This window comes from Neolamprologus multifasciatus, chromosome 13 (genome assembly GCF_963576455.1).
Source record: "Neolamprologus multifasciatus chromosome 13, fNeoMul1.2, whole genome shotgun sequence".
Taxonomy (NCBI): Eukaryota; Metazoa; Chordata; class Actinopteri; order Cichliformes; family Cichlidae; genus Neolamprologus; species Neolamprologus multifasciatus.
Genome location: NC_140451.1, coordinates 16266714 through 16404319, shown reverse-complemented (window position 1 = coordinate 16404319; position 137606 = coordinate 16266714). Strand labels below are relative to the sequence as shown.

Sequence of the window (137606 nt, the reverse complement as noted above, 5' to 3'; positions counted from 1 at the left end):
GCTTTCATTTTTAGATCTTGCGCGTGTAAAGCGTTACTGAATGTATGCTTGTTTGCTGGTAGCAAGAACAACATGTTTGCTTTGGATTATCATTACCTCTAGAAGGTGGGGAAGGCAATATTGTACAGTGTCAACCTTACTACAAAATATTAATTTTCTTCATTAAGTCAATAATTCAGTACAGTAAGTAGCAATATGTGCAAAAACATGGAAAGTCTCTGGCTATACTGTTTGTGGCTATGGCTTATTTCATCTGAAGTAAATGCTAGGCTATTCTAGGTAAGAAGACACATCTAGCAGCATTAGCTAACACGCTACATTGAGAAATAGGTTTCTCAAATGTCAATCCACCCTCAGTTTCTTCGGTGCGGTGAAGTCCGTTGATGGCGTCCCGTTAGCATGTCCATTTGTTGATAGCAGGGAGCTGTTCTGTGGATGCTTCCTCTGAGAACCGCTCTTCTTCTTGTAAGTCTTGAGTGAGACAAAAGAGGGAAAAATAAATCACTACATATAATTTTATAGATGAAAATTCACTCTTCCTCTCAGCCTTCCTGGTTATTATAGTATAGCCCCGAACGACATATAGGAGACCAGGGCTCCACTCCTTGAGGTGGTAGTAATGTTTCCATGGTATTTCTCGATTCCTGGCTCCTCTAGTCGCATAATACAGTAACCTTGGGCTGAATACTGAACTCTGAGGAATCCATCAGAGTGTGAATGTTAGCTTGAGAACAGAACCCGTCTGTGAATCGGGCATATTTCATTTTATATAAAAACAAATGTAAGTTTGCTTGAGAAATAGTAACTGCTGGCCACTGCTCTAATGACTCAAAGGTGCAAAGGATACGTTTGCAGCAGACTACAGTCAGCTGTAGATAAAGGTTTGTATTGGTGCTTTCACAAGTTCAGGTATTTTAAGGAGCAAGTTATTGTAGGACTGCGGATGTCATCCACTCCAGTGAATGGCTCTCTAAATTTTAATGGGTTTTGTGCAAAGGCAGAGGGTTGTAGCACAAAGGAACAAGAAGCACATTCGTGAAAAAGAAAGTTTTCATAGGGAAAACTAAGCACACGTTCACTGCTTCCTTATGATTTAAAAAGGGTCCAAGTAGCAGCCACGTATTCCTGATAAAATGCAATCAATTTAAATGATCATCAGAAAGAGTGCATGCTAAATGTTCACAACATTAAAATTAGAAAGACTGAACAAGTATGACTCGTTTGCAAAGGTTTCCAACAGAAAGCCTCTTCTCTCTAAAAGGATGCAATGTTGCATCTGAACAAACCACAAGGCATCTGGAAAAATGTCCTTCGGACAGATGTAACCAAAGTGGAAATGTTCAGCATCAAAACACAGCATAATGAAACAAACTTCTTATATGAACTGTAAAGTTAGATGGACCTGAATTTTAAAGGCCATCTGTGTGACATCTAGGACTTAGTCAAAATCAGCTTAAACAATGATCCCAAGCACCATAACAGACTGGGCGAAAAAGAAAAGAATCAAGATGTTGCAATGGCTAAGTTAAGGTGTTACTAAGTGCAACAGAAACCTGGACTTTGAGAGCTGTGCCTGCAACATTCAATGAACTGAATCAACATTGTAAGACAGAGAGGGCCAAAATTCCTCCATAACAATGTGACACGCTGATAAAGTCGTGCATACAACAATTACTTCCTTTGAATGTTTTACCTTCTTACAAAGGAAAAACTCACCTGGATGTAGAAGTTCATGAAAAGGATAATGAGTGTGAACATGTAACTTATTTGGAAGTACAACCATCCAGTGGGGAAGCTGCATGGCCATATGACTGCTAAAGTTGTCTGGGTCACAGTTAAAAAGAACTGGATCTGTGGAGAAAAAACAAACAAACACATCACACACCACAGAGTGAGAGGGTGACAGACTCCCCCCCCCCCCCCCCCCCCCCCAATGTTCCATACTACTTTATATTTCTGCAACACTACAGGCAAAGGAAATATTGCTCTTTTTATGCCACTACATGCACGTTTTCATACAATACACACAAAGTGCTTATAAAATATACAGTTCAGTGTGTCAATCAGTCTTAAGTTATTTGACCTTGTAACTGAGTCTGTATTTCCTTTAAATGTTCTTTAAAAGAAATAAATTTAAAGGAGAATTACAGCAAACAGATTTAAAACTAGGAAGCACTTTGAGACACTGTTTAAACCCAAAGTAAACTTTTTTTTAACAATACATTTTCATAACTGCTTATTTAAACAGGATTACAAGGGATAGTAGCAATCGAGCTGACATGACTGTTCTGCAAAGAAGAATGGGCAAGGATTTCAGTCGCTAGATGTGCAAAGCTGGTAGAGACATACCCTAAAAGACTGGCAGCTGTAATTGCAGAAAAAGGTGGTTCTACAAAGTATTGACTCAGGGGGCTGAAATATTACGCACACCCCACTTTTCAGTTATTTATTTGTAAAAAATGTTTGGAATCACGTATGATTTTCGTTCCACTTCTCACGTGTACACCACTTTGTATTGGTCTTTCACGCGGAATTCCAATAAAATTGATTCATGTTTGTGGCTGTAATGTGACAAAATGTGGAAAAGTTCAAGGAGGTCGAATACTTTTGCAAGCCACTGTATATGAGTTTAAATACCTAGTTGACCCCACATATTTAAACTCATCCACCTTCACTATCTGTCCTTCTTGCATCTTCACCATTCCACCCGCCTCCTTCCCATTCACATATATGTTTTCTCTTGCATCTCCTGACTTTCATTCATCTTCCACACACACGCTAATCTAGCTACAAATCACAGAGTCATCTGCAGAAACTAAAGTCCATGAAGTTTCCAGTACTTTTGGATTTTAATTATGCATTTAATTGCACTTTAATTTGAAACAAACCATGTTTTTTTACTGAAATGCCGCTATTTTTACTTAAGAATCTGAATATTGTTTCTAGCACTGGAGGAAGAATGTGAACCCACCAGCTGTAACTGCGTGATGTACTTCTTCCACCAAAGGTATGGCCTGATGGCTGGAATGGCTGAGAGGCCATAGTATGAATACATTACAACGTGGATGAAGCTGTTTAGTGAGGCACCGAAGTACGCTGAAGAGGCACAAAAGAAAGAGACAGGACGGTATTAACAAAGAGAGAGCAGGGGATAATAAACTTGTTATTAGTCTGTTGTGTTTGGAGAATTTACTACAGATTTTATGTTAAAATAAAAACACTAGAAACCATTAACAGTAAAGTAATGCAGAAGTAATATGGTTTATGTGAGCAGTAAAAAGCACAAAGTTAGTTACACATTGTAGCAGCGTGTGGGTCAATAAGTGTCACTTTGTATCCTTTAAGAGACTAGAATGAGCTGCTTTCAAGACTAATGGGTTAGAGCACTTGAATTATTTAGCTGAACTGTGATGCCAGACTGTTTCTGTGGTTACTGGAGGATGAAGCTGTGTAAAAACACTCACAATGACCACAGGGTATCCAGTTCATAACAAACCACCAGATATTCAGCATGCTGGCATGATGGTAAAGGTGCAGGAACGTGATCTGGTGATTATTTTTTCGTAGTATGAAGAAGAAGGTGTCCATGAACTCGATGAGCTTGGAGAAGTAGTACCACCAGAGGACATTTATAATCTGGGTGGGGGTGGGGGAGGAGAGAGAGAGAAACCTTCATAGCAAACAAAATATATACACAAAAAAAAAATGTTGGCAAAATTGGAATGGGTTCCCAAAGGCACCCAAAGGTCCGGGAGGAATCTGTTTAACTGTAGGACTGACAAACTGATAAAACTTTTAATTTAATCGCTGCAGAACTGCAGAGCCAAGCACATTTCAGTGAGAGGCTTGTTTTCACTGATGCTGAAGAGAGCCATCATGATGTCGAGAACTGGATTAAATGCACTGTCTCTGCAGCTTATCTGGCTGGATTTATAGCTACCTGCCCACAGAAATCAAAGCAGATCAGTGGATACACATTTTGCCTAAATAGGCTCTCTCTCTCTCGTATTACATAGACTCTCTTACAGTTTCACTATAAAACCCATCAGTGTATCAAAGAAGCAATCAAAAGACAGAGGAACACCCACACAAAAAGAGTGCACAGTGTAAAGGTGACTGACCTTAATATCTGCTTCCTCTGCACTGTGAGTGTTCTGGCAGTAGAAGTTGTAGCCTCCGTGCCACGCAGTGCTAACGAGCTGTAGATAAAAAGATATGAAATGTAAAATAAACAAATTTCTTTTCGTTTGTTATCACAGAACGTGCGGGAAGTAGTTTAATCTAGGAAAGGCTAATTGCAGTACTCTAGGACAACCACACCTTACACCTCCCATGTGCTTCAGTAACCTCATGAAAGTTGCTTAAAAAGGGATACAGAGGATTCAGCAAAGGACACCATGTACTCACCTATAGTCTACATTAACTCCCTTTTGTATGCACTGATTTGTGTGTGTGTGTGTGTCAAAGGTTTCATTGGAATGTTTGCAAAGCTCTGAACACTTTCTGACCGGCTGCTACGTTCCTTAAAATCCAGACTCTCAGACCATCTGCGACATATTAGCTTCAACAATGAACATGCTGCAGCAGCAGCAGCCTGTAAGCTCTGTGGACTACATAAGAGGAGGAAACTTACAGAAACTGGATTATTCAGCCTATTTGTTGTCATTTCTAGTAAATCTTGTTAGAGGCATTGAAAGGGCACATTAAAGAATAATTATTCAAATGCACGTGGATGACTTAGCTGATTGCTGAGTCACCACTTCCATATAGATGCACTTTGTCTGCTGCTGTAAAAGGCTTCACTTACACAGCTTAGAGCCAAGAAACCGCCAGCAGAATGAGGTTTGTATTTTATCTTGTGGGCACAGATATTAGCCTGTCTCTAACTTAATATACAGCTTTGATTGATTGATTTTTTCCAGACTTACAGATGCATTATAGTCAAACAAAACTGATCACAATTACAGTTGCGCTCTGAAAAGTTGACAAAGAACAAAAGTGCCCTGTACTTTGATTCATATCAGGTGGCCTTGATTGATTTTGGACTGCCAAAGGTTCACCCCGTGGCTGCGGCATTACCAAACTGGAGTGCTTAATGAATCAAAGCAGGCAACAGTCCACTGGGGCCTTACGCAATGCAGAGGGACAGACAAGATTGGTCTGCCAGCTGTGATGGGGAGGAGACTAAAGATACTTTAGACTTACACGTCCTCAGAAATGCTATGTCTGGTTCTGACATCCTGGTGTTCACAGTACGCAAAACAGCAGATGCCGTCACTGATAAGAGAACTCTCTGCACTATTGCCACATCCCAGTCCACTGAGCTCAGACTGACTGAGCCTCCCTGCCAGTTAAGAATGCTCTTCCATGTTTGTTTACATTAGTGCGTCTCTCAATTGCAGTCACTTAGTCAGCCCGTTTGTAAAAAAGCAGTTTTCCAGCAAACAATAGTGTCGTGTGCTAAAGGCTGACACAATGAGCCTGTCAGCATCCAGCTGCGTCCCTCTCTCCCCCCCGGGGGCTTTGTCTCTTGGTGCAGCTTTCAGCCACAGATGCAGGCAGCCAATTCCTCGCAAAAGAGTGATGGCGCACTGATATCTGTTAAAAATGAAGCTATAATTAAAACTTGTCATTTTTACACTCTATTTTTGTACTAATCTAGCATGATAACTCATGTTAGAGGCAGATGTGGGAGGTAACAAAGTATAAATACTTTGTTACTATAGGTATCAGTACTTTTTCTGACAGCTTTTTACTTTTACTTGCTACATTTTAAAATCTGTACTTTCTACTCCTTACATTTTCAAAATTTTTCGAGGGGAATTATTATTTCTCACTGTGTCTTCAAACATGAAACTGATTTAAGCCTGAAGAGTAACAAATGGAATCACCGGAGGATGTCGCATAAAAAGAGATGAAAGAGGAAAACCGTGTGCCAAATTAGGCGGGTGTTTTTTGGTTTTTGGCACACCGGAACAACTGCAGGTGTCTATAAGTTGCGGTACTTCAGCATCTTCAGCGAGCATCTTGATGAATTCATTTGTGTACATCCACAAAGAGCAGTGGGTCAGCTGATCACAGCCTGTACACTAAGAAGATCTACTGGAGCTCTAAACTGTAATAATTGTGAGTTATGATTCTTTTCCCCATGCTGAGCCATTACCGCTGATTTTAGGATTCCCCCACCTGCTAAATTAGTCTTTAACCTCTTCCCTACTCATTTTCCTGTTTAGAGGCAAAGTCACCCTCTACAGAAAATAGAGCTATTTTTTAATTTTCTGTCTTTTTCTCTGTTCATGTCCTACTTACCTGATTCACGCCCAGTACCTTTGTAAGAATTAAAATGTAAACTGAAATAAAATCAGTATTCCTATCTACTAATATTATTTTATCATTACATTAATATAGGACAAGGTTCGGTTAGCATTGCATTTAAAAAAGTGGTAGAAATGTTCTTCAAGGAGGTACTTTTACTTTCTTTCTTTAAGTAGGTGAGATGAATGCTGTTGTGATTTGGCACTATATAAATGAAACTGAATTGAATTTTCAACACATTAACTTAAACAACCGTCTTACTGCCTTGTATAACCTGCCTCTTGATAGTTGCCACAGTAACAACACAATCAATGGCCAGTTGGTGTATATCTAGTTCTGGGTCATTTTAGTTTCCTCCTCTTTATTTTATAATCTATTTGCAGTGCGACTCTGCTGTGTTTGCTTTGGCCCAGTTTAGCTCATCTCTCAGCGCTGAGCAGTTCGTTTACCTCATAGAACATATAAAAGGACAAGAGCGTGAGGCCCAGATTGTAGAACACCATGACGGCTCTGCAGGAGTACGGCTGCCTGTGTTTCATGTACTTGGGCCCCATCCAAACGATCAGAAGGTACATGACTGTGAGTGCAAAGGTTGGTGGGTAGTTGTCGAGCAGCAGCATTCCCCGAACCCGCTGATCTGAAATATGGAGATAAAGAGGTGAGGTGAGGAGGATGGACAATAAGGTGGCCTGACTACCAGCAGCAAATGAATGAACGGAGCTGAAAAAAAAAATCACCAGCAAAAATAATGTTGCTCAACACCTAGAAAGTTAGCAGGCGGAAAAGCACAACAGGATCCACAGAGCAGTGTCGAACATGTAACGTACGACTTGGGTCAAAGGTTTTAAGTAATGTTTACCTTATATAACATTTTCTCACAGAGGACTGGTAGAGTTATGAATGATTTGCATCATCTTACCTCTTGGACCCATCCATGAGTCGATATACGCATTCAGTTTATGATTGAAGGTCTCCATTTTTCACCTAGAAAAAGAACAGAGTGTTTTTAGACGTTATTACAAAATAATTATTCAAAATTTAAAAGCTTAAAAAAAAGAATAATAAATGTAAAAGAGTATGTGCTACAGTAAGGTAATCGAACTACTCTGTATCTACAGGGTGGGCCATTTATATGGATACACCGTAATAAAATGGGAATGGTTGGTAATATTAAAGTCCTGTTTGTGGCACATTAGTATATGTGAGGGGGCAAACTCCTCAAGATGGGTGGTGACCATGGTGGCCATTTAGAAGTCGGTCATCTTGGATACAACTTTTGTTTTTTCAATAGAAAGAGGGCCATGTGACACATCAAACTTATTGGTAATGTCACAAGAAAAACAATGGTGTGCTTGGTTTCAACGTAACTTTATTCTTTCATGAGTTATTTACAAGTTTTTCTTTGTTCACAGCCATTGACATGTCGAAGAGGTTAACACGTGAGGAGCAGATCGAAATTGTGTTGATATCTGGTGAACGCAGAAACCGGGTCATTGCAGCAGATTTCAATGCAAGACACCCTACGAGACCACCCATCTCCCATGCTACAGTTAGCAAACTGCTTGCTAAGTTTCGTGAAACTGGTTCAGTGTTGGATTTGCCAAAATGTGGACGCAAGAAAACTGCCACTAATGAAGAAACATCAGTGGCTGTCCTAGCTTCATTCAGCAAGAGCCCACAGCGTAGCACTCACCGCATGCCGCTGGAGAGCTACTGCAGCATCTCAACGAGGATGACCCAGATCGGCGCACAGAATTTGCAGAATGGGCAGAACAAATATTGGAACAGGACCCTCGGTTCACCCAGAAGATTTTGTTCAGTGATGAAGCAAACTTTTATGTGAGTGGTGAAGTTAACAAACAAAACCACTGCTATTGGTCTGACACTAACCCACATTGGATGGATCCCTCCAAGACTGTTGGAACAACAAAAGTGATGGTTTGGTGTGGTATATGGGGTACAACGATAGTGGGTCCATTCTTCATCAATGGAAACCTCAAGGCAACTGGATATTTGAAATTGCTACATGATGATGTATTTCCCTCTTTGTGCACTGAAGCTGGCACGTTCCCTGAGTTTTTCCAGCAAGATCACCACATTATGGGTGCCAGGTCCGAGCATTCCTAGATGAACAGTTTCCTGGAAAGTGGATTGGTCATCGTGGGCAAGTTGAATGGCCCCCAAGGTCTCCCGATCTGACCCCCTTAGACTTTTATCTTTGGGGTCATCTGAAGGCAATTGTCTATGGTGTGAAGATACGAGATGTGCAGCACCTGAAACTACAGATACTGGATGCCTGTGCTGGCATTTCTCCTGCGGTGTTGCTATCAGTGTGTGAAGAGTGGGAGAAGAGGGTTGCATTGACAATCCAACACAATGGGCAGCACATTGAACACATTTTATAAGTGGTCAGAAAATTGTAAATAACTCATGAAAGAATAAAGTTACGTTGACACCAAGCACACCATTGTTTTTCTTGTGACATTACCAATAAGTTTGATGTGTCACATGGCCCTCTTCCTATTGAAAAAACAAAAGTTGTATCCAAGATGGCCGACTTCTAAATGGCCACCATGGTCACCATCCATCTTGAGGAGTTTGCCCCCTCACATATACTAATGTGCCACAAACAGGACTTTAATATCACCAACCATTCCAATTTTATTACGGTGTATCCATATAAATGGCCCACCCTGTACAATTAAGACTTTTAACAGCATGAGCACCACGGCGACTGTGGTTAGCACCATTTCCTCACAGCAAGAAGCTTCTGGGTTCAGACCTTGGTGGGGCACTACTGTGTGGAGTTTGCAGGTTCACTGGGAGCTCTGGTTTCTTGCAGGATTAAAAGATAAGTTATGTTAATGCTGCCTATGTATGCCCAGGGTAAACTTGAGTTCTGTGCATTCAGGAGAGGATTACTCATCACTCCACAATTTTATATGCAACATACCAGGGTGAACCCCATTTTCCTTCACAACTTCATTAATCCTTCATGGCATATATTCATCAAGGTGCTGGAAACACTCCTGGGAGATCCTTGTCCATATTGACATGATGACACCACGCAGTTACTGCAGATTTGTCAGCTGCAGATCCGAGTGTAGCCCTGTTGGATTGTGATCTGGAGATTGTGGAGGACCTTTGAGCACACTAAACTCATTGTCATGTTCAAGAAACAGGTTTAAGATGATTTGAGCTTTGTGACATGCCGCATTATTCCCCCAGAAGCAACCATCAGTAGGTACACTGCTGCCACAAAGGGACCCGGACATAGTCAGCAACAATACTCAGGTAGGCTGTGGTGTTTAACCAATGCTCAGTTGTTATCAAAGGGCTCAACATGTGCCAACACCAGCAGCCTGAACCATTGATACTAGGAAGGTTGGATCCACGCTTTCATGTTACCTGGACCAAATTCAGACCCTCAACATTCAAATGTTACCAATGTTTCCAGTCTTCTATTGACCAAACTTGGTGGGCCTGTGCAAGTGGTAGCATCAGTTTCCCGTTGTTAGCTGGCAGGAGTGGAACCCAGTGTGGTCTTCTGCTGCCGTAGCCCATCTTCTTTAAGATTCAATGTGTTATGTGTTCAGAGATGCTCTTCTGCATACCATGGCTGTAACGACTGGTTGTTTGTATAGTTACTATTGTCTTCTCATCAGCTTGAAGCACTCCGGCCATTCTCCTCTGACTTTTGGCATCAATGAGGCTTTTTCAGCCAAAGAACTGCTGCTCTTCAGGATATCTTACCAGTCTGTGTAAACCCTGATGATGGTCATGTGAGAAAATCCAGGTAGATGAGCAGTTTCTGAAATTTCTAACCGATTGTGTTGCTTAATCAGTCATTTCAAATGTGAGTTGAGAGACTGAGCTAACATCACTGAATGTCTCTGTGTCTCTCTCCCTCTCTCTCTCTCACACACACACACACACAAAATACTAGGTTATAACCTAAATTTACGGTACCTAAATAAGTCTAATGAAGAACATGACGCCCAAAACCACCTCTCCCAATATGGTTGTCATTTGGAATTAGTAACAACAGTCACTTATGAGAGCAAGTACAATTTCAGGGAGTAAAACAAAACGAGCACAATGAAAAGATGTTAAGTCTATAGAGTGCGGTGGAAACCAACCATAGGTTTATCACTACAAGTAGACATACAGATGAATGCAGTGGTAATCAATCCTTGTGAAAGATGTCTTTATTAGGGATCAAAATCACAGCCTTTTAAAAAATATGATCAACTCTAAGCAGAGTTTAAACACCATGACATAACTCCAAGAAATCAATTCTGATATATGCCTATCAGCAGTTGAAAGCATCTGTGCCTGCCTGCCTTTTTAAGTCTCCATACTTCAGTCCATAGATTCTCTCCACCAAACACATCCCATAAACCTAGCAGTGATCCTTCACATCCGTTTCCATCAACACATCAAATATATCCAGTTCTCACTCTGGGATGCAGATGAAGTGCAGAGGCCAGGGGGCAGGTGTACTCAGAGGATAACCACGACTCTATCCCATTACTACCGATGTGTATTGATCCTCTGGCTCTCAGATTGTTGAAGATGATGAACGTGTCAGAATATGCAGATTCATTAGCCCTTTGTGTGTCCAGGCAGCGCTGCTATATATATATATATATATATATATATATATATATATATATATATATATATATATATATATACTTCCTAAACCTTGTGGATGTTCTGCTGCCAAAGCTGTCATATTGTGGTGGTGGTTGTGGCCCTGTGTCTGCTGATAGTTCAGCCCTTTGTGACCGTTTCAAACCCACAGTTTGTAATATCCCCCTCCTGATTTAAACAGCTGCCGTAGAAGCTGTCAAGAAAAGCGTGAAAGCAAATTATTACTCTGTCAGTAGATATACGACTATATAACTGTCATAGAGCATAATGTTAGGTTTTACTGCTATACTTCAGAAAGTCAGATCGGCCCAGTGATATGAAGCAGAAGGCCATGTACAGGCCAGTATGAACGTGCACCGTGCGGGATGTGCACCACTGGATATTTTTTCCATATAAGTCTAATAAGTTACTACTGCCAGGTTCTGTTCACAAGCCTGTCTCCTACTATGATTTACAGCAGCAGGAAGCACATTCATCACGACACGCAGGCCTGGATAAACGCATCATGTTTTTAACAATACAGGACATTTTCAAAAACCAGTGCTTCTACAGAATAACAGTACTGCTCCCACATACAATACTTAACAATACTCTCACTTCAGAAGTGCATGAATCCCTGCGTTAAGATTTTCTTACTCCCAATCTGATAAGTCTCATGATCACATGCTTTATTCATTATCACCCCAGAGGTGTTTACACATTCCTGCAGGCCTTCATATTGTTTGCAAAAGCCTGCTGTATCACTTCAGCCTTTGCAAACAGAAATAGTACAACTGCCTTCTTTATATCCTCTGACATGTTTCCCCAGCTATTGAGTCAATGCAGCAGTCTGTGATCTAACCGACTGCTGCACTGCTGGACTGTCGCTACACCTGCCCCCTCTCAGCATGAGAGCATGAAGACAAATTACATTCTCCTGCAAGCTGAGAGATACTGTAGCTCTTCTACCACATATGAAAACACTTTTTTGACTCTTACATTGACAGTAAATCGCACCGTTTTTCAGAATAACCTTGGCCACTAAAGACAGAAATGTGAGCAGATCTATCAAATTTAACCAAAGCATCTCAATTCAATCTGCACACGCCTCTTAGACACAGTCATATGATACTGAAATGCAACTAACAGAACTGAGAGGACACACTAATGACTTTGTTTACATGCATTCAGAAAGTCTTTTAATCTATGTAAAGAAATTCTTATTTAAACTGACTAAAGCCCATAAATACAGAGTATATATAATTAAAAGTTAAACACATATTTGAATCACTGCTCAGGGAACACATAGCATGTAATCATTTATCTGTCGGCACTGAATATGGCTTATTCTGATTGACCCCAGTTTGGTAATATCCTCGCTGATTATCTGAGATGCATTAGGCTGCACCAAAACATGATAATCTGCAGGGCCTTAATCAGAGCAGGCTGAGCCTCAACAGGGGAGCAGGTTAGCAGCCAGTCAGCGAGTCTTTGCTGGGTACAAGCTGCATGCAGCCCTGCAAAATATGTCTAAACAGTCAGAGCTGAAGCTTCTATTTAGTGTTATTTTATTTATATAGCACCAAATCACAACAACAGTTGCCTCAGGGTGCTTTATATTGTAAGATAAAGATCCTACAATAATGCACATATGACCCCCTATGAGCAAGGGCTTTGGTGACAGTAGGAAGGAAAATCTCCCTTTTTAACAGGAAGAAAACCTCCAGCAGAATCAGGGTCAGAAAGGGACGGCCATCTACTGCAACTGGTTCTTCTTGAAGAGAGGAAGACTCTCTAATAGTATTCATCACTGCAGTATGTGCCACTTTAAAGGCTCTCTGTTTCTTTCAGGCCACTCTGGGAATAGTTTGTAATGATTTCTCCACTACTGTGGCGATTTTCACTTTATTCACCAGGTGTTTGTCAAAAATCAGAGAGTCCTCTTATTAGAGTTCTCCTCAAACATCACCACACGAAGATAAGACTATCAAACCAATCCAGGCACATCTGTTTTGCAAACCTGCACAAGAATAAACACAACCTTAGCTTTTTAAACTCATTTCAATGTTTTTACATTCATTACTGGTACTTTCTTGGACACTTTTATCTTCTCAATTTTTTTATGACTGCTGTGTGAAGGTTGTCTGGCAAAATAAGATTTTCATTGTACAGTATAAACCTGCCTGTGCTGATATGCATGTGCATATGACACTTACAAAACTTTATGGACATTTCCCACCTCTGGTAACACATGTAACTAATTCTCAACAAAAATAAAACTACAACTAAAAACCAGCATCATGCTTTCACTCTAAACAACTGTCATTTCTTATTAATTACATGGAAATAGTCGATATAAGGCTAGCTTATTCTCTCTAGTGCCCTGCTTTAAATGCTAATGTACTCATTAACTGCATGGGTGACCACCGAGCATAAAGTGGCTCTACAAATGATGATGATGATGATGATGATGATGATGAAACCCCATTCAGTTCCCGAGACACATAAAAATGCACACTTTCACTCCTGGGTTTGTCACATTATCTACAGCCATCACTTACAAACATGTATTAAGCGCACAAAAACACGTTGCAGTACTCGGTGGCTACTTCCAAAGAGTTTTAACGTGATGATCGCGACAGGTTCACGGGACTGCTACACAAAACCGCTTCCCCCCCAACACACACACACAGTATTATGGTATAATAGCAACTATTCTGCATGGAGGGGGTCACAAGTGTAACCCTAAGCTGCACTTTACGCACTATCCTGTTCAGCAGCAGCCCCGTTAACCTAAAGATGTGAGCTGCTGCCGATGACGTTAACCCCATTAATTTCAAAGCGGAAACTTCCAGAGAGAAATTCATTAACATGCCGAGCAGCAAACTTCGCATCCCGTCGATCGCAACCTACAACCCACAGTAACAGCAGAGGTCACCGCTTCGGCAGCATCAGTCAAAACTCGTCGCTTTCACTGCAGACGCCATGAGGGCAGCATTATTAAAAATAATAATAATAATAAAAAAGAAATAAAACGTAGAAGAAGACAGAGAAAGCGCCTACCGTACAGCCACGGAGCTGGGCGCCTTATTTAGACGGAGGAAGAAGCCCTGAGAGTGGATCGGGAGAGAGTGGATGCAGCTGTGAGCAGCGGACTGCCTACCTTTGGAGGCGGAGTGAGAAAAAAGGAGAAAAAAAGCCCGCCTGTGTAACCTTGGCTTGGCCGGGTCTGGGCACAATGTGCAGCCTTGTCGCTCACAGTGGAAAATAGTGGGAGGAACACGCAGATTGGCCCATTGCCCCGCAGGAGGGCTACAGCCACGAGGTGACCCGATGCGTTGCAACTGCACACGCGGGAAAAGGGAAAGAAGATGACATGCAGGTTTTCTGTACCTTCCTGTACCTTTATTACAAAGTCACATTCATTAGAAGGGAGAAGTGGGTCGTTGCAGATTTTATTTCTCATCAGTGGGAAACATATTTGAAGTAGAAATGAAGCAGAAATAATTGAAGCCACACGTGACGTTTATGGTTTAAAGACACGAGTTATGTCACTGAGGTTTTTACTGCTGGTCAAAGGGGAGCTCGTTCGTGCATCGTGATTTTTTTAAGCTTTGCACTATGCCAAGGAGTCAGGCTTCTGATCAGGCATCATTTAATCTGTATCAAAGATCACTTATGATGTAGAAAAAAAGTCCTCCTGTCGCAGGAGACTTAAAAAAAAAAAATTTCTTTAAGTGTCTAAATCAGTGGAGTTAAACATAAAGGGGCCAGAATTTGGGGGCCAGAATCAGCCCAGCAAAGACTCGAGTTTGGCCCACTGGAAGGTTGTGGAAATATGACAGATGGCATTATATTTCGATTTTTGTTGTATTTTCATAGCTTTTTTTTTTTTTACAGCTTTTCCTAAGTAATAGATAAAATAATATCAGTTAAAACACAGAAAATTCCCGTTTTTTACATTTCTTTCTTCTTCTTCTTTTGTTTTTTTCAGTGACTCCACAGGAAAAGGGGATATTTTTTGCGAATTAATGTGAATTACTCTCATGCTCACTTGAAATCAAAGTGAGTTGATGTGGCCCACTATGTAAAATGAGTTTGACATCCCTGGTCTAGTATACAACTGTTTTTATAACCTATCATAATAAAGACACTCTTTCATTGTCTTTCTCTATCTTTTGAAATGAAATATTTTGCAAATATAATCTGTGTGTTTAGTGATGGTGTACAGCTTACTAAAGGTTTCCTTGATTTGTACAGAGCTAGCTGCAGTACATGCTACACTCAGAGGTAATTCTTGCTGAATGACATTTAATATTGTGCATGTGGCTGCTGAGCTAAGCGTACTTGAAGTATGGCTGTGTGCTCACTATGCATTTTTAATAAAAAAAACCCAGCTTTTTCTTTCTTTCTTTTTTCTCCTTACAGTTATGACTGGATGCTTGCAGGGTAAACAGGATATTTATACATACCTCACACCCATCTCCTTTAAGAGACCAGTAGTTCCATAAAGCACAGACAGTCCCAAAAAAATCCCACATGTTTAGCCACATCTAAATGGGTTGAGACAAAAACCTTTGGTGAGCATCACTTATGAAGAGTTTACAGCACAGACAGTAGTGCTGTGGTTTATGTTGGATTTTGATTTTGAACTTTTTTGACTCAGTTATTAGTTTTTATATTGTTTAATTACTTTTAGAATTCACCAGTAACACTTTTCCAGGTCATACTTTATTTTTTTTTCTTAATTTTTTTTAAAAGAAAAAGAAAACACATTTATCCAATTTGTCATTAATAAGTACTCTGTTCACACTGATACAGACACACTTGCAGAAACACCCTTTGGCCATTGAACGTTCCCCCAGAATTTAAAATCCTTCTCCTCACATACAAGGTCTTGAATAATCAGGTCCCACCTTATCTTAGAGACCTCACAGTATCATATCACCCCAACAGAGCTTGTCACTCTCAGACTGTGGGCTTACTTATGGTTTCTTGGGTATTTAAAAGTAGAATGTGAGGCAGAGCCTTCAGCTTTTAGGTCCCTCATTATGGAACTAGCTCCCAGTCCTCCCTTAGTTACACTGGAAAAGGCCTAGGCTTCTGGGGACTTCCCATGATGCACTGAGCTTCACTCACCTCTTTTCACTCTCTGTGTCTATATATACGCCACTCTGGATTTAATCATACGTTATTATTAATCTCCGGCTCACTTGTGTGCCCTTTGTCCTGCCTCTGTCCCCTCATCCCCAACCGATCGTGGCAGATGGATGCCCCTCCCTGAGCCTGGCTCTTCCAGAGGTATCTTCCTGTTAAAAGGATGTTTTTCTTTCCCACTGTTGCCAAGTGCTTGTTACTGTGGATATAAAGCACTATGAGGTGACTGTTGTTGTGATTTGATGCCATATAAATAAAAGTGAACTGAATTAGTGATGATTGTGTGGGCTGCTTTGCCTGCTCATTGATAAAGCTTGTGTCATACTGCCCAAAGTGAGACAACAGAAAGAAGCTGTAAGCATACAACTAACACATTTATCTGATATAGCATGCATGTTAACAACCAGAAAAACTAAAAATTAGTTGAAGTTAAGTTTCTGATCTGATCAACATCAAAACTCATTTTTAATCTGTTTTTGGTCTTCATATAATCCTAAAGGAAACAATGATGTCTTTGTCTAAAGTAATTTTCCACTAACTTTTCACTAAGTTTGAGTAAGTATCCATGCTTTCCTTTTTCCTTTTAAATTTATAAATAAAGAAGTTTCTTTCCCTGAATTTGACCCTTCCCAATGGTTTGGAAAAGGGTGTGTACACGTCTGCCTTCTGCTGATAGAAACCCTGCTGATCAGAGTGGGGGTGGAGACTATAACCCCCCCACCCCCCACATGATTAGTATGCCTTTAAGAAAAGCCTTACTCTTTGTTGTTACAATCACAGGATAGAATGTTGTTGTATTGTCACAACATGAAGGCTAGAGAAGCTGCAGTTCAACCGATGGCCACTATGATTACGGCCTAAAACATATTTCGTCATCATTATGGTCCCTTTTTAATTTAATCCCCCCTAATAATCGTTTTAGAAGTTTTTCTATATAATCACTGGTCAACCTGTAGTATTTTGAAGACCTGCTACTGGTTACTGAACGACCGCTGTTTCCACAAAGAGACCTCACATTTTTTGGGGGCACATTGATTGCAGCACATCATCACGCCATTAGCACATTAGCTGCAGATTACTGTCAGAAGAGCATGATTGTCCTCTTGTTAGGAGTACAGTGTGAACCTGATATTTGTGCACAGCCTATAATCATGCATCAATTCAGACCAGGGCATTTTATTTTAAAGAGAACATTGGATCCCAGGGCTTTGATTTCTTTTGCAGGATAAGTAGGCCTGTACCAACCACAATCGTTATCTTTATCCTGGAGGTCAAACCGAGGTAATGCTCTCATCTGTCACTGTTGTGTGAAACGCTGGTTCAATACCACCATCTTGTGGGTGACAAGGTTCAGGACTTCAGCAGAAGGTGACCAAAACAGAAAAAATATTGAAACACGCACTATTCCTTAAAAGGTCAACTCTATAGCCGTTAATAATTCACTGCAAAGCGTAGGTTGGTTCTAAGGCTTCTGCATTATATTTGAGCAAAATTAAATGGGACTCCATTAAATATAAACCCATGAGCTTACTGTTGCACAGATTTATTTTAAAACAGCATCACATTGCAAACAATTGTTCACCACTTGAATGCAACACCAAATTTAAAGGTCCCACTACAACATCAGCCAGTTCATTCTCATTCCACGGGGGGAATCTGATAATGAGGTTTTTCTCAAAGTTGGCGGTGTGTCACAAGAGACAGGTCAGTCACATCCAGTCCATCTTTTTTTTTTTTTAAATTTGCCTCCACATTGCAGGGTTACCACTGCAAAGGGATTCACGTCCTCCCAACACAAAAACTGTTTTTAATGCCCGCATATGATCAAGTAGTTTCATTTTAGTGCCTATATGCGACAGAGTACTGATTGGTTCTCACTCAAACACATCCCCCAACCAACAAGTGATAGTAAACAAAACAAAAACAAAATAAAAAACAGAAACAAGTGAACACAAAGTAATCTGAGTGGGGGGAATAGAAAGTGAACTTCATGATCTCCAGGCTGACAAACCTGCCCCAGATGTTGTAGATCTTGCCACACGGTCCCCTCACATTGAGTACCACCACCAAACAATACATTGTGCGTTACTATGACTGGCAGTCAACAATATCTGATTTATGACCTCCCCGGGATGAGAACACATTGGGTCAGCAGAGCAAAGCAAACATGTCATATAAATGTATTTTAAAAAGGCAAAAAGAAAAAGTTGTGTTAATGTTTTAAAGAGCTGAAGTACAGTATTTACAGGAGATTAAAAGCAGACTACTGTACAACTCTTTGCTACATTTACATTCTCACAGATAGGCTTAATTTCCAGATAAAAATAAATACACATCTGATTTCTATTACACAACCCTTTGCATGTCTTATTGCTCATCTATTAAAATAACATTGTAATCATAAAAATCTCATACAGTATATACACACACATACATCTGAAGCAGGTGCATTTCTTTACATTACACACATGCCGGTTTGCATTCTCATATGATTGGACCTCTTCTGTTCCGAGCCACACTTTTGGTCTTTCTTTACATGCATGTTTGTATCATCTACAATATTTTTCCCCCTCCTCTCTCGTTCACTGGGATCTGTTAACTGGCTTGCCAATGAGCTCGGGGCACTGCTCCTCTCCTTTAGCAATCCTGTCGCACTTTCTGAGCAGGTCGTAGTTGATCTTGTCGGTTATGATGCTGTCCTGCTTGTAGTCAGGGTGCTTCGCAACAAATTCCCTCATCCACTTGGCCATGGTCATCAGTTCACCTATTTAATATCAGGAGAAGTAGTTTAGGGAGCGTTACAAGGAGAAAAATGCTTTTGCTTATGAGACTACTAAGTATTAACCTTTTAATGACACTTTACCTGAGGCACGTTTCTTTATGAGCTTCAGATAATTCAAGATGGTGCACCTGGTGTCCACATCCACCTCCATGTTTTCCAGGTAGCAGTTAAGTATTGGGATAAGCCCTTGAAATACTCCCTCCTGATGATTGAAGAAAAAAAAAAGAAAAAAGAAAGAAACATAAAAAAACAAAATGCTGAAGTCTCCTCAGCAGGATAGAAAAAGAAAACTTAAATTACTGCAACTACAAACCCTTCCAGATTATTTCAAGAGATTTAAAAACTGATACCCTTGCGGCCAAAACTTTTAATATTGTAAATGTCTCTCTTTTATTTGTATAACAAAGCTCCTTTAAAATTGGATAACTCAAGTCTGCGGGTTTCATTTCATCTACATGCATCTGCAAACAATGTTTTCTTCACGGGCAGAAATATTGTTCCTCTATCTCCATCCCAGAGTTTGGCTACTAAAATACATCTGCATGTTAATTTGAATCAATACGATGATAACTGAGGGCAGCTTTATTGTCTTATCACTTGCATAGTGCTCCATCCAAGAGCTGGTTCATGAATAATGACAACTTATAGTTGAGAACATCATCAGGGTTTTAAAATCAATAACATTCAACTCTGTTCAATTCATTTTTATTTGTGTAACAGTCAAATCAGTGCTCTGTATACTGTAAGGTAAAGACCCTATCAGAAAGAAAACCACAATAATCCTCTAGCACTTGGCGACAGTGGGAAGGAAAAACTTCCTTTAACAGGAAAAAAAACCCCTCTGGCAAGACCAGGTCATGGCAGGGACAGACATCTGTTATGACCAGACAAAGGTGAGGGGAAAGAAGAGAAAAGGAGAGCAGACAGGAGTGTACATCTGCTTCTGCCAAAGATTTCTTATGTTAAAAGATTCCCAACACACCACTGCCAACTGCTGCTGGATGAAGATCGTTAGGTTTCTATTTGTTATATTGCATGGCCTGACAATATTAAGTGCCTTGCAATAACTGCTATTGGAGTTTGGCATCATAAATCTAGGAATCCCTTTTCTAATCTTCAGAATCAACTTCTCAGGGAAATGGCTAAATTACTGGGTTTGTTGTTGAAGCAGTGGTTATCGAGGCAAAAATGAACTCTTCTCTCTGCAGGTCCTCATTTTTGTCTAGAGACACAATCCCCCCCAGCTCAGTCATGGTCTGATGAAAATCAGTTGTCTAATGCATTTTTGCTCTTCACAGCAACTAATGCCTCAAACATGACTGGCCTATACTTGCACTACAGGTATAAATCTGTCATTACAGACTGAAAACAGGATTTAAAAAAAAAAGTTACAAATAAAAAGAAAGAAGGGATCGTGACTTAAAAAAGGTGAACTGAAATAAAATGACAGATACGGTCGTTCAACATCATTTTCCTATTGAGTCATTACTACCAACATAGCTCAAACGTCATGTGCAGGAGAATAACTCACCTTTCCATTGATGATTGTGTCAATGCTCATCAGTGTGTACTCCTCATTGGCACCATCAGACTCCAAGCCGTTTTGAGCAGACGCGGTGCCATCGAGCACCGGGTTGCAGCCTGCAAAATAAATATATCAGCTGCTTCAGTCTGAGGCCTTGACAACAAGCGCCGATCCAAAGATAAACTGTTTTTTTTTTTTTAAGCACCTTTAAAGATGTCCTTGCGGAAGTAAAACATGCCTTCCTGGACAGCGTTTCTCTTCTGCGCGACCTTCATGTTTTCATCCACCTAATAAAAGACACTTCCTGTATCAGACCACGGTGTACAAAAATTCACAGCCCTACTCACCGGTTAATTTCCTTTTTTAGAAAAAGAACTGTGGGGTCGTTATCACCTTTGACAGTGGGATTATGAAGTCCAGTTTGTAGGACAGGATCACACGGGTCAGCAGGACCACAAACACCACATATGCAGCGTTTTCAAAGTCAGTGAGCTGCACCTGGAAAGAAAGGGCAAAAAAAAATAAAAATAATAAGACAACTCACCACATCACTGAATTTGAAAGCAGATTACAACAAAACAGTCAAAGAGGTGGGCAGTACCTCCATGGGGCGGAACTCGACTCTCCAGCCGATATCAGAGTTTGGAGGGGGAGGTTTGAACCTCATCGTCTGCCAGTTGGTTGATTGGAGGTTCTGCAAGAAGTCTGAATGAATATTCATGTACACTGCATTTTTACATGCAGGTGGCCCTCTTCTAAAAAAATCATTTAAATTCTCACCTCAAAGTGATCTGACTCGTTCTCGTCATCCAAGTGTATTTTCTCCTCAAAGACAGAGAGTGGGTCTCGTATAAAAAGATGCGCTATGTGCTGAGCCAGGAGCTTGTCGATGCCTATTCACACAGAATGCATTATTCATTTCATTACTGCACGATCATCTCGTTTAGAATTTCCCCTGTGGCTAAAACGTTTGTATTTTCAGAATCAGTACCTGCACTCAGCAGCTGCTTGTAGATCTCCTCGTCTATCGTCAAATCAATGTCATTGTACTTTTCCCCACAGCAGGACAGGTAACTGTCAATGGAATCATACCTCGACTTGAAGATCCTGTATTTGTTGTTTTTTAAAGGCTGCAAGGAAAGAAAAACATTTCGTTACTGCTTCACTTTCACTTCAACAAACTATAATGAAAAGTAACTTAGTAAAGAAAATAAAAAGTTGGCTCTTTACAAGGTTAGATGAGAAGCATCATAAGCATAAGAAAAAGGGGGAAAAAAGCAGTTAGTAAAGTAGTCGATGACAAGAAATTTACGGCAGAAGTTTGTGTTTGACTAAAACCTATTTTAAATCCACAACTGCCACTTAATAGGACTCAGCACAACACTCAAACTGCATAGACCATCAGTGGTCCTCTGGCCATTTTACTATACATATTTATCATTTAAGTTACAACAGCCATCATTACAAATTATTTTTTAAACACATGTAAGAAAGTCTGTATAATCTGAAATCTGAGCATACTCAGTCACTGCAGTGGTTATAATACAACTTCCAGTGTTTTGTTCCTTGCACCTTTGTGCAAAAGCATTATGCAAAAGCAGAAATGCATCTTAGTTTGGCCTCTACACACAGATGTGACACTGCACTTCATTATAGGAGGAACGACTGTTTGCAGAATTTGGAGAGATTAGTTTCCAGGAAGCATGAAAACACATGATGTGCCTACTCTCACCACTGACACCGGCTGGACTAGTCATACTAGAAATACAGTGAGTAAATAAAGCTACTCACTTTCATTCAAGGTTTTTAAATCTGATCAGTACACTGAACTAAAATGATGGCCTGAACTAGGTTTTCTGAGTTCAGCTCATCTGGCATCATCAAGCATGAAAAGCTTATGCTGACCTGCAGCTCACGCACTCTTTGTAGTTGGTTTCACAGTCTCATATCATATTAAACTGCTTGAAAACACTGTCAGCAAACTGCACTCAAAAGAAAAAACAAACATTCAAACTTTGTTGGGAAATCTCCCCAGTAACTTAGTTTCACCATTGCACTCGAGTTACTTCCGTGGATCTCAAGGGCTAATGACTTTAAATGTCAGAAACAGGAACACAAAAAGCCCCTTTTAAATCCAACAACTCACCAGAAGTCTGCCTCTACAAATGAATAAAACACATATATAAAGTCATGGCTACTCCTGGCCGTTTTCAGGTCCACCTGCTCACCTTTAGCCCGCGCTCCTCCTGCGTCCTGTCGTCCACCGAAGCAGAAATAACTCCCCAGCGACAGTCGATGTCTGACACATGGCCTCTGTAGAAGGGTGAGGCTGCACTCAGTGCCATCTGGTAAAGAGTGAAAACTCTCTTTAGTGCGTTTAAAGGAAATGTGGGTTCAAATAAATAAAATCGATGCAAATTTGTTTAAAAAAACAAAAACAAAACAAACAAACAAAAAACGAGCAACCTACTTAAATAGCTGTAAAGAACCCAACAGCGCTTCAGAGCTTCTAACAAATCAAATGAATGCATATCAAAGAGGTGACGTGGACGGCATCAACAATATACCAAAGATTTGCATAAATATGTATTTATAACACTTGGTTTGTTTGCAGGTTTTACTTTTTGCATTCCCCTGCATGGAGTGTGCATCTACTGTAGAGCCACAGACAGTGTTTAATTACAGCATCCATTTGTGTCAGTGTGGTCTGTTTTTGGCTTCTTAGACATCACATCTGCTATATCACAGCAAAAACTGCAGGTTCTAAAGCCGCTTCAGCATCAAGCGCATAAATAGCTTGATAAGCAGTTGAAACAGTCCTGCTGAGAATGAGGTCAGTTACGGAAACATAATATATGACAGGAAGCAAGTGTTTTGTTTATCTACTCACCACAATGGGGCAGAATGTTGCTAGTTGGTCATAAAGATACCTTGCCTCATCAATGCTGCAAGCCTGGAATGTCACCTGCAAAAGCATCGTAAAAATAGGATGAAGTACACTTATAAGTTACTTATTAGGAATGTGAAGCTGACAAAGACAACCAGACGTGGCACGCTGCTCGGTCAGTTCATTCACTACCTGCAGACAGCAGTTGCCCATGCCGAAGCCCATGGCATCCATGTAGATATGGTCAGGCAGAGCCGCCCTCGCCGCTTCGCCATCATCCTCAGGAAACTCTTCCATAAACGGAGATGGAGTGCACTTGTCTTTGAAAACTAAAGGGTGACAAGAAATTTGGTCACATGCATTTATTCCACAATGTCTTAAAGGCAAATGAATCACATAAAAAAACAAAACAAAAACAACTTTAACTCCATTTACAGTAGCTTACAGATTCCACATTACACATGTGTTCGACTCTGACCACATCTACAGGTCGCAATTGTTGCTTATCACAAAAAAACAAGAATATAAAAATATCCTCAATTCAGTCAGACTTACTTGGCACATTTATTACAACTTTTTCTCCTCTTCTGTGACGTATGTTTCTGGTTAGAGTGCTGAAAAAAACCCGTAAAAAATGCAAGTAAAATGTATTTATTTATACAGCACTTTTCACAGATTCAAAAAAATAATAATAAAAAGTGCTACACAATAAAAACAGAAGAAGCAAAAGTATGAGATCACAATCTAAAACGTAATAAAAATCAAACGTAACCATGCAGATATTTCCTGCCCATCAGTTTCTGATCCATTTTGCTCAACTAACTCCAAAATTTCTAATTAAACACATCTAAACTGTACTGCCATTACAACCATGAAGCCTACCTGAATCTCGGGTGTCTGTTGATGGCTTCATCGGGGAAAAACAGCGACTTGGACACTCCTGTTTCAACAGGAGTTGGTCGGTACTCTGGTTTGGTGAAACCCGGGCAGCCTAACCTGAACAAAACCATCACATAACGCAACATTAAAAAGCTGCGGCTGACATTTTTTAGAACAATTTCATATCAGCTAATAGATTCACATTTGTATTGACTTCCTTTATGAGGGTAAAAACCTTTGATCAGTATAAACTGAAACACCTTGGAAATGCGGTGACGGTGCAGAGCGTTTCTTTGGGGTTCAGGACAGACGACGCCTCGCGCCGCCTCTTCCTCATGTTGCCCTCGACAGTGTTGAACTCTGACATTGTCCCGCCATATGGCTGACCTGGAGTTCCCTCGATCATGTAGCTACCATACTCTGGTCTCCACAGTGTGGGGTGACTGCAAAAACACACAAAGTGTATTATTAAGCTACAACACTTAGAGGTCAGGCTGGAAAAAAGGCCCCTGGTTTCAGTATCACGATGACCTTTCTGATTAAATAAATGGACCGCTCTCCCTTTATCATACGTCGGGCGTAATCCTGGCGGGGGCAAATGAACGCGACACATTTGTGCTTCTGAGCCTGCTCTTTGGTGTGTGCGACAGAGGGGCAGTAATGAGGAATGCATCGGCTCTACTATTCCCACTGTCACTGGTATTTCCCCTGGGTGAAGTTGGCTACACAGATTTAGACCAACGTCATGGGCTGCAAGCAGACATAACACTCAGGAGCCTGTACAAACACATTTACAGCGACTGCAGAGATAGCACTACAGATTGGACATGCAAACAGTATTCCCAGGAGGAGCTGATCAGAGGGGGAAATACCTTGGCATCACCTTGGAGACGTCAGTCAGTCATCAAAACTTTTGTAACCGATTAATTTCTGCGTCACATATTTTTAAAGCCACCTAAACGACGCTAAAAAAGGGCACATCACAGAAACACTGTGCTGTACATTTTTTTGTTTTTAACAAGTGTGCTACGCGCCCTTTTCTTGTGCTGCAATATTAATTGAACTATTGAGCAGAAAGACTGGAAGATTTAAGCTTTGGTACCATGTGCAGGGAGCCTGTGGGGCTGTGCCAAAATCAAACAGAATAACTCAAAGCTCTGAGTCGGGGAGATGTGTCTCTTCCAGTTAACTGCTTGTGCAAAGACAATGTGATCAACAGAGAGTCTCTGTGCATGTTCTGTATGGACACTTTTTTTTCTAACCTTAGGTTAAAAACTTCTGATGAGATAAGACAACCATGTTTGACTGTTTAAGACTGTAGTTTTTAGAGTGTATAGTAAAAAAAAAAGTTAATCTGAGATCATATTAGTAAAAAAATAGCTACTGATCTCAGGAGCGTTTCACAGCATAAATACTCAAAAGATTTTGTGTTAATGGCACCAACTTGTGTGATTTGAGGAAAAACAAAAACAAATAAATACTCAAATACAGTGAATAGAAACAGCTGATTGAGAATGAAAATCCAGCAGCCTGTATGATGTGAGAAACAGGATGAGACAGGAGGGTCTGACTCCTGGACAGAGCAGCCTGCACACTCAGAATGGGACATTCAACCCAACTGCACTTCTCAGGTGGTTTTGTTTAAGTGTGTGTGTGTATACATGTAAATAAAAAAACATGTAAAAAATGTTTAGCATTTTATTTTTGTGGGTATAAGCTGCCACAGAACTCTGTTGAACATTGCACATTAAACTAAATGTTCTGCAACAGCTGGAGGAATAGGGAGCTGTAATTTCTAATGCATAAGACCTCCACTGAGCAACTATAGCATCTGTTACTTTAAGTCACATTGATGCATATCAAAAAGAAGTGTTTTCTCTTAACTGCTGCACTTCCAATTTAAGTTATAAAAAAAGCTGCCATGCACCAACTCAGGAGCTTTCACTGAGGCTGATAACAAAACAAATACAAAAAGAAAGTGTCCGCCTGCGATGCATCCTGATTTAACCTTTATACGGCATCTCATCTCATCTCACTCCTCCTCTTCTTATTATTCCACTGTGTCATAAGCAAAGCAAGATCTGCCATTAATCTCTCAGCGTACATTTATTCAAAACAAACCGACAGCCTTTTTGTCACAGCTCCTGACATTTGAGGTGTGGCATTTATTCAAATGTTATTCATATTCTAGTTTTGTGTGTTGCCATTTCAGTGCAACAACACTGTCTCCATAGTGTAGTGGTTTACACATTCGCCTAACAAGTAAAAGATCCCCAGTTTAATATTGGGAGGAGACACAAAGGAGAAAACAACACTAGCCAAGTAAGTTATGAGCATCTTTCATATTTTAGTAGCATATGCAACTTAACACACACACACACACACACACACACACACACACACAGTTAAAGTGTACCTACTTGGGGTTTATGTTTTCTCCCTGGTCCTGCAGAGTTGCTAAAACATCTCCACCATTCAGGACGAGGCGAACCTTCTCATCCTTGTCGTCAAACTCCACCAACATGTATTCAACCTAAAAGCAAAACGATCAAAGACAGAATTAGACAAATACTGTATTTAAAGTACTTGCCTGATTTTATTTTATTTTTTTAAATAAACACCAGACTTTCCATTGGCGCTATAGACGCCATCACATCAATTCCAATTCATCAGTTACATTTCCTTGACTTTTGACTCTGCTACCCTGTAATCCCCTGTCTGAAAGAGGGATTAATCTATAACAACAGCATTCCACATGGTTTGAAATCAAAATACTTTGTTCAAGCTGTACAGATTTTTGTGGCCGGTGACGGATGAAGAGATGTGAAGTTTTGAATGAAAATGTAAGAGAAAACCACAGCGAGCAACAGACAAAGCCACATACATTGCATAGTAGCCATTAAGTTACCATCCACACAGTAAGGAGTGTCCTCATGTGGTAGCAGGCATGCCAGCAGTGTAAGCAGTAAGGGAAAATAAATGAGTGTTGGACCACCACCAGTGACAAAGCTGGACTTATTTTGTCATGTTTTTTTGCTCATGGCTTTCTTCAACTCTTATTCAACGCCCCCAACACCTGACTTAAAAGTCAAAACTGGCTCCATGGTTACGACCTTGTCATGTCAATAAACTCAAACATGCTGGGAATTACATTGCTTCACATATTGCAAGCAGGCCAAACTAGTTTTATATCGGGGCCATATACAGCTGCCAGAGCGGTTGGCGCAAAAGAGCACAATTTCAACAAGCACATCTCGATTTTTCTACACGATAAAGAAATGTCTAAAATTGCTACCCAGACTGTCCCGTAATTATAAAGCAGGAAACTTCTTTTAATTTACAGAAAATGTCCTGCTTTATTTATTTTATGGTGGACACATGAAAAACTGAAAATTCTATATCAGACAAACACGAACTTTTCTGTCATTTAATTGTTTATCTATTACTTAATTACTTGTGTGTAGGCAGAGTAGGGCAAGCTGTAATATATGTAAAAATACAGTTAAAAGTCCAAAACGTATGCCTTCCTTTGAAATTTTCCAAATATGGCCAGAGGGTCGGATTGCAGTCTTTGCCTGGCCAATTCTGGAACCCGGGCCTTATGTTTGCCACCGTTGGTATACAGTATCAAAGAGCTGCAGGGTTTGTTACAGTTACATGTGTATGTGCTGCAGTCGGTCAAGGTGCGCACACACACACTTAGTCTCTATCGACACAGGACCACTGTTGCATCATACCCAGCCGCATTACTATTAGATTAAAAGCATTAACAGACAACACCAGCATTAATATTATTCCACAATCCTTACCTCATCGCCCCACTTTAGCACATCTTTCTGACGATCCTTCAGTTTGTTGTAGATGTTGAGAAACTGGATGATACCGTGTTTTCTAATGTGGTCAGCATACTTTCGGGTTTCTTCCCAATTCAGTGGAGATCCCTGTGACAGTAGACCCATCGCACACGCTGACTGCAGGTATAAAGTGACCGCTGTTCGGCTCTTGCTTCCTGCTTTCTATTTAAACGGCACGCCGGGCGATAGCTAGCTAGCTCGTCTGTCCAGGTGGGAGAGCTCGCATGAAGCGTCGGTTGAAACAAGCGGCAGAGGATGGAGGGTTTTCAGCAGAGCCGCGGGCTGAATGAAGGATCTCTTGGGGCTTCTAAGCAACAACGTGCCCTGTCGGTAACCTCAGCTGGACGTCCAAAAGAAACAGGCCCCTGCTCATCACTTGCTAATGGCTCGTTAGCTCGGTACCGTGAGTTAATAATTCCGCACCCGCTGCTAAACTGACGACTTAGTGCCTGGTGACACCAGCTCGGTAAACAGCCACGAACTGAAGCCAGTAAAAGCGCAGCTATATGGGAGGGAATGACAGCGACGTGCGCCGGTAGAGAAGTCGGTGTTTCGGAACCACTCTGCCGCACGCAGTCGCTCAGTGTTGTTCATATGAACGCCCTCCTGCTTCAACACACGTGACATCTTCAGGCGGAGCGTAGCGTGGAGTTGCGTCACTATGACTCAGCAATCTTCGCTTCGAGTCTCCGCCCACTAAGCCGTCAATAATAGCGAGCACCAGGGCACGTTCAAGAGCGCTGGAAAAGCGAGATGCCGTAGATACAAGATTCGTCCATATTACAGTTTTTCGCAAATGCTAAAGCATTTCCACCATGTTCCCCAATGTCTAAACACAACAACCTTTTCTAAAGCTACATAAACACAACCACACCTTCTCACTGCAAAACTCAAACTTTCACACCAAAAGAGCAGCTCGAAGCTTTCAAAAATATAAACACTATACACATCATTGCACACTACAGCAAAACAATTGAAAACACAATGCTCAATTTGTGAGAAGGTTCTTTGTGTCATAACTGCCAATGCACATTTTTAGAAACCATACAGTAATGGATCATCGTAGATCTCTGCAGAGGATTAGGCATTTAGATTTGAGCGTTTCATATGAAGAGTATAAATCTATAGAAAATCCTGCATGTACGTACACTACTGTAACACAACTCAATGCAAAAACAGAATCTATTGCACACAACAGTACTCCTGAAAACATGATCAGGGTGTAAGTTTTTATTTATTTATTTTTTATTCACACCACAATCACTGTGCGGCATCATGTCGCTGAGCTGCATCGGGCCACATCACCTCATCCACATCGCAGGCCATTTTATCTCTTGCCAGGCACCGCAGGAAAAACGCCCTGGAATGGCAAATCCATCCTTGGAAGGCCTCCGCTGGGATGTCAACACAGGCCAGCTCCATTGCCCTTAGGAGGTTCTCTCTTGTGTATGGTTGTCTGTCATAAACCTTCCATCTCCACGATGAGAAGAACTCCTCTATAGGGTTCAGGAAAGGGGAGTAGGGTGGCAGACAGACGTTTAAAAAGTGATCACTGTTGGTGGTGAACCACTCTGATTTGGTGGAAGCAAACATTGTCCCAAATGATCACATAAATGTGATGTGCAGGCTCAGGATGGCATTGTTGGTGGTCCAGGAGGATGTCTTTTAGCTCCTCTAGGAAGGAGAGGAGACGTTGGGTATTGCAAGACCCAAGGACAGCATGCCGGTGGACAAGCCCCTCCAAACCCATAGCCGCACAAAGGGTAATATTACCCCCCCGTTGGCCAGGGACCTCAGTAATTGCTCTTTGGCCAATGATGTTACGGCCTCTTTGCCTTAGTTTCTGCAGGTTGAAGCCAGCCTCATCCAGGAAGAGGTACTCATGAGGTCTGGCCATCGCGTCCAACTGTAATATCCTCTGTGAAAATGTGAAAGTGCACAGGTGTTCAGAACAGTCAATCAGGTAGCACAGTATTGTCCAGAAGTAATGTAGGCCACTGAGCAACACAGTATGTCCACTAACTGTACTGTGAACATGGATATATACTTACTTGCACTTACTCATAACGTAGGTCTTTGTGTCGCGCAGAGTTGCGCTCAAAGGGAACCCTATAGACCCGTTTCATCCACGTCTTTTTGCGCCGGAGAACTGTCTATTGTAGCCAAGCTGACATCGTCAATGCTCTCAAAGTTGACATTATCGGCAATAACTTTGTCTCTGATCTCCCGGAGTCTGATGAGGTTGTTCCCAGAACCATATCCACAATGAGGGTTTCTTGTGCCGCTGTAAATATGGCAACCCTCCTGCCTCTATGTGGCGTTCTTTCAACTCTAAAGAAAGAAACATGTGTTACAATACAGTCACAACTGATTTGAAACCAATAGACTACTTTCACAGGTTTGTAAAACTGTATTGTGACAAAGAAAGCAATCGAGTACAATACCTGTTGTGTTGTCTGAATGCCCTGATAATGGTGGCCACGGTGAACCTACTCAGGTTTGGACGGACTCCTAGTCCTGCTTCAGCCATTGTCATGCCATGGACAATGACATGGTCAAGGACTGTCACTCGCATCTCGTCCGTAATGATGGTGTGAGGTTGTCTTGCTCTCCCTCCTGGACCTTCTCCTCTCCCATGTTGGCCTCCTCCTCTTCTTCCAGGGCCAGCTCTTCTCCCTCCTCTGCATCAAATTCCTCTTCCCCTGACTCTGCCTTCATCCATTGTGTATGTTTGGACTCTTCAGCATGCTGTGCACTCTGAACTTGCTTTTATACATGTGGTCACAGCATTAGCAACAGGTGTCTTCAATTTTGAGTCGTTGTGTGTAATGAATGACGCCAGGTGTGTTCATTGTGTTCAAATATTGCTGACTGTGGCAAGCATGTTGCATCACATGAGCTTTCATTTGAGAATATGAGCAAAGTTCTTTTGCAACTTGTGTTTTAGCAAGGAAAGATGTGTTTAGATTAATGACAACGGAGGATTGTGTTCTGTGAATTGTGTCTTCATATTGGTAAATGATGGCTAGATTTAGTAAATGTGTTTAGACAACTGGTCATTTGGTTTAAAGGATTGGCTTTTGCGTTTTAGCATTTGAGAAAAACTGTAAAATACTTTAATAATTTAAAAATTCTTTTTTATTTCTAATTTTAAGATTTTATTTTAGTTTCATTTAAAAGAAAAACAAGCTACACAAAGAAGAAGAAATAAATATCACGACAGTGAGCAACACCAAAATAATCAAAGAACTTATTTAAGAAGGTCTATAGGGTTTTTCTATAGGGTCATCAGCGAGGCTCCACAGGCAACGTCTTTCATCCTCTGTGTTTCTAGCCAGGAACAGATTTAGCCACAGTCTATAAATGGTAAAATGATAATGGAAAAATGGGGCACTGAACTTCAAAGAGAGTGAGTCCTCCTTCCTGTGGAAATCAAGTTAAGCTATTGAATTACTGTTTTTGTTGTTATTGTTGTTTAATTTAAATTTAATTATCTAATCGCGTTTACTCTCGAGCAACTGTTAAAATCAATTGACTATAGGGAAATCGTTCATATTCTCTTTACATTGACCTTTTCTAACGCAGGTTACTGTTTGCCATTGTCTTTTCCATAATTATGAACTGATTATTTTGGTAAGACCAGAATCCACGCCAACTCAGGTTAACCTGCTGTATGGCAAAGTATTAAACATTCACTTTAGGCTTAATTATCAAAACTGGTATTATGTGACTTTCTGTCTTGACAAATAAATAATGAATATATACATTTACATGGAAGATTTGGTTTATTCTTACATATATGAAAATATATTGTTCTTATTACATTAAGAACAATGACTATTAAAGACAAAATATCATTTTGTCTGAGTAAATGTGCCTCCTTGTATACACAGAACACAAAATAAAAACACTGTTGTTTATTTGACATAAGGCAAGCTTTTCGTTTCTTTAGTTTTTTGGTTTCATGTTCGTTTGGAGTTTTCTGATTATTGGCTCCCTCTTTGTTTTTGTTTTTTAAAGTAAAGAATAGTATGAGGAAGACTACGGAAAACAAAATCAAAAGCCTCCATGTCCTGTTTGTTTGTTTTTGCTGGGTAACTTATTTACCCTTAGTTTCCACATGCACTAAAATGAACGGGTCATATTTAGGGTAGAGTGTTCATACTAAGGCAAATTTGCAAAAGTAAATGTAATAATGATACAGCACTCTCGTGAGAGGGCGAGGATAGACCTATTGTATATGCATGAGTTGACAAAATAGCTTGTAGGGTTATTACACTCATAGCCAAATAAGGATTTAAGGATGTGGTTTAACCAAACACAATCGACTGCTCGGGTCACACCCCTCTGTGTCGATAAAACCTGCACAGTCACTTAGAGGCAATCACTACAAGCGATATCACTGTCGATGTAATGTTTTTGTCCAAATATTAAGAGTTTCTTAAGTTTTATTCACAAATATATAGTAAAATACATTTGTGAGACTCGGTTTACAGCTTGTTTAAATACACGTGGGATGCAATTTTATTTTTTTTAATTTTTAATTTTACTATAAATGAATATTTTGCTTTGAATTGAGGATTTATGAGTTACTAAAGTGGCAGACAGCAGCTGTAAGTGAAGACCATAGCAAAACCTGGCTAACATGTACATTACAAGTGATGTTAATGCAATAGCACAAATGTCTCACATGGTAGCAAAAAAATGTGTAAACGGAGCAGAACATGATCAGATAAGAGATCATAAATCACAGTCAAAACATGATCATAACTAACAAATTTCATTGTTCAGGCTGTAAAGTCACGTTTGCCTTTATGACAGGCCGTGTTAAACATATGATATACTCATGTAGGTTGCCTGTAGCACCGACCTCTGGACTAGCTGTGAGTTTTGCTTGTAGGTAGATAAAAAAATCCCCTTTCACACTCTCACTTAAATAATCTTCATGTTTATGTAATTTACAAAATGCTTAACACATTCTCCACGTGTATGGTTACATACTTATATAATAATTATTTTGTCTCGTTTCTTATATTAATTACTTGTTTCTTTTTTTGAGTGTCTGGAAAGCAAAAAGGTGTGGCAAAGGCTGGAGGATTGTGAAGTACTGCAGCTAGATTATAAAGATTAGATTATTAAGCCAAAGCATGTGCTGCCACTGTATGGGGTTTAGAGAGGTCAGGAGAGGGTGGAGAGCTCCCACTGCCCCCCCAAGAGCACAAGGCAACATTAAAAACAACCATTCAGACTTTCTGTTTGAATTGCTGTTGTCTTCAGGCAGACGTTTTAGGACATCAAAGATAAGGACAAACATATTATAGATAAGTTTCCAAAAACCACTAAACCACTTCAGTTACACTAAACTCTGCTGGAGAATGACTCATGCGATCAATGGTCATGGAGACTTTCACTGTATATTGTTTTCTGTGTATGTGCAGAGATTCAAAATGATGTGTCAAAGACATTACAAACATCATGGGACCTATAAAGACTGAATGCCAGGACAGGAATGCCGCTTTGCTACTCCAGCCAGTTTACCAACGACGCTGTGAGAACCACGCACTACTAAATCCCACTGATAATCATTCAATTTAAGGTTTGTACCGTCAAACAATGCAATTCAATGTTATTTATGAAGCATTTCTTTTTTAAAAACAACAGACTTTGACAAAGTGGTGTACAAAGCACCAAAACAACACAATAAAACAATAAAAACATTAATAAGTACAAGATAAGAAAACACCACTCTCATTCTCATTAAAAGCCAAAGAGTAAAAATGAGCTTTAAGACGTAGTTTAAAAACAGGCAACGAGGGGACCGATTCTAAATCGGGCAGGGAGATTGTTCCAGAGTTTGGGGCTATAGCTGAAAAAGGTCAATCGCAGCTGAGTTTTTTGGGACTAGCAGGCCTCAGTGACCTCGAGGGGACATATGGAGTCAACAGCTCAGATATATGAGCAAACTCACAGCTAGTTTGGAAATAAGACATTGTGCTACAGGCAACATAGATGAGCATGTCATATGCCTAACGTGCCTCAAGGGCTTGTCATAAAGGCCAGTGTAACTTTAATAATAATAATGGATTGCATTTATATAGCGCTTTTCGGACCCCTCAAAGCACTTTACAATACCACTATTCATTCACTCTCACATTCATACACTGGTGAAGGCAAGCTACAGTTGTAGCCACAGCTGCCCTGGGGCAGACTGACAGAGGCGAGGCTGCCATATTGCGGGGCTCGAACCGGCAACCTTCCGATTACAAGACAAACACCCAACTCTTGAGCCACGACCGCCCAACTTTACAGACTTAACAGTGAAATATTCAAGTTATGAAATCAGTTCTCTTGATCAGCTTTTGACTGTGAGTTATGATCTCTTATCTTATCAAGTTATGCTCTGTTCAAACACATTCTACTTTTGCTTCCAAGTGAGCTCTTTATGCTATTGTATTAATGCCACTTTTAATGCACATGTTAGCCAAGTTTTGCTGTAATATTTGCAGATGGTGCCCACCAGTTTCTGACTCATAAATTCAAACTTTATGAGTTGTGTTGAAAGGTCATTGGATTTTTCAGCCCAGTTACAAAGCACAGAAAGCTGTAAATGCACATATAAATTTGCAAACACAACACATTCTGATTTGTTGATTTATGCAAAGTGTGCCCAAGAGTAGCAATAAAAAATGGTTTTCAATAAATGACCACAGCTCAGACTAGCTTATCCTTAATCCTTATTCTCTTTAATTAAAACAAAGAAAAAAATGGAAACACATGAGCAGTCAGGGAATCCATAAATAACGATTTCCAGCAAAGCTCAGGCTCTGAACATCATTCCCGAGTTAACTTGTTCCTTTTTTTTGTCCTTTTTACAAAAACAGTGTGTCACCATCGCATCTAAACTCATTCAACCCTCATTGTTCCAGCACGTTCCTAACCCCAACCTGTTTTCTTTGCTGCAATAGTGTTTATGGTGATCACACAACATACAGAGCAAAGCTGCAGAATGCTGCACGTGGCACACAAGCAGAGAATCTGCAGTCTCGCTCCGTGGTGCGTTTCAACACCAGTCACGAGAGCCTACTCCTGGTAGGTGACGCCAACACTTATTCCAGCTCCAGCTTCTTCTTTTTTTCAAGTATCTGAGAATCACAGTAGCTATAATCACCATAAACAAGACTGTCAGACCATACATTGTTTCCATGGCACTGGGCCAAAAAATTAGTTGTGCTGCAAGTGAATTTTAACAGGAATCTTGAAATTTATATCTTATATTTGATTTTAAATAGCACTCCATTTGCTGTAGAAAAAAGGCTAACAAAATTATTCTGGCTGAATTGGCCCCAGAGTTTGATTTGTCAAAAAAAAAAGAAGGAAAAAATAAAGAAGATAAATTAATAATTTACTACATCAATTTATCTATTTCATAACCATTGCCTGGCTTTACTGATGCCAAATATAACATGAAAGCTAAGGACCATTTTCAGGAGCTTGGACAAGTTGGAAACCTCCGGACATGTAAAGTACAAGGTTGTTATGATCTAATTCTTTATATACTGACAGGTGCAGATGAAACTGAACTGGCTCTGGACTCTCGTGTTTTCCGTGTCGGTATGGTGACGACACAGCATGAAATTCCGACTGTGGCTTCTGGCAGCTCATCATCCTCAGTCCATTCATTGAGGTCAGGGTTGTAAACCTGAATGCATTTCTTGTACTTCTTCTCGCCCTCGTTCCAGCCGCCGAGGAGATAGATCTTGCTATTCAAAATGGAAATCCCTGCTGTGCTCACCCCCGTGTGAAGAGGTGCGCAGTAGCTCCACTGCCCACTATGAGGGTTGTAAGATTCGACAGCAAGGACGTCCACCCTCTCCCCACGCCCTCCTAGCTGGCTTCCGCCGATCACATAGGCGCGGTCTCCCACAGTGGCGGCACAGTGCCAGCCTCGAGGCGTGCTCAGACTGCTCTTATCCTGCCAGGTGTCAGTGGAGGGATCGTAAGAGCACACAGACCTGGAGTAGGCGTTATTAATGTAACCTCCAGATACGAGTATTTTTCCGTCGATCACGGAGCTGGCGTGGCAGCAGCGGGGGACCTCCATGGGTGCTTTCATCTGCCACTGGTTGGAGGAAGGCACGTAGCACTCCACGGAGGCCTGCACACCATCAGCATTCCGCCCTCCGATGGCAAACAAGAGGCCATTGAATGTGTTGAGGCTGAAGTGGGTGCGCCTCTGGATCATGTTGTTCAAGTGAATCCAAGCATTGAACCGGGAGTCATACCTAAGGAATGCAAAAGGGATTATTTTATGCTACACATACACTAACTAAAATGACAGATGGTGGGCTTATGTGTCTTAGTTCTTACCTGCAGAAGTTGCTCACGGCATGTTTTGCCTGGTTTCTTGCATCATTCTGGTCCTCACCCCCCGCAACATACAAGAATCCGTCCAGGACTGCAACACACTGATTGAAGCTCTTTGCTGGCATCTCCGTCAGCTTATTCCACACATTATCTGAATCTCTGTAGAGAACGTCTTTGCTGAGAGATTTCTCTGTCAAGGCAGGGCGTCCGCCAACTGTGAGAATCACCTTGAGACCACCACGTACTTTTGTTCTGCGTGACTGGAGGATGTTCTGTTGGTACGGAAGCAGATGGTAATTCATAGCATCGACGAGGAGGCGGTGGCACTCGGGGTCCTGCATCATTCTTGGCACACCTTGGACATGATTCACCAGGTCTTGGGGAGTGATAGTGCCAAACCTGATGAGAGTTAGCAGATCTGCCGCATACTTTAACCTCTTCTCATCAAAGTCCAGCCATTTCATGGCAATCTGGAAGGCTGTAACTTCAGAAGGTAGCTGCAGGGAATCATCTGACAGAAATTCGCTGATCTGCTCATAGGTTAGCTTCAGGAACTGCTCCATCTCAGAAAACTCAATGAAGTTCTCTCTCATGAACTTCTGAGTCGCTTCCTTGGTTTCTTTGAGGTCGTAGGCATCAGCGATATTGGCTACGTACATGCAATTCTCCACACTGAGCTCCTGCATAAGGAAGTCACTGCACATCTTCACTAAGGTGCCAATCTGCAGCAGCATGGCTGCAGCAATAGTGCTGCCAATGCTGTAGAGCGACAGAGTGAGCTTTCCCGAGTATGCGTACGTAATTGCAGTAGCGAGGCCAACCGGTGAGAGGTCGTTCAGGTCTATCTTCTGGAGGGTCGAGTCCTTCTTCAAGATGTTTCTAATGTACTCACTGCAAGAGGCCATGACAACCTTGTGCACATCAAATGACTTTGATTTGGTGGCGACTGTTAGATCACAGAGGAAGCTTTCGTTTCTCATGGTGCTCAGACCTTCAAGGAGGTTCGGGGCATAAACAGAATCAGTGACTTCAGTCGAAATGCAGCTAAAGCCATTTCCGCCTTCAAGCAGAGTGTTCAGCCCGTTAATCTTGTTGATGGGGCTGTTCTCAACCATCAGGGCCATATCATTTATGTCTCCCTTGCTCTTTTTGGTTGCCTTGCTCTTTTTGGGTGCCATGGTTTTAGCAGCAGAACACAGCCCGGACCTTCTGAAAAATGAGCACATAAATGTTAGCTTTTTTAGTCTATTTCAACTTGAATGGATAAAAAAGTGTTTTATGAGTGAACTAGATAAAACCATCAGCTGCAGATAAAGTGTGACAAATGCAACTTGTGACAGAAATGAATTGTTCTGGGTTATCTTATTGATGAAAGCAACTCATTTTAAGCAGTGGGGACAGGGGCAGCAAAAGACACAGCTACCCAAGTTAATAGGTAAAATAACTGGGTAAAAAAGAGCACCCGAGAGAGCAACTGAAGAAAGTGTTCAGCTCTTTGTGGAAGACCATAAGGGCAAATAGTTATAGACATTCAAAGACTTTAAGGAAGATTCAGATAACCCTCAGAGAAATACCTGCACAAAAGGGACAGGACGGAGGCTAAAATGAACTGAGGCAAAGCAGAAAAACTGATTGTTAAAGATTTGCTTGGAACTCATTGGTGCTCCGTCCCCAGGGCTAAAGAAGAAAAGGGAAAATCTAGCTTACTGTCACAGTGTGGGGTACGAGAGCCAGCATCTGTGAGGACATGAGGGTTCAGGAGGTGCACATGGCACCCTTTATCCTGAAAATCACATAGTCAGGCTTTTAAGGGCAACATATGTTGCCATCCAGCCAACTTGTCTTTTGGTAAGAACCTTGCTTATTTTAACAAGACCATAATGAACTGCACTGAGCTCACCATACCCTGTGTGAACACTGAAAATGAGCTTATATTTTTCAATGAACAATAAAGTTTTTACAGTTTTAAAATGTGATGTGTTGTCCTCATAGTATCATCAATGAGCGAATAATTGCTATCTGTTTTGTATTTATATTTTATATTATGTTATTATATTTCAAATTTATATTAATCATTTTCTTGTCAAATATGTAAGATGTCTCCACCTTCAGTGTTGGTTTTGTTTTGGAACTGTTCAGATTTCTTTTGGCAGATTTGAAAACGTGTGCTACCAGGTGAGCCAGGAGTGTTTAAGTGCATCAGCATGCTCCCTCTTTGCATCTGTCACAATTTATCAGCAGCATGTCCAGGAATAGCAACACTGGCCGGCTCACCCATGACGTTCCTTTTATAGACTTTGAGACATGAACAGCAGGCCTAATGTCCTCTGACTGTTTGCTTGTTCTTTTCTTTTTTGACACTTTTCTTTCATAAATTGTTTCAAGTTTGTCTTAAAGTCTACAATGACGACCGTATACAAGACAAAACACTATCAGAAATGTCATTGCTGGCATTATTTACCACAGGCCTAGCAGACACAGATGGTTCTTTTCCCCATGAATATGTTTGAAAAATGAAATTACAAGTTCTACTCATCAGACATTTTTGATATTTTGAAGCACAATATTTGGAGTGAGAAAGCAGATTTTCTGTTCTGTAAAAGCTTACAAATGCTGATGTACGAGCTTCCTCTGACTGCCTCCTGCTTTGTTATAATGCCAAACAATCAAGCTTTAGAAACTTACCTAAAAAATGAAGTTGAGGCCGGTGAAGAGGGAGCTTGCACCTCCAGTTACTGGAGCAGGAGAGAGACCAGCCGTCACCCCCGTGGAAAGGGATATGCAGTAAACTCCTCCTCCAGGGGAGTGGGTTCCAATCAAGTATTGTGCAATACCAGTGGCAGAAGACCCTCAACGTGAAAGTGTCCCACAATAGCCTGTAATCATCTGATGACAGCATACTGCCGGGTGGCTGTGTATCCTCAGTGGGATGCCATGTGTCACGTGATTAGTGCAAACAACTTTGAACACTTTTACAATAAAACTATTAAAAGTAAATATTCATTTGCAGACATGATGTCACTGCCAAATAAAGGTTTAATTATAGAGAGGCACGTGCAACATTTAAGCAACGTTAAAAATGTAATTGCAAAATTCACAGTGACCATACTGTCATTTGTTTTACACCTTTTTTTATTGTAATATATATATATATATATATATATATATATATATATATTTATTATTTACATTAAAATGATGTTTCAATGTAAAATGTAAAATGATGCAATATTTACAGCAATTAGTGTCCCAGTGCAGCACATTTAATGATCTGCATGATAAAAGGCTGCAGCTAGAGACAGAGACAGCAGAAGTCTGAGGAGATGTTGAATAAAGGTGAATTCTGCAGCTTGAGAAAGCATAAAGGTGACATATTTTATTATTATTATCATCATCATCATCATCATCATCATCATCATTATTATTATTATTATTATTATTATTATTAATGATAAAAATAATAATAATAAATACTCGTTAAAACATCAGCATATAATTGTGGGGACTTTCTCTATTGTCATGTCTTAACTTTACAGTATAAAGTGACTTGAGGGGATTGTTGTGATTTGGAATTATGTGAATAAAACTGACTTGAATTGAATTGTTCTGAATCAAATAAATTATTTTTTTCAAAACTAACCTGCTTGTAGATACAAAACTTTCACTTTTTTTTAATCACACCAGCATGGCTTATTGCTGTTTGCTGATTTGAAGGGTGCGATATCCATTTTATTGGCCTTACACGTGTGTTCAAAAGGCCAACAGCCTCCAGATGGACGCCTGCAAATAACCAAAACTGAGTTAAGTCAATTTTAATTTAATTCAGTCAGTACCAAATCTCCACGATAGCCCGTGGGCACGTCTGATTGTAAGACCCACACAGTAAAAGGTCCCATAGCAATAATATTCTCAAGAAGCACTATATGTTACCGGTTCATATACACGTATTTATTATAAGTTGTTGTAATTATAGGACCCCCCTCCCAGTAAATGCTTTAAGAAGCAGCTCTTTAAACAATAGGCTTAAGATGATCCAGCATTAGTGGCATCATTTTAAAAGCCACACCTCACATAACATTATATCATTTGTCACTGGTTCCGCCCATTACTATAATAGTGTCATCAACGAGCGCGCGCTGCCCGCTGTGTGTAGACGGCTTCACGTGAGTCACCGTGATGGCCAGCAGCTCTGATGTGGTGAAGAAAATCATGAAGCTCAAACGTCAGCTCTCAGACAAAGCAGATCCTGCTACGGTAGTTATCGTTTGATTTAAACGGTTTAAAACGTTTTTATAATCCCAAAAAACCGGAAAGTTTTGAAGAATTATTTCACCGCTGTTTCATAACCGGCTGAACAAATTCCACCTGCTTTAGTCATGGCTTTGTCTAATCATTGGCTCACAACACCTGCTGCCACATCAGTCGCTATTTAAAAAATGACTTTGTTCCCTTAATGAAAATTATGAAGCTCAATTAGATTTTTGTTTTTGTATCTATATATTTTGTATTAGTATATGTGTGAACAGAAGCTGAGCTGGCAGTGTTTCTCTGCCGCTTTCACACATCACTGAAAATCCTTTGATTTGGAGTGTGTGTGTGTGTGTGCGCGGTGGGGTGGAGGGTCAGGCTATTTAAACTTGGCTGGCTGCTGCTAAAAATGGCAGCTCCTGCAGTTGTTCAGCTTATGGCTGCTGTCCATCATCAGTGCACTGCAGGCAACTTTAACCGCCTGTGCCGTATAAGCCTACACATATCGTTTTTGTATCCCGTGGATCAATTTTCAGTTGAGGAATTTACACGCAAAATCTGTAAATGACCAATTTAGCTTTAAAGACATAAGCTGCTGCTGCTGCTACTACTACTACTACCACCTCCTCCTATCATCAGGCAGCCACGGCTATATCCATTTATAGTTCAGGGTAAAAGGAGCAGTCTAAGTGGGTGTGTAAGGTCCCCATACATAGGTTCTGCTCTAAAATGCACAGTCAGCTACTGTGGAAATCCAAAACCAGGACTGCCATATTTGGCAAGTCAGTTTATCTTCGACAGAGATCCCATTCTAGGTACTTTTTAACCAAAAACAATCAATCGAATCACCTTTATGTTGACAAAAATGCGTGAACATTATGAAATGCACCATAGCATGGCTGCAGGCAGTGGGGATAATATGCTTGTCACTCTTTCCAGGTTCTAAAAATCTTGCAGAAACTCAAGGATCTGGATATCACTTTAGATGTTCTTGCCGTGAGTCTCTTTTTCACAGACTGGGTTTTTTTTTGTTGATGTACATTGTGGTTGTTTTTCATTTTTATTCACCTGATAATGGTCTGATCATCAATTAGGAGACTGGAATTGGCAAAACTGTTAACTCCTTACGCAGACATGAACAGGCTGGAGAATTAGCAAAGTCTCTAGTAAAAGGTTGGAAAAAGCTTCTCTCCAAAGAATCCACAAGGTAAAGTGCATTTAACAATAAAATATTGCTTCTTAATTTTATGTGTTCAGCGGCTTAATCTTGAATTTTCATTCCCCGCAGCCGTGGAGAAGATGGGACTTTCTCTGAGAGCCTTTCTGTGAAAGACAAACTAGATGATCAAAGCAGTCCAAATAATGGAAATTTGGAAATGGAAGATGTGAACAATAATCCTCTAACATCTCATCACAGTAAGAATAGTGATTCTTCAGATGACGGCAACTTTAAAACAGGGAAAAGGAAAATGGATTCACAGAAAGGACAATGTGAGGGACGGAAAAGAAAAACAGACTGTGAGAAAAGTCAAGAAAACCAGTACGACGTGTTAACACAGAAGGACAAAATAGATAAGAAGAAGAAGAAGAAAAAGGATCGGAGCGACCGAAAACCTGGAGACTGCGATAGTCTGCTCGGAAACAAAAACTTGAAGGAAAGCCAACAAAAATCCAGATCTGATTCCAGAGAGAAATGTAAAAGTGCCTCTGAGAGTGGGAGATTTGGGTCAGACAGGGAGAAGAACACAAAATCAAAGCTTTCGAAAGAGTCGAGGGGAGGCAAGGAGGATGACAGAATGTCAGGAATGTTGAGAAGCTCCGACGCCCAAAAGAGAAAAACAAAGCATACAACTTCGCTGAAGTCTGAAAGGGAACATTCAAAACACAAGAAGGCGAAAACGAATGAGACTAAAAGTGATCCAGAGGAGCCCTCTATGTCTTTTGAGTCCTACTTGAACTATGATGTGACTGTTTACAAGAGAAAGGAGCGATCTGGAATGAGAAAGCCATCCAAAAAACCCAAGATGATTCCCAGTGAGCAACAAATAAAAGATCCTGTAATTAAAAATATGGAGTTGGCCCCAAAACAGGTATATTTGTCAAGAATCTTTGCTTACAGAGAAAAGGCCAACTTGCTGATGCTGATTAACAATCCCTCATTATTTATAGAAGTTTCTGGAGCCTGTAATGCACCTGATGAACATTCCTTTGCCTGCTGCTTTACCTGAATGTGAAAAGCCCTCCAGCTTTGACTACTATGAAAGGAAAGGTACACGTTCAGTAAATGAAGGTGTATTTTCAACTTTATCATCTGGCTCTTGACACCTCTGCTTTCGTTTTAAAGTGGAGAAGGAGCCTGTGGAGCCTGATTTCTGTGACGTCTCTGAGGAGTCTGCAGTCTTCACCGGCCAGCGTCTTAACAGGAAGATGCAGGTGTACTCTGGTGCCAAGACCATTTTTCTCCCAGCCATGCTGAGCTTGTACCAGCAGTGTATCCGCACCCTCCAGAACAACATTAACTGTGAGTGAAGCCCAGGAAGACATTTTTTTCCTAGGCTCTGTTGGTTTATGTGTGATTTAATAATTAGGTGCAGGCATCTCTTCTTAGTGCTTTATGAAACTGGCGGGGTCCCGTTTGAAATCCTCGAGCCTGTGTTGGAGAAGTGTACCCCAGAGCAGCTGCTACGCATCGAAGAATGTAACCCAGTAAGAAAGTGACACGCCAACATGTTTAGTGCAGAACAAAACCTTGCGGCCACTTTAATAGGTCTACCTGACCAGCAGTGGGTTTACTCCCCCCAGTTTGTACCTGTAAATCTGGGTTGAAAGCCTTGTTTATCTGCTTTTCTTTAACCACCTAATCATTACTGTTTGTGATATGGATTAAGAAATCAGTATTAAGAGCTTCATGCCCCTTTCCCAGAAAAGCAAATATTTACCCAATAGGAGTCAGGAGATCTACCAAATAACCTGAATATTTGTGGATATAATTTTTATGATAATGATCTAATGATAAGTACACAAATATAAATCTGGATTTAAAATGTTAGCATTTTTAAGGCAGGGCTGTGGGGAACTTTGGTTTTCATTATACTTCCTGGTTGGTTATTAATTTATTAAATACTTTTCAGTCTATCTGATATCAAAAGGTGAGAAGTGCACAATTAAAGTTCCCATTTTTACATCTTATGTTTGTTTAGAGAAATGGGCCCTACAATAATGTGAAAATACCCATGAGCTGAGATTGTGAAATTGGGCAATCTGTTTATATTTTATATGAAAGGACAGTTACACAAATTCTTCCAAATTAGTTTTCTTTTAATCCTCTAGTCAAAGTTTTTTTTTTTTCTTTTTCAGTCGTCCTCCTTGGCTATCAGTACAACATATGATCTTTTTCATATAGGCAAGATTCAACATGTTTTTGATACTGCCTTTGTGTCTTCTCTGGGCCTTGGCTAATAAGGTGTACACCTTCAGTCAACAGAGAAGTCTAAACTTGCGTGCCAATGGAAAGTGCATCTTTGTGAGAGGGCTCCCACACTTGGCATCGATGATTGAGCCACATTCAAACTTTTAGACTGCGCACGTCATGCAGAACAATATTTATTTGAATAACCTAATCTTCTGACCCCATTATGTTTTATTTATTTTGTTTTGTTTGGTTATAAAGTATGTAGAGGGTGTTGTCTCCTCCAAGGAGGTTATATTTTTCATAGCGTGTTTGTGTAATACTGTAAACACAATATCTTGAAATATTCTAAGTGATTTCTAATTAAACTTTGTAGGGGTGTAGATTTGGGGTCATGTTAACAATCCATTAAAATTTGGTTTGGCCACAAGGTCTTCAAGGCCTGGACAAAAAAAAAGGACTTGGAGACGGTGATTGTGACAAATGTAGTGTGTTTTGTCAATTTCACATCTGCCGTTCTTTCAAATTGACCCCAAAATGCTTCTTATCTTTAAAGTATTGTTGAGAGAGAATGAGCTGCCTAATTAAAAAATAATTAGAAATACACTGAAATATACTGTGTATACTGTGGTATATTATAGTTTAATAAGGTCAAGGTATTTATGTGAAGTTATTTACAAAATTAATGTCCATCTATTAAGCGTGTAATGTAATATTTGTGTAAACATCTGTCATGGTGCTCTTACTGCACTACAAATTTCTTAATGTTTTTTTTTCTTTTAAAGAAAGAACTTTTTTTTTTTCCCCCATTCATTAATTTTGCAGATCTATGTCGGCGTGACAGACCATTTATGGGGCAAACATTGTCAGAGAGACTTCAAAGACTCCAAACTTCAAGAGTATGAATCATGGAAAGAGATGTACATCAGGCTATCTGAAGAGAGAGAAAGGAAACTGAAAAGACTGACAAAAACTATTGTCTCAGCACAATCTCAGAGACCTAAAGGTGACTGCTGTACACTGAATGCAACCCGTGTCATTTCTACTGGTGATAATTCAGAAATAAAACAGCCATATGGTTGATGCAAGACATTTTATTGATTGATATTCATCCAGAAGTTCTGGATGAATAAAAAATCTGAAATTTCTAAAAAGTAGAAGAAAAGTAGTCTCTAGTGATGTTTGTTTTGTATACTGGCTTTCATTAGACCTTTTTTTTTTTTTTTTTTTGGCATCTCTTAGGTCGGCAGGTGAAGATGGCATTTATTCACACGGTTGCCAAGCCACCGAGAGATGTGCGAATTCAGCAGGAAATTCATGGAACTGCTGTTCAGCAGTCTCATCAGCCCAGGAGCAGGTGGGTTTCAGCCTCCTACATACAGATGATACATTTTCTGACCAGGTTTTCAATCACATTAGAGCATATTTTTCTAATGTTTATATATTCATGACATTTATATTATTGGTCTCAATATTAAGTACATGAACAAAAAGCCCATAAAAGAGCTTTTCTGAGGGATTTATATGCATCTGTTTATCTTTGGCAAAGTGTGGACACCTGGCTCGCTCTGTTCCTTTTCCACATAATAGCCCTTAACCACAACGTGATCACTAAACAACAGCAGCTTAGCGGGGTCATAACCCATCAGAGATTCATGTGATAACGGTGGGCAAAATGCTTTTTGGGTGAGCTTAGCTAAACACAGGAATTAATTCAATTCAATTCAATTCAATTTTATTTATATAGCGCCAAATCACAACAAATGTCGCCTCAAGGCGCTTGTTAGAGCAATGTGCTGGATAAACTGGTTTTATTCTAGTTGTAGAGAGCCTTGGGTGCTTTGTTGTGAATTGTTGCAACATGAGATGTGCTCACCAGCAGTGTGTAACACCGATCTTTGGAGGTAGATGGACACTAATTTTGTAGTTTCACCTGCATTGTTTTTTTGTTTTTTTTTTACCCTTTTAAATAGTTCAGTTTATTTCCTCTGTTCAGTGTCAAGGTTCAGGACAATCGATCGAAGCAGAGTTATGAGCCCAGCAGGCCCAGCAGCACCAGTTCAGGGGGAAGCGGAACACAGGACGCGCGCAAAAAAACAAGTGAGCTGGTAGTTTATGGCTTTCCAAGCCTCCCAGATTGATTGCTTCAGTTGTTTCTTTGATGCATATTTTTCACTGATCATCAGGCTGGAGGTTAAATGAATACATGTGCCATGTGCATAGTAATCCTGACATCATTTTACCTGATGATTTATACTTTTCTTTGTTCTCACAGGAGTGGCTCCAATGATGGCGAAGTCCTTGAAGGCATTTAAGAAACAGCTCGGACGTAGATAAGTGTTTATACAATGCTACGGTGTGGATGTGCACAACATGAACTCGATCAATGATTGGGCAGTAATAAGCCTGTGTTCACTTTAGATTATTCTGTGTTGCTTGTCTATATGTACTGTGATCAGGCAGTGCCATGTTTCTTTTCTGCAAGTTGTCTTCACTATTAAATGGGCCATGAAGTCAGCAAATTTACTTGGCTTTGATTTTGTCTCTGTTCTTTAAGGGGAACAAGGTCATCCATTTAATGGCATTTGGTGCCCTCTAGAGGGTATATTGTTAAATATTTTTCTCTTTTGAAATTGGAGAGTTCATAGTCATATTATATGGGCATTTTGACATTACTGATATCATATCTCTCAGCTCTTGCAGGACTATAAATTCAAAACTGAATCCAAATGTAGCAAACGTGTCAACTTTATGTGCGGTACTGTGCAAAGTCTTGAGATATCCCTGATTTATTAATATTTTGCTCCAAAGAGCTAAAGCTGGACTCTGTTCTAATTTTTTTTTCTTTTAAAGTGGTCTTGAGCAATAGTTGATGGAAGCCATTTCAACAGACAAAAATAATGGCTGCTTTCTTTGCTCATTTTGAATCCAGTAACCACTTTCAGAGGAATGTTTTGTTTAAATCACTTAACGCTGACCTGTGACTCATCCAGTTACAAAAAAGGCAGAAAACTCTTAGGATGAACCAATGTTGTGCCTGCACATAACGGACAACTTGACAAACAAGCAGTTTTAATTTGGGTCTTTAGGCACTTTTCTTTGGTCAAATCTGCAAAAAATCCAAAGATGAGTGTGATGGGGAAATTGGTATTTTTGCATAAGCAAAGGTTTCCAAAATGTTCTTTGCTGAAAATGTGGTATATCACTGCATGGCATCATCTGTTTACTGAAGCCTCACTAGGCATGTCTGTGCAAAGGGTGTCTGTCAAGAAGTCATTAAGAAAGGGAGATGGGGAGAAAAGTCAAGAATTGGACTGCAACAGGTCTTATGGTGAGTGCAAATGTGAAACTTTTGGATTAAATGGTCAGTATATACGGAGGTCAGAGAGGTACAACAGTTACTACAGTCATCTGTAAAACAAGGTGGAGGATCTATCTTGGTTTAGGGTTGCATTTCAGCCAGTGGTGCTGGGGATCTTGTCAAGGATGAAATTTTCATCACAGCAAAGTGCAGATTGTGATCCACCATGACCAATGATCCCAAACATACTGCCAATACGGTGAAAGCATACCTGGATACAAAAACACACAATGGAGCACTGAGTCAGGGATTTCCGTCCCCAGAACCTGGACATTATAGAAGCAGTGTGGGATCATCATGGCAGAGAACGGAACAAATGGAAACTCTAAGGGTTAATGAAGCAGTCCTTCCACAAGAGGACCAGATAAATAAGACAAATGGAGCTGATGCTGACCCTTAGAAGGATATAATCAAGGGATTATTTGTCGTGCTCCGCACATTCCTCAAGTCTGACCTCGGCAAAGTAGCAGAGGGCAAAAGATGGCTGCAGCACAATGATTCACACTTGTGCAAACAAACTGTTAATGTTTCTGCATCTTCATCAAAGTCAAAGTGCACAAGGCCATTGTAGTTGACCTGAACCAGGTATACAGCTGTCAGAGGGTAATTGGTTGAACAGGGTTTCAATCCTATTGGGTAATACATTTAAGAGTGGGAGTTGCCAAAGTCAATGCGTTAAGTGTCACACCTCCAAAAGTAGAAAATGACAAAATACAGCAAGTACAACCACAATTCCAAAAGTTTGTATACTGTGTGAAATATGGAAAAAAAACAACCTGGAATGCAATGATTTGCAGATCTCACAAAACCACATTTTATTCTCAACAGAACACAGAAAATATAAAACTGTATATGTATTGTTTTATTTCTAAGAAATATATTACCTATTTGCTTTTTTTGCTGTCAACAATTTCAACATAAGCTACCATTTTTTTTTATTTTTTTACAAAATAGTATAAAAATGTCTCAGTGTAAAGATTTTTCTATGCCCTATTGTGAATACAACAAACAGTTGCCCTCCATTTTTATTTACATTTTACACAGTGTCCCAGCACTTTTGAAATTGGGGTTGTATATACATCTCCCCAGTGTGACAAATTTAGATCTTTGTTTTAAGGCTGCAAAGTGTTTAGAGTATAAATCCCATATGTCTCTTTATGGAGCAGTGACTTGCAGAGGCGGTGACATGAAGAAGGTAACTGCTTTTTAATAACGCAGTACAGTCTGTGAATAATGCTATCCAATATTATGATCTATGTTTTTTATACATTTTTCAGTCTGCATGTCTTAAAAGATGCACAGGGGCATCTCAAAATAGATGTTGTGCAGCTGCAGTTGATAAAGATGTAATGGAGGACTTTCCCAGTATGTGGTTGCATAAGTACCTGGTATTTTGACAATTAGAACGCTGTGCACAGTGGCCATGGCAAAACAAACAACCCTGCAGACTGGTTAGACAGCCATGTGAAGGTATTTCTGCATACAGGGGAAAATGCTGAAAAACTCAGTTACTTTTTTTGCTCTCGGGTGGCGCTTCATTAATAACAGAAGTGAAATTTTTTGCATGAGCTCAGCAACACTTTTGAAAACCACTGTCAGAAAACACAGTTTGTCTCTGCAACCATAAAATCAAGTTAAAACTTGGAAATTCTGAGAAAAACAGAATTACAAGTAAAGCTTTGTTTGTTTTTGTTTTGTTCTTCGCTTTCCTTCTTGCCACTCTGCCCCCTGGCATTGTTACACTATACACATATAAATGTAACAAATCTAAAAAGAAAAAGAAATTGGCTAACAATATGAGTCAGGAGGAGACCCGGATTTTTCTTGCTAAAGGTGCCACACAGTTTAGTTAAAAAGACACAACAGAAAAAAAAATGCTGTAACTTTTTCTGGGTACAAGCTCATGTAAGATGGACTGAGGCAAAGTTTCTGATGAATCTATATTTAAGGAAAATTTTTGATGGTCTCCGGGCTAAAGATAAAAGGGACCATCTGACTTTTTACCAGGGCGAGTTTTAAAAGCAAGCCTCTGTAATGTTGTGGGAGAGTGCATGTGGCACAGACAGATACATAAATGTCCGATTAAACAATGACATTTTATATATAAGCTCTTCTTTGGTTTAGTGGCTCTGTAATAAAAGAGTCCAGGGGAAACTGGTCTTCCAGACCTGGCAACTAAACATTTAGTGCTTTATGAAGAGCAGGAGATGCAGCATAGTGTTAAATTTCCCCCCATCCTAGCCATTTTTAGGTGTGTTGCTTGCATCAAATTCAAAATGATTAGGTACTAAAATAAGAAAAGAAAGAGAATGTCCCAGTTTTGATGTCAGTGTCAACTTTAATCTTACAGGAGATTTTGAATGATTGATTGTCAGACTGTTTTATTTCAAACATGTACAGTTATCTGAAATAGCAACAAAATACATTGTAAATAGAAAAAGTAAAGAAAATAAAATTGCCACAAATATCAATATACAACACAATGTACACGTTTAAAAAGGAGTACGATGATCCGAATCCTTTAAATCTATTTCATTAGATATGAACTCAACACAGGATAGAAAACAAAAGCAAAAAAAATAAAAAATAAAAAATAGGATTTATTATTAGTTATATAATATTTATATTAGTTATTGTGTGTAGGCTTGTAAGAATAAAACGGTTTTAAGCTCGCTTTTGAATTAAGCTGTAACTGACCTCAGGTCAGCTGGCAGCTTGTTGTGAAGAACAGGATCAAAGTAAGAAAGTCAAGACACTTAGATTTAATTCAAGGAAGGAGTTAAAAAATCTGCCCCTGATGACCTGAGAGGTCTGACTGGGTCAAAGATACCGGGATGCACTGGGACTTTATGAACTATAATAAAAGGATTTTAAAGGTAAGTCTGTATTAAACTGGGAACCAGTGAAGTGGCTTTGTCAGTTTTAAGACATTGTATTTGTACCATTTTAAATGAGATCTAAACATTGGATATATATTATGTGCTTTGCTTTCTGTTTTTATATTGAGTTCACAGTATTTCCACGCTTTTCTTGTTGAATGAAATAAAATAAAATAAACAAAGCAGGTTAAAATAGTACAGGATAAAACACTGTAACCCTTTAAACCTGAACCATGGACTAATTACCAGAAAATTCTATTTTTTTTTTAACTAAAGTACTTATTGAACCCAATGGCATTTAACAAAAGGAAATTAAATCACAATTTGCATATATAGTAGTAGTACAGGTCTCAAAAACTCATGTATCAAGTATGAGTAACTTGCAAGTGAGTAACAAGTTAAAGTTGTAGACATAATACAGGTTTGAACCCAGATAATTCACATACTTGAGGTCCGGGATTTACACTGTGGGTGCCCTTCCCCCGCCCCCGGCCGCTGCCAGTCATCTGTGCCCTATCATGGCGGCCCCGTGCGGGACGGGATCCAGAGGAGGGACCGGAGGGAGGAGCAGCCTGGAATGATGACGTAGGATTGGAATGAGGGAGTGAATTTTCCGGGTCAGAAACAGGACGGGAGAGGAAATTAACTCCAGGACGAGACGAAAAAAAGAAGAAAAAAACCACACGAGAATGCCGCCCTCCTTCACACTGAGATGTAGCCCGTGTGTTTAACGCTTAAGAGGGGGCTTTAAAAAAGGCGGACGTTGGACGAGGAACCGAGTGGAGAGAAAAAACAGGTGTCTGCAAACTACAAAGTGAACCTACGACGGGGACTGGAGCACCCATGTTACTCGCGACCTGCGGAACGTTAGCTCGGTAACGTTACAGCGGCTGACTTACAGCGGGAGTTTCGGTGTTTACTTGCCTGCGAGTTTCGCCTCGCTTGTGTTTGTCGGTGGCTGTCCCACCATAGCAATCTGTTGCATCTTCCACCATCTCCTCCTCCCCGCTGCTTGTTTTATCGCACGGGTACGAGATTTATTTCCACCTCCCCCGTGATGTTTAACTGTATACCCCTGTGGCGGTGCAACCGTCATGTAGAGACGATCGATAAACGCCACTGCTCCCTGCTCTATGTGCCCGATGAGATTTTTCGCTACGGACGGAGTTTGGAGGAGCTGTTGCTGGATGCCAACCAACTCCGAGACTTGCCCAAGGTAAGGAGAAAGCAGCTTCCGCTCGTTTAAATTAAATGGCAGGTAACTGAGCTGATCTGGCACCCCGTCTAGGTGGGATCCGGGCACGAAAATTACACAAGATTAGTAAAGTGAGACACCGTAAGGGTGGAAATTTCCCCCAAAGATACACCTTTGCACCGCAGGGTAGCTAGAATTATGACTCACAATCTTAAAACTTAAGCTCTCAGATATGCATCGCACTGATACTACTATCTGAACTGCTGAACCTGTTTGGGCAGGTTATGATGACCTTTGTGTTTGCGCTTTTTCCTTACATGTAGTATCTTTCTGCATGACAGAGCCATAAATGCAGATGATGTAGCTATGTATATTTTCCCCTGGGAGTATAGATTTAAACAGCACTGCTGCTTCAGGCTGATATTTATCCATGAGTATGCATGTCAGATTTTAATTAAGAGAAATGCAGTCATCATTTATGTGGATGTGGTTGCCAAGCAGGAAGAGGCATTCACTTCTTTAAACGAAACAGCTGTTTTTGCTCTTCTCTAATGCAAAGTCTGAATGGCCTTGGATATATGTTGGCGAAAGAAGCAACCTGTCTGCTGATAAAAGCATTGAGACCTCTATAAAAATTCCAGCAAGGAGATCATAATTTTCCGTCTGTGGCAATAAGGTAGCTTGTAATAAAACCACGAAGAGACAATAGCTAAATGATAGGACAATCAACACTGTAAGTGGGTATTGTACTATGACTACTAGTCTAGAGACACTGCATGTACGATCAATTGTTTTAGAGCTATCTGATAGCACAACTTGGCATAAACGTACTTTGACATTAAAAATGGCAATCTTTGCTGTGGGTTGGTCATGATCATGGCTGATGCTTCATCTGCTGCTAAGACAAATTTGAAAAAAAAAAAAAAAAGCCCTATTACAAACTTGATATCACAATTTTGCAGAGACCAAGGTGATGCTGTCAGATTGCTTGTCCAAAAAAAAGGAAGCGGACTTGAGAAACAATCATGCTGAGACCACACATCCACAAAGTTTTACTAATATGTACGTAAATTTAATCACTCAAGTGAGTCACTAATGGATTGTCTTGAAAAGTTCTGTAAAGCCAAACTGCTTTTCCCCCTGACATTAGATATTATGACTAAAGTCCTGGTCCTTCATCCTTTAAGAGCAACCACGTATTTTGATTGCAGGCTTCTCAGTGTGACTTACACTCTTGGTGAAGTTGGGATACACAATCCTAGTCTGCTTACATGTGACCTTAGAGATCTGGATTACTACTCAGAAGATTTACGTGTTTTTTCCCAAGCGTATGAATGGGTCATGTAGACTTTTCTGGCTGAATATACCTCGCCTGACATTAGTATTGTCTTTAGCAGAAAAGTTGGTTTTTAGAAGGTGCCCTTGGTTCAGCTCTGAGTACATTTTAAGGTGGAGAAATTGTTACTCGTTCATGCTGTAACCTAGGAGTAGTAATTCATTGGGTTTACAGCTGTTCCTGACAAGCAAGACCTTCCTGAAGTCACGGTGGGTCAGATGGAAAGCTTTGGTTCTGGAGGGCAGTTTTCTGCTCAACCTTTCTTCCTTGTGTCAAAAAGCTGAGATGTAGCCATTTTTTAAAGCTGATGAACGTTATCTTAACAGGATGTACACTGATTTGGTCTGCAGTTTTCAGAGAGCCACGCAGGAAAGAAAAGACCACAGAAAGAATATTTTTGGGTCTGGCATGAGCATAGAAACATGATGGAACAGAGATAATGTGAGCAACCTCCCATGGCTGTACCACACTGCTTACTTTGTCCATCGAAGAAAAGCACAGGAACAGGTATTCTGTCTGAAAACAAAGACTGCATTATGTGTTTTGTTGTTGCTTCACTAGAGCAATTGTGTGTTCTAGCATTTTCTAATGAAGTCATAATGAATCAATGACCTGAATTGTAAAGTACAGACTGATAAAGCCCCAAACAAATGCTCAAAAAAGAGAAAGGAAAAAAAATCCCCAACACTTGACAGACTGGATATTTGCATCAGACAGGATGCAGTTAGCAGGTGTAATCTCACTGTGACAGTGGACACAGAACTGTGTGACATTTAAGCTATTTCACAAATATTTTAAGCATGTTTAGGGGATGTAGGGGTTGCATCATTTGCGTGGTGACAATTGAAAGTGTTGTCATCAATGCTTGCCAAGAGAACCCAAGAAACGCTCGACTGGGCAAACTGTTGTATCCGTCCAGTTCAGTGCGCACCTCGCAATCTCATCACATTTGCCTCGGAGGTGGCTAACTGATCACACTGAAGCCTCCCCAACGTTATCATTGTATTGACAATGGCATTACAGAGCCTTGACAGTAACGTATTTCAAGTCGCTTTTACACAGCAGGCAGATAAAAACATGCACGAGGCAGTATTAATAGCAAGATAAAACGGCAAAGGTGTGTTTTTACTGTGACAAGATTGGGCAAGTTGAGCAGATGGTTTCATAGTTTTACCAAGACAGATCAGCTGACTAAGTCAAGGAACCTGAAGCGTGGGTTTGTGTGAGTAGGGTTAATAGTTAGGCCCTGCTTCTCTTTGTTGGTTTAATTGTTTTATGTGTTATTTGTTGCCCAGGTACACGACTAAGTTGGCAAACTGTAACTCATGACTGTCTGTTTATTCAAAGTTCCCTTTAAGCAGCTGGCTCTAAGAGTACACACATCAGGCTGGCTGGTAAACAGCGTTCAAACAAACAAACTGCCTGCAGAGACAGAATAGGAATGCAAGACTAGCTGGCTGTTGAAATGCACTTGCCTGTTCATCCAGTTTAAAAATGAATGCAGTTTCCAGCATACTGAGCTTCACTGAAACTGTAAGACACAGAGGTAGCGGTGACTCTGTTAAAGGTCTTTGAATGTTTTTTTTCTTTACCTGTGTAAGCATCAGTTTGTAATATCAGACACAAAACAGAAACTATCAAGCCACATGTAAAAACAAAAACAAAAAGCATTTAGTAGAGTAGAAACTATGATGACAGTCGTTGATATAAAAAGCTAAGAGTGGCCAATCTGGCCTTTACTGGGAAATTTAAAATAACTGTTTTGCAGTTTAACAAGAAAGTTGAGGACAATGCTGCCCTGATGGGTAGCTGAAAATTAGCCTGCGAGGACACGTCCAGGAGAAGCCAGAATACTTGATGACTTTCAGGATACTGTTAAAGCCGAATAAATGAAAGCAGATCGATTAATAAGTCAGTCAACTTTTAGTCCACTAAAAATTGGTTCTTGTTTTTGGTCACTGTGAATCTGTCACAGTAGCATGGTTCATATGTTTTTTTACTGTACATAATCAGCAGATTGAGTGACCAAGAGAAAATAGGCACTAGTTTTTGGCCTCGGTTAGTTTTTGGCCTCGGTAACCTTTTGGAGATCTGGTGTGCATTCGTTCAGAAAATACAGACACGGTGACTGTGGTGATGGAAGGAAGAAGCAATATCCGGTCTGAGACAGGAAGCTGCAGGGTTTATGACCCGAGTTAAGTGGTAAAGAAAGTTGTGCTCTGAGTATCCTGTGATCTACAGGAAGAACTGTCATAAAGGTAGTGCAGTTGTTGGCTGTCTGACATGCGGTTGAGACGGTTTTAACTCTCGCCTATGCTGCGATATATAATACTATAGCCTACTTTGCAGCGAATTAGACTCCACAACACATTTGACACTCATGTCTTTCACTTAAGCTTCTGTGCTTATAGGATTGTGCCTGGCAGTCAGTTTTGCTAAGTGTGTCAACATGTAATAGTTAAGTTAGTTTAATGCAGTCTGTTGTTTGTATGGACTAGACTAAAATAAACAAAGGTATTGTGTGATTATGTTTCCCGATTGCAGTCATTACCACAAAATCCCTTCAGACTGTTGCTTATGTTCTAACTAGCGCTGCTGAAGGTGAACCTGAGGATTCACCTTCGGTTTGGACTGCATGAGAATGGTTAATGTTTTCTTGACTTGCCCTGTTTTGGTTTTTTGCGTTTCATACATGGGTGATTGTTTGGGGTGGAGCATGAAAAAACCAACAGGAAGAACAGGTTTGTTGTCAGGGTTTCAGTTAATGCAGGACTCTGTCACAGTTAAAATAAAAGGTGGTAACAACACTGGTACCGGCTTTGCATTGCTCCCTTTTAACTCCGATTGTCTTTATTGTTAAAAGGATTTCCACGAAGCTGTATCTGTTTTGTCCTTAGCTGTTCTGAATCCTTGACATTGAACCTGTATGTCCTTCCCGTGTCGATTGTTGTGTCATAAAAGAGTTACACAGGAGGAAGTCGGATAGAGAAACACACACACTATAATTGAGTTTAAAAAATAAATTTTCCAAACGTGTTAAACTTTCAGTTAGTTTCCTGGTTGGAAACATGACAAATCTCCAGGTGTCCACTTGTAATATAGATACTGGCTTAGCAGAAAAAAAATGCACCCACACAAATGTGTTTTTTAGTGAACGTGAAAAGAAGGAGTTTAGGATGCAAAAGTTTGTGTGTTGAAAAGACAGATTAAGAGGTGTTTAAATGTCCTTAAGAGCTTGGAATAATGTGCATTTTGCAACAGGGTGGAGTTTGACTTTTGGACTCGTGGGTTTTATTTATGGTGCACTGATTATTACAGTGTGATCTGGATTTGGTCTGTAGATAATGAGCAACACATTTACACCTCACTGACAGTAACTCAGATCAGATCTGCTGCTGATTTGGCAGCTCAATAACATTATCATTGTATTTGGTGCTGCCTATGGTTACGGCTTTTTATATTGCTTATCCACATAGATAGCATCTGTAGTCTTTATGTAGTTTAAAGGTGGTGGTGTTTAACTTTGAGGAAGTGGCACAATTTATTAAGTATTAGTCAGAAATCATTAAAGCTGGTAATGTGCTGAACAGGTAAGTTTAACTTGGTAATCATAAGCTGCAGGCATTGCCTGTGTGCTAGGCAAACAAAGGGGAACAACTGTCTAGTTTCCTCTAAACTGCAAAGACAAAATTTTCCCATAGCCTGCAGGGTTTCTCTTCAAATAAGAGAATTGTTATCCTAAAAAAAATTTGTTAATGAAATGAGTAGCCAAAAAGTTTGTACTAAGCAGCTGCAGTATGAATTCATTTAGTTTTCAGTGGATTACAATTGTGAGGCATTTTTTACATTGAAGTTCAAATACAGTGTTTGGAACAAACCGGACATGGAGCTAAAAAAAGAGAAGAAGTGGTTGGTTGATTTAAATGATATGTACAAAGTGGATGAACCCTCATGCCCCCTTGGCACACCTTTAACTCACAAAGCCCAGAGGAGAAGATCAAGAGTTATTTAGTTCATGCCAAAACATTAAGAGAACCCCCCCCCCCCCCCCCCCCCCCACACACACACACACACACACATTCAAGGCTCTGCCTGTTCTTGTTATGGCTGTCAAGTATGTGCCTGTGATAATTGATTTTTGCATTGTAAAGAAGTGTGCTGGCTGGATCTTTCTTTCTTTTTTGACCTCATGTCTAATATCATAGTCTGAAGGACACAAAAAAGATCGGAGGGGCCTGTGATGAACGTAGCCTCTCGGTATTTTCTATTTTGCTTTAACTGTTTTAAGGTAGTCAGTGTTTTAATAGTTGTTTATTTTATTTCTTTTGTTAATTCCTATTGTATTTGGAGTTTTTATTTCCATTCAGTTTAGGACGAGCTAATTCATTACTTTCAGTATTTGTTAGGGGTGAGTTGATATTACAGTGCAAACAGGCTTGCGGTCACACAGACATCCCAAGTTTCAATAAACGTCTGTACCAAAACAGGCCTGCACCAGAAAGCAAGGTTAACAAACCGGGAGTCTGATCCCGAACTTCTGAGCTCGGACTCTGGTTTTAGTATGATCACCCTGAGTTAAACATGCGCGGGGGAAATTTTAAAAATGGAGCTCAAGGATTTTTACTGTTTGCAGGTAAATAAACATCAGAGCCTGATGAAACTGTAAATGTGACTGCATGTCAGTGGGGACCACAATGTTTATCTTTAAAATACAAGAAAAAGAGTTATATAATTTATTATGATCCCTTATTAATATAGATAAAGTTGTAATTCCAGCTGAATTTTATATTAAATTTGTAATTTTTTTAAAAATAGAATTTTTCACCTCCAGTTTTTTGGTGCAGCTCCCGTTCTGCTGCTAATTTCACCTAATGACAGCTAGCAACCACTCGCCAACCCGCTGGGGATTACACATTTTTCCTTAGTGACTGGAGTTTGCCAAGGGTAGGCTGACTGATCTCTAGGCTTGCGTGACCAGGATTGCATTACATCATCTTCAACAAAATTCCTACTATGACAGGAATTTATCCAACATGGTGACAGGTCACAGCATGAAAAATGGCTCCTTATCAGTGTTTACGTGTCTGAAGTTTCATATAGGTTTGTATTATCTACACAGCGAATAACACATAGTAATGGATAGTAGAAGGTTCAGCACAGAGGAAATGGCTCACAGCCTGACCGCTGCCTTACTGTAAGCACAGCATTACAAAAGCGCAACCTATAGATTTTGTGCCAACCTTATAATAAATCTACAATGCCCAGTGATCACCATCACTATCCTGTCCTAGAAAACTAACATCTAACTTGGATTTCAGTGTTTGCAAAGATGTACATTTCTTAATTAATTAATTAGTTAATGCGCTCTGATATGAGTTTACAAATCGATTGTATGAATGTGTTTGTACACCATTTTGCATTTAATCATTAGTTATTATTAATCTCTGGCTCTCTGTAGTGAGTCTTCTGTGCTGTCTTCCTCTCCTCATCCCCAGCCGATCATGGCAGGTGGCTGCCCCTCCCTGAGCCTAGGTGGTTGGTTGATTGCTGGGGTTTTCTCTGTATTATTGTAGCATGTTTACCATACAGTATTAAGCACATTGAGGGGACTATTGTTGTGATTTGGCACTATATAAATAAAACCTAACTGAACCGAATTGAATGAGGAAATAAAAACAGTGGGTCAGACAAATGCATTGGGAGGAGTTCAAAAGAGTTGTTGTTTAAGTTAATACTCTTTCTGGAAAGTCTATAGTTCTCTTGCCAAAACTCAAAATTTAAGCTAAACCTGCTCTCTGGAGCAGACCTCGGGCAGGTTGTGTTGACAAATGTGACTAAAGTCACCAAAACATAGGCTTTTAATTTGTTTTCATTTTAATTGGATTCAGTTTTGTTACTTTTTCTGTGTCAGGGAATGTTGCTACTATGTAACAAATTTTTAACAATGAAACAATTATTTTTCATTAAGTTGGAATAAAATAATAGTGTAAATATTTTTTTTTACAGTAGCAAGTTAATGGAAGAGTCATAATGAGCAGCACATACATTTCATTGTATTTGAATTCTCCCTCTTTACAAGACTTTTTCTGAGTGGTTGCTAGTAGCCATTTTGTTTTCGTTCAAGTTTCTTGTCATGTGCTGCTTACTTTTCAAACACCTCAGCTTAAGTAGACACATGACAAACATTAAGCAGACATTTTGATGTGTCATACTAGAGAAAACACAGATGTTAATACCATTAACCTCCTAAGATCTGAACTCTTTCATGGCATGAATTTTTATTTTTTCTTTGCTATTTGGGTTGATTGGGACCTAAAGAATGTAAAAACAAAGAATTACCAGTTTGTTTGTTTGTTTTTTAAACCTAATTTTTGTTTTTGAGAAAAATGAGATCCACATATGAGGACATTTATTTCAAATTTTGATAGAACAGTGGCAGTATAATGTTCTCGTAAGTGAATATCAGGCCCTTATAGAGAAAAATGAAGTATTTTGGTGTAGATGTCTACATATGTGGACGCCAGGTCCTAGGAGGTTAACGTTGGCTCTGTTCTGTGTCCCAGTAAGCCCCGACAGTGAACCACCATAACAACCCCAAGTTCTAGAAACCGCTAAATATGTTCAGCTTTCTTCATTTTATTATTTACAGCTGTGACACAACCGTGGCAAAGGTCTGTTAAGTTGTTTGTGATAGGAGAGCCGTATATTTATCATGACAGACTTAGGTCGTCAAATATTTCAAGACACAGAAAACTACTTGATGTTAAGCGTGGGGTACAGGGTTAGTGGCTTTTGTGTGAGTTTCTGCAGTACAAAATCAAACCTGTGAAAGATCAGAATAACAGATTTTAAAGGATTTAACAATTGCGTTCTTGAAAATAAAACCTTCTTCAGTATTCAGTTCTTCCTTCCTACAGTTGCCTAGTTCGTCCTTATAGTGATCATCTGATTGTTGAGGTTTTCTCTTTATCTTACAGTAATTGAGGAATCAAGGCAACATTTGTTGTGATTTGGCACTATACAAATTGAACGGAAGTAAAAATGCATTTAGTCTGCTGTTGTGACATTGTGGCAAAAGTAGCGATCTTCCAAAAATAAAAAGCTCTCAGACTGTTTTTGTTTCTATTAATTTTGTAATCCAGTGTCGTACAGTTTAATCATCACTTATTATTTATCTCTGGCTCTCTTCCACAACATGTCTTTTGTTCTGTCTTCCTCCCCTCACCCCAACCGGTTACGACAGATGGCCGCCCTTCCCTGAAGGTGGTTCTGCTTGAGGTTTCTTCCTGTTAAAAGGGAGTTTTTCCTTCCCGCTGTCGCCATGATTTTGTTGTTTTCTCTATTGTATTATTAAAGGGTCAACCTTACAATATAAAGCGCATTGACGCAACTGTTGATGTGATTTGGCACTGTATAAATAAATAAAACTGACATGAATTGAATTCATACAAGAATGAATCTTTGACCAGGTTGTGTAATTTGAATGTTAAATATCTCGAAGCCTATTAATAAATCTATGTTTTCCTCCCTTCCATCTTTCAGCAATTTTTCCAGCTGGCGAAACTTAGAAAACTTGGCCTGAGTGACAATGAGATCCAGACAATTCCATCTGAAATAGCCAACTTTATGCAGCTGGTAGAACTGGATGTCTCTCGAAATGGTAAGCAGAGTAAACACTGGTATATCACATGGCTAAACCACAAAATAACAACACAAGTAAACATGTTCAAAGGCGTTTCATCTGTCACTGCTAGAACAGGTTTTTACACAGAAGAGCTCAGAAAAAGAATTGCACTCACATATTTAATTGCCATTACAAAAACTAATGCCACAAACAAATTTAAAGATTAATTGACTTATTCTTTTTGATATACTGGTGAGGTTCCTTCTGTAACAGAGCAAGCCTTTCTCAGCTGTAGCTGTAAAGACCTCTTAAGTTCAGAGACAGCTTAAACAGCTTTGTTCTACATAAAAACACTTATTATTTCACTTATGTACTTTTCATTTTGCTGCTTTTTTTTTAAGTTGGCACATTTTAAGACCCAATTGCAGTCAATGAGCAGTGTTATAATCAACATATTTTCTCTTGTTCAGATATTTTGGGCATTCCAGAGAGCATTTCATACTGCAAAGCTCTCCAAGTGGCTGATTTCAGTGGAAATCCATTAACAAAGTAAGAATTTGACATACTTTAAAAAACTTTACCTGTGATTATTTTTAATACTTTTACAACAGTCTGCATTCAAGGCTTTTTTCAAATGGTACATATCATATGTGTTTATTTTTATATGAAATTATATATATAATTTCATTTTCTGCATTGTGTGGTGTTAACCTCTCTGCTGTTAGTAACATTAGTAATATTTATATACCTGGCAGATTGCATATTTCCCATACTCTGCTTTTCCATGTGTGGGTGAGATCATGTCTAATTTGCACCTCAGCAGGGGCACAAAGCCACACAACTTTAGGAAGTAATAGTGACGCTTTGGTGTTCAATACTGTTAAAGTGCAGGCACGCACGCACGCACGCACGCACGCACACACACACACACACACACACACACACACACACACACACACACACACACACAGAACAGTACTTTCCAGAGTAGTAACCTAATTTCCCACTCTTCATTCTACATCAGCCCTATTTTAACAGGTTAATAGTAACACCCCAGGGATGACTGGACTGTGGACTGTGGACTGTTGGCTTTACAGGAATGTGACATCATTTGGTTATCAGTCATAAATTTAATGGAGCAATAAAGCCCAAACTGGTGTGTGTATATTTGGGATATGCATACACATAATAACACCTAAACTTAAGGTTGCATATGGTCTTTTGTTTAATATAAAAAGAGCCAATCTGAGGGCAGAGATGATAAGCAGCAAACACAGATAATGGCATCAGGGTCATCAATGCTAAAGAATACTGTCAGAATGATTGAAATGTCTGGATCAAATTATACTGTTAATTCTCGTGGATTCACTTTGTGTCTTGTTGTTTGTTCATCCAGGTTACCTGAAAGCTTCACGGAGCTGAGGAATTTAACCTGCCTTTCCATCAATGACATTTCATTGCAAGTGCTTCCAGAAAATATTGGAAAGTAAGTGATTTAGCACAAGTATGTTAAAGTATATATATTTTATCATGAAATCTGAAGTGTGTCTAATGGTAACATACTCTGTTAAGGATGAACCTGAATCTTTCTAAGCCTACTAAGGGTTTGTTCTGGAGAGTTTCGATGCACTGGTAGACTGATGTTTATCCAGTTTAAGGGAGACTTGTGTTTGATAATATCTCACCTGACTCCCTTTGCATTTTCAAGTCACATACCTTGCTTTAGTCTTTGTGATCTTGCCAGAAAGGAATTTGATAATTACTGTAACAAAAGGCACATATTTCTGTTGTTTTAATGGCAACTTCAATTATGGGGTTTGTCAGTTACTCTGTTCAAACAAAGCACTTAGCATAAGCAACAACATTTTTACTTTAAAACACACAAAGCTCCAAAGTATTCCTTTAGGGTGCCACTTCTCTGCGTGATAACTTTGTCTAGTCGCAAATTGTCGAGGTTGGCCTCCTACACAGCTAATTAACACACAGTATGTTCCTTCTGGAAAGCATTTCAAAATCTGTGATGCTCCCAGGTCATTATTCTACCTCCCACTGTTCAAAGGTTGCACAGTAAACACCATTAGAAACATAGAAGCAGGTTTCATTTTCAATATCTCCTTTTGCTGTCATTTTGCCTTCTTCAGAATCTCCTCCATCTCACCGTATCTCACAGGCGAACATACCAACCACATTACTCCTTACCAACTCATCAGTTAGCGTCTTTTGCCTTTGTTCATAAAAGGCAAAAATGCTTGTTTGGAGATGGCATATAATCCAGAGTAGTTACATTCTCAGTCCCGTGGGGTCCCTTTTTAAACGTTGAGATCAGTTCTAATTGAATTTAATAACAAAGCTATTTGCTTTCAGGTCAGAGTGCCGCAGGAGATATTTTAGTAGAGGTTTGGTATTTTAAGGTAAACTGAATCGGAGGCCTGACAGGGATAGGATTATTCCAGATGTGTGAAGCTGTTTGACTGTTTTTCTCAAGAACGGTTCTCTGCCAGGTTTTCATTTTGCATCTCGCTCTGGGTCTCAAAAAAAAAAAAAAAACCAGACAAGAAAAAAACCTTCTGTGGAAGGATTACTGTTTGATTACAGAAAGTCTTTGCTAATTCTTATGGCCTCAGGCCAGGACTGTAGTGTTTGAAATGATGTTGAGAAAATTCCAGGTGGCGCTGTCGTGGTGGTTATTCCTTTAAGATAAAGAAGATGAATGCTCATATGGTGATGGTCATGGGTCAAAGCCTGCTAGAAGTAACTCTTAAAGCTCCTTTGTGAACTGAGCGGCTTCTGTCATATTCCAGGTCTGCTTATAACACACAATGCCTATGCAGCAACACAGAAGCTTTTCAAGTGATCAACAAACCGAGTCTTTATCGATACAGTTCATATTGAGGTGTCAAACTTGTTTTTGAGGGTATAGGGGAGGTAATCAGATGTCATCTTTATGGGAAAAAAGTTAAGGATTTTGATTGCACAAACTCTTAGGATTGCCTCTCCCCCCTCTTTCTGCCTCATGGTACGGCATGTTCCGCACATATGTCCAATATTTTATCTCGCTTAACACAATGGCTTAAGGCCTGCTCTCTGTCAAAAGGAGAAGGTAATGAAAACCATAGCACAGCTGGAACAGGATGCCTTGGTTTTTTAGAAGTAGATAAGATAAATGTCCAAGGGGTTACACGGCAGCAGCGGTTTATCTCGTGAGATGGGAGTGTTTGCTGATGTGAAATGGCACGCACAGAAATCAGAGAGTTGAGCAGTAAGGTGGTGTGTTTCAAATCGAATCTCAGGCACAGTGTGCTGGAATTGGGAAGATTTTCTTTTGTCTTTTTAATATCTGGTTTTAGTGATCTGCTGCAGTGGAAGCAAGTTGAATGAAAACTAGCAGCAGTGTTGGAGCTTTGCATAAATTAATTTATTTTCTGCCGCGTCTGTAGTTTTCCACAGTGAAATTGGTAACATGCAAGGAATGCCGGCTTGGCGTTTCAGTCAAGGGTGTGCTGTAAAAGGCGTCGTCTCCTTGGTCCATCACTAATAACACAAAGTCTAACCTATTTAGAGTTACTTCTCGTAAACAACATAGACTTTGTACTGTTCTAGACGGCTACTGTTATAAAATCCTGTATCAGCTAGGTGCATGTATAGCACGAAGGCATACATGAATGGCCAGATGACAACGCTGTCCGTTGGTCTCTGTTTTTTTGCTCTTCATTTAAAGTAGTATGCAGAGTATGCAGACGTTGTTTATCCTGCTGCAATTTTACAGCCTCGATAAGATGGACACACCTCCAAACTACTTCCTGTTTTCAGATGTCTGATTGCAAAAAGACTGTCTATGGCCATTTTTAACTGTCATTTAAACTCGTTGTTTTAAAAACACTCAGCGTAACATGTAATCATCTTTCTTTTTTACCTGTCATTGCAGCCTCACCAATTTGGTATCACTAGAACTCAGAGAAAATGTATTGCCATTCCTACCAGAGTGAGTACTCATTGCTTTATGTGGATATGCATGCGTTCTTAAGCATTTTTCAATTTTTTTTAAACTTGTCTTGCACGTGTCATCCACAGATCATTATCACAGCTTCATAAACTTGAAGAACTCGACCTAGGCAACAATGAACTCTACTCTTTGGTGAGGTTTTTTTGTTTTAACCCAGAAGAATGCCAAAAACACAACTTTTGTCTTTGCCTTGTTCTTGTCATGTCCGAGCAGATTAGCATCCCTCGAGGACAGCTTTCACCTCCTATCGTGCAGATGGGAGGATGGCCATCTGTTTTCAGCTTTGGTTTTAAGTTGTAATCTTATGTGAGAGGTTTAACTCCGATGGTGAATGAGGTACTGGCAGATCATGCAAGGATGAGCTGCCAAGAATTGTCTAACGGAGATTGTGTTTTGAAATTTGAATGGACTCTTTGCTATTTTGCCAAAAAGCAGCACAACAGGTGCAGCATTGTATCGGAGGGAAACTCATGTTCAGTTTAAAGCAAATAACTGAGATGGCTTTTTCTGCTTTGTCCCTTTTTTTTTCTCTTTCTCTTTTATATTTTCCTGGCTCTTATGGTTCCTCCCACGCAGCCTCAGTCAATAGGCCACCTTGTCAGTTTGAAGGACTTGTGGCTGGATGGAAACCACTTGACAGAAATACCTGCAGTAAGCTAATCACGCATTTCATGTCTATGTTTTACAGTCTGTTCCAGTCTTACTGCTAATCATAAAACCACTGTCATTTGCATACTGTTACATATATAAAGTTTAGAAAAAGACTGTCTCTGTTCCTACTCCTTGATCAGGTTTGCCGTTGTATTATTTTAACATACACACATTTTTGCTGTGAACCTTAGGAACTGGGCAACATCAAAAGCCTGCTGTGTCTGGATGTATCAGAAAACAAATTGGAGAAACTTCCAGAGGAGATGGGAGGCCTGGTGTCACTCACTGACCTGCTAGTATCTCAGAACAACATTGATTCTCTACCAGAAAGCATTGGTATGCATATGAATTTGTCAGCTCTTTTAGTAGCATGATTGTAATAAATCTGAAACATAATATGTGGTTCACAAATGTTCTTGGGTCTCTTATGTTTTTAAATTTATAATAATAAAACACAATTAGCCATGACTTATGATCCACCAGAGGTGTGTTAAAGCGAGCAGAGAAATCATCTTTGCCTGTCGTCGTATTCTAGGTGTGTTTGAGATGTTTCTGACCTTAAACCTTTTGGGCAGTAGGTGTGTCACCAACAGCCAATAACAACTGTAAGTCTAACTCTAACCCTGTCTGTTTGACAAAGGTGGGGCTGAGCTACACACGCATGAAGGGTGATTTTTGTCCGCATTTATACCAGTTGCCTTAGAGCAGCGGTCCCCAATCTCCGGGCTGGTCCTTGAGTCGTTTGGAACCAGGCCGCGAGAGTTTAGGCTCAGATGTGAAATTTGTGGTTATCAGGATTTTTATCGTTAACTCTGTTTCCCTGCGTCTTTTCCCATGTTGTAGTTGTGTGTCTTATTTTGAAAGAAATATTTACACGTTACCATAGCGACCAGAGAGCATTAAGGGGTAGAGAGGAGGATGTTACTCTCAATGTTGTTGGTGCATTTCAGGAGGACGCTGCTAATAAAGTTGATATAAATGCCTCAGTTGACTGACTGCCTTTCAATGCTTACAGGGTTTATATTGTTTAATATATATCATGTTCAACATATGTATATATTTTCTCTCTCTGCAGGAAAACTACGAAAACTTTCTATACTGAAAGTTGATCAGAATCAACTGGCGTATCTTCCAGAGAGCATTGGCAACTGTGAAAGTCTTACTGAACTTGTGCTCACAGAGAACCAGCTACAGGTTTGTTTGGGGTCTTTTCCAACTTCATGCATCCTCTTTAAAAACAGATTAATGAGCTCATGGTCTAATGGAAAAATGGCTACAGCCAAGGTTGTTGTGCAAATGTTTAAACTAAGCCTTGGCAAACTAAGTATTTACCAATAAATATACACTCAGTGGCCACTTCATTAGGTACACCTTGCTAGTACCAGAACTGTCTTAATTCTTCGTGGTATAGATTCAACAAGGTACTGGAAACATGTGCCACAGAGATTTTGGCCGATATTGACATGGTGGCATCACACAGTTGCTGCTGAATTTTCAGCTGCACGTCCACAACGAGACTCTCCCGTTCCACCACATCCTAAAGATCCTGTATTGGATTAAGATGTGGAGACTACAAAAGCCATTTGTCATCAGCCTGAATAAGGCAGGGTGGACTTGTGCTTGTGCTGACAGCCTTAGTTTGCTGTTCTTAGCTGTATGGAGCTAAGAACAGCTATGGAGCTATGGTGTGGTCTTCTGCCGCTGTAGCTCATCTGCTTTGAGGTTCAACCTCAGATGCACTTCTGCATATCTCTGTTGTAACGAGTGGTTATTTGAGTTTGTGTTGCTTTCTTAACAGCTCGAAGCAGTCTGACCATTCTCTGTAATCCATAGACATTGGTATGTGGGAAATTCCCAATGGATCTGCAGTTTCTGAAATACAGCCATGCCACCTTCAAAATCACTAAAATGATCTTTCTTCCTTATTCTGATTATTATGCCTGAATGCATAAGCCAGATTTAAGATATCTTTTTCTTTGAAGACATGAAGGAGATGGACAAACTGATTACAGTTAGGTTTCTCAGGATGCACACCCTGCACACAGTGTAAGCAAACAGTGAAACAAAGTATTGTACACATCATCACCACCGATAAGTCGGCCTGTTTTTATGTTGTTGTTTTGTGTGTAAATGACATGACAACGTGGGCAACACAGTGCATGAAAGCACTACATGCATAATTTGATTGACTTTATTGTCCTTGTTTTATGGATAAATAGATAAGTTGCTTAGTAATGAGAGAAATAAATATTTCTATTTAATATAAAACCGAGCAGACGCTGATGTTTCCTCTAATTTTTGTTTTGGTTTATAATTATAGAGCTTGCCGAGGAGTATTGGAAAGTTAAAGCGACTGTTTCACCTGAACTGTGACAGAAACCAGCTACTGTCGTTACCCAAGGAGGTAAGCTTCTTTTATGCCACCTGACAATGCTGGCAAACTGCTTATTCAAGTTTATAGCCGCACTGAAGCACTTCCTTTCTTTGCTGGTAAATGACACAGATATGAATCTCTTGGGCCTTTGCTGTTACTGGTTTTGTCATTTGTTTGCACACGTTAGAGTGGAAATTGAAACCGAATCTGTTTTGTACACACTGATGTAATGTGGTTATGCCAGACTGCCGTTATTGTAATATGATGCTTTTCTGCAACTGTTATGAGGGAGTTAAAGCTCAAACCGAGGTTCATTCACATTTGACTGGACAATGCTCTTGCTTGTGGTGCTCTCTCATTTCATTTTTACTGCTCGGCCCCCCGGTTTGTTCAGCTTCAGCTCTGTCTCAGTGTGTCCTTTGTGTTTGCATGCGACATTCTTCTCTAACCTCTTGTCTGCGTAAGTGAAGGCTCGCTTGGTTTAAAGCTTCATCTGAAAGGCTTCTTGAAATGTTGGACAATGCCCCTGTGTCTAAATGATGCAAAGCCTGCAGTGTTTGGGGAAAAATAACAGTAGGCACACTTGGCCTAGATAATGAATCCATGGTATCACTGTTTTGCATTGCATGACATGTCTAACAGTGACAGTGTTACTGTGGCGTGTGTATTGATTTGAGCTTTGCTCAGCTACTTGATCACTGGCCAGGGCTGGACAATTAATCAGATTTTATTTTCAATTAGGATGTTGGCTTCAGTCGAATACAAACACAAGGTGATCGATAATTATTGTGTCACATTGTGTTTCGTCGTCATGCTCTTGTTTTGCACTGGATTGTTTGTGTGTGTGTGTGAATAGCTCCACCATTGGCCCAGTTGTATTAACTTTATTGACTCTATCAATTGATTATTAGATGCACAAACCTTTCTCCTGGATCTGCTTGGATGTAAACCAGCACATTTAGAGCCCTTATGCTCCAGCAAGGACAGTGCCTTGGTTGTTTTTGCTTATTCTTGCTCACACATACGCAAGTAGCTCAGTAAATTTGAAAGTTTCTTACTCTTCTTGTGTGTAATTGCTTTTAGCACCTTTACCCATTTACTTTACCCTGCACCTTTTAGCCCGATTGGTCTAATCTGTACTGGTTAGTCTGTGCTGATAAATATATTGTAGCTGGAGTTCAGCCGGCACATTGTTTTCTCTGGCTACCAGGCCTAATTGTTCCTAATTTTAGGCCACTCTGCCACATCTTATTGACATGTAATTGTTCTTCCATCAAGATCACTAAACTGGGGACAAAGTTTCCAAATGCTGGCAAAAGATCTATCGTGCTTTTTATTGCTGGGGCATTGTTGAAAAACATCAGATGTGCATTTGGACTGGATTCATAAAGCTATTAAGACAGACTTATATTGGCAGTTGTGTGTGCGTGTGTTTACTTATGATTAACCATTTCAACTTTGAAGTGCCGGCAGCCTAATCACGTTGTTGTTGTGTCTCTTGTTATTAAGATTGGCGGCTGCAGTAGTCTGAATGTCTTCTGCATACGAGAGAACAGGCTGACGAGGATACCGTCAGAGCTGTCGCAAGCCACAGAGCTGCATGTGCTCGACGTGTCTGGGAACCGGTACGTTCACTCATCTCGAGCTGGCAAAGTCGGATTGTCAGTTTATTCCGTCTCGATTTAAAAAAAACAACCCAAAAAACATTTCATAATAAGTAGCAAAAACATGGTTTGTGTTTCATTTTTATGATGCTGTTTTATAATTAAATACTTGGTTTCGGCCTGCTAATCCCTGAAGATCAGCCTGATATTTTGACCATGTTATTCAGTTAGTCAGAGGTTGTTTTGACCTTTTTTTCCCCTGCCTGTACCTGTATAGCTCCCAGCTTTGTCTAGAACGAAAGCTGCAGATATCTGCAGCTTGAGTCACACAAAGACACGTTCACCTCTGTGTCTGGAGAGTGTTTTACCTCCTACACATAAATAAAACAACTGCCATGTACCTCATCCAAATGTGACACCTTTCCTAATTCACACTGTGCCCACAGCAGTGTGTATGTTTTGGAAATAATAACCAGGAGGTATCTTGGAGGTGGGGGAGTTGTGTGGGCAGTGATTTATTTCCTGTTTGTTTATCAGGCTCACCCACCTACCGCTTTCTCTGACGACGCTACAGCTGAAGGCCTTATGGCTGTCAGAAAACCAGTCGCAGCCGCTCCTCACCTTTCAGACTGATCAGGACCCTAAGTCAGGCGAGAAGGTGCTTACCTGCGTGCTGCTCCCTCAACAGCCAAGTGACGACAAAGGTAATGTTATTCATCGAGTATAAGCCTGAGATAATTATGGAGGTTTGAGTGTAGAGAAAAACATTTTCTCACTGGTTGATTGAAATCACTCTGCTTCTTTGCATGTGAGAACTTTGTGTGAATAAACATAGAAGTGGATCAGCGTCTCCATGCTCTTAAAGTGATGGGCTTCGTCCAGAGTGAAATGACTTTGTGCTCGCTCTGAGACATTTTTAGTAATGTTCATCGTTAAGTCTTGTACCGTCTCCTGCAGTTTTCGTGACATTATCACATGATCTGCTCAGAGGAGCACAGTGTGTTCTGCAGCCTCTGATCCCTTCCTGCAGTATCTGTCGATTATAAGGTCCTGTAAGGGATCACAGCGCCTATAACAGATCAGGCCCTCTCTTGTCCCTTGAGGCCCTCTTTCAATATGTTTTTCAGAAATGTTGTGGATTGGACAGCTAAAGAGGCTTAAAAGCGCCTGGCTTGCTGCCATTAAAAGCTCACAAACTGGGTACACACATGCCGCTGACTGCTGGCTCTGTCGCTGCCTGATACAGCAGATTATTGTAATTTTTTCTTTTTTTCTGTCCTGTCATTGACAGATTTTCACACAGATTTGTAAATATTTGTGATATGCTTGCTGATCACTTTATTTTTCATCTTGTTTTCTGCCAGCAAAAATAATAAGCAAATTCATCTGTTAATTTTGAGAAGTGCTGCATGTCTCCTGTCAGAGAAATGCAGCTATAAAGCTGGCGGAAGTGGGGAAAGTGAGGCTGAGGTTGGGGGCAGGGAAGATTGTGTTGCTGTAAGCCTGTGACTAAGCTCAGATTTGAAATGGTGATCTGACAGTTTCAGGCTCGCTCATTAGCACTGGACAGCTTTTTCTTGTGTTTGCAGATTGCAAACAGATTGCAGAAGTAATCGTAACCATACTGATTTTGATCTGTTGACATGTTTGCTTTTAGCTTGTACTAACATTTTATGTGAATTCCAGTAATATTAAATATGTTGTTTGTTTTAAAAACAACCCCAGGCTCTGATAATCTTGCCCGCTGCGGAGGTATGGAGAGCTTGGTGAATGACATTGCTAACGAAACATGGGACAACAACGCCGTGAACAGGACCAGCGTCATTCACTTCGTAGATGGAGATGATGTCGACGATGACGACGATCCGGTGAGTCCATAGGCTGTATATAAAAGATGGATGCAATCTTAGAACTCCCATTTTAAAGCAAGATTTGAACATTTGAGCACAATTTAATTATTTAGCAAGCTTTACCAAGAAGCAAGCTTGGTTAGCTTAGTTTTCATAGATTTTAATGGGTATATGTCCTCATCTGTATTAAATATGCCATAAATAAGGTTATGGGGATTGCTTCAAGTGGCTTTTTCAGGCACTCTGATCGTTTTATATCCACAGCCTTGGGGTAGGACAGTCATGCTAAAGTGCTACAAATTACTGGAAATAATAATAATAATGTTTTCTGGGATATTATTCTGACAAATCATGAATGCTAGGCACGTGCATCGAGCATCACAGTCTGCTGTCATGTAAACATTGTTCTTCAGCTCTCTCCAAGGCAATTTAAGCAGATTTTAAAAAGCATCCCACTAATTGGATTCTGTTTCATCTACACAGGGAACACTACTTCGGCGGGCCACGCCTCACCCCGACCAGCTGAAAAGTATGAAGAGAGCAGCAGAGAACCTCCGCAACGACATGAACGCCGCCAAAGGGCTGGACTCCAACAAAAATGAGGTCAATAACGCTGCGGACAGCGTGACCACGTCTGTGTGACCTTTACCTCAGAAATGTCTTTTACCTCCTGTGTCTCGCCGTGTTGTCCTGCACAACCCAGTTACCCCTTTTCTCTTTTACCTACAAACCCTGGTATGGCCTACCCCTCCTGTGATTAAACCCTAGGGCGCCTGTAACCTTACTCTATCTCCAGTCCTGTGTAAATCCCACTCAGTCTACCAGGGCTGCTGTGCCTTCCATTTTTAAAAAAAATTATTGTCCACAGGAATTTTCTGCACAGAGAGACTCCTCTTAAAAGACATTTTAGAGATTTATTACTTTTTTAAATGGCTCATTATAAGAATATAATTTAGGTAGTTGCACTATTATAAGTCTTTATTAATGTGGTCAAACCTTTTAAATGTATTATTATATATATGTTCTATATATTTTTTAAAACACTGGGTGAATACTTCTTTATACCTTTTGGACAAACAAACCAGGATTTTTTTTTTTTTTTTTTGGACCTACTGATTAAGGATTATTGTACATACTCTTGTGAATATTGATACTTTTATACTTTTTGGCAGCTCAGATGTAAATAAAATGTATAGCAAATTTCTTAATCATTTGCAATTTTAATTTTTTTTTCCCCTTTTGCAAACGTGGTACATTTGTCTTTCTTTGTTTTTCTTGGTTTAAATCAAAGCAATGAACAAAACACAGTCACTTATGTCTTATTCAACCAATATAACTGTGATCGGATGAGTGGATGGCCTTGGATCCTCTTATTAATCTATGAAACATCTAGACCCATAATTTTGGAAATAAATAGATTAATTTAGTTTGGATTTAAGTACTGCACACTAAATTTGAATTGCGCATCTGCAATGTAACTATGCAGAAGTAATAATGCTATCTTATTATAATATGTGCTGTGCTTCACTGCTTTGCAATCTTTTTCAAATAGATGCCAAAAACATGTATTTTTCTTTGTCTTTAACAAAGAGTACTGTCAAGAATAATCATTGGAAGTTTGAGGTTTTTACCACAGTGTCGGCATTCTTTACAAATGTAGTCGATAAAGTTCCTTTTCAATACACTTTTCAGCTTTGCTCAAATCCTGTTCTTGAGATGGTACACGATCAGCTGTATCATTTTGTTTTTAAACTGAAAAAAGTGGACCAGGGAAATTGGTTCAAATGTTGGTTTTAATGTTTTTAGCTGTTTTCTGATCAAACTGCACAAAACAGATCTCAAATAGGTGGTGAGCCTGGGGATTTGGATGACTTTCTAACCACTGATCAATAAAATGAGTGCAACACTAAACGATATGTTTGTTTTTCCTTTAATTTCATTAGTCACCCTGTATAATTCAGATTACAATTTAATATTTTCTTCTTCTTTTTTTAATTGAAATACATTTGGTGGGATCTATCTCCCTGTCCAAAAATAATATATTTTCAAAGTAAGCTTAGAGTGGACCCGTCTCATTTTGAATTAAAACCTTTCTTGGCCCTTTCACGCTTGTTCTGTCTGTCCAGAAGTGCATGATATTTCTGTAATGCTTTGCAGGCATGACTTGTTTATCCTGCATGTGCTGCATGTTGTTTTGCCTGGCATGCTTCCACTTCAATGCATATATATGTTTTAAAACGTTTAAGGGAACGCTGAATCATCATGTAACACAAAGTCAGCCTGTCTAGTTTATAGACTAGTCTAAGATTTATAAACTACTTTGAATCCATTTCATACTTTGGTTCAAATGAAAGTGACGTCAGGTGACCTGGAGAGGCAACAAGAAGATAACCCCCATTAGGTAAAGTTTTTTTTTTGTAGGTGGTGGCCACAGATCATTTCTCTCCTTATCCCCACTGGACTGATGTTTCTTCAGTTTTGCTTTCTGTGAATGCCCTCACCATGACGGATAGCGTGATATGGTACCTGCAGCCCAGTCATGGTGCACAGATAGACCAGCTCTTCCAGGATGGCATATGTGTTGCAAGAAGATTTGGTGTGTCTCCTGGCACAATCTCAACACTGTAGAAGAGGCAACAGAAGACAAGCTATATACAAGAACACCTGGACAGGGGCCATGGAAGGGATCAACCCAGCAGCAGGACCGGTATCAACTCGTACAAGAAGAGGACAGCTGCAGACCTTGTTTACAGTGTGCCTCCTGTTGTCTCCTCCACACTGAGACCGAGTGGGAGACACAGCAAATGTGACAGCACATATGGATGTGCCATGAACGGAGGAAAATGTCTCTTCAGGTTGCACAGGTCCTTGTACAGTCACAAGGACAGCAGAAAAAAGCACATCTAGAGAAAAATCAGTCAGGAGGGTAAAGAGTGTCTCTGGTGTCCCTCAAGGATCAGTGCTGGGACCATTTACGATTTATCTCCTCTGTCTCTGAAATGACTTTCATCATTTTGGTGTACAGTTTCATTTTCATATCGATGACACTTTTTCTACAAAACCAAGAACCTCTCTTTCCTCCCCCTTTTCTCATCTCCATTACCTCAATCAGACCAAACTCAGTGACAATAAAATGCAAGTTTTTACAAAATTACGCCCTTTTGTTGTCTCTATAGATAGATGTCAGGTCCACAGTGTCAAAAGTCTTTGAATCATCTTGGACGATACTCTTTCCTCTACTGCCCACATCAGTAATGCCTAATTCCACCAATGTACGCCCTTTTCTCTCTGAACACAGCACACAAGTCCTGGTTCATGCGCTGGTCACCTCTTGTTTGGATTATTGCATTGCATTTATCTCTGGTCTCCCCCCAAAACCTCTCCTTAATCCATTTCAAATGGTACAGAACTCAGCATGAGTCATCACCCTCATCAAGTCTATTACACCTATTCATATCCAGCTTCACTGACTCCCCATTCCTCTGTGTATCCAATACAAGATTTCGCTTCTTACTTTTCTCCTCCTTTCCAAGGCACTTAGCACTCCTGTAACTTTTAGACCTCATTCCTCACATCCCTCCCTCTCTTCTGATTGCTGCTCACTTCAGGCATCATGGGTGCCTTTAACTGTGCTGCACCTTTGCAGCTGATTACCACTTCACCTTTGTCAGCTAGACTGTATGATGTAATTCAAATTGAAACTCAAAAACAATAACTATTTTGTTTTATGTTTTAAGTTCATATTATTTGTGTCTTTAAGTGTCTTTCACGGTCGTTCATGTTTTAATATTCTGTTATAAGGTGACCTTGAGTGCTTTGAACAGCACCAAAAAATTGATGTATAATTATTGTTATTGGGGGGAGAGCAATAGTGTATGGACAGCACATATGGATCCGCCATGGCCTGCAAAACCATCCTCTTTTTTGAGGTGTTGTCCTGTTTTTGGCTCTTGAGTATAGCTGTTGTCACTTTCATTTGCACCAAAGGAGGTGAAAGAGATTCACGATGGTTTGTTTCCTAATGAAATAGATTGACATCCCTGAAGTTTGACTGACTTCATGCTATATTGAGATGACAAAGTGTTGTCTTAATTTATTTTGAGCAGTGTAAATACAGTATATACAGTGTTCTCCAGTCCGCACCCAAACACAGTGAAACTGGAGCTACAGATCAAAGGGGCACACGTATGTATTGGTCTGTTATCCTAGTTCGAGGCATCAAAAAGTAAGCTAGTACTCATGCACTTTTCAATTGGATCAAACATTTAAAGACAAGTGTACTAGCCTTGGTACTGAAAGAAGTTTTAATCTTTTTTTTTGTGAGTTATTAAAAAGCTTTCACTGGTCATGACCTGTTTGTATTGATACATTTAGCACTGCCTCAAGTGACCTTCTACTGTTTTAAAGTATGGACTCCATAAGTGAGACTCCAATGTGTTTAAAGCATTCATCATTCTTTACTCCTTCTTTGCCTTGCTTCAATCATACAGTCATGGGAAGGAAAAATTGTGGCAAAAATTAGAGAAAGAAAGTTGAATTCAGCTTTTGTCTTTGTGGTTCTTCAGAGCTTTAAAACTATGTAAGGGAAAAGGTACTGCAGTAGGATACTGACTGTTTTGATGTACTGTGGTGCACAAAATCCTAATGGTCTCTCCTAGCAAGCATTAACATTGTCCCAGGACCAGAATGGCAACCAAGTTGGTCCTTTGCTACAGACAACTGCACATTTGCATTCAAGGTTTACTTAACCCTGAGCCATCACTGTCATTAGATCGTTTCTACAAAACATCTCATTGACTTTCAAATTTTCAGCAGCAGGCACTGTCTTCTGACCAACTCCAGGAGTGTAGAAATCCTCATACTAACCAGCCCCTCAGGACCACTTCAAAAACCTGGGTCATCCCAGGCTTCAGCTGGGTGGCAAGCAGAGAGCGTCTACAGGAGGAATCTCAGGTGCTGCCACCCAGTGACAGTGTGTGCAGTCGCTTCACAGAGGAGGACGGAAAGGAAATTAAACAACCCGAGGAGGTTTGTTGTCCAACCTAGATATCTCAATCAGATGATATTGCTTATCTCTTAAAGCTTCTCTGCTCCCCTTCTTCACCAATTAAAGATTTTACATCCTGTGCCAAGAAACTTTTGTAACTGGAGATTTCATTCTTCTAATAATCAGTATCTTTCATAAGCCCAGTGAATAAAATTTAAATGTTGTCATCTATATATGTCACAGAAAGCCAGTAAAACCATGAAATTATTTCTTATCACCAGGCTGGAGCGGGCGAGCTGTCAGAGTGTGATGCCTTACCTCGTCTGTTTCGCCACCAGAGACTTGAAACCCAAGAGTGCAGGAAATTTCAGCATCACAAAGCTCTTATTAAAGTGGGCTCTTTTCCCCATGGAGACCCCGTCCACAGCATAAACATCCCATCCATCACAGTGCATCAGAAATCTTCTGTGGTGACCGAGAAGTCCCTTCTTCAGGAATCATTCATCTCCCAAGTGCCATTAAGAGTAACTTCAGTCTTTCTTAAATGTCACATTGCATCTGCAGGATTATTGTAGTCACTGCAGAGAAGTGTGTTCATTCTGTCAAATTGTTACTAATTGATTTTAAATATACCAGGGAGTGTTGCTCCATCAGGCCTCAAATTACAGGATTTTAGCCTTTTAACTCTAACAAAACTATTTCCTTTAGTTACAGATCAAAGTGTCTGGTCAGAGGGGTAGTTTGGGAATCAGCATAGCTGGTGGAAAGGGCTCACTGCCTTACAAAGATCAGGATGAGGTGAGTGCTGGTGGAGAAGAGTCGGGTATTGCTTAATCTCTTGCAACACTGTACATTTAAAAGGCATCATTTGGCTGCCTGACTGGAGATGATGAGAAGCAGCTGCCGCGAGGTTCTCATGGATTTGCTGGTTTTAGTCAAACTCGTATAGATCTGTTTGCAACTTGAAGAGATTACCCAGTCACAAAAGGCTTTCGTTACATACTTAAACAATAATTTCATTCAAGGTTATTGTGTCTGTTTCTTTTTCAGGGCATTTTTATTTCCAGAGTAACTGCAGGGGGGCCGTCTGAAAAGGCTGGAATCCATGTTGGAGACAGACTGCTGGAGGTATTTGTAATAATTATTAATAACTTCTGATTTAATCAACATGTGCAAAGGTCTTGAGCCACCTCTCATTTCTTTATATTTTGCTTCCAAGCAGCCTTCTTCCCATTTTAAAAGTGGTCAAGCAATAATTCTCCAGGCTTTCTGAAGGCTTTTTCAAAGTTTTTCTTTCCCACATTTTCAGTCCTGTACGTGAACATTTTCAGTTGTATCCACTTTGTTACGAGCCGCCACACACACACACACACACACACACACACACACACACACACACACACACACACACACACACACACACACACACACACACACACACACACACACACACACACACACACACACACACACACACACACACACACACACACACTCACTTACTTTTTGCTAAACAAAAACAAGGTGATTCTCAATGAGCTGTTAGCTGAAAATTTGGCATATGGCATCTCTGGCATCTCTGTATGTTGTCTGACAGTCGTGTCCTTAAGAAATAGGAATAATCCAGCTAAGACCTCCTTCAGGACCTGGAAGATGGATCTGGTCCTTCAGTTGATCCATCCAAAGTTCACTAAAGCATATCAGTGAATGGATGGCTGTGAAGAAGCCATTCCTAAGGAACATTTAGCTCCTTCAAATGCTTGGAGAACTATTCTTGAAGACTACTTAAAGACATGAAAAGATAAGCTTGCCTAAGAAATGTCAGACTCCTTTGAAGATTAAAGGTACATACCAAATATTTTGATTTAATTTTTACCTTTAATATGGCAGAGTACCGTATTTACAAGTTTCAGTAAATTGCTACACCTTTTTCTCATTTTCCTATAGCCAATTATAAAGAAAGCAGTGTTGGCTCAAGACATCCACACAGTACTGTATGTGCAAGTTTGTGAAATGTGAGTGAATTTAAATAACACAGAGAGATAAAACTCAGGTACTTCCCATTGATGTTCCTCTTGTGACCAGTGGAGGGCATCATAAGACTAGCAGAGGAGACAATCACTGCTGTGAGAAACAGAAAACCGCAATTAAGAAGTGAATATCTACCTTTAGGCATACTATTTCAGTACTTATGGTGTGTGCGTGCGTGCGTGCGTGTGCGTGTGTGTGTGTGTGTGTGTGTGAGAGAGAGAGAGAGAGTGAGAATTTCTCTCCTCTGACTCATGCTCCTAGTTTCATTGCTCCTCAAAGTGTAATGTGACCATCACCCTCCCAGGTCAATGGCATCAGCATGCAGGGGGCGACCCACCACGAAGCGGTCAGCGCCCTCAGGAATGCTGGGAGTTGCATCAAGATGAAAGTGCTCAGAGAGAGGCTTCTACCTCGAGTGGTGCATGACCTGGATGTGTCTCAGGATCCTCGGGACGTGGCTGGATGGCAGCTGTGCAGCCAGCAAGGCGGAGGCCGGACTAAACAGCTCAAGCTGCAGAGCGCAGAAGACTGTGTATCCAAGAAGATTGAGGCGGTTGTGTGCAATGGCAACAGCATTGTGGGTGGTTTACAAATATATATTATATAGCATACAAAACACACTTTTTTCCCACATGCCATGTGTGGATTAAAACTTCAGGAAACAGCACGCCTTGAGTAATTCTTTTACACCTCTTCCCAATTTGCTCTGTTTCTCCTGTTTCAGTCTGATTTGGAGAGTGATCTGAAAAGGACTGTGTCTGAGCTGGTGGTGGAGGCTTTAACAAAAAACGATTTCCTAGCAGGGGGGAAACAGACGATGACAGTAAGCAGATTTCTTATCCTTCCTTCTGAAATAAAGCCTATTGTTATTATTTTTCAGGGAAAACTTAGTGTCTTGAGACACATTAGGAAAAGCTGAAACTTTTGTGGAAAAACTAAATACATGACCGGCCTTTTGTGCTCTTAGGAGAAATGGCTTTTTTGTCCTTATTTTTTTTATCATAAACACAGAGGTCACATTCTAGTAATGCATCTGGTCTCCATCCTGTTGAAAGGTTCATTTGATTTTAACTGTCACGCAGATGGACTGAGGCAGCTTTCTATGTGCAAGCTGCCCAGTCCCAGAAGCAGCTAAGCAACCCCCCAAACCATCAAATTTCCACTGTTCTGAGCTTCCCAGTTGTTAGAACATTTTTTATGAAAAGCTGTTTTTTTATCTGCTGAGAGCACGTCTGCTGCTACCGTGGCTGCTTAATTTGCCTATTCTGGTCAGACATACTCATTAGTAAGCTAATATTTCTGCTCTGTTGCTCTTTTTGTACGGCTTCTTCCTTGTGTGCCTGCAACATATTTTCTTTAAATTGTAGCGCAATGGTTGCAAGACTTACCTGCAGATCTTGGAGGCTTCCTTTTGCAACTAGAGACTGTGTGTGTGAGCTGAATGTCCTAGGGCAAACTATCTTGGCAGTCATTAAAAACCTGCATCACTTGTTGCTGATTTTTTTTCATTGTGTAAAGACTTTCAAACAAATTGACTTGCCAGATGTATGCACAACCATGAAGGCTTTGGGGAAAATGCTTAAAATTTGGGATAATGACACCAAACACTTCAACTGAAAGCAGAATGCAAGAATTGGAGAAACCCTATTCCACCTGACTCTCGCTAAGGTAGTGCTGATATTGGACACCTAATTTGGAACTCCTGACTCTAATCTTAATGGATTTGAGGATGTGCACTTAAATAAACCTTTGATTGGATTTTTTTCAGTTGGATTTTGCTCAAAATTATTGCTTCATGTTTATGAGCCAAGAATAAATTTTTAGTGTACTTTCTCAATTAAAAACAAGCAAACAAATAATAAGAAAATGGTTGCAGGGTGTAAATATTTTATGTCTTAGCCGTGAGTAAGTCTCAGTCAATTGATCAAGTAAAAAATGGGACGTCATCATTTTTCCACCTGAGTTTAAAAGAATGTCCTGTCTCCTTGAGTAGTAGATACTACTATTCTTCTGAGACTTCAGCGTCTTCACATCATATCACCTGATAGCATGCCTCTTTCCTTACTCCATCCTGTTTCCTTCTCTAACAATCATGTGGCAGATCCCCCGGATCATCCTGACTCATCCCTCTACCTCAGATGAAGATGTGGAGCTCTTGACACAAAGCCCCTGCAGAGAACTGCTACGTGACTTTGACGGTCCTGGCAAACGAGTGTACGCTGACCGCTGCGACAGTGCTTTTTGTCTGCCCTGACCACAGATTGGTGCTGCAGAGATGCAGGACACAGACTGTTACTCTCCAGCTATTTGTTTTATTTTAGTACTGAAGCCTCACTGATGTTACTGTGTAGTCTAGGTTTGAAACAGACTGTTGGATGGTGGTTTTTACTGTCACTGCAAAGCTTGTTTGCCTGTCAGTTTCAACTGCTGCTGATAGTGTTTAATAATTTTTAAAGCTTTAAATGCTTATTAGAAATGTTTGTTTTTTTTCTTGCAAAGCTGAATTAAGACAACTGTACAGCTCTGCAAAGTCCACATAAAATACAGGTTGGAGTGTCAAATGTGATCACTTAAACAGCGAATGATTGCTGGATACCTCTGCTTCACACCGCGGAGTGTAAGTAATGGATGTAGAGGCACACAGTGTCTCCGCCCATGACAGTGTGAAGCCCTTAAACCTTTTATAGCCCACGTTGTGATAAAATGCTACATGGATGAACAGAGAGCACAGCAGGGAGTCTGAATCCCACAGAGACCTGAGACTGACTGAACTCCGCTTCTCATCTTCACACACCTGCTGTATGAGCAAAACGCACACTTGTGAGATTATACGCAGAGCTGAGGGAGAGAACGGACACATCGCAGGAGGAATCTGCAATCTCGCTTCCACAGCCCTACAATGTTCAGACCGTAAATGCACAATTACATCGTGTTACTTTCTCAATAAAAAGCAGCAATATCAATATTCCAAGAGGTTTTTTTTGAGTCGCAGGAGGCGTGTTTACTTGTGCAAATGTAAGATTGCACAATGCTGCTGTTTCTGTTTTCACTCTTCCTTTGCTCACAAAAAACTGTCTGCTTCTTTAACATATGGTAGTGATGACTCCTGGGTGATATTCTTTTAGGGATACAATCTGTTTGGAAAGCACATCCAGTGTGCAAAATTCAATTCACAGTCTATTACTTAAAACTGTCTCAAGAGGCGTTTGTGTAAATTTGCAGAAGGAGATGAGGAGGATGAACATGGATTTGGAGGACTAGATAATAAACTGTGAATCTGTTAAGATTGTCACAGGGTATATGTTTTCATAAGTGCCTTTACTGTAGGAAACAAATTCATTTGGCGATGTCAGATTTACTGCAGTGAGTTTTAGTCTTCAAATAATGAAAAATGGTACATCACGGGATGGTTTTCTGATATTACTGAGTGGTCAAATCTGTATTTATTCATTTACACAAACACAAACTTCCCTGCACAGAGCTTTAACTTTCCACTTTAAGTGCTTTTTAAGTGCTTTCTTTTTACCGTGCACACAACTGGATGATATATGAAGCCCTCTGTCATTCTGTTACATGGTGCGATGAGTCCTATCTTTAAGCAAACATTCCTAAGACAAAAGATATGATTGCTTATTCATGAAAGGAGTGCGTTCAATCTCGGACCAATTATTAAATCGAAAGTGGACTATGAAGCAAACTGTGGAGCTGTGTGCAAAAACAGGCCACCGGCATCTGTAGTGCTTGAGGAAACTTATTTATGTCCACAGAGTGGAAACAATGACGATCTTATATTTTATTGTGTTTTTATTGAGGCTATTTTATATTGTTCCTTGGTATCATGGCTTGGATGCTTCCCTTTTAAGAACAGCAGCTCACACAGAATAAAACTGTTGAATAGTCTAACAGGCTGATTGGTGAACCACAGCTGAATCCAGCATCCCTGTGTGCTCCGCAGGTGACTGGTTAGATTATTTTTTTAGATTAATTTTAGGTTTTTTTAAAAGATTTTATTTAACAACTCCCATCCTTTGCATAATACGTTTCATGTTTGTAATCCCAAAGTGTAGAACAGTACGATCTAAAAATTGCTTTGTTTCAGCCGCCATCACTAAGGCGACTTTAGGTTTCAGGATAGCTTTGAACCTTGGAGAGTTATTTCTTTTTTTAGCCTTAGGTATACCGTATATATATATATATATATATAGGTATATATATATATATATATATAGGTATATTATATACTTATTGCTTTCATAACAGGCACATAATATATTACCTAACTGCAGACTTGTTGCCTTACAGGCTATGTCACTCTGTCTAAAGACACATCTTTACAGTTAATATAGTCATATTATTTATATTAGTTCTTATTAATTGAATTAGCTGGCAAGCTTTTGCCGATATATTTTGCCAACAATTATCATTTTGACAGCAAAAATAACATTTCCGAATAAAAATGACATACTAATTAGTATTACTAATTACTAATTAGTATTACTTACCGTTATAATTGTGCCACAAAACCAATCAATCACAGACTTGGATGCAACTAATCTGATTGGCTGTTTTGGTCTCCAATCAGCTTGAAAAAATAACGCCATATTAAACACCATTTGTAAAATTTACAAGACATTTTGCTTGAGTCCAGACCACATTTACTGTTCTTGAGCTCATTTATTCATGTGTAACATGAACCAGTGGCAAGGGAGGCGCCTCCACAGGCTAAATCTTATTCATGCATTTTTTCCACAACCTTGACTGAGAAAGATCCACATTTGTGAAAGCTTCAAAGACGTCAAAACGCTAAAACACAGTTTTCTTGTCTGCTATCCAGTTCCATCCGCACGCATTCATAATGTTACAGAGTAATGAACAACTGAACAATCATGTCTCAGCTGGATCCATCATTAGCATATGTGGAAACTTTTTGCAGGGAAGACCTTTTTGCTTGTGTTTCAACTATTGTGCCGTCCTAATCAGCGTCCCTTAGTGGCTTCAAGAAAAGAAGAATCCTGTTGTGCTGCTTTTTTGGATTAGCCATGATTTTTGAATTCCTTTACTATTTATCTCCTCCACATAGTCCAAAAGATTGCAACCACTAACACAAGCTTGAAGATGTTCACTGTCATCCAGAACAATAACTGTGTCTGAAGCAAAACTGCAGCCGTGTGTTCGTGTCTGTTTGAGGGAGAAAATGTAGTTGTGGAGACTCCATCTGTAGCAGGAACTACTGAAAAAAAGCAGTTTTGAGTATTTTGCAGGCAGATCAGTCACAATAGCATCCGCGTCTTGAAAGGCGCAGGTGTATGGTTGACACAAAATAAGGAGATAGCATTCAGGGGTACACGAGGTCTGACATCTGAGAGCTGAGTTAATGTAATCATGTAATGCAGTAATGACTATGATGACAGCATTATGTCAAGATAATTGCTAATTCAAATGCTGATTCGCTGTAAGTGGATTAGACACACATCTCTGCTGATGTTCACTTATGCCACCCAAATCGATGTGTCACTACACTCGTAAAATCTCCTCAAAGATGAAAGCTAAGAGTCATGCTTCCTGCCTACATGTGACTCTCCCCCACACCCTCTTATGATGGATGCCAGATGTCAGGTGAAACACGATCACATTTATGGTTCGAGGCTGTAATTTAAAAGTTGAAACTATCAAGATTTGCCACTCAAAAAGCATTTCGGGCACTTGTCGAATACTTATCACGATAAAAGAAAATGCCAATATTCCTGAGAGTATACAACAGTTTGAGTAAAATAGAAAGGAAGTGGAAAGAGGGTTGGAGTACGCTTTATCTTAATGTGTTTTTCTCTGCCATAGACAGGCAGGAAGAGGGAGACAGCAGGGTGGAAATGGACAAGAACAGCTGTGACAGGAATGAAGAATGTAGTGTACGTAAAGGATTAGCATCCACTTCAGAGGTTTGTTTTCACTCACTGATAAGGGAGCCGGGAGGTCGATGTTGCAACAGGGTAATGAATTCTGTTTCTGCTTGATATCTCATTATTGCAAATGTCACATTGGTCTGCTGGCTTACAGGATTTTAGATTATCTGGACACTGTAAATGATCATCTGATATTATATAGAATTTTTATTTAAAAGTATATAATTGTTGTTCATTCCAAAAAATGACAGTAATTTTATCATGCTGTCCTCGGTGCACCAAACCGCTACATTCTTGGTGGTTACACGTGAAAATAGGACAAAGGCGCTATTATTCAGTGTTCTCTGCTAATACAAAAGCTTTGCCAAACAATCAGATAAAAAAACAACAACAAAAACATTCATAAACGCCCTCCTTTGAAATTTTTTTTCTCAGACACATTTTTTTCCACAGAATAATCAATTTCACATTCATCTCTTTCTGTTATAATCTGGCCTCTGTCAGACAATATACTTTTTTTATATTCAAAGGAGCTTGCAAAGAAAAGCGTCAGTTCTGAACTGAAGAAGCTTCTCGGATGAGAAGTGAAACATCTTCAATCAACTTAAAGAAGTCGAGATGCCTTTCTTTGCAAGCTCCTTAGACTACAATGACCTGGATGACTGAGAACCTTCACAGACATACTTTTTTATATGTGTAACAGATGATATCTGCTTCACCCATCAGCCCTCCAACCATCCACTTCAACTCCACACGCACACACACCCACAAAACTGACTTGTCCTTATAAGATAATATTTATTAGTCCCATTCGTGGGAAATTTGCATGCATGGGAAACACAGAAACATGCCAAGAAAAATCCACAGAGGATCACACACGATGCAATGAAAGACTTTAAGGGACTTTAAGGGTTCAAGAAACTGATTAGTGATGGGAGAGAGGAGGGGGAGGACTACAGGTGAGCACATTTAACAACAGGCGATAAGAAGAAACACCAGCACAGGAAAGGAAACAAACCTTTCAAAAGCCAGACATGAATACTAACACTTAGCAAGGAATCGGAGAGGGGCCAAGGCATAAATATGGAAATGAGACAGAGGGTTGCACAGTGAAATACTAAAAACAAACACTTATACAAATTACAATAGACACAAGCTAAAACAAAAGATAACGCAAAACCTATTTAATTCAATTCTATTGATTTTGGTACTTTATATTCTTGCCTTGCAATCATACAACAATCAGAAGCAAACACTTGGGCCATCCTCAGCTACCAGTTGGGTGTGAAGCTCTAAAACAATAAAAGTAAGAAAAATACTGAAAGAAAGCATCCCACGCAGGACAGTTTCTTTTGTGTGTCTGACTGTGAAGCAGTACTTTTAGTATCAGTAATGCGATTACTGAATTTTTTGAAAAGTAATGCTTTCTAAAACCGTGTTACGGACAAAGTAGTATTATTACAGTGAAACTGTAAAGATTTGTGGGTGACAACCGGATCAACTCAACTGAGTTATGAGAAATGTGAGGAAAAAGAGAGAGTTTAATGTTTAAGCAAAATGAAACAGTTGTAGCTATTTTTTCTCCCGTGTGCGTGCTGCTCCTGTTGTGAACATTGTTACCACTGCCCAGCAGGCAGATTGCTGTCTGCAAGCTATTTGTGGCTATTATGTGTCTATAAAAGGAAATCGGCAGGGTGATACACACACCAACAGTAATACACTTTGAACTTCATGAGAGGAGCTGAAAAGTGGGCATCCTGCTTTCCATATCTACTTTGATTTCCATGTGAAGTCATTTATTAAGTCTGGACTCAAGAGAAACTTCTGGATGGGGAGACATTTGAGACCGAAATGGACAGTTTAATTCTGGGTACGGGAGAGGTAAGATGGTTTGGAAATATATATACTTTTTTCTCTTGAAGACATTTAAACTTCTTCTTGGGTAATTGCTTTAAAGCTGAAGTGATGCGACTGACCCGCCTTTGCCTTCTTTTGACTTTTGTACTTCCAGTGGAGCTAGTTTAAAAAGACGTTTTTAGAAGAATATTTCCCTCAAGGCTATTTTTCTGCTAGAAAAAGGAAACCAGGAATTTAATTTTAATGCATTAACACTATTCTGTCTAAACAACACTCTCTCTGTGCTCTCTAGCAGCCATCACCACCCTCCAGGCTTACACACATAAACACTTAGATGCAGTTTATTTTCAGAGGTCGGGTGAATAATGGTTGCCACATTTTCACTCAGAGTAATTTCTGAGAGATTTAATGCTAACTTTTACTACAACAAAACTATAAGTTACAAGAATAGAACTTATAATATAATGCTAATATATAGCTGGAACTTTATATATGACTTTTATTAGCTACAGTATCACTAAACTTTCATTTTTCTCTACATGCCTTTTTATCCATGTACATGTTGCCCTAAAATTTTCAGGCGTTAACTGAAATGCCTTTACGTGCTTTGCTGTTGTTATTGTATGAGATATGTAATGATAATATTTGTTTATAATCTTGAGCAACAGCCTAGTGAGCTCTGAAGCAGCTGGCTGTGTGCTATATTTGCACAGACTTCGCTGGAGGGAGGGGTTGTGTGTTTGCTGTAATTAAACTCTTTGCTTAGTGGCACACTCAACTCCTTATGCATGTGCTGTGGCGCAGCATGTACTGCTTTGATATGGATTTTAGCATCTGTGGAACACAGCAGTCTGGGCTTTACAGCTGTAATTATGGAAATTAACTGAGCACTGTGAATAACAAGGACTGATAACAATATGTGAGAAGTCAACTCTAAATTTTTAGACATTAAAGAAAAAAATGCAAAAAGTGCACAATATTGAGGATATTAAAACTGTGATAATGTTGAAAAAGCATAACATCCCTGGCATTCTTTCATAATGCTGAGATTCCTCAAAACAGAGTTTTCATTTTGCAGGAGGTCACTATATGAGAGTCCCTGAAGGCTCCCACACAGGGTGGTCTCCTTCAGGAGATGATTTAGTGCAGCTTTTATAAGGTCTTTGGGACGGGTTTGACAGACCACAAGACATAACTGAGTGATGGCACTCGCACACAGTGGGGACACACGCAGCACACTAAGCCAGTGGTGGCTGGAAATGTGATCCATGAGGACATCATGACCTCAGCAACACTCAAACATTCACGAGGGCTCCGCCAGGCAAGTAGGAAATGCCTGTTTTAACCTTTCACCATGTAAACTTACTCTGCTATGACAACAGAGGACTCACAAACAAGGGGGTTTCATAATAACACAAGTACATAAACAAGTTAATGTGATGACTCAGGATTATTTTTGCCTGAGAATTTATTCAGGTTGTTTATAAAAAGCTGATTAGTGACACGCTGGATATAACTGAACCTCCTCACGGCCCCAGAAGTCTAAGATGTCACAAAACTCAAAACAAAATTATTGTTGTTGTTTTTATGGTTAACTGCACTTAAAATTGGACTATTCATCATAGAGACAGAAAAGGTACTGACAGTGTTATACTTAACCTTAATATTGTTTCTGGCAAATAAGAAAAAATTGAAGTATTCATCAAATGCCACTATTGATAACTATTTTTATCTGTGACATGTTTTTTTTTAAATCATAAATATGATTTCAGCAATACAGATCACTCAGATCAATTTTGCATTTGTTTCTGTCATCCCCTTCTTTGAAATGTATCATACCAATAAATGCCACAGTTATCGTAGTAATACCATCAAAAACACATTTCTGCATTTAACACACACACACACACACACACACACACACACACACACACACACACACACACACGCACACACACACACACACACACACACACACTCACTCACCATTTGCTAGTTCTACAGCTTCTGTATTCACTAAACATGCAGCCTAAATATGATCAGAAGCATTTTCTCCAAGACACCCCCTGAATAAAATGTTATGTAATCATTTATTCAGTTTCCTTATTAATTATAATAACATAACACCCACCAAAACAGAGGGCATCGCATCAGGAAGTGTTGTTCCAGCAAAGTTATACTAGTATATATGCATACATAATTTTTACCTAATATATAGTGCTGATAAATGGTCAAATAGTTTTTTAAATAATGCATTTGCCAATAAATTTTGAAAAGCCGATTCATTAGAAAAAAATATTAAACTGCTGATTTGGAATATCTTTATGAAGCACTTTTACTGTCACCATTAAGCGCCTTTAACTAACTACAATTAACTACATTAACTACAATCACACCAATCATAAGTACGATGACCCTAAATCATATCCTGCTTTATACTATCTGACTTAATAACACAACAAAAACATTAAAGGTACTGCACTACAGTGGTTTAAATCATATGTTTCTAATGGACTCTAGTTGGTTCATGTAAACTGGGAGTCTTCTACACACACTAAGGTTAACTATGGAGTTCCACAGAGTTCTGTGCTGGGACCAGTTCTGTTTACATTATGCATGCTTATGTTAGGTAGGCGCCTCCTGGGTGAGGTGTTCCAGGCATGTCCCACCGGGAGGAGGCCCCGGGGCAGACCCAGGACACGCTGGAGAGATTATATCTCTCGGCTGGCCTGGGAACGCCTTGGCGTTCCCCCGGACAAGCTGGAGGAGGTGGCTGGGGAGAGGGAGGTCTGGGCCTCTTTGCTTAGGCTGCTGCCCCCGCGACCCGGCCCCGGATAAAGCGGATGAAGATGGATGGATGGATGGATGGATGGATGGATGGATGTTAGGTAGTATTATTAAAAGACATAGTATACATTTTCATTGCAATGTAGATGATAGATGATATCCAGATTTATGTATAAAGACAGGTGACATACACCAGTTATTTAAACTGCAGGACTGTCTTAAAGACACGAAGGCCTCTCATTTCCTGCTTTTATAATTCAGCCCTAATTTTTTGTAGAAACATAGTGTCTAACCTAATACTACTTTAACACTGTGAGGAATCTTCGAGTCACTTTTGACCAGGATATGTCATTCAATGTGCATATTTACTACAAATATGAAGAACTGCTTTCTTACGGTGCAATATCTCTAAAATTAGAAACATCCTGTCTCAAAGTGATGCTGAAAAACTACTGCTACTACTATTACTAGATACTGGTTACTATTACTTATAGGCTGGACTACTCTCATTCCTCATTTTCAGGTTGTCTTAGTTGATCCAGAATATGGTGAGAGAACTGACAGGGACTAGATTGAAAAAGCATATATATCCCATACTGGCTTCTCTTCATTGGATCCCTTTTAAATCCAGAATAGAATTTGAAATCCTTCTTCTCATATAGAAAGTCTTGTATAATCAGGACCTTGTCTTAAAGACCTCATAGTACCATATCACCTAATTGAGTACTTTGCTCTCAAACTGGTGGTTAACTTGTGGTTCATACGGTAGAATAAAATAGAATTAAAGGCAGCGCCTTCAACTTTCAGGACCTTCTTCAGTGTAACCAGCTCCCAATATGGATTTGCACATCCTTCTCCAAGATCAGGCTTAAAAATTTCCTTTTTTTAAAAATAAAACTTGATAAAGTGCTGGATCAGGTAACCCTGAACCCTCTCTTAGTTATGCTGCAACAGGCCTAAACTGCTGGAGGCTTCCCATGACACACTAAACACTTCTCCTTCACCCACCTCTTTTCACTCTCCACAGTATTTGTTTATACAGCACTTTGCATGTTATCATTAGTTATTATTAACCTCCTCCACAGGGTCAAAGTCTAATGAGATATTTTTGAAGAAAGGAAAAACAAACCTGTAGCTGAAGTCTTCATTTCCTGTAAGGAATTCAATCACACCTACTTACATTCCACTGTGTGCAATAGATACACGTGACATACAATATAAACGAAATGATATCCTGAATAAGGGAACACAGTTTTACATTTGACACGAATAAGAAATCTTGCTTTGTAAATATCTGAGTAAATATTCTATCCAAGCTTCTTTATAAAGTAGTTTGGCTCATTCTCCGAACACTGTGATCCATTTTTAGCACTGCCTCAAATATCTGCTACAATAACCTCCACTGATTAAGCAAGACGCTTCAGCGGCTTCGCTCTCCAGCTTGCTGTTTGCAGATGACCCCACCACACTGAGCAGAGAAGCGTGATTACTGAGCAGCAGAAACACTTTTGATGAACGTGTGTGAGCTTTGATTGCCGCAGACAAAAACACTTTCACAAACACAGAATAAGAAACGCCATTAAACTCTCATTGTGGAGAGAAATGGAAGTTAGCACTTCCTCATATATATGCACAACACTTAGAGTGCCTCAACACACCAGGGTAATGTTTAGAATGACTTTGTGCAGTTTGATCTCAGCTTTGTAAGTGGAAATAAACATCCTTTTCTGCCAAATTTGAATTTGTACACCTCTCAACTGCATGACTGGCCTCAGTGAGAGTCAGCTGATTATCACTGCTAGCCAATGTGATACGTACTGAGCTGTAGAGGCTCCAGAATAGTTGAGTCTTTGATGTAAAGACAAGCAGCACAGCACAGCATTGCAAGACAATCATCTACACCTCAAAATCTTTTTAAATGACAAATTAACAGAGACAAAATAAAAATATTTTAATAATGGGCTTCTCAGGCTTTTTTTAAACATATTTTGGTAGTGCCATGTTAATCATTTTGCCTCTCTATATCATTTATGCTAAGCTTAGCACAAGAGTGATATGTCATTTAACTCTTGACAGAAAAGTCTATTTACTCTCGTATCTCTTTACAAAGCAGTAAAAATGAACGTTGGACGATCCACAGCTTTATTACTGTTTTAATATCCTGCTAATCTTTAAGTGTCTGTGTCCTCCAGCGTGGATTCCAGGAGGACTTTTGCAGAATCCGTGACATTTCCATGACCAGCTGGTCCACCAAAGAACTGCCAATCGCTTGCACTTAACAGCATTTCTAGCCAATACACTGTGGTATTTGATTTGATGATAATCCCGTTTAGTGCATTCCCCTTCAGTGTTTTTCTCTCTGATGACACTGACATTTTGACAAGCACCTTCTTGTTCCTTGTTGTTGTCATGGCTCTGTTGTTGTTCAAGTTTTAGTTCTCTTGATAGATGCAGCTGCTGTTGTGAAATGGTAAATATCATCAGGATAACAGTGATGAGCGGATCACTTATATAGCAGGAACAATAAAAACAATGCCACTTGATTCTGTTTGGCTTCTTTCTTTCTTTCTTAGTTTTGCATTCATTCCTTTTTTTATTATCTCCGTATCTCATCAGAGCTGTGGTGATTGAACACAGAGCCAGACCTTATGAGTTACTAAATTATTTAACCGGCTTCTTTCGATGTAGTTTCTTTAAAAAAATACATAAAATATGAGTGAAACATCCCAGTGCGCGCATGTCAGTGTGGCCAATTGGATTTTAAGGCTTATTACCATTTTAACTACAGAGTTATATAAAGACTTATCTAGACTGTAAAAAGAAGCAAAGAAAAAAAATCTTAAAAGAATAAATACAATCGTAAAAGGTAACATTTTTAATTTATTATATTTGGTATAATTCAACGTGTCGTTAAAATATGGAGAAAAAAACAGCATCTCTGAAATATTAAAACAGGAAATTCATTCATTTGAAATTGCTACATCTTATTGAACTTTTTCAGTGTAGATGTCATGAAGAGGGAAATTAGTAACAGCGACCAACATTTCTTTCCGCTGTAGAGTCCATGAGGGTTTGACTAGTTTTTAAAGATCTACAGCTCTTGGCACTTTTCAGACTTTTCAGACTGCTTTGTTGTTACACAGACACACAGAAGCACTGATTCGTATTTAGGCAATTTCCTTCCAGCCAGTCAATCTGAGGTTCTTGCCTCAGAATAGTAATTATGTCCAACCCACAGAATGTTCTGGACATTGACAAAATGCCCAGATTATCAGTCTGCCTCAGGTCCCTGAAGTTTTCCTGAGCTTGTTCTTAGTGGTCCATTAGTATCACTCCCTGCAAAGCTGTGATTGCATCTGTCACATGCATTTCAAACGACCCGCTTGTGCAGCGCTAAACCCATGAATATTCTCGCCCAAAATATGGAAATAAAAGCCGGCCCTGTGACGAAAACTCCTGCAGTGGAAACACTACAGTTTTACTCTCAGTTGTGTTTGTTTAACACAAAGGAGGATCTTTTGCTTATTTGATGCTGATGAGAACAGGAGCTGATTTAATTGCAATCATCACTCCTTGTTGAGGGTATGTGTGTCAGGCCACCGAGCTGTAGAGTGCTTAATTGCCTCATCTGTGTGAAAGTGTGATGCTGGAGAATTAGTGGTCGGGCATAGTTACACAACCCTGTGATCAGAAAGAGATCAGAAATGGGAGCGACTCAACGTTTCATTGGGCGCTCGGCATCTTTCCTTAAACTTGTTTTTGCTTTCTAGCTTTTAATTGAGAATAAGCCTCTTTATGCTTGACTGAGCATACTCTCCCATACTATATGAATGATTTGCTCCCCTCCTCTCTGTTCTACAGGTTTCCGTAGGAGTGCCATCGAAGCTTTCTACTTTCACGTTTGTGCCAGCAGTGCAGAAATTGCCAATTAAAAACGTTTTTACTGAGGAGGGGAGATCTGGAGCTCTGACAGAAAAAACAGATAAGGTACAGCAGCACCACTTGTCCACAAGATGGCAAAGCAATAATTATATAACTAATAACTAATATTCATCTTTGAAACAATTTGATTATAAAACATTAATCAAATTTTATGCCTGATATTTGTATTGGTTGTGGCGCTGCTGCAGAGCAACGCTTTCATGCTTCATGCTTTGAGTGGTGAGTCACTAGCACTGAATATAAGCCCACTCATCTGACTTGTTATATAAAAACTTCCTCCAGCTTATGTCAAAAGTTGAAGTAATCATGTTTTTGAAATTGCAGACTCGGTGTTAAAACGAGAAGTTTAAATTTCTGTCCTTACTTAAATCGGATGACAGCATAAAAAAGTCCTTTAAAAAAGTTTTCATAGAGCTCTACGCAGTTCTGTGAAATACTAATCACACCTTATGATTTAGTAGCATGTAGAAGCATATTTAGCACCGCTAACTTGAAGTGATCTTTTTCTGTATAACTCTCGCATCACTGTGGAAGAATTTTGGCCCACTCTTCTTTAATGTTACCTCATTTTATTGTGGGTTGTGGACATTTGTTTACGCACGGTTCTCTTAAGGTCCCAACACGGCATTTCAATCAGGTTGAGGTCTGGACTTTGACTGGGCAACATTTTTTGGACGTTTTTCTTTTTAGCAGTTTGCTGCAGTGCTTGGGATCATTGTGCTGTTGCACGAACCAGTTTGGGCCAAGCTTTAACTATCCGACAGATGGCTTCATACCTGATTCTAGAATATTTTGGTATACAGAAGCATTCACGGTTGACTTGCAAAGCAACCTCAGTTCATCTCCCCTCCACCACTGCTCCCGATTGTTGGGGTGAGGTGCTGACATGTTTGGTTTTCACAAAATGTGAAAATGTGTGGACTGCAATAATGGCCAGTTCAGTCTGTTCTGTCCAAAGGACATTTTTCCAGAAATCTTGTGGTTGTTCAGATGCAGCTTGGCAAAGCTAAACCTTGTAGCCAGGTTCTTTTCAGAAGCTTTCTTTGGTAAACAGTACAGTCATTAACTTGAACAGGGAGCTGAGAGCTGAGAGTCTGAGATGCCGGCTTTTATTTATTTTTTATTATTGTGCAACTCCTCTGACCTTGGGATGAATTTGCTGGGAAGTTTATATCATTGTGTTAACACACACCTGACTGCTCCACACCAGCAAACTGCCAAATATTCTGCTTTCATAGAGGTGGTCACACCTGCTGATAATCAAGATTAATCAAGTGCATTTAGTTAATCTTAATTAACCTTTTTAATTCCTATGAAAACAGTAAGGGTGTACTTAGTTTTTCACATGACTACAAATATATCCACTTTCCTTTTACATTTTACATGATATATACATTGCCATTTTTCAAATTTGCATGTAACTGTATATGTCATTGGAGACAAACCACACTAACCCTATTTTTTATTAAAGGAAATTGGAATGAATATGTCCCTTTTTTCCATTAAACTCTCCCTGCATGGGGGACACCCCAAGTCAGTTTCATCTTAGGTTAAGCTAGGGTTAGGTTTATCACCTATGATGGCTTAAACCTCAGACAGAATATTAAATTCTTTTCAGTGGAAAATGAAACTTAAACTTTCCAAATGACTCTAATTGTAAACGATTAATAATGCCAGTCACCCGAGGATCAAAAGACACACCTTAGTTTCGGAGAACAGTTCATCTCACTCTTGGTACTTCCTTCTCAGACAGTGCAACAGACATCCGCATGAATCACCTTCCCAGAGGAAAAGGCTATAATTAGTTCTCAGGTTCACAATGAAAATATTTTACCCAGGTAGAAATTTTCTGGTACATTTCTACATCTTTAAACAAATTGATGGAGTCAAATTATTCTAGGTATTCCAGCAGCCAGACTCACACAGCCTATATCATGTTTGAAGATTCATATATCCACATCAAACATATGTCAGAGTGACCTCGGGCATTAAATTTGATGTTCTCTGACTGTAAAGGACAGAAGAAATGGTTCTGATGCTAATGACGCTCCTCGGCTCATCGTGTGAAAGTTATATTTTGTATAAAATAAGGAGCAAAAATGAATCAAATGTAAATAATCTCACACCAAATACGTAACATATATTCTGCTGGAAACTACTTTAGTGCACACACACACACACACACACACAGACATTAGAAACACCAGCTGATCTCGGGGAGGGGGCTGATGCTGACCATCAGTTGTCATGATTGCTGAAGGGGTTAACGTGCTATTGGATGTTGATGCAGCATCAAAATCACAGCAGCATCACAGCTCTGCATGCCTGGAGTCAGCTTCCTGTCTGCCTCTATATAGACTTCAAAGTTCTTCTCACTGGGGGGGGGGGTGACACCATTAATTTCTCATCTTCCTCCACAGCTATTACCTACAGGGGCGACAGCCCTTCATCTTATTAACTGACAACATATAGGCGTAGCTACGCTGCTGCAGTGCAGAGAAGTGCAGAGAAGCCTGTGTTCAGTCTTTTCGTAAATGAACAACATAGAACTCTGTCTGTGTGTGTGTGTTTGCATGCCTCCAAATTTCCCTGCTATGAATGCAGCTGATCTTCCGAGTTGTCTTCTCTATTCAGTTGGACCTCTACAGTGATCTATATCTTCCTCTCATATGGTTGCATTTTTTTTTCTGTTATTCAATTAGAAAATGATTAAACACCTGTGGAAGTTAGCTACAGAGGTTCTTCTCATATAGATTTAAATCATCAGGTTTTATCATCTATATTAAGAGTATTAAAAAAAGTATTACTGTAATCAAGCCTGATAGCTTTTTATATAATGATAAAAAACTATAAATGAGAAATGAAGTGGTATATAACTCCGCTGTACTCAGTTAAACACTCAAAGCGCTTTCTTAAGGCCTTTACACACCAGAAAAATAAAAATCGTCAAATGTTTTATTTAAAATGTTTTTCGGACTCACCTGTTCTTAATGAAGTTGCTCATACATGTAACTTCACTGGACAAATTTGCAGCGTTTAGCTCACATTCTTCTTTTTTTTTTCTTTTGAATTTTCTCTTGCAAATAAACAGATCTGACCAATCAGATCAAAGGATTTGGCTGGAACTGCACTAGAGGCTCAGGCGTGCACCAGTATTGAATATACAAGTAGTAAAATAATATTATTTTACCTCAGACACACAGCTAGACGCTGCTCCGGGTCGATTGGCTTTCTGAAATTATTTCTCTTGCTCCTTGGATGTGGCCCCAAATCTGTCAGCAAGAGCTCAAACTGTCCCACTGACATCCTGAAATATATAAGAAAGTGGCCGTGATACGGCTTCAACTCCTGGATCGAGCCATGAAATTGTCAGTGCTCCTGCCTTGTACTGAAAATTGGATGATGGACCCAGAATCCTCTCAGTAAGGCCCTTTACTACCAGTCTCATTCACCCAAACACACACACACACACACACGCACACACACACACACACACACACACACACACACACACACACACACACAAGCACTTTTATGTACACTTAAGTGCATGTATGCCCAAGCCTACTCTCGTGTGCAGACTGGAGGAGCTGAGGGCTCAATCCTCAGACGTTCTAGTTGGCAGACGACAGATGTTGGTATTATTACTAGAGAAAAAAATCACGTATTACTAAGATTACTAATGACTTTAAAAGCAATGCAGTATGTTAATTAATTGCTTTCCGCAGAAAGTAACTCACCTTAATGCTTCAAGCTTGGCTGCTCATCACTGCCTTTGTTACCTGAAGTTCAGGGTCAGGCTGCTGGGTCAGCAAACACTCAGCTTTAACATCATTCTCAGTTCTTGGCTAGCTTTGTGTTGGCATGCTGTCTAGTTGATGTTGTGTCGGGAGTATACTGGATTTGTTTCTGTCCTGGACACAGTTTTCATTTCACCATTGCACTAATGTCCTTATCTCCACTGCTGAAAAGCTGTCGATCACACCTCCTGCACAGGAACCAAAATCAGCTGACCGTAAAAGGAGGCAAAAGGTTGTTTGATATATTTTCTTTTCTTTCTATTCTTAATGTGCAGACAACTGACAACCTTTGTAATGCAAGTAATGACATAATTATACTGTCACGTAATAACTGACTTTAGTGTAATAAGTTTCATTACTGTGTGACTGATTACAGTAACACGTTGCACCCAACATCAAACATGGGGTGGCTGTGTGAGTCACAGCCACCCCAAAAAGGAAAGAAAATTATAAATAAATGTAAAATTATAAATAATGAAAAACAAAGCATAGAATTTTGTTACCAGTCAGCATGGTGGTGCGGCGGTGCCTCACTGAGTGACATGCTTTTAAATCTTCAACACACACAAGTCGCCCCTGAAATAAAGCTCTCTTTGTTTCCTCCTTTAATTTTTCTCTCCCTTATTTGTTCAAGTCCTTGTCATCCTGGATAAAAGAAAGGCATTCGATAACAGTGAAAAAGGCTGCTTTCTGCTCTCAAATTATCCACTTTGTGAAGCCGAGTTATGAACTCATTTTCACACCACTTTCCATTAAGCGCAGAAAAAAAGCCTCTTTGGTTTCACTATTGCAGTCTTCCCTGCTCAGCCGCTGATATTTTACACTCAGGTTAATAGGGTGCCCATCAGTTTCACGCAGCGATCCGAGACCAGACTGAATGAGCCAGTCACATCTTTATTAATCTTCTATTCATTTGGGTTTTTGTTAAAACTGAAATCTAACACGAACAGTTGATCCCACCATTTGAAGTGCAAGAAAACAACTCCATGACACCCTTTCAAATTATTTCATTTTAATTATTTCTACGGGACTGATCCAATTCTGGGCTCCTTGTGGCCATTAATTGAGGGTTGGCAGCCCAAACACACAGACAATTGACTGGTATTATCTGCCTTCTGATCTAGTTCTTTGCTGGGGAGCAAAAAATTTCCCACAAATCTGGACAGATATCTTTGACTTGCTTCCATCCTTTGGCACAGCCTTTCTACACAATCCCCCAAATCCTTTTTTCTCTCCCTTTAACGAATTCAGTGTCACAGGATCTAAAGGTCCATCTGCGAGAGAGGCAGACTAACTGTGCTCAGTTATCGCCATCCTTGTTTTGTTTTTCTTAATGAGATGTTATATGGTTATTAGAAGTGAAGCTGTAGTCGCTGACAGGCCAGAGTGCAGATCGGACTCTGTTTGGTCCATCACTCAACTAGAGGGGGAGATTAATTAACGAGCAGACTTTTTCCTTTTTCCTCTGTTTGTGAAGACACCGGTTTATTGCAGTGTGCCTTGTTTCTGCTGAGTTGTAGCCTCAAGTTGCACACAGCTATCTGGGATAACTATGCCTTTCATAATATGCATAAAAATAACAGGCTGGCAGTGCAGTGCAAATATTTCATTTGTGTGGCTTCATGGCTTCGTCACAGCTCAGTGCTCATCCTGATATTGTGCTTTCATGTCAGCTATATACGAACACGACTCCAGCATCTACCTCCACCTGCTGCTCGTGCATGCTAAAACCCACATCCAGCCACACGTTGCTCACTTTGGCTGATCGAACGATCCCATTGTCTACACTTACTGCCTGAATTGAGCTGACTCCTATATTGACATCCCAATATACAGAATGTAAAGAATTCCCAGTGAGACATTCAAGAGCTCATTCATCCTTCAGTGTGATTTAGAGCAGCCAGATTTAGAGGAAAGACACATGTCTTTGCGATCAATGGTGATAAGTTCTCATTGACAGTTTGCATTCTGATTGGCCGACATTAATTTGAAATGAGGCTGTACAACACAATACTCAGATTCTTCCCATAATTAACAACAAATTTTGACTCTTTTCTTCATTTTTATTCCCACTTAATCTGCGGTGCATCACAGATTCTGTCATGGTCCTGGGTCATTTTGACCCAGCATTTTGTGTTTCCTGGAGTTTGGTGTATATTCAGCCCTACCTGTGTCTGTCCTCGGTGCTTTGTTCATGTCCCCGTGTTGTTATGTAAAACAGTCTGTGTGTTTCCTGTTTTACTTTGTAGGGTTGTGTCTCATTATGTCCATTGGTTCCAGCTGTGTCCCCGCCTGTCTGCCATTACCCGATTACCGTGTGTGTATATATAGTGGGTGTCGGTCTGTGTTCGTTGTCGGCTCGTCTGTGTTTCATGGTGTCCTGTTCCTCGTCTGCGTCTCTCTGCCTCCCACCCCATTCGTATGATCTCAGGTTTGTTATTTAGCTCACCCAGTTTAGGTTTATGTTCTGTCCTGCCCTCAGTTCTGTTATTTGTGCACTGTAAATAAAACCTACTTGCACCTCCGCCACTGCCTGCATTTTGGGTCCTCCTTTTCCTCCACACCACACGGCTCACCCCGCCAGCCGTGACAGATTCCCTTCAACTCTACAATGAATGCACCAATGCTGAGCAATGAGCACATCTCTTTCTGAAATACCCAGCGCTAAATCTCCAGTTTCTTGCCAAGAGATGGGGAAGCTTAACAAACCACCATAATAAACAAATGTTGTTATATTAATTAGTTAAGAACTAGGCAGACCAGAGTAAGACATGTGAAGTTAAAATACTATATTTGTATCATAGAGGCAATTTATCTTATCACTTACATTAACATTACTTTTTTTTAAATGGCACTTAGTTTAGATAAGAAAAATCCCTTTCATATAGGTTCTAAATATAATGACATTTGACACAAGGTGTTTAATAATCTTACTGACATTAGATGACATTTATGCTGCACACACTTCCAGAAATGAATGTCCTTCTGGCAGCTTTTCATTGCTTTGATTACTGCTCGTCTACATTACAGGCAAAAGAAAAATACAGAATTTTTTAATTGGTTCAGAAATCTGAAGGTTGTCATTATAAGATAATGTTGTATGTATATTTAGCATCCTAATTGCCATGCCAGTGAGAGTGTGCTCATATCTATAATGATTCATATAATGAGCAGTTACACGTTTTTAGCTCAACATGTATTTTCACAAATAATCCTGTTTTAAACTGGATTCCTGAAATGCATTTATAGTTCACACACTAATATTACAGTTTTTTCTGATTGCTTAAGCACATTTTTTGTAACTATTGGCTATTTTTGCAAAACTCTACACACAAATAAGAAAACCTGTCACCCAATTATCAAAACATTGTAGTTCTCTTGCAAAAGCGAACACAGCTAGATTAACTCTTCACACCTTCGTAAAAATGGTGTTTTCGTATCAAACAGTACACACAAGCCATCATCTACTAAGCACACAATGCGCCAACTGCACACTGATGGTATGAATACAAAACACATCTGGCTTTTGCTTTCTCTGTGCACAAGCTAGGCCATGTCAGTTTGAGCTCATACTTTTGTCATAGGTCTGTAAACATGGAGGGATCCAAACTTCAAGTACTGGTGTTTATTTACACACATCAAAACAAACACAAGTGTTTATTTCCAAGTATAGGATTATTTGCAATCGCCATATTGACTATATGGGTTTCTTGGTCTGCAGTGAACAGGCTTCCTCTGCCCCCAGCATCTGGTCGTCTAGCAATTCTGTAAAGTAACAATTTCAGTATTTTTACATCTATGGTATTGTTGTGTTTCTCATTAGCATATGGCAGTGCTACAAATCTTAGTGCAAAGTGACTGTACTAACCGATTCTCATTTCAAAATGTCCTTATGATGCTTGCTACAGTGTAGCGGCTCGAGTTAGGCTGAACTCGTCGACCAGCTTCCCTCAGGGTCATTCCACGGTTGATTACATGGTCCACTATTGTAGCTCTGATGTCATCAGCAATTCTATTTCTTACTCTTCTTACCCTTCCTCTTCCCCCCTCCTCGTCCTCCTCTTGTTCCTCCTTGTCCTTGTCGTCCTCTTCATCCTACTTCTTCACCTCCACGTCCTCTTCCTCGGCCTCCTCTACTTCTCACTCTTCCTGCTCCCTCCATTGTACTCCACACACAGAGCTTACCTGTATTATAGTGCTTGGGCTGATTGCAAAGTGAACTAATTATCTAAAAAAGTTTTTACATGTGACAGTGTGCCAGACAGTTGGCAAAATAGTGTAAATAATAGCCATAAATGTGTATAGTTTTGCTAGGAGTGTGTTGATCATTTGGAAATTGAGTGTAAAGCAGTGAGTTGTGTTTACAGTTCTGCAAAAAGAGTGCTGTGCAGTGGATTGTAGCTACAGGTTTTCAAAGTGTGTGTTACAAAATGGCAAACTGAGTGCAAAGCAGTGTTTGTGCTTTTAGTTTTGCAAACTCAGTGAGTGGTTTTGCTATAAGTATTAATAGTTTTAGAAAATGTGCTATAAGAATCACAGTTAGGGTTTAAGCATTCAGAAAAAACTGTAATTATATGTAAAACAATGAAAAGGCCTCATTTTTGGTTATCTGCGGCACTGGGTTTAAACAGTGTTGGCCTCTGCAACACAAAGAGTTAATTTGAAGTTCTTCAGTGTCTAAAATGTATGCCACAAGGCTGCAGGAATATGTGCCAGAAAATATGTGACTAACACTGTGAAACTGTGCATTTTAAACCAAACTCTATTTCTTTCCTTTTTTCTTTTCTTTTTTCTTTTTTGCTAAGTCTAACCACACAGCTTTGTTGCCCAACTTTAACCAAACACCAGAAAGGAAAAGTCAGAAATGAAAGTAAAACAAACAGGTTCAATGCTGACTATATCAAAAAGATTAGCTGTCGCCTCAAACCAAAAAGCTTCTTGGTTCAAATGTGCTGGTCAGCGTAGAGCTCTTCCTGCGCCTGCGTGGGTCTTCTGGGTGCTCACGTTTCCTCTAACAGACATTTAATCAATGTAATTAAACACCATGGAAGTTTTTATGCTTCTAATATGGAATATATTTCTGAAATTGTAGCTATATAGTCAGAGATGTTTCTTATATAAAACTTCTATGTGCTTTATACAACAGGCCCCATTCACACAAGCACTTTTTCCTACATGTGAGTGCTTTCTATGTAACATTTACACAGATTCACACTCTGGTGAATGCATCAGAGACTTGGGGTTTAGTATCTTCCCCAAACATAATTAGGCATGCAGACTGGAGACTAGGGCAGCCAGAGACTGAACCACCAACCTTCCAATTAGTACATGACCTGCGATACTTCCTGGAAGTCAGCCTTCCCAATGTTTCCACAGATTATTATTTGGATATTCAGTCCTGAATATAAACCTTAAGGATGCTCTGTTATCCTGATTGTTGCAAGCGCTTAATTTGTTGTTTGACTTCATTCTGTCTAAAATACACATAGCTATATATATTTTGATTGGGTTGGGATCTGGAGAAATGGGTTCAGAAGGTGCAAATCCTCAGGTGACAAGGATCCTGCCAGAGCCTAATATTTTAAGGGTTTCTTATGCTACTACCTCGTCTTTCTAATTATCCCCCGGTAAGAGGATTAAGGTCAAAAGGACACCACAAGCGCAAAATTTAAATTTCGTCTAGTGGCAAGCATGCTGTGTTAATACACAAAACCAACAAGGCTTTAATGTTTCACACTCTCTGCTGTCACTTTACATTTTATTAATACTTTGGCATGTACACAGACCCTGCATCAGAAGCTCACATGACGTATATACTACGCCGGTGTCTGCAGGACATGTGCGTGCCCATGTGAGTTATATCTGTGGGGGGATGTGGCGTGTAGAAACCAAACACACCCCCGAGCTCAGAAAGGGTCACTGATGATCACCTCGGGTTTCACTCGCTAAGTTTCTGTTTAACATTTGCTTCATTTTCCCCTGTCAGAACAGAGCCGTGTCCCACGAGAAGACGAGCAGGAAAAGTGTATCAGACGGGGAGATTATCAGAGCAGAGTGGGTCTTAATTAACGACTCTGTGGAGGGAGGAGCAGGAAATGTAACCCTACCGCAAGTAAGTAAAACTCTCAATGTCACGAGCAAGGCAGAACAAAAAAGCTTTGACTTAATGTGATGTAGATATGTGTTTGTGTGTGTACGTGTATACACACAGTGTGTATCTTTGCAGGGTCTTAATTTACAACTTAATTTACAAGTACAAAGTTAAATTTGGTAAGCTGACATCCACTAAAGAAGCACTGTCAGGAAATTAATTTAAAAATAAAACGACTGTCCAAGGTGTGCGTGTGCTGCTTTTCAAATGTGACATTTTAATTGGACTCTAAAAATACAAGAGTTCTAGTGTCTATAATGAGTACATTTTAGTTGTGCTTTTGCAGGGGGTCAGATGGTGATTTCATCAAAGTAATTTCACAAACCAGCCACAAGCTTGTTACAAACACTATTTTGCAGGGGTAGCATTTTTGGTGTATCTGGTCTTTTAAGAAAGTGGAGGGAAAGTCCATTTTCAGTAATTGCTTCCTGAGGTGTGAATTTTCAGATAAGACGCAGGAAAGAAAACGAAAACCCCCCCCCAAACTATCTTTTTTCTTTCTTTTTGTTTTTTAGTTGAAGACTTCTCCAGCTTGTGCCAGCCTCTCTCAAACCAAATCCTCTCTTTCAATCAGTGCCCAGTCTCAAAATACACCCAACCACGCAGCCGCAGAGACGGCCTCCATGGAAACAGGCGCTGATAAACACAGGGACATTTCCCAGCAGCAGTGTCACCACACCTCTAGACACGTTGAGGTTAGCTTGGGTTGCTGTGCAAATAGAACGCCAGGGTCAGAGGACACATTAAGCCCCGCAGACTCTGGAGACCTGCTTCCCACACTGGCTTCTTCCAGGGAGTCCATCCTCTCAGATGCCTCGGACAGAGAGAAGACCTGGTCCGCCGTGCGGCTTTCCTCGGTCACTTCTCCTGCCTCGTTAAGCCGTACCATTTCTCCCTGCTCATCCATCCCCTCTGGTGTCTTCACCCCTTCTGTGATCCAGGTCAAGAGGCACTTTCTTGCTCCAGGCTCTAGTCTGATCCACATCCCTCAGACCTGCTTCTCATCCTCTGAGAGCCTCTCCTCCTCTGTCTGCTCCCAGAACCCTCCTCCCCGCCATCGGCCTCCTCTCACCCGACTCTCTCTCCTCACTGCCATCCTGAGAAAAGGTCGTCTTCCTGTTCTGTCCTCAGTGCTACGAAGACCGTACACCCCCTGCTGGCCTGTGAACCCCGTAACACTGTCCTTCTGTAATGCGTGCTCAGCAGCCTCCAGCGTGCCCTCCATTCCCCTCGAGTTTTCGTCTCGGTTCTCCTCACTGGCATCTATAGACGTTCAGAACCACCATTGCAGGGAACCAACATGTCAGTCAAATGAACTCAACAGAACGTGCACGCCATCTCAAGTGCAAAGACGCTCAGAGCCAGTGAAGAGTTTCGTGCTACCCCGAGCTCCTGTATTTTGCTCAAACTTCCTCTCTGCTTCTCCACCGAAGCATGAAGAAACAGTCTGTACAACTTCCAAAACCTTGCCCCTCACACACATCTCCATATCCAAACTCCCTGAGCTGAAGCCCAGCAGTAATCACACGTTCCTCAAGGGCAGTGTGGATAATAACCTTAAAAAACTCATCTCCCCGTCCCCCAAACTCATTAACGAGCCACAGACTTCCACGCCCCAGAAATGGAGTCGCAAGCCAAATTCATCTCTGTCAAAGCTTCGTTGGCTTTCTCAGCAACTGAGATCATCGCCTGTCTTCCCCCCTCATCCTGAGCCTTCTCACTCATGTGCAACGATTTTCCCCGCTCGTGCTGACACAGCATCACCTCTCCCTCCTCCACGAATTCCCACAGGAAGGTACGAATTAGAGAGGAGCCACTTCGACCCCACAGGTGCCACACATTCGCAGGGCATTCGCAAAGCCCCCTCTCTGTCGCCTTCCTGCTACACGCCCATTGTTTTTTCTGGATGGCCTTCACCCACCAGCTCTCCCACGCCAACGCCCTCTCCTGCTCCACCAATCAGAGATCTCACCCCTTCCCCTTTCTCCCTGCGCTCCACACCCTCACCAAGGCCGGGGAGTGGAATATCAGACTACAGTGACAGGGAGGGTAAAAAAAGAAAGGTAGCCTCTATCTGTGCCGTGTGCATGACTCGTTTAAAGTGAGGATATTTTTTACTGTGTTCCCTCTGACATACTGTTCTCACATCCTGCGTGGCTAAAAACAAACTTCTCGCACTTGACATGTGGATATCAAGTGGCATCGTCTATGTGGAGCTGATTTTAGATGTGTCTTTTATCCATTTGTCTTTGTCAGTGCTCATTTGTTCCTTTGCAACAGTTTCAAGTGCACTTTTCCAATGACTAAAAAGTTGTTTTTTTTAAAGCTGACATTAACCGAATGGGTGCAAAATTCAGAGTATTAACCACCAGGAATTCAATTTATTTCGAGCCAGCAGGGGCAAAATAAGTTGATAACACACTCATCCAGTTTTCTTGCCCGTCAGTGAAGGAAAACTAAGCTTGTTCATAATGTAATCCATCAAACAGGCCTCCTCTGCAGCAAAGTGATGTAGTTTCTACAGGCTAACACACTTCGGCTCACACTGCTGGGCAACTCTGAGTTTGACTGTTTTGCATGATAAGCAGCCAGCACCAACAGAAGACAGAGCATGCCTATAAAACAATTTCCACCAGACTGTCTACAAAGTTTATCTTCAAAATTTAAATTGTAATTACATTTATATTCATATTGTTTGCTCTTCTGTCTCCAGACACACAAAATTACGCTAAGCTACAAATCCCTCGCCGCTATTCCCACAAACACCCTGCTACTGGATCAGCAAGTGAGTTCACTTCTGGCTCTAATCCCATTAATTTGCCTTGTTAAATGGCCAGCCATACAGTACGAAGTGCTAATGATGCAGCCAGTGTTGCTATGGTGAGCATGATGCGAGTAATTTAAGATAAATCTTGAGATGCACTAATCAGATTTAGAAACTGCAAAAAAAAAAGAAGACATTTTGTTCCTTCATTTCAGAAGGACTTAACAGCAGCTGCAAGGACAGTACTTCTTAAAACTTTATTAAAAGTCATATCATGCTCAGGGAGACATGAAAACACATTCACACGTCTGTATGATACATGTAGACGAAGGAGTTATGCCTGTGAAGAATATAGAGTGGATCAACAGGAATTGTCTGGAGGAGATGTTGTAATGAATTGCGTGCTATTGCTCCAGTGAAACCATTAGTCGTGGAGGGGAGTTCAATTTCTTCTCTCTCTTTGTATTCACAGGCCATAGATGAGCAGGTCGAGAGAGAAATGAGTTCCTGTGACACGCTGAACACAGGCATCGCATCAGACACCCACACTGAGGTACCACAGCACACATCGCCGCCGTTATTTACCGCACACGTTGCAGACGCCATCAATAAGTCTGTGCTCTCCACAGATGTGTTCGCCTGCTCAGCTCCGGCAGCAGTCTGAGGAACTTTATGCCGTCATTGATGAGATATTGGCAAATTCCGTTGCTGCAGTGAGTTCGGTATTTTATTTCACTATTAATATGAAATTAAACAAGTATAAATGTGGTGCTGAAAGTCACTTAACAGGTTTCTTTTTTTTTATCCTTTAACTCCAACACAACCCTGCCACTGTAGTCCACCAGGTCATCAACAACCAACAATGGTCTGCAGGTAAAATATCTCTTTAACAGCATGTGAGCTATTTTTCCTTTGAAACTTTTACACCAAGATATTATCACTTTAAAACTAAGAAGTTGGAGGATTAAACAGTTACTTAGCTAACAAGTATTTTAATTTCCAAATAATGTGAAACAGGGAGGAAACGTGGGATCTGACCCCACAGTGAAGTACCTGTATATGATCATAACCTGTCTTATTTTCTGATTTCTTATCAAAATGGTTAAAACTGTATTTTTCTGAGATTAGCATCGTGCTGTATCAAAGACAAAAAAAGCTTAACCTGGCAGTAAATCCAAAAGTATGGTCATTTTTCCACAAACTTCTATTAAATTAAACTTGAGTTTTTTGCCACACGAGTCACTCCCGGATCCTATTACACAGAATGCAGCTTTAATTCAAATGTTTCACACTTTTTTTCCATACACACTTTATGCTTAGATGGAGCATGTCTTTATACTAACCTAAGGTGACTGGCTGCTGACTCCAGCTTCATATTGAACTGGGACACATCTGAGAATGGTGTCAGATCAATCTTTGGCCCAGTCCCAGGTGAAATCAGTCACAAAGAAGTTTATTTATCTCCAAGCACACTGCTGCTCGCAGTCGTCGTTCACAGGCTCAGAATCTCTTAGCTTTTCCTCGTACACAACTAAAGAGCTTTCAGTCACTACAACTGCACTAAATCGACTCTGTGGAATCTTTTTAAAGAAGCAGTTAAAAACATTTTAGACTAAACATGCCTTCTGTTGGGAATTCTATTGATTGCATTTTATGTCTTTATACTGGCTGCTAAAATGTTCTTATTTATTTGACTCTTTTCCTGTTGCTCACTGCTTTGTGACTGTCTGTCTATGGAAAGTCTTACCTTACCCTGCACTGGCAATAATCTGATTGTTTTCTTCACTGGAAGATTGTAGCACTCACAGTTTATATGGAAGATGTCAACTTGTCTGCAAATACTCACCAACCTGCTCACTGACCAAGTTGGAAACAGAACCCATTTGCAATCATCACAAAAGCTGCCCCTTTTGAAACACGTGGGTTACAGCTTTTACTTTGAAGGTGAACATCCTCCGTCTCTAGTTTCACATTCTTTTGCTTGGTGGTTAGTTAGCGAGTGTTTACAGACAAATGGCATCTTGAATACAAACTACAGATGACTGTCTGCTGGTGACCAAATCAATCATGAGCAGATTCTTCTCAGTTCTTTAGTGCAGAATTTGTTTAGGTCAATAAAAAGCAAAAGAGTAAACACATGCTCTTTGCACCCAGAATAACAATGCGAATCAGTGTCATCATTTTGCATCCTAATTGCAGTTTCATCATTTTTAAAAGGAGCAGGCAAGCAGCTTTCACACAAAAACACACCCAAAAACAAATAAAAGAGAGAAAGAAAATGTACATTTGTGTCTATATATAACTAAAAGTGTGAACCATTAAAGTAAAAATGAAATAGAAAAGATAAATAAAGAACTGCAGTAGCTTTGGAACTGAAGAAATGAGTCCTCAGTACTGTTTTACTGAAGCACAAGCAGGAAGTTGGATAAAAGTGAATTCTAACTATATGAGCACAAGAAATGAAAGGACATCTGTCCATTATTTATCAAAGGAGAATGCTTCCTATAGTTTCCAGAGATAACAAGTGTGTGTGTGTGTGTGTGTGTGTGTGTGTGTGTGTGTGTGTGTGTGTGTGTGAAAATGTCATCCATGGGACGTGTGCTCTTAAGCTAGATGCTTGTGTAAACTCAGCAGGGGGGAAAGTATGCATGAGAACATCAATTTTTCAATCGCTAACAAGAGAAACTGTGTTGTGTAACAAGAAAACATGTTAAATTCAAGTCTGAGAAAATAAAGAGACGCGTTCTGGAGAAACCATGATTCATGTTTTCCAAGGACTTCTTTTGATCATCTTTTCATTAATTGCTTTTCTAAAAAGTGACCATCACATTTACAAATGAATGAGTCGTTTGATTATTCTTTTTTTTCAATTTTCCCTGACATCCAGCTTGTGTCATTCAGTTTCTGTTATTCTTCTTCCTTTCCAGCCGAAAAACTCATCATTTTCAAAATCGTTGGGACGTGAAACCAAATATGTGAGTAGAGGTCAGGTAGTTTTGCACGCTGAATTAAAGGCAAATGCTTTCTGTTTTTCTCAGCTTTTACCCCACAGGATAAAAAACCTGCTGCTGACGGTGCTTATTCTCAGTGTTGTTCAGATGCTTTTATTTGCTCTTTGAATATTATAAAATAGAACTTGCCAAATTTCAACCAGCTTCAAAAAACTTATAGAATAGTTCACAATGGGAATTATGGGTGGCACAGTGGTGCAGTGATTAATGTCACCTCACAGCACAGAATTTGAATCCGAGATTACATGTTTTCCCTGTGCCTACAGTGCGTGGGTTCCCTCTGCTTTCTCCTACAGTCCACAGACATGCATGTTGGGCTCATTGATTCTAAATGGGCTGTAAGGTGTGCTCTTGCACTAGGACAGCAGGGATAGACTCCATCCTCTCAGTCTGTGTTTGTACTGAGCTTCTGACAGATTTCACAGTTCACCAGGAACACGGGTCATTTATAAAGTATCTTACTGCATGAGTATGCACGTATAAGAGGTTCAAAACAGCGTGCTATCATGTGTTGAAGCTACTCCATCTCATAGCAACAGTTTATTAGCAAGCTCAGAAATAAAACCTTATTCCTGGGTTCATTAAACTCCAATTTAAAACTTAATTTTCCTCTAAATTGTATATCTTCTTGCATGAACAGAATAACTTTGTTATTTTGAGTAAGAATAATTAATCTGATTTGCAACCAGATGTTTATGTATTTATGCTATCATAAAAACTCAAAAATAAATTACTTCTCTCAGTTGTGTATGTTTTCTCTCTGATGGCAAATATCATAATTAATTGAAAGAGAAGAAGGCAGGAGTGCTTTCGGTTATCAGTGTTTAACTTTTGTGAGAGGCATTAGTAATTGTGTTAATATTTCTTTTTTTCCTCTAACTTATTTATTCAGGCATCTTTATGCAGCTTGCACCCATCTGCCGACGTGGAGAGAAAGCTGCTGGGTCGCAAACAGGTACACATTCTTTATTTGATCACGCTCCTTCATCTGCTGAATTAGGAGAATTTATGAGCTGCTTATCAGAATTAATTCCTTTATGCTGTCAAATGTCTGAATTGTATTATCCAGACAAAACCTGGGGTCATTCGCCCGATGACGGCCATTCCAAGATTGACAATAGAGGATAAAGATGAATTTCATCCAAAGCCCTTCAGGCAGTTTGCCAGCAAGCAGACCTCAACTGACAAGAAAAGGGTAAGCTTGTGGCATTCAATCAGTTTTTAATTTAAGTGATAACAAGACTTCGCAGTCTGCACAATCCTCTTTATTGACTTGAAATGTGTCTCGTTGGTGCCAGTTGCACTGAACTGCAACTGTCAGACTCACAGTAAAAATAAACTTCCAGAAACTACTCAAACTATATTCCAATCTCCATATCATGGATAGCATGGATACTTTTTTTTTTCCCACCAAAGCATTCAGTACATTTACAGTACAGAATATACATCCATCAGGCATAATATTATAGCCACTGACAGGTGATTATTTCTTTATTGTGGGAAGTGGTTGGGATATATTAGGGAGTGTGGAGTGAACATTTTGTTCTTAAAGCAGGAAAAATGAGCAAGCATAAGGATTGAGCGAGTTTGAAAAGGGCCAAACTGTGATGCTAGATGACTGCGTCAGAGTTTTCCCAGTCTGCAGTGGTCAGTACTGTATCTGTTGAAGGTGGTCTAAGGAGGGAACAGTGGTGAACCAGCAACAAGGTCATGGGTGGCCAAGGCTCAGGGATGCACGCGGGGAGTAAATATGGAACAGAAGAGCTACTGTAACTCAAATTGTCAAAAAAATGTAATGCTGATTCTAAAAGAAAGGTGTCGGGACAAACAGTGCATCACAGTTTATTGCGTATGGGATAGCTGCAGACACCATGCGGATGGCCCAGTGGGTTTGGCACCACAATGAAATCTGGGTAAAAAAGCAAACCAGTGGAGGCAATGTGATGCTTTGGGTAAGCTCTAATAGGAAGTCTTGGGTCGTGCCATCCATATGGATGTTACTTTGATGTGTAGCACCAAGCATTGTTGCAGACCACCCTTTCAAGCAAGTGTATTCTGAATGGCTGTGGCCTCTTTCAGCAGAATTGCTCCCTGCCCCAAACAAAAATGGTTCAGAAATGGTTTGAGGAGCACAACAACGAGTTTGAGGTGTTTACCTCTGCGGGATGTGCTAGGCAAACAAGTTCAATCCATGGAAGTGCCACCTCTCAACTTACGAGACTTAAAGGATCTGTTTCTAACATCTTGGTACCACAGCACACCATTCAGGGGTTGAGCGGAGCCCATGCCTCGACCGGTCAGCAAATGAGGGACCAACAAGATATTAGGCAGATGGTCGCAATGCTACAACTGACTGGTGGAAATTTCTAGATTCACCATAATATAAAATCACTTCAAACATACAAGAAGACAAAAAGTTTTAGAAAAAAGACAAATTTTGGTAAAACTTCTGAACTTGACCGTATCCTATCTCTCGCCCTTTGTTTCCCTTAAGACACAAGGTAATTTGTCTAAAAGCTCTTACCAATTTTCCTTATGCTGAGAAAAAGATAACAAACTTGAACACCTTTGCCTCTATTATCAGTGTAGATACCTGTTCTTGTCTTCCTTTGTTGTTTGTTTTTTCATAGATACAAAGATATTTGTAATGTTTCCCTTCATCGCTCTGTCATCACCCGGTCTTGTCAGATTCTCTTAGAGGATGAGTCCCTTTCCTTCACGAGCCACTGAGCTTCGGGCTTGTGTCCAAACTGTCTCTTTCTCACATTAAAGAAAAGTGAAATGATGCAGAAAGCGGTAACTCCTTCACTCAGCACCATGCTGGACGCCCAAAAAGCCATCTTTTTAGTGAAGTGATTTTTCAAAAGAAATTCACTTTTTTGTTTAAAAAGTATTGTGGAAAAAACATTACAGCAGAAAACATAATTAGCTTGAATGTATCTAACAGGAAAGACTGTGGGGGAACATGTTTAGATATTACTGGAGCATGGATAACATCACACGTCTGAACTCTGACCTCCTGGAGCTAGTAAACTACAAAAATTAACTAGAAATGTATCCAAAAGCAAAACACAATTAAATAAGAATAGTCTTTAAAGATTTTCCCAACGATTCAGAAAAATGTAAGTTTTATAACTACTTTTAGATCGCAACATTTTGGCACAAAAAACATTTTAATGAGGGCTTTTTTGTTTTAAAATATACCACTTTATATTGTCACACATTAGGAAGCTTCATTCTGTAAGCGTTCCAGGGTGGCGACTTTAACCTAATCTCCACCTAAAAGTTGATGACTCCACACTGTATTTTGTGTGCAATTATTCCTTTAATGGTCGCTTAACTTTAAAACATAACGATGGGTCATAATTTCTGCCTGCACAAATGGCTTATGACCCACGGCCTCTAAGGGCTGCAGTAACAGCTGTTAAAATATGCAGATTTAGACGGCTTCCCAATTGGTTTGTTACATTTGCAGAAAGACTGTTTGGAACCACGGGGAGCAGCAAGAGTCATATTCACCATCCGGCCTTATGCTGTTTATAGGACTGCTGCCATTTAACATGCTGGTGTTGTTTACCCATACAAACACCCACATGCTGCAGCAGATTGTGAAGAAAAAAAGGTAAATGGCCTGTATTTGTATAGCACTTTACTAGTCCCTAAGGACCCCAAAGCACTTTACACAACCAGTCATCCACCCATTCACACACACATTCACACACTGGTGATGGCAAGCTACGTCGTAGCCACAGCCACCCTGGGGCGCACTGACAGAGGCGAGGTCAAAAAAGGTCAAATAAGTGTAATAAAATATTAATTTCTTCTTACGTTTAGGTGTGGGACTTGGAAGGAAGTGTTTCACTTTTTGATTGTTCCTGCAATTATGTTACTGCAGCTGCAGTCAGAAGGCTCCAGCCACCAGTAAAACAAGCAAACAAGAAAAACATCACTGCATATAAAACTCAGCCATTAGCACATTTGAAGAAAAAAAAAACCAACAAACTTTTTTGTTTAATTAGTACTTCCATTGAAGCATTGTCTAGAAGGCTACAGGCGGTCCAGTGTGTCACATTCATCCAGTTATTCTAATGGTGTACTGTGTTGGTACAAAAATAGGATGTTGCTGTCTGCCACAATACTTTTGACAGGGTGCCTTTTTGGTCAATTTCAGCTGTCATTTTTTGAAGACTTGTGGCAACAACAAGCCGTTGCGTCAGTCCGTATTTATTGCCACATAACAGAGGCAATTTCTGTGACTATTTTCAAGAGGTCTGGCTAGCATTTATGATTAGAAGTGTGCAGTTGAACAAATTATTATATCAGCAAATTGTGAAAAATGAAACATTTGACATTTGAAAATGCTACTCATAGACCAGATTTATTGTATTCATAAAGAGAATAAAGATGCTTTCTTATTGTCACGCAGAGAGGTGTAGTGTGGAAAACAGCAGACATTACTTGACTGAGCAGCAAACAGTGTTAGTTTATTGTCCTCTAATCATCACACAAGTAGCAACTTCCAAAATGGCAACCCATCCATCTCCCTCTCTGTCGTCCAGCAGTCCACCTACACTTTCAGACCCCGCCTTCTCATTTCAAACTGGCCTATCAGTTTGAGGGAAAAGAAAAACAAAGAAGATTCATTTTCACAAATAATCCTAAAATTATCATTCATTTGGCTGCCACAGTGGTTTGAACTGAGTGACTTAAGCCAAACATTTTGTTTATACGCTGGTGCAGAGGTGTGTTTAGCACTCATTATACAACATTTTATAAACCTACCACAGGGGAGATGGGGAAGCTTTCTAACACGTATGCATTCCTATTTGAATCTGGTCACCGGAGTTGTTATATTGTCATAATTTGAATTAGGATTACATTTTTGATTTTTGATTTGAGTTTAGTGTCAGTCATTTTCCAAATACAAAAAAAAATAATAAAATAAATCTATTTTTGCAACAGAGTTTATTACAGATGTCAACAAAAAGAAAACAACAAAGAAGAATTTCACTCAATGTGAAATGGAGACACAAAAATCACAAACTGAAGTAAAACTACAGGAGGAAAAAGACCCTCTTAGAATGTCAACAAATGGTTCTGACTAATAACACTACATTACTACATTAAACTACAAAATGACAGTAATTTATACAGGGAAAGTATACACAATTGAGAATGTTAACAATATAAATTAAAAAAAAATATGTTAATTGTAATAAATGAGATAAAATGCATGATTAAATTTACTACGTGTTTAATTATTTGGAAAGTTTGTGGATGATAATTAGAGCATACTAATATGCAGCAATGTGAAATAGAAAGTTTTTACATGGCTCTCTATAATCCCATGAAAAACTAAGCAGAACCCATGATTTAGTAGCTACTAAAACCATCTTCAGCAGAAATAACTTGACTTAATTATTTTTTGTATGATTTGTCAGACTCTCACACTATTGTAAAGGAATTTCTACCTGCTGTTTACAATGTTGCTTCAGTTCATCGAGATTTGTTAGCATTCGTCTGGAGGTCTGGACTTTGACTGCATAATTGCCAAACCTGGATTCTTTTCAGGCTCTATGATATAGATTTGCTGTTGTGCTTGGTATCATTGTCCTGTTGTATGACTCAGTTTGGCCCAAGGTTTAGCTATCAGACCGATGACCTCAGAATATTTTGGTATACAAAGAAGGTCACGGTCGACTCAATGACTGCAGGATGCCTAGATCCTGTGGCTGCAAAACAAGCCGAAATCATCATCGCTCCATCACCGTGCTTGACAGTTGACTGAAGGTGTTTGTGCTGATATGTTTGCTTTTCACCAACTATGCATCCTGGCTAAACATCTCTATTTTGCACTAGTCTGGTGTTTTGTTGAATTTTACTTTGCAAACCTAAACCGTGATGCTATTATTTTATTCAATTCAATAAAACTTTATTGATCCCAAAGGTTGACCCCGAAGGAAATTGGGTTAAAATTGGCTGTCGACCTTTGCCAGCGCCATCTTACCCTCCGACCATACGTACATTACACAACATCACATGGGGAAGACAGGTCAGAGAGGTATAACAATGGAAAATGCACAACATGAGGTAAGACGAGGAGAAAAAAGGACTCCCCCCAGGCTGAGCTCCAACAGGGAGATCAGTTTGAGAACAGAAAAAAAACAAAACACCTCAGGACATAGCACATGAATCATCACATCTCACAACGTAGAAGACATAAGCTTAGAAGGCGTTTGGGGCGGGGGGGGGGGGGGTGAGTGTAGGTCTGTGTCAGTATTTTAGGGAGAGAATAAGGGTTTTACTGGCAACCCTTCCTAACAGGAAATGCCTATTCAGTCTTTTAACTGTACTGTCAAGAGCTTCAATGTTTAACATGCTAACAGAGACCTGCATAGCCTAAATTATAGCTCTTAGGTTTTTTGCAATTTCTTTGAGCAGGTCTGAACTTTGTATGAATTTGTTGGGAGGTCCACTCCTGGGAACACTGTGGTACTGTGTTAACACACCTGAATACTTCAGATCAGAAAACTGACAGAATCTCTGCTTTTATAGAAGTTCTCACACTTGCTAATGATCAGTCAATCAGATTAATCTGATTAGCAGCACCTGGCTGCTACTTACCTTCTCAATTCCTATGGAATTAGTCTTTCCTATTCCTTAGTCTTTCACAGGACTTCATAGAGTCCTTTAAAAACTTTGTTCTTCACATAACTGCAAAGCTGGTACAGAGTAGGTGTTTTTGCAAACTTAAAAACTTAAATTCAGTCTCACCTTACTTGCATAATATGAAGTATGCATGTAGAAAACATATTCTTACATCAGGCTGCAGAAGTTCATGTAACAGCAGGGGAAAAAACTTTTTTTTTTTGGGGGGGGGGGGGGGGTTGTCTCAGTTTAAGTCCAATTTTCAGGCAGATAGGTAGGGTTTTTTTTTTCCTATTTGCTTCAAGGCATTCAGCAAACAAACTTTTAAGTAAGTAACTTGGGAACATATCTGGTAATTAAAAAGAGTGACCTCCTTCGCTGCAGCCATCTGTTTAGCCTTCACATGTAAAATTATTCAGATAGTCAGATACACAAAATAAATTACTGCTGTTCAATAATTTCACATTTTTGGCTCCACTAATAAATGTCACACCCTGTGAATGTTGATGATTATGTAACTTCTCTGGCTTTGGATTCCATCCATCCTTTTCCACTTATCCAATTCAGGATTGCAGAGGGGCTGAAGCCTGTCCCAGCTGTGACAGAGCAAGAGGCAGGGTACACCCTGGACAGGACGCCAGCCACTGCAGGGCTGGAGAATGACAACTAAATTACCTAATTTTGAAGATACAATCAAATAGTTCTTGCCTAAAGGTACCATGGAGGCTGGATGCAGCAGGGATTGAACCACTGACTTTCCAGTTAATAGAGCGAGGCACCCAGAACATAAATCTTAAAACATACATCATTTGTAATTTTAGTAGCTTCCTCAAAGAGTTTCAAACACAGCACAAGTCAAAAAAAAGGTGCATAAGAAAATTTAAATGTTGAAAGCCAGGAGATGATTAATCGCTGCTAAGATTACAACCACTTGCAGTTCTGCAACTGGTTGTAATCTCTGCATGACACTCATTATTTTCTTTACTGATCTGCTGGTATCCTTTCACAATTCCCGCTTCTTTGCCTGTCTGATTTCTTTCTTAATCCTAATTGTGTCAGCTTGTCAGATCTCAATTGACGTCACTGTATATGTATATTTCATATCCAAGTTATATGCATCAAACCAGCTTCATGTGGAATTGCTTCACAGCGCTCCCTGGGAAATTTTATCCTGCTTTGATTTAACTGGGGCAGATTTTAAATGCCAAATGCAAAAACCAACCAAATTCTGTACGGCATTATGTCTGTTTGGTTTTCTGTAAACCCATCACATCGAAGCAAATCTAATATTACAATCGCAGCCACAGCCTTAGATCAGCATCATCATAATGTCAGAATGAAAGTACAAAAGATGTGAGTGTTGCATTTGCCAAGAAGAACTATTGAAAGAGTGAGTATTTGACTGACAGAAGAAAACCAAATACGACGGCCAAAAGTCAATTTTTCAATTTGAGAGGCAAAAGGATTTCAGATTAGCTCCTTGACAGATATTTATGTGCTTATATTTAAAAAACAAAAAACAGACTGAGGAAACTGCACAAAAAAAAAGAAAGAATACTGCAAAACAACAAGCATTGTCAAACCTTTCTAAAAAAGAAAGATCAGTTAAATGTTTCAGTGACAATTCATAGTGTGCCTAAAACAATATGTGTTTTAAACAAACAATAGCACTTACCCCAAAGAGCAAGGGCTATACTAACACTTTAATGCTTCATGATGTTGTTATCACAACATGCTGTTGGCCTGTTGTTATTACAATATGATGACATCAACCTATCATGGTGTCATTGTGATGTTGTAATGATGTTGTGATGTTTTGAAAAAAATAAAAATTGTGTCAACAACTGAATAAGTGTTAACATCCCTACTAAATCTCATTGTCTGGTTAAAAGCAAGCAGTTTAACTCCAAAACTATCCTCACTCACAAGTATTGACGTGCTTAAAGGTAAAAGTGTCCTGTCAGACCATTTTTATTTGATATCATTAAAGGTGACGCTATAGAGCTGTGTTGTTGGTGAGTGTATAAATATACATGTACTCAATGTACATCAAGAAATGCAGCAGTGCAATGCAGTTACAAAGACTGGTAGCTGGTAAATATACATGTAACATACAACAAAAAAAGTACAGCTTTTATAAGGGAACACATTTAACGTTGACATTAGACCTTAAAATGGGCCACATTACCTTAAAAGTGCATTACTTAAACATTAAGTAAACAGAATGTAGTTCAGGACAGGTCTCCTTCAAATTGGTATAAAAACAGAGATGAAGACAGTTAGGTGCTGTGAGTTCAAACACAGATGTATCAAATGTGTTTGCTTTAACCGCCCTGGCAGAGGAGATGTGACTCGCTATGTCAAAACACAACAAAAGATTTGAAACAAATCACTGTGCTGTGTTTGATCAAGATGATTCCATCTGACACCAGTTTCTTAATCTACCTTTTATGATGCCCTTGGTTTGTCTGTGCAGGTGACAAATACTAAAGAGCAACATCGTGCGGAACATTAACCCTGTGGAGGTCCAGGAACCCTTGTTACCCTTACTCTGATCTGAACATAATGTTTTGGAGAAGTCTGGAAAAGGTTAAATAATTCTGATTTGGCGTTACCAACCGCCACGAGTTGCACCAGTGCAGTGTGGGTGAAGTAAAGAAAAATTGCGGTTTCAGTAGTGACAGAGTTCGAAGGAGACCTTCAGAACATCATAAGAATTGTCTGTGCTCCCAACACATTCCTCAGGCTGCCACACAGACAGGTTCCTGCTGGGTCTTTGAAGGCTCACAAAACAGTGAAATAGTAAAAGCCAAAAACTCTGAGTGATGATAGATACAGTAGTGCACCTCATGAAATGAATTATACAGATGTCTGAGAGTACCTTCCCACAGATGTGAGATCTGAAATCGAGCAGCACAGTGATGGAGAGGTCAGCAGTGTCACGTCACAGCAAGACAGTTTCCAGCAATGGTCTTTATGTGCAACATTTGCCTGTGCCTGCTTGGGTTTCTGTCTTCCTCCCACAGTCTAAAGGCATGCATGTTAGATATATTGGTGATTCTAAGTTAGCCCTCTTGGACTGTATAGAATAAAGTGTTGCATGCGCTCATTACATGGCGAGTATATTACATTTGCTCCTGCATGTGACCACAATGTAACTAAATAATCTAAAAAGAAACTAATTAGAATCCAGCCATTGAGCTGTGTCGTGCTAAGAAAGAGCAAGCACACCAATGCAGAGTCAAAGACTAGCACAAAGTATAAGTAATACTGAAACTTCAACTAAGACACGCCACATTTACACGGGCAGAAAATAAACACGGTTACAGAACAGAGAGAACAGATAGACATTATGACAAGACTGAGGTAACAATAGGATCACTAACAACACCAACTAAATATTACAAGGCCAAGAAGAAGAACCAGAGTATAAACAGCCTATAAGTAGACATAAACCAAAGGTAAACAAACACAGAGACAAAGGCTGACTGCACAGAGATGAGACACCGGAGAGGATGAAGAACCAAGGTATATAAAAAAATAAACCCACAACAAACAAAACTTAGAAGCAATAAGAAAATAACATTAAACTCAAAAGACTAAACGCCACCAAAACTAGAATATCAATTATTTTCACAAACTCAAAAATAAATCCAAACCACCAAAACTCAAAAACACATGGTCAGAGAACCTAAAATCCTCACAAACTGACTTCAAACTAAATGAAAAGTAACTGAGATTGAAAGAAAAGAGGTGGGAGGTGGGGAACTATAAAGGCTCCTGGGTTGCCGTTTCAGAGAGTCTAGGAAAACACATGTGCGGATCCCACACAAAGTCTCCTACTACCACTTTAATTGCACTAGTTTGCCATGAATTAATAGGGATATTATAGATGTTAGTTATGGAGGTGTTTCTGGTATATACTATAGCAGTGAAGGCAGCTGTAACTTAAGGTAAGACAGATTATAAGGCCAAAAACAAATGTGGTAAAAGCTAAAAAAAAAAACCCAAAACAAAACACTTTCTCTGACCTCCGAAACATTAATTAAGGATTAATCATCCATTCATTAATATCAGATAGGCTGTTTATACATTTTAAATCAATCTGTATTTTAAATTTTCATGAAACCATGAAATATTTAAAATATCAAAGGTTTAAAAATGCCCCAAATCACATCATTTAAATTCCTGTAGCACAGGGTTAATTGCTATGTTATGTTAAAGCAGTGATGACTTGCTTACACTTGTTAAGGAATATATAAATACGTGTGAATGTTGTTGATAAAAAGGAAAACTTACACATATTTTTGGATATGAAGCACAATTTTTGAATGCATGGTTGGTAGTCCTGGCATTTTTCTGTTGTTCGTCTTGTTTGACAGTGTAATGATCCTGCATGAAAAATGATGAAAAAATGATGTTTTTCCTGTAATGAGACAACATAAAATTCAACACTCAGTATTGAACAATTAAACTTAGAGCTGTTCAATATAACATATATATTGGATGATGATATAAAAACCTCTATTGTTTCATTTTGTTTCGTGGTGTTGCAAAATAAACTGTTTACGGTAATATTTTTCATTGTTTTGATGGTCACTGTAGTGGCTATATTAATTTCTTAAAGTTTTCTCTTTCTCTTATATTATATTATAACCACACTACAGAAGGACAAGCACCTGTTTTTATGTGTTAGCAACAACGACGGTAACACCAACGCGTGTCCGCTTGTATGCTCCACATAAACCTTTCACAATAAAGCTCAAGATCCTGTCGAGACTTTTCAAAATAAACGGAATCACGTGAAAGAGCAGATTATTTATGGATGAGAAGTAAAAAAGAGCCGCCAGGTGCTAATAAATAAACCTTAGACTCAAACGTTGGAACAGGCTTTTCCCCGCAGCACGCTGTGTAATAAATACTCACAAAGAAAACGGCAGCTGTTACAACTTATGTCTAAAAATGTATTGTTTCATGCATTTGTTGAAACACTGGACTCCAACTACATGACGCGCAGCTGGAAACACTTCACGCAAGTCGAGCTGCCCGAGATTCACAGAATTTACAGAAAATGTTACATTTTTGTGATTTATATCGTTATCGGAAGATAGAATTCTTATATCGGGATATGAGATTTTGGTCATATCGCACAGCCCTAATTAGACTGACTTTCAGTGAATTTTACATCTCTGACACCAAACAGTCTCTTTCCCGAAAATTCAGACACCAAACTTACAAAGCTACAAATCTTTTTAGATTGCATTTATTGAAGATAATGATGTTGGTTTTTCAGTATGTATATAATATGTGCCCATATAGAAAATAAATGTTTTAATAAACTTAAAGATTAATCAAGCAAACAATATCTCTGATAAGCATGGAAGTGATTACTTTATATGTCATATAAAACAAACACTTTTACAGGTACTTTGAAAAAAAGTGTTTTTTTTTTTGATAGATATTTCTCCATAGGCATTGATTTATGTGATCACACATCATAATACGTCAGCTACCCAGGAGTGAATTTTATAGAATGTGTTGCTATTTTGTTTTGTTTTTTTAAAGAAAGGGTAAGAAAATAGACATTGATTTAATGTCTGTCCTTTTAGTGGAAAAAAGAACTAGTCAGACTGCACTGGAGAGAAGAAGCAGTGGGTGGTAGCTAGTCAATACGTAAGAGGTAAATCTTTCAACAGCTCCAAATTTGTCTCATTTAGATTCTTGTTTTTGTAAACCAGAGATACAGCACTGAGTAAAGGCAGTTCTTTTGATCAAAATCACCTTTAACACAAAAACTGCTTTGAAATTGCTGTCTTATTATTCAAGTTTTTTTTTGCGTATTTCCAAAAACACAAGTTACAACATGTATTTATGAAAACTTCCAACCGAGAATCACCTTTGATGGTATAGATACTGGCTGACTATTTCCCCCTGCATCCAGCCTCTATGCACAGCGTGACTGAGGCTCTGCACCAAATACAGAGCAAAAAATAATTTTTTATAGATTTTTTCATGCAGCTTCTCAGTCAATCAGAGGGTTTCCAAACGTTGGAGATTCTCTTGAAGATGGAAATCAATAGATTTTTAAATAGTTCTGTCACCACAAAAATGTTAGCAGAAGCACAAGTGATGTGCATATACAGTAGACCTTCAAAGGTCTTTATGCAATTTGCTGGGATTCATTTATGCACAGGTCTCTTAAGTTCCCACCACTGCATTTCATTCGGGTAGAAGTATTGCAACACCTTGATGCATGACCTACCATCCTTGTCAGTTGATACGATCTTCAATCTTCTTTTTGTACCTTCATGAACTTGAAAACCGAACATGATGACAGTGGCCTGCAGGAGTCTGAGATGTAGCTCTTGGGTTTTTTGCAGTTTCTCTGAGCGTTGAACTGTCTGACCTTGGGAGGGATTTGCTGAGATATCCGCTCCTGAGAAGATTGTGGCATTGAGTTAGCACATATCTTAAAGCTGCAGACACGAAAACGGTCAAACCTCTGTTTTTATATAGATGTTCACATTTGCTGATGATCGGTTAATCAAATGAATTTGATTAGCAGTACCTGGTTTTTACTTACCCTCTTAATTTTCACACAACTGCATGAACTTTCTTGTTAGCATAACCTATATTTTCCCAGAATGGAAATCCTGTTTAATAGGAGGTTAAACAATATTTATTATTGAAAAGTTATTCAAATATTAATAGAGAGGATATAATACCAGACAGCTTGATTCATAAAGTGTCTGAAGACATGATGATTCTCACCCAAACTTCATGTTCTTATTCCCACCTTGCTGTCTTCTGCTTTGCTGAAATATTTTCTCTTTTTTTTTTTTTTTTTTTTTTTTTTTTTTTTTTTTTTTTGCCTGTCCCGTTTGGTTCTTTTGCCATCAGAATTATTGTCTAAAGGCGAAGAAAGATGCCCAACGGATTTTCTTTACCAAATTGACCATCCCAGCTTTGCCGTAATGGTCCATTTGATTCACCTTTTATTCTTTATTTTATTTTCACTTGCTGAATACGGGACAGACTTGACTGGGGGAAAGAAAAGGGAGAAAGAAAGAGGGGAAGAAAAACAGTTGAGAAGAGGGACGGGGGAGAAGGGCAAAAAACAAAAACCAACAGAATAAGCAGAAGAAAAAAAAAAAAAAAAAAAAAAATACATATATCGATCACCTGGATCACCTGTTGAGAAAGAAAAAAGAAAACAAGCAGAAGAAAACGAGAGTAATACAATAAACCACATCACAATGATATATGGGAATATGACAGTAAATACTAAATATTAAACATTATTGTGCAGCACGTAAGATCGACAGCACAGTGTGCATTGAGGTAGGAGCCAAAAAGGGTGTAGTTTGTGTGTGTGATCACCCGTGTGTACACCTGTGAGCATGGACGCGCTTGTTTTCTTAAAAGGTTCCCTCATGTAATGATCTGCTAGAGGGTGTGGGGGGCCACTGCCCCGTCCTCCAGGGCATGAAGCAGGTATGGAGGAGATCAAAACCCCAGACATCCAGAGGCCCCCAGAACACAAGAGACCAAGGAAGACCAACAGAGGGGCAGCCGCGCCACTGTCCCAGAAAGAGCTGAGGAGAGTCCCAGATGAGGGGTCACCCAGCAGCCACGGAGCAGAAGCCAGGGGGGGCTGCAGTGACGTGCCCGTGAGCTCCGCCGGCAGCCAGCTGTGCCTGAGTGACCGAGCCCCAGGCCGAGAGGCCGGGGGCACCCCACCTCCGAAGTGGCCCAAGCGAGCCCCAGGCTCCAGGCCCCGATAAGCAGCCGCCAAGGAGTGAGCCGGTGTGTACCCGGACGCCCACCCCCGGACACAAAGAACCACCAACGCACCGACGTCTGAGGGAGTCCGCCCCCGGCAGGGGAAGTGGTGGGGGGAGATAGGCCTCCAAACCTTGGAGGGCCTGAGCTGTCCTCAGAGAGGTGGCATCTGATACCCAACCTGACATACAGACACAGACATACAGGCACACACAGATACAAACATCCATTCCCACCCTCATGCTCTCATATGCACTTACTCCACACTCAACCAACGTGGAGACAGACATAAAGAGACGCTGTACACACAATCACACTCCCCAAGCGTACTCTACGAACCGGGTCTAGGTACCCTTGCCCCTGGAGGGGGGAACTGCACCCAGACCCAGGTTGTGTTACCCTTTTCCCTGCAGTGGGGAGAAGCAGACCGCCCCGACTCCGCAGCAGCAGGGAGGCCCCACACTCCGGACCCCAGTCGGACGGCCAACTCCTCCTCCTAGCCCCCCTGCTCCAGCAGAAAGCAGAGAACGAGGGTGAGAGAAGACTCCTAACCTCCCTCCACCCGCTCATTGTAGTGTTGATGTATGTGTGTTCTAAGGTGCGTTTAAAACCCAGGAGGGCATGGAGCTACCTGCCAGAGAGCAGCAGGTAAGCGCATAGTCCCTCCTGCTAGCCCTCAATGTCTACGTGTATTTAAAATTGAGAGGTGGGCAACGACGCCGGGGGTGAGGTGTACACCCTGATGGTAATTGGGATTCCGTGTAGCGTGCCCACCCCCAAGATCCTATATTTATGTGTAATGAGAATGTGAGTAATGTGAATGTCTAAGTTGCGGGATAAAATTGAGGCAGAGGCAGCCAGAAGGGGACAGAGGGGGGGGGGTTACCTCCTCTGCACCCTGGTGACACACCCCCACTCCAAGGCCCTGCATGTGTGGGTGGTTGTGGTGGAGCGGGAAGAGGGAGGCAGCTGGAGATGGGGAGGGAAGGAAGGGAGGAGCAAGTGACCCCTCCCTGGGGCCAGCTCCCCCGCTGACCCCAGTAGGCACCCCCATACTCCGCGACCCACCAGGGAAGGGGGGCCCAGGCCCATCCGAACCGGGGCCCAGCGCAGCGGCGCCGCCCGGCCCCACAGAGCCCGGGGCAGTCCACTCAACCCCACAACAGAGAAAACTGCACCCACCCCATCATCCACTCATCTTCCAGACTACATAAGACAATAGACGCCCAGGCTGAGATCTTCCTCCACCTCTCCTGTATCTCCCCCTCTTGCAGAGAGAGTTCCTGAGAGAGGAAAGCCCCTGCAAGATGTGACAACCCCCCCCCCACCAGTTGAAGAGCCCCCCAGCTGGCTCGGCGCACCGGCGGCACCCTGCGCCAGTGGCGGGCCCCCATATACCCACCGGCCCACAACCCCGGCAACACACCAACCAGGACCCAGGCCCCCGAGGCCCGGCCAGGGCCCCAGGCCAGAGCCGGAGCGCCCCCAGAACCTCACGCCCGTCCCGGACCCACCCAGGGGCAGCCAGGCTACCAGGTCAGTAACCCCCGTCCGTCAGCACAGACCCTCCCCTAGCCCCGCTGCACGTAGCCACGAGGAAGCCGTCACCTAAGAGCCAACAGAGCCCCTAATTGGCCATGACCGCTACCCCGGGTTGAGCCCCCCAAGGAAGATGCTCCCGGGGAACCCCCCGACGCCCCAAGCCTGACCCTACCCCCACACCAATCACAACAGTGAAGGCGAGACCAAAATATGACCCCCCACCCCCACTAGGTGATGGAGCTGATCAGAGGAGCCCAGAGCGATTGATCTGATGTGGTGGCAGAGGCTGTATCAAGACTAATGTAATCTAATAGATAATTTCTATATTGGTTAGAATTAAGATTGTTTTTATTTTTCCAGTTCATGAGGACTGTTTTCTTGGCTATGCATAGAGCAGTGAAAACCATATGGGCTATATTCTTTTCTGAAGTGACATTATCTAAGCTGCCCAACAAACACACTAAGGGGGAAGTTGGAATGTTACATTTCAGACACTTTGATAAGTCTTCACATATCTCGCGCCAAAACTTCTGAACTGGTGGACAGAACCAAAGAGCGTGGATATAATTGTCCGGTGAATTGGTTTGGCAGTGTGAGCAGTTGTTGGTAGATGCAAAGCCCATCTTGAACATCCGATGACCTGTATAGTGCACTCTATGTAGTATTTTGTATTGAATTAATTGAAGACTGGGATTTCTGATTAGATGAAAGGTTTTTAAGCAAATCTGAGACCAGAAGTTTTGGTCTAAGTTAACTGATAAATCCGCTTCCCATTTTGCAATAGGAAGTGATATTGATTCATCTGTTTTAGAAAGCATTCTGTATATTTTGGATAGTAATTTGGGGGTTTTAAGAGTAAAAAATTGAACCACACTTGGTGGTGTTTGTAGTTCAACTTGACCCAGTTTAAATTTCTTTTTTATTATGGATTTAATTTGTTGATATTCTAAAAATCTTTTCTTGTTGATCCCATATTGTGTAACTAGTCTGTCAAATGAAATAAATTCTGTTCCTTCTAGTATATGTTCTACATATTTGATTCCTTTACCATTCCAATCTGAAAAGTTTATCATATTATTGTTTTGTAATATGTCAGGGTTGTTCCAGATAGGTGTACGTTTGCATGGGATTAATGAAGACTCTGTCAACTTCAGAAACTCCCACCATGCTGTCAGAGAAGAGCTGATGTTGATGCTTTTGAAGCATTCATGTCGTTGGATGTTTGAGCTGATAAATGGTAGATCTGAAATCTCTAGATTATTGCAAAGTGCTTGTTCTACATCTAGCCAAGGTTCATCTAAGAGGGTATGTTTTAGCCATCCTGAGATAAACTGAAGCCTGTTGGCTAAGAAGTAGTGCTGAAAGTTAGGTAGTTCTAATCCTCCTTTATCCTTGGTCTTTTGTAGTGTTTTTAAGCTTATACGTGGGGGCTTATTTTTCCAAAGGAATTTGGACATATATGAATCTAGAGATCTGAACCAATCTTGCGGCGGTTTAGTTGGGATCATTGAGAATAAATAATTTATTTTTGGTAATACCATCATTTTTATAGCAGCAACCCTTCCCATGAGTGATATGGGTAGACATTTCCATCTAGCCAGATCACCTTCTACTTTCTTTAAAAGTGGGGTATGGTTTAATTTAGTTAGATCTGCAAGCTTGGGAGAAATATTAATACCTAAATATTTTATATTTCCCGATTGCAGTGGAGTAGAAGAGGAATTATGGAAGCAGCAATTAATAGGAAGGACTGTAGATTTTGACCAGTTAATTGAGTAATCTGATATTCTTGCAAAAGAGTTTATCAATTCAATCACCCCAGTGATATTGGTTTGTGAATTTTGGAGAAAGAGTAACACATCATCAGCATAAAGGCTGATTTTATGTTCTACGTTCTTGCATTTTATGCCCTTAATTGCTGAATTCTGTCTAATTGCTGCTGCTAGTGGTTCGATAAAAATTGCAAACAGTGAAGGGGAGAGTGGGCATCCCTGCCTGGTGCCCCTCAGGAGACATAAGCTGGAGGATGTCTGGTCATTTGTTCTGACACAAGCTGTTGGGGAATTATATAATATTTTTAACCAGTTGATGAAAGAAGATCCAAAACCAAATTTGTGTAAAGTTGCAAATAGAAATTTCCAGTTAACTCTGTCAAACGCTTTTTCTGCATCTAAGGAAAATATTGTAGTTTCAAGGTTTTTACTGTATGAGTAGTCTATCAAATTAAGTAATCTACGTGTATTTGTTGATGAGTGCCTACCTTTTATGAAACCAGTTTGGTCAGGATGAATTAAGAGGGGGGTTATTTTCTCTAGTCTCTTCGAGAGAGCTTTGCAGATTATTTTGAGGTCTACATTAATAAGGGATATTGGACGATAGCTTGAGGGATATACAGGGTCTTTGCCTGGTTTTAGCAGGAGATTAATGTTTGCAGAATTCATATTTGATGGAAGTCTGCCCTTTTCTTTGATTTCTAACAACGTTCTGTAAAAAACTGGTGCTAGAATCGTCCAGAATTCTTTGTAGAATTCTGCAGGAAAGCCGTCTGGACCTGGAGCCTTATTATTGGACATATTTATCAGGGCTTCCTGGAGTTCACCTGATGTCAGTGGCGAATCCAGTGCCATTGCTTGAGATTCTAATAATTTTGGGAGAGTTATGTTGTCTAAAAATTGATCAATTTCCTTTTTAGATGGGTTTATTTGTGGTGAATACAACGTTTTATAGAAATCCCTGAAAATGTTGTTTATTTGTTTCGGTTCATATATTGTGTTCCCAGATGAATCTTGAACAGCACATATAGTTGTTTTTTCTTTATTTATTTTTAACTGGTTTGCTAGAAATTTACCGGATTTATTACTATGTTCATAATTTTGTAAGCGTAGTCTTTGTACTAAGAATTTTGTTTTTCTATCAATTATCTCATTTAATTCTAGTTTTGTTTTGCGTATTTTGTTCAATGTTTCCTGATCTTGGTGGGACGCGTAGGCTTCTTCTAGTGATTTGATGTTTTTTTCTAATTCCTGAATATTTTTGTTTTCTTTTTTCTTTTTATGTGATGAGAAAGAAATTATTTTACCTCTCATCACAGCTTTCCCTGCTTCCCATAAAACAGAAGCTGATGTTCCGGGAGTGTCATTAAAGTCTAAATATGAAGTCCACTCTTTTTTAAAATATTTAATAAAGTCTTCATCATTAAGCAGTGATGTATTAAATCTCCAGTTTTTACTTGGCATAGTATTATTCTTGTGCATTAGTGTTAGAGATACAGGAGCATGATCGCTGACAGCTATAGGATGAATCTCAATGTCTGAAATGTCGCTCAGCAGTGAGCTGCTGACCAAAAAATAATCCAGACGAGAGTAGGAGTGATAAACATGTGAGAAAAAAGTATATTCCTTACTGGTGGGGTGAAGGGAGCGCCATGCATCGCAAAGACCAAAGTCGCTCATATACTGTTTGATTATATTTGTGGACTGCCAATTACGCTGAGTTCCTGCTGTATTGAGCCTATCCATTTCTTCATTCAGTCCAAGGTTGAGGTCGCCTCCAAGCACAAGTGTGCCATCTAAGTGTTCAGAGAGTGCACTGAAAAAACCGTGAAAGAATGAGGGATCATCAACATTTGGACCATATACACTTACAATACATAGATTTTTATCAAGTATAGATAGATTAATGATTAAGAATCTGCCCTCTGGATCTATAACTGTATCGAGTACTGTGAAATTAATTTTTTTATGAATTAAAATTGCTACTCCCCTTTGTCTAGAATTATAACAGGCTGAGAACACATTAGGAAACTCAGGTGTTTTAAGTTCATTCGAACCTCTAAGAGGTCTGTGGGTCTCTTGTAAAAGGACAACATCTGCCTGTAGTTTTTTGAGTTGGTTAAATATTTTTAACCTCTTTTCTCTGGAGCCAGCTCCATTTACATTCCATGTAACGAATCTTAGTGCACCCATAGATGTCTGTGCATAACTAGGGGTGTACTCTGTGTGTGTCGCTTAGACAGGTGGAGAGAATATATCACTTGTTCATAAATAAGGAGAGGGAGAGAGAGAAAAAATGTGTGGCGAGATGCTCCCCGAGTCTGACTATGTGTTTGCATATTTACTAATATGAGTATGCTTGGCTTAAGTGTGTGTATCCTGTAGGTCTGTGTGCGCTGTCTGACTGATGTAAATGTGCTGCCGTTGAGCGCATGACTGTGCGTGATCGTGCAGTGAGTAAGTGTCGAAATAAATGATGTTGTTTGTGGAAGAGTGTGGAAGCAGGTGATCGAAGCAGTGAAAGAAATAAAGAAAGAAACCAAGGACGAGGGTGAGCAGCATAAAAACAAGAGGGGGAAAAGAGAGGAAAAAAAAAACAAAAACGAGAAGAGAGAAAAGAAAACGTAAACATTCCAATTAAATCACTGACGGAGAGTGACGGTGTTAATATTGCTATGAAATCACACTTAAGATGTGATTTGATACCGGTAAGTTAAACAAATGTTAATCCAAGTTAGTGTGAGTGGATAGGGAAAGGGTGTAGCGGATTCTTATCTGGTCTGAAGTTAATACAGCCACGGAGTGATGTTGGGGTCGCGGTGGAGCTGTCCGTCCACGTACAGCCGGTCCACAGCGATGACAGCGCGGGAGCCTTTCTGGATGAAGCCGCGTCGAAGTGGGAAGAGGACCCTGCGTCGTTCCAGGATCTCTTTGGGGAACTGATCGTTCACGCTGAAGTCCGTTCCTTTTAATTCCCTGCCGCGGCTTTTCACATGTTGTTTTTGTTTGAAGTGGCCGAATTTGGCCACGATAGGACGTGGTCTCCCGGCCGTAGCCCGAATGGGGCCGAGGCGATGCACCCTATCGAAGACGATGTTCTTCACCATGTCCTCCGGCAGCTTCAGGTGGGTTTTGATGAAGCTTTTTACCGTGGTCTCCGCGTCCTCTCCAGCGGCTTCTGGAATACCAGAAAATACTAGATTATCACGCATGCTACGAGCTTGTAGATCAATAACCGTTTCTTTTATTTTTTTATTTTCTCTATTTAGCTGAGTAACATTTTCTGTGAGAGATTTCACCGACTCCCTTAGCGTGGCATTTTCAGCAGCGAGCGTTTCCACTTGCTGCTGGCTGAACTCCAGGGATTCTCGCAAGCATTTAAATTCCCGGTGAAGAATCTCCACCAGGGACAGCCTTGCGTCGAAACTGGACAATCGCTTGTCGATTGACTCCAGTATGTCGGCAATATCTTTGCCAGCTGGCGATGTTGTGCCGGGGGAATCTGCCGGGCGTTGTCTTTTCGACGACGGCGTCTCAGATTTGGCCGGGGAAGCTGTACTCTGGGCCTTCTTCATCACGAGATCCTGAAAGCACTGATCAATATAATCTTGGAGAGCGTCTAAACTCTCCCCGTTGTTCTCCAGGGTGTTGGAGATAATTTAGACAAATATTGTTAGTTATGAGACAATTGATAAGTGTATTTGGTAATACTGAAGCTTAAAGAAATTTGTTCAAATCTAAACTACCATTTGCTTTAATTTTCCGCCAAAATCTCCGGCGTCTGACGTCAGTTACAACATTAGTCGCTTACCTTGACTGTCACTCTCTGAAATATTTTCTCAGCTTTAGGGATTTTCATAGTGAATTGTTTCAGAAATTAAGCACATATTTAAACTTCAACAAATGTGTGCACGGTAAATGTAGCTGTCAGGTTGCTATTGTGTGCTAAATTAAACTATGAAATGTACAAATATATACAATTGTTGGAATTTGCATAAAATATATATAAAATATATATGATATAGATATTAACACTCACAGTGCCCTGAGCAATGTTCCTGTTTATCGAGGTTAGTCCACTTGTCTAGGAGCAAATAGGGAACGTACAAAGATACATATATATGAACACTACGATCATTATAGCATGACATCAGACTTCATTATAGTAGATATGATACTAGGTTTCTTTAAGTGATGTTGACTTATTTTAAAGTAGGGATCAGTTCATTCTCCATTTGAAACAAGCTGTTCTTGTTATTCTTTAAAGCCAGTCTCTCTAAAATTTGCAAACGAAAGGTTTATGGAGCAAATGGGTGGGGCTTACATATCCATCGCCTGAGCTGTGACAAGTTTGAAACAGACAGTTTAGAACAGTAGGACGTTTTTGCCTAAATCCACCGACCTCATGTTTTGAAAGTGTGCACACGCCATTACACCGGTAATTATAAGTAGCAGAATATGAAGGAACAATAGGTGCACTCTCATGCCTCAATAGTGTACAATCTTCTTTTTGAGAGACATATTTGTTGACAAAACAGGAAATTGTAATAATACATCAGCACAAACACCAATAATACAATGTTCAAACATTTCCAAATGTGTAATATTTTGGCAAGTAAATTAGCTCAGGTGATTTAATATAAATTATTTATTTTTGTAGAACTACAGACAATATACCGGAGCATCTGACCAGGAGTCAACATTCAGTACAGGGAGATATCTGTCAGTTAGAATTAATCACACAATGAATATTAATGCAGGAACAAAACCCAAGTGAAGTATCAAGAAGCTTCACAGTGGGATGAAATTAAGCTCAAGGGGGGAAAGTCTAAATTGAAACTGACAACTAAAAAGTGCAGAAAATTGCAAAGCCTGTAATTGCTCATATCGGCCATTCAGGACATTAAAATGAAAAGCACTGTATTCTCATCTATTTCAGGTGGAAAACAAACATCCCGACGAGGTGGGGAAAGATTCACACACAGGTACAAAGGGCAAAATGTTGAGAGAGGAGAGGAAGGCTGAAAGAAGAAGTCCATTCTCACTATGTGATCTGCACATTAAAGAGCCTGACGAGCAGCTCAGTCGCCACGGGAAAGGTGCTTCAGCAAGTTTCAGCTCCACCGAGAGGCATATGGAAGCTTTTGAAGCTCATATTTAAAACAGTGAAAACTCTTATTGAATTTCTGATAAGCCTCACTCGGCATATAAAAAACATCACATCTAAAGGATGAAAAATTATATTTCATTTTTATCTATACAGGTAAATCTCATTGAGACACAAGGTCTCATTTTCAGGAGCAATCTTTATTTTACCTTTCAAGAATGATAAAAAAAAAATTACATCTCCATATGATTGTTTACAGTAAATAACACTGGTTTAGTATTCCTTACAGAGACCTTAAATATGTGTGCAATTGACCCTTTGCTGCTTTCCTGATCCTCTGATCTCGTTCTTTCTACAGCACGTGTGCAGCTGATAATTAAGTGCTTGCAGATTAACCACCAAACAACACGCCTTTAATTTCAGACATAGTGGAGAAAAATAGTGACCTGATTACTCATGTAATTAAGTTACATGCTCCTAGCTCAAGTATTTTAACCAAATTTTAATAGAAAGCTTAACTTAAATATAAAAAAAAATAAATCATGCAAATAATGCAGACACTTTGTTGTTGCATTGCACCACTAAGCTACAGTATAACCGATCTTGTAAGTATGATAGGGAAGGGTGTTGTGTCATGGTTGACTCGGTAAATAACATGCAAACATCCTATTGGTCCTATTTTATTCAGCATGTTGATAGGAGTGCAGTGCTATGTCATAACGTACTGACTACATGAGACATCCTTAAATCTAGTTAAAAGCTCACAGAGCTGCTAAGATTTACCCTAAAGTTGGATCTCGTAGCATCCTGGATTACAGTTGTGAAATATGTGACAGTTGCAGGTTTTTTTGTTACTTACATCATCCATTAAACTCTTTAATTGTAGAGAAATGTCACCTGAATCAGTGAGATAATCAAGAGCTTGACTGATCAGCAGTGCCTAGATTAGCGAATGGTCAATTGCTGTTTTGCAGCTGTTCAATTTATCAACAGCCTGCATTAAATTAATGCAAATTATGTAACTCACTGGGAAGAAAATATTTTACTATTTCTAATTCGTTTATGAAAAATTGTAACGTTTAATAAAGAAGCTCTCTATTTTGATGTGTGTTTGATTTCTCTATGCTTTGGTCATGTGAGACTTTCTATGAAAATGACTAATGGCTAATGATGTGAAACTCTGGTTAACAACAACACCACAACCACCACTATCATCAATAACAAGGACATGGGCTAGGAGCTTTAAGAGAGAAAGTAGGAAGAGTTTTCATTTCCAAAGTGTAAGTCTTTTTATGGATCCAAGCAAACATATAAACACACAATCAAATGTTATCTACTCTATATAAACATCTTGAACCTTGAATAGCTCAGGGCTGTTTTCGGCATGTCATTCATCTCATCTGCTGCCAATTTAGAATCACCAGTTAACATAACATGCCTTTGGATGGATGTCATCATGTGACTCTGACCGGACCGAAAGAGCAGAGTCGAGCGACAGTACTTATGGAGACATTTATAGAATGATTGAGGGTGAAGGTGAGAAAGAAACTTCAGTTCAGGCAAGTTCACATGGGTGTTAGGGAAGAGGATAGGTTATTGTCTATTCCAGAAGGTGAGATAAGCGTAATTGGAACTGGAGTTGAGTGATCTGATGTTTTTGCACTGTGGAGGCTGAGTGGGGAAGGAGCACTGGGTTGGCAGACATAGTTCTAAGATTTTCAGGTGGATAGAAGCAGGCAGTTTGGGGGTTGAGAGACTTCTTACTGAGATTTTGGGGCCAGAGAGGATCGCAGAAGCAAGAGAGCTGTGTGGTCAGCTGAGCTTGACCAGGATTCTCTGGCAAGAGTCTGCGAGGTGAGTAAAGGCAACAAGTTAGCTTAATCGTTTTTCCAAAAGCAATTTCAAACAAAACAAACCTAAAAGTTACTATAATGATATGAGCAGTCTAAAGAGTCTTAAAGCCACACAACCTTGATACACCTGCTGCTTAATTGCTTCATTGTGGAAAGTTATAAGGAGGACGGCTCAGCGGGAAAGGCTCCATCGATAGATTGAACACAGACCAATGACTTCAATTAACAAAAGAGAGGAAGAAAAAGAACAGAAAGAAAACAAACTCCACCCCCAGTCCTAAAACCATAACAGGAGCACCCAGTTAAATAAATGCCATTTTGTTATTTTACATTTCTGTTTGCAGCGCACAATAATGTGTCTGTCTGCCACACTTAAAACAGGGTTTTCGTTATTAGCTTAGTTTGACAAAAAACACATTTTATTTTGAAATTAGCATTTGCAGACTAAGACCAGATGGATGCTGGATAGATCACAGAGACTGTGTGATTGTAGTGTAAAGATCATGTTTGTCAGGATCCTGGGTCTCCTGACCCAGCGTTTTTAGTTCTTTGTGATTCTTGTATTTTGTACTCGTGTGATTTATTCTATGGTTTCTAGTTTTGATCCCTTGCCCTTCGTGTTTCTCTGTGCCCCCTCTGTTCTGTGTACATCTGTGTCTTTGCATGTTTGAGTTTCTTGTTTTCTGTCACTCTGTATTGTGAATTATATTCTCATGGTTGGTCTTTTGTTACTCCCTCGAGTCTAGTTTCTTGTGTTCCATGCTTAGTATTTCCCTCTGTGTATTTTGGTTCTTAGAGTCTTCAGCTTTATGGTTTATGTCTCTGTGTTTCTTAGTTGCTGTCTCCACCGTGTCACGTTCGCGTCTCTGTGTTATACTTCCTGTTTTACTTTGAAGGCCTGTGTCTTATGTGAATGTGTCCTGCTTTGCTTCCTTGTCTCGTCAGTTCTGATTTCTCCCAGCTGTGCCCTCCTTCTGTGTCTCATTCCCCTCGTTACTTCCCAGTGTATTTAAACCCTGTGTTTAAATACTGAGTCTGAGTCAGTGTTGTGTCGTCCCTCTTGCTGTGTGGAGCTCCCTGTATGTTTAGTTTGTTCCCCCCCCCCCTGTTTAGGTTAGTTTGCTTTGTATACTTGGTTTTCCTGTGCCAGCAATTAAAGCTGTGGTTTTGAGTTCCTCCCTTGTGTCGGAGTCCTGCCTTTTGAGTCCTCATCTCCTGCCTGCCACACAGCAATTCATGGCAATGTTAGGTTAAATATAGTGATCCAATTCAGGATCATTGTGGGGCTGGAGCCTATCTCAGCTGTCATAGGGCAAAAGCTGGGGTACACCCTGGACAGCTAGTGAGTCTGTCGCAGGGCAGACATAGAGAGTCAGAAAATCTGTCATGCTCACAAGTTTTAACTAATTAATAATTAATTACTAATTACCCTAACTTGCATGTCTTTGAAAAAAAGGAGAAGAAAAAGCTCCAGATAGTCCAGAGAGAACCCATGCATGCACAGAAAAATCCTGGAAGCTCCACAAAGAAAGGTCCTAGTCTGAAATCAAACCCAAGACCTTGCTGTCGTCCCAGACCTTGTTGTGGGGCAATAGTCAACAGTGCTAACCACTGCAAGTGTGCTACCTAGTTTAATACAAGAGTAGGTTCAAAAAATAAAAAGGCATTTAAGCTCGGACGATAAAACCTGAACAAATATATGCAAGAGAAGGTCCGTGTGGAGTAGATATCTCAGGGCACTTAAAATGCACATTGTAAGGTCAAGAGGATAAGGAAAAGTCAAGAGTCTGCCAAATGCCCAGAACAAACACTTGACTTCCCCTTTAACATACATATGAAATCAAATTATTATGAGGAAAGACTGCAGAGATTGAATTTAGTGTGAGATACAGGACAGGGGAAGAATCGTGGCCAAAGAACATGAAAAACTCAGGGTGAAGCTTGAGGCCAGAGGGTGGCGGTGAAAGGTCTTCAAAGTCAGTATAAGAGGTTTAAGAAATGTGAATTGCTGCTAAAAGCAAAAGAAGAGAAATATGAGTTCGCAGTAGGGAATTGAGGCCACTCGAAGGGCATGGAGGAGATGCGGAGTAAGGTAGGAGGTTGCTGAATATCAGAAAGAACAAAATTAAAGTGTGTGCGTCAGTGTAGGAAAAGCAGAAAAGGAATATAAAGATTTTGAGAAATTTGGTTAAATATGAGTAGCCAAGAGCCAGGTTTGATTAACTTTATTGTCATTGAAAAGTAGATTAGTCAAACAATAAAATAATGTTTGGCATTCAATTTGACATGCAAACATGCTGCAGTGTAGCTGCTGCACAACACTGTGATGCAACTGGTCAAGACGCTTAGAATGACGTCTCTGTAGAAGTTCGTGACATTTCAGGGAGAAAGCTCATTTTTCTATAAAGTCTGTAGAAAGTACGACCATTTCTGTATGTTCTATATCAAGCTGATTGTGTTGGTGTGCCAACTGAGGACACCCAGGACCCAGCTTAAGGACACACTCCACCTCACTGCCTCTGAAAATGATTAAATGGAGTGTGTGAGCTGCCCCAGTGTTAGTCTACAGTAAGCTCCTTGGTCTTCTTGGTGCTAAGGGTCATTCATATCTCCACATCAAGCAGCCAGCTGTTCCACCTCCTTCCTGTAAGACTCCTTGTTGTTCCTGCTGATAAAACCTGGCACCATGTGGTCATCTGCGAACTGGTGTTTGATTCATGCTCATAAACCATTCAGAAATTTTCAGTTTTTGTCCTTTGCAATGTTTTTTTTTTTTTTTTTTTTTTTTTTTTGTGTGTGTGTGTGTGTGTGTGTGTGTGTGTTCAAAAAGACTTTTTACAGTGCTAGACTTTTTTTTCATATTTTAAGTAAGGCAACATGGTGGTAAGGTGGTTAGCACTGTTACCTCAGAGCAACAAGATCTAGAGTTCAGTTCCACCATCAGGCTGAGGTCTTTCTGTTCTCTTTGGGTACTCCAACTTCCTCCCACAGTCCATAGACATACAGCTAGTGGGGTTAGGTTAATTGGTAACTCTAAATTGCCCAAATGGTTGCCTGTCTGTATGTGACAGACTGGTGACCTGTCCAGGGTGACATCTTTTTTTATATGTAAGAAAGGCTAGTGAAAAATTCAGGCTTTTAGCTTCAAACACTGCCTCAGTTTTCAATGTGGAAAGAAAAGAAAAAGGCCTGAAAGCCTTAAAAAGTGTTTGATATATGAAGTTAAAATTTTACAGCAATCATTATATACGTTTAGAGTTTGTGCCGTGACATTTTTTTCAAAAATAGGATGCAGTCGAGGAGAAGGCCTGTGCTGATTTGAAATAGAATGAATGTTAGCAACAAAGTAATCACAAAATTTGGAACATGTGGCAGATGCTGAGCCTCTTGATATGCAGACCCTCCATCTTAATCAGGTAGCAACACTGCACTGACTTTGAGACTAATTTTACAATGCAAATTAATACACTAATGGGATAGAATGATTGTCTCTGCAAAATGAATAACTTCTGTTTGTAAGTTCAAAACGTGTATTCATATGCAATTTATCCAGCTTGAAAGGTTGTCATATTTTTAGGCAGTTTTAAAGAAAAATGGGTTGTGGCTCATTGGTTACCATGCCTATATTTGAAAAAGTTATTTTTTGTATTTTAAGATTGTTTTGCTTCTGGGTTTTTCAGGGCTCCTCCATCAAACAGCCCTTTGGGGATTCTTTCAGCTAGGCAACAGTTTAATAAAGGGAAAAAAAAATCCGTTAATGCCTTGAAAGGTCTAAATCTGTAAACATCTTTTCAACAAAGTAGCAGATGCACTACAATTAATGCTTTAGGGAGAAAGCCTAATCTGTTTCAAGCAATTGCATATTGTGGCCACAAATTATTTTAAAATGGGAGAATGAATAATTCAAAACCTGGGATTTTGTGCACAGACAACAACTTTGAGTTGCCGTCTGTGGCGACGCTCAGGCTTCGGAGTTTAAGAGTACGACTTGTCTTCTGTTTAACAACCATTATTTTAATAATTGTTGAAATTCTCTTTCATCCCAGATTAGCTGTCCACAACACCCTGTGGACAGGGTTTAAAATACAATCTGATTTATTGATCCAACAGTTTATTTCACAAAATAGAGCAGTGTAATAGATGTAGTGCTCACCAGTACCAGCAGCTGGAGACTAATACTAATACATTTAGCTGCCCTGGAGGAAATGTTAATACATTTTCAGTAAACTCAACGTCGCGTCTCATAAAAATGCAGAAACACTTTTTGTTTGCAAATTCAAGGTTGATGTTGTGCTGTTAGTTTATGCCAGACCTGGATCTGTCACTGCTGCCTTCCTCTGATATCAGAACCCCTGAGCAAGAGACACTTTTTGTCATACATAAAAGAGCTTTAATACAAAAAAATTAGTACTTATATTGAAAAAGAAAGTTAAAGTTTTTGCACAGCATTTTCAGGGCAAGGAATGTTTTAGTCAAAGCAGTCAAACAGGTTGCACAACAGTGCATTTAATATGATGGCTTGATGTCAGATGACTTTTTTCCCCATTTCATACTCTTACAACCATCATTCAATACCGCACTTACTTATTTTTAAATTACATGTGAGTGTGAACTGAAAATTGTAATTTCACCTTCACTGACATGAGTGTACCCTGAGATTCATATGAATGAAATTAGATTACATTTTAAAGTTTAATATGCGTGACATTTGAAGAGGTTTTGCTTTGCAGAAGGTGTCAT

General features: G+C 40.0%; 7 protein-coding genes and 1 pseudogene across 12 annotated transcripts in view; 4 read left to right on the top strand and 4 right to left on the bottom strand.

The window, feature by feature from the left end:
* elovl5 (ELOVL fatty acid elongase 5) overlaps positions 1 to 14161 on the bottom strand; it is a 15469-nt gene extending 1308 nt beyond the window's left edge. Inside the window, exons 1-8 of the mRNA XM_085183371.1 lie at positions 14014 to 14161; positions 7235 to 7299; positions 6765 to 6952; positions 4122 to 4199; positions 3465 to 3636; positions 2972 to 3096; positions 1717 to 1851; positions 1 to 471 (exon numbers count right to left, since the gene is read on the bottom strand). The exon at positions 1 to 471 is cut by the window's left edge and continues 1308 nt beyond it. Of these exons, the coding sequence (XP_085039497.1) occupies positions 343 to 471; positions 1717 to 1851; positions 2972 to 3096; positions 3465 to 3636; positions 4122 to 4199; positions 6765 to 6952; positions 7235 to 7292 (885 nt within the window). The 5' untranslated portion in view covers positions 7293 to 7299; positions 14014 to 14161 and the 3' untranslated portion in view covers positions 1 to 342. The remainder of the gene's footprint in view (positions 472 to 1716; positions 1852 to 2971; positions 3097 to 3464; positions 3637 to 4121; positions 4200 to 6764; positions 6953 to 7234; positions 7300 to 14013) is intronic.
* Positions 14162 to 17634: 3473 nt separating this feature from the next.
* gclc (glutamate-cysteine ligase, catalytic subunit) lies at positions 17635 to 28654 on the bottom strand. Its single transcript, XM_085183366.1, has 16 exons — positions 27990 to 28654; positions 26601 to 26713; positions 24441 to 24623; positions 24184 to 24297; positions 23857 to 23915; positions 23494 to 23630; positions 23305 to 23379; positions 22643 to 22759; positions 21406 to 21544; positions 21195 to 21307; positions 21016 to 21108; positions 20808 to 20912; positions 20620 to 20701; positions 20421 to 20530; positions 18971 to 19091; positions 17635 to 18871 (listed from the first exon to the last, which is right to left on the bottom strand). The coding sequence occupies exons 1-16, from the start codon at positions 28137 to 28139 to the stop codon at positions 18690 to 18692; spliced, it is 1893 nt and encodes a 630-aa protein (XP_085039492.1). The 5' UTR covers positions 28140 to 28654; the 3' UTR covers positions 17635 to 18689.
* Positions 28655 to 29055: 401 nt separating this feature from the next.
* LOC146505282 (uncharacterized) lies at positions 29056 to 30752 on the bottom strand (annotated as a pseudogene).
* A 4009-nt stretch (positions 30753 to 34761) lies between these two features.
* klhl31 (kelch-like family member 31) lies at positions 34762 to 39211 on the bottom strand. 2 transcript variants are annotated; one of them, XM_085183364.1, is made up of 3 exons: positions 39084 to 39211; positions 36402 to 37607; positions 34762 to 36316 (listed from the first exon to the last, which is right to left on the bottom strand). In XM_085183364.1, exons 2-3 carry the CDS (start codon positions 37574 to 37576, stop codon positions 35584 to 35586), a joined length of 1908 nt encoding a protein of 635 aa, XP_085039490.1. In that variant the 5' UTR covers positions 37577 to 37607; positions 39084 to 39211; the 3' UTR covers positions 34762 to 35583. The 2 variants fall into 2 exon arrangements, with proteins under 2 accessions (XP_085039490.1, XP_085039491.1); XM_085183365.1 differs by having other exon boundaries at positions 36402 to 37604; positions 39084 to 39172.
* A 1311-nt stretch (positions 39212 to 40522) lies between these two features.
* On the top strand, positions 40523 to 46581 carry eloal (elongin A, like). 3 transcript variants are annotated; one of them, XM_085182841.1, is made up of 11 exons: positions 40523 to 40652; positions 41586 to 41642; positions 41741 to 41853; positions 41935 to 42736; positions 42819 to 42915; positions 42991 to 43167; positions 43255 to 43352; positions 44881 to 45061; positions 45298 to 45412; positions 46052 to 46155; positions 46331 to 46581. In XM_085182841.1, exons 1-11 carry the CDS (start codon positions 40575 to 40577, stop codon positions 46390 to 46392), a joined length of 1884 nt encoding a protein of 627 aa, XP_085038967.1. In that variant the 5' UTR covers positions 40523 to 40574; the 3' UTR covers positions 46393 to 46581. The 3 variants fall into 3 exon arrangements, with proteins under 3 accessions (XP_085038967.1, XP_085038966.1, XP_085038968.1); XM_085182840.1 differs by having other exon boundaries at positions 42816 to 42915; XM_085182842.1 differs by lacking the exon at positions 46052 to 46155 and having other exon boundaries at positions 42816 to 42915.
* A 4257-nt stretch (positions 46582 to 50838) lies between these two features.
* LOC146505279 (leucine-rich repeat-containing protein 1-like) lies at positions 50839 to 72843 on the top strand. Its single transcript, XM_085182844.1, has 14 exons — positions 50839 to 51511; positions 60369 to 60486; positions 60921 to 60999; positions 61847 to 61936; positions 64376 to 64432; positions 64522 to 64585; positions 65030 to 65104; positions 65296 to 65440; positions 66180 to 66298; positions 67425 to 67508; positions 68988 to 69103; positions 69620 to 69786; positions 70808 to 70950; positions 71416 to 72843. Exons 1-14 carry the CDS (start codon positions 51353 to 51355, stop codon positions 71572 to 71574), a joined length of 1575 nt encoding a protein of 524 aa, XP_085038970.1. The 5' UTR covers positions 50839 to 51352; the 3' UTR covers positions 71575 to 72843.
* Positions 72844 to 75735: 2892 nt separating this feature from the next.
* On the top strand, positions 75736 to 82125 carry LOC146505278 (disks large homolog 1-like; the record flags this gene model as incomplete). Its single annotated transcript, XM_085182845.1, has 7 exons — positions 75736 to 75960; positions 76201 to 76443; positions 76628 to 76717; positions 76970 to 77047; positions 78255 to 78527; positions 78675 to 78773; positions 80052 to 82125. Coding segments are annotated over 7 exons (1161 nt in total), but the record flags the coding sequence as incomplete, so codon positions are not given.
* A 3328-nt stretch (positions 82126 to 85453) lies between these two features.
* mlip (muscular LMNA-interacting protein) lies at positions 85454 to 132117 on the top strand. 3 transcript variants are annotated; one of them, XM_085182614.1, is made up of 12 exons: positions 85454 to 85731; positions 92356 to 92481; positions 102223 to 102348; positions 102903 to 104450; positions 105101 to 105172; positions 105624 to 105704; positions 105781 to 105864; positions 105989 to 106024; positions 108079 to 108126; positions 109055 to 109117; positions 109232 to 109357; positions 115378 to 121291. In XM_085182614.1, exons 1-12 carry the CDS (start codon positions 85702 to 85704, stop codon positions 115471 to 115473), a joined length of 2436 nt encoding a protein of 811 aa, XP_085038740.1. In that variant the 5' UTR covers positions 85454 to 85701; the 3' UTR covers positions 115474 to 121291. The 3 variants fall into 3 exon arrangements, with proteins under 3 accessions (XP_085038740.1, XP_085038741.1, XP_085038739.1); XM_085182613.1 differs by lacking the exon at positions 115378 to 121291 and adding an exon at positions 130846 to 132117 and having other exon boundaries at positions 85456 to 85731; XM_085182615.1 differs by lacking the exons at positions 92356 to 92481; positions 115378 to 121291 and adding an exon at positions 130846 to 132117.
* The last annotated feature ends 5489 nt before the right edge of the window (positions 132118 to 137606 follow it).

Excerpts from the sequence above, each read along its gene's own strand:
- klhl31 (XM_085183364.1), bottom strand. The coding sequence starts at position 37,576 with ATGGCACCCAAAAAGAGCAAGGCAACCAAAAAGAGCAAGGGAGACATA. Across the intron at positions 36,317-36,401 it reads GCCGTGAGCAACTTCTGCAG|GTATGACTCCCGGTTCAATG; the intron begins GTAAGAACTAAG and ends TGCATTCCTTAG.
- mlip (XM_085182613.1), top strand. The coding sequence starts at position 85,702 with ATGGACAGTTTAATTCTGGGTACGGGAGAG. Across the intron at positions 105,173-105,623 it reads CCCTGCTACTGGATCAGCAA|GCCATAGATGAGCAGGTCGA; the intron begins GTGAGTTCACTT and ends TTGTATTCACAG. Across the intron at positions 106,025-108,078 it reads CAACCAACAATGGTCTGCAG|CCGAAAAACTCATCATTTTC; the intron begins GTAAAATATCTC and ends CTTCCTTTCCAG.
- LOC146505279 (XM_085182844.1), top strand. The coding sequence starts at position 51,353 with ATGTTTAACTGTATACCCCTGTGGCGGTGCAACCGTCATGTAGAGACG. Across the intron at positions 61,000-61,846 it reads AGTGGAAATCCATTAACAAA|GTTACCTGAAAGCTTCACGG; the intron begins GTAAGAATTTGA and ends TTGTTCATCCAG. Across the intron at positions 65,105-65,295 it reads ACTTGACAGAAATACCTGCA|GAACTGGGCAACATCAAAAG; the intron begins GTAAGCTAATCA and ends TGTGAACCTTAG.
- eloal (XM_085182840.1), top strand. The coding sequence starts at position 40,575 with ATGGCCAGCAGCTCTGATGTGGTGAAGAAAATCATGAAGCTCAAACGT. Across the intron at positions 40,653-41,585 it reads ACAAAGCAGATCCTGCTACG|GTTCTAAAAATCTTGCAGAA; the intron begins GTAGTTATCGTT and ends CACTCTTTCCAG. Across the intron at positions 43,168-43,254 it reads CCTCCAGAACAACATTAACT|TGCTTTATGAAACTGGCGGG; the intron begins GTGAGTGAAGCC and ends ATCTCTTCTTAG.
- gclc (XM_085183366.1), bottom strand. The coding sequence starts at position 28,139 with ATGGGTCTACTGTCACAGGGATCTCCACTGAATTGGGAAGAAACCCGA. Across the intron at positions 23,631-23,856 it reads AGTTGTAATAAATGTGCCAA|TTTTCAAAGACAAGTGCACT; the intron begins GTAAGTCTGACT and ends GTCACCCTTTAG. Across the intron at positions 20,702-20,807 it reads TCATAATCCCACTGTCAAAG|GTGGATGAAAACATGAAGGT; the intron begins GTGATAACGACC and ends GTCTTTTATTAG.